The sequence below is a fragment of the Podarcis vaucheri genome (assembly GCF_965113315.1).
Source record: "Podarcis vaucheri genome assembly, chromosome: 7".
Taxonomy (NCBI): domain Eukaryota; kingdom Metazoa; phylum Chordata; class Lepidosauria; order Squamata; family Lacertidae; genus Podarcis; species Podarcis vaucheri.
The window spans coordinates 32,071,983-32,216,161 of record NC_138765.1 but is presented as its reverse complement, the minus strand read 5'-3'; the positions used below and the strand labels follow the sequence as shown (position 1 = coordinate 32,216,161).

Here is a 144,179-nt window from a genome sequence, read left to right as displayed (position 1 = left end):
TCAAAGTACACGTATATATAGATATATATATGCAATCACATTAAAGTGAGAGGCAGCGAGTCAACTAATATATATTTTTTCATTTTTAAAAAAGAGAGACCTCAACTTAGTGTCTGTACTTGAATGGATATTACACGTCACCCTGGCAAAACAGGGGAGGAGATCTGCTGTCACAAGAAGCTCAGAAGGTATACACATGGCACACAAGATGTAAAATTAGCTGAAACTTCTGGACAAGGAGAAAGCAGCAGCTTCATTAATCTCATCAGGTTGTATCGCTACTGCCAGCATCAACGTATATGGTTAACTTAGTTATGGTACAGAAACAGACTTGAGTTGAGCAACTCCAAGCAATGAAGACAGACACAAAAGGCAGCAGTTGGCTAAACCACACTGGGATCAATGGATCTGCAAATGCACTATACACACAGCCTTTCCCACAACATACGCTGTGGAGCTGCTCACTCAAACATACAAACACACTTGCTATGGTCACATTCAAGTGCTGACAGCCATTGAGGGGAAGCCACCGGCTACCCTCGTAGGGGTACCCAAAGAATAAAAACATTTTTGCACATTCTCTACTTCACTTCACTTGCCCACCCCAACAATCACCTTTTTGATTGCTCCTGTAAGTTTTAATACCGTAATAATTGTTTCTTTTTTGCAGAAAGAGTTGTGCTGCTGAGCAACTTGAGGTAAAGGCATAAAAAAGGGTTAACTACAAGAAAAAACACACACAAAGGAAAAGACAACAACGATGACGGCAGCACTTCCCATTGGAGGCTGCTTCAAAAGCAGTTGGCTGGTTTCATATTGCATAATAAGTGCCGTGTTCTCGGTGAAGTAAACAATCTTCCTTGTGTCAAAACAAGGATAAGGCCCGTGCCCCCTCCCATAGGATCAGTTTCAGCAGTGGCAGAGGCATCCCCCTCCCCAATGAACTGACCCTTCTTTAAACATACACTGTATGTGACTAAATTCTGCAGTTCTTCCTTTCGTGAATAGGCTCCGGTCTCACTGATATTTTTTTTATAGCTAAGCAAAGTACATGGTGCGTAAGGTGTCTTGGTGAATCTGTACAGCCTTCGCAAGGGCTTGGGGATCTCTCCCATTGCTCTGTCCTGAAACATGGCTTCCTTCAGCACTGCAATAGCAGGGAAAAGAGAGAAGAATTAGCAAACACCTTTGGGCCCAAGAAGCAAAAGTCACGCTCCCTTCTTATATTTTTAAGCAACTAAGCTATAAAAAACAATTCTAATTTCTGCACTGAGCAGCCATTAGTACAGCCTTGTGCTAATTCCTTTGCTTCTGAACATCAACCAGGAAAAGAGCTTTAAGAAAGCTGTATTCCGTGTTCTTTTCAGCTCTCAAAAACAATACGTTACACTAATGCAGCACATGGATGGACTTTAGTACTAGATGCATGGTCCCCACCACCAATTATTAGTATAGAACAAGTCAGTGGAACACATGTTCCAAACACTTCTATGGGCAAATTCACACACTCATTTAAAATGGCTATCCATAGACATCATGGGAAAGCTTGAAGAAACTGCCCTGCAACATGTACAATCAAATGTGTGATGTAGTGGTTAGCATGAACAATGTGCTATCTTTTCTCACAAACACATACTTAAAGCACAATGGATTATTGCAAATAATTTGTGCACCCAATTGCACCTAATAAAAGATTGAGGTTGTGGGTAACCATCTATGGGAATCCACAGTTCCCCACCACACCCACAGGGCAACCTTCTAGAATGAATGAATGAATGAATGAATGAATGAATGAATGAGCTGTATGGGAACACTGCAGGAACTCTGAGTCATATTTATAACAATGCTAGATTTATAAAGGACAGATTGGCAATCATGACGACTTTACCTCAATGGACTTCATCGCTAACTGGCTTGCCTGCTGCCATTTCTGTAGAACTCTGTACACATTTAATCATGCACATTTGATGGTTTGCTAGTTGAGGTGGGAGAGACAGGGCAATGCCCAAAGGGGTCTAATTATGCATGTGGTCTCCATGGAGCATGCACACACCCCTACTTACCTCTCAAAATCCAATCAGGGTTGCACAAAAAAGTGAAGTTAATGGATCATTCTTGTAAGCTAACTCTGACTATACTCAGTGGTTTCATATGCAGCAGCATGAAACAATGTGCTAGGACTGAGCTAAACAACCAGGCACCCTAGTGCACATGTGTTGACTATACTGTTTAAACATGTGAAAATAATGCTGTTGACCTTTACTTAAAAAAAAAAAAAAATCAAGTTTGGAACAAGTCTGCAATGAGATCAAATGCCATACTTTAAAATAAAAAATTCTGGCAACTAGCCCAGAGGTCGGAGAAGCCAAGTCATCTGGCAACGCTACTCTTACCTGTCATGTTCTTTGTCTACAAGGTGATATCTTGCTCTGAATGCCACCAGGTGAGCATAATACGCTGGTGCAGGTATAGACACGGATCGTGTGCAGCGCACATAGGTGTGGCAGAGCTGGTAAGTTAGCAGCTGAAGTTCGTCTGCAGTAAAACAGTTATCATCCCACAATACATGATAATGTGAGGGACGACTGGTACCCTAGGGAGAATGAAACATCAGTTCAAATTCCCAATTAACTTTCTGCATCACATTTCTATAAAAATTAAACTGAACAGCAAATGTTTTTGTATGCCAAGGATATTGACTGTGCTCCTGAGAATACAGTTCTTATTAATGTGAAAAGGGGATTCCATGTTGCTGTAGCCCCACCCTTGCACACTCTTGGCACTGCAGCACATTAGCATCCTGCAGAACACCACCACAGTCCTATCCTGTCACTTATTTCAAATGAACACTTCCAAGTGCTAAAATATAGGGCTGTATCATTCACCAGTGCAACGGCTCTTGTGCGACTGGACATGAGAGTTTTAATGCTGCACAACAGAGAAAACCCATGCAACAGTTGTGTTAACAACAAACTTACCAGCAACCTGCTTATGCATTCTCTGGTGCAACAATGATCCACTGGCACAAAGCTTTTCACCAGCAGATCAAGACAAGTGACTTGCTGCTACACTGGATACAGCCCATAATCAGAGGCTGAAGATAGTTTTAAGGAGCCTTGGGGTAACTAAACAAAATTACTTTGTAAGAGCTTGATGCCAAGCTGCTTCAGTTCCGAATTTATGAAGCACAGCAATTACATATTTTCTGCAGCTTCCGAAAGGTATATGGGTGAATACAAGCACGGAACAGCAAATGCTGGAGCCATAGCAGAGCTTCCAGGGGACAATTCCTAACACATTTTCTGTCTTCAGATGTCACAGAAAAGATTTAGTGTGTGAGCCAAATATTTTGAGAATACATTCCTGGATAATATGACATTTTTGTTCCATGGCAAATCTAAAGGGTACAAACTTGGGGAAAAAGCTCAAGTCATAAAAAGCTTGCTTTAAGTCAGCCTTGGTTGTTTTAAAAAACTGGTTTAAATAGAAAGCACCCTCCAGATTCACTTATATTACCACTCATGTCTGCTCACGAATGGTACCAAACCCAGACTGAATCAAGTAGGTTTGTGCTTTAGTTCCTACCTGTATTCCTGCATGGCTACAGAGGTAAAAATCAAATTCGTAAGGATGTGTGATATCCGTATCTACAGTTGTTCCAGCTGGGATGTTCCCACTTCTTCCAACCTAGAAAAGAATGCATTTCCACAGGAGAGGAACAAAAATGTTAGCTTTAGCTTGATAATTATGTAATGAACACATGATATAAAATACTGAAAAATCTGCTTTTATTTGTTTCAACTTTGAACATCAGCTTCTCCTAGTTTTTGTGCATGAAAGCAAGTCCAGAACTTGGCTGCTGACACCAGGCTTGTAACCTGATGGTGCAAAGAGGCTGGCAGCTGGAATAAAGTCTGTTGTTAACATAGAGGTGAGGTTCACAACAAAATGAAGTTGGAATGCCATTTTGTATCAGTCAATTTTGCTTGCCTTTGAAATCGAACAGTAAACTTGGAAAAATAGAAACATACAGCTTTCTATCAGACCAGACCCATAGGCCCATCTAGCCTGATATCTAGATACTCAGCAGATTGTCAAGGTCTCGTACAGGGGCTTTAGTAAGCCCTGCTGCTCAAGATGTTTTTCACTGGAGTGACGAACTGGGGACCTTATGCAAGCAAAGTTGTTGCTCTGCCATTGTGCTATGGCTCCTCATTGAAGCATTTACAAAGTGGGGGAATTCAGCTGTTGTACCATGCTATAAATCAGGACATCCTCCACTGAAATTTTGCCTCTACCATCATTTGTCAGCCTCTCAATCCCATCTACGACAGGGCTAAATCATAATGGGCTATCTTATAGGACTGTTGTAAGGATTACAACAAGATGATTCATCTGAAGTGCTGTGAAAGTTCTAAACCACTATATACATGCTAATAATGATAGATTACACTTTCTTCAGTCACCCACTTGGAAGCAACTACACTGAAATTAGACAAGTCTTACCCTTTCTGTCCGATCAGCACAAAACAGCCTTGTATGATGCCTCTTCTGAACAACAATATATGTTATGCCAGGCTGGTAATCCTTTTCGAGACTGATACAGGCCTCTCTAATTGCTAGCAGCTCATAATACAACACCTATAGTGCAGATACAGAATGGTTAGCTTACTCCCAAATAGAAAATAAAACAGGACACTTGAATCAAATTCTTATGTGAAAAGAAACCAAGATCACAAAGAAAACGGCAACAAATGAGTGGACAGAAAACCTCTCAGAATTTGCTCTAGTAGCAAAACTGATATATTTAAGAATAAAAGGGGAAAGGTAACAGCAAGACAACTTTATGGCACACTGCAAGCCTTTTACTGAACATTCTAGAAAAAACTCATTGCTTCACCGATCTTAATGTTTTGAGGTATAAAGGTATGGATATTATACTAATTTATGTTATTTTAATTTAAAAATATGAAATTAGAAAATTATTTCTTGAAACATTAGTAGTCAATGGGTACACTTCAAATTCCTGATCCTTGTTTATTTGTTGTATTGGTGTATGCTGCTAGTATTCTCCCCCCCCACCCCCTGAGTCTTCATGATAAATTAACAATTTTAAAAAATACACACACTACTTAATTCTATTGCAGAGACACACACATACATTTGAAGTGTGTCTAACTTTTAAGTCTACTAAAACGTAGAAGACACTATAGTATTTGCTGGTTTAGAACTTCCAAGGTCTATGTATAGCAGAACTGCAAAACAGACAATATAGATTTATACAGATTTGGGCTGGACTTGCAGTTCAGTCTGGAAGCTAGCATCCTGGTGCAGTTATTAGAACAAGTGTGTTTAAACAATCAGTATCAAGTCCCACCCATGCGACAGGTCATGTATTTGATATGGTGCTTTGTGCTGGGTAGAAGGAGGGCGATCTCATTGTGGGGAACTTAATGTAGTTCCATTGTTGTGGATGGATCACTACTTGGTCCTGACACATCAGGGACATAATAGAAACGTCCTGCTGCCAAGCTGACAGCTCCTCTGCTGGCATGGAGAATGAGGGTCTTGAGGAAGGAGAGCATCTTTCTGAGGAAGAGGAAAACATTCCTTTACAAAGGAAGTATTCCTTGGGTGACAAATAAACATTCTTGAGCAGAGACTATGCCTCTAGAGCTCCTTGTAATGGTCAATCTGATAATTAGGCATATAGAGAGATGGGTTTTGGTGGGTGCATTTAATGCATATCAAAGGTTGCAAGCATCACATATTGGCTAGATAGGCTGGGTGGAATCAGTATTGTAGTGCAGTGTTTTTCAACCTTTTTTGGGCAAAGGCACACTTGTTTCATGAAAAAAATCACGAGGCACACCACCACTGTGTGCGGAGAGGGAGATGTCAGAGCCCCGCTGCTCTCTATGGGGAATCGGATGAGAGCAGACCGCCTGTCCGCTCTCATTCGATCCCATCCGATCTGATCCCCACCCGGGATGGATGGGAAATAGGGTGGACACAGTCCGGCGCCCGCCTAGTGGGCGAAAATTTGACTTTTTTTAAAAAAAACACCTTAGGCTTATTTTTACTCATGACAATATTTGTTAAAAATATTACATCTGCCTTTGAGAAGAGAGAGTATCATATTTTTATAATGTGGAAAAATAAACTCTACAGACATCCCAAATTGGCACACAGGTGCTTTAAAATAACATCCTCTCACAGGAAAATTCCAAAGGGGTGCTTTGCTCCCACCCTGTTTACCCAATTATTCTTTAAACACACTGGACTGCATAAATGGGTATAAGACAAGAATACCTAAAAACAGTAAAATGTTTATTTTCTTAGAAAAAAAAGAGGGATTCAAACTGATTGTGGTCACAACGTCCATCTGTTTAACCTTGAAGTCCCCCCCCCGCACGCTCTCCTTCCTCGGCGCCTCTTGCTCCCCGGAGAGGCCGCCCAGCGCGGGGCTCTCGCCGTCTGCCTGCCTGGCTGCGTGCGAGCTCGGCGGGCAGTGCCTCCGTCCGCAGCGCCCGCCTCGCGGCTCTCGAGTGGCGCTCGCCCGGGAGGACACGCCGGAGCCCGGGGGCTTCTTCCTCCGCCCCCCGGAGCCGGAGCGCCACTTGGAGCGCCGAGGAAGGAGAGCGCGCCGGGGGGGGGGACTTCAAGGTTAAACAGATGAGAGCCGCGAGGCGGGCGCTGCGGATGGAGGCGCTGCCCGCCGAGCTCGCAGGCAGCCAGGCAGGCAGACGGCGAGAGCCCCGCGCTGGCCGGCCTCTCCTCGCCGCCGCCGCGGCACACCAGGCAACATCTCGCGGCACACTAGTGTGCCGCGGAACAGTGGTTGAAAAACACTGTTGTAGTGCATACTAGCAGCAATGACAATGGGAAATGCAGAAGTGAAATTTTGCAAGTAAGTTTACGCTGTTAGGTAAGGTGATGCAACCTACAACCCCTATTATAGAATTCTCCTAATTGCTACCTATTTCATGTGCAAGACCACTGGGCATGGGGTGTTAAGGAGTCTCAATATATGAGTGGAATGACGTCAAAAGGTGGGGTTTAGATTTGTTAGACACTGAGAAACATTTTGTGAAAAGCCAATTGGCAGGAGGGTCAGGCCAGACACAATCAAGTAATTCACATGGTGCATAATTAATTTACTGCCATAAGAGGTGATGATGGCCAGAATCAAGAACAATTTTAAAATGGGATTAGAAAGATTCACAGAGGACAGATCTACTAATTTGTGCTAATGATAGTATATGCGACCTCCAGGTTACCCTTTGAACTCCAATTACTAAGAGGACTGTTGCCTTCAGGCTCTACTTGCAGGCTTCCCAGAGTAACCATGTGTGTGTGTGTTTGTGTGTGTGTGTACACAAGTCCTGGGCTGATCTTTGGAAAGAATAAATGGCCTGGTGACTAGCACGATTGCTTTTAATGCCCTCTTCCAGTTAGTGGACTCCAGCCATCTCCATGATTTCCCAAGGAGCTAAGGGCAATAAAGGGAGATGGGAGATGGACCTGGAAGGGTCAGAAGACCTGTGACCAGTTCAACCAAACATGTTAGAACATATTATGGCTATATAAAATATCTAAAGTGGAGTTTATTATTTATTAAGTTTATATACAGCCCTTCATGTAAGGATCAAAGGGCAGTTTACAGTATACAACACAAAAATATTTAACAAACAAAACACAATCCCCACCCCTGGCAGTTTTAAAAGTAATATATTGTTTAATTAGCCAAAGGCCTGGGAGAAGAGGAGTGCTTTCATCTGGAGCCTAATGAAAGCTCCAGAAGAGCCTTCCTGGGGACGGCATTCCACAAATGAGGAGCCCCTGGAGAAAAGGCCCATTCTTACATTGCCACCCTCCGGATTTCTTGTAGAGGAGGCACAAAAGGGCCTCAGAGGATGATTGCAGGATTGGTTCATATGGGGAGAGGTAGTCTTTAAAAGGTAGAACCATTTAAGGCTTTATGGGTCAAAACCATCTCTTTTAATTGGGCCTGGATACTAAGTGGCAGCCAGTGCAGTAGGGCAAGGATTGGTGTTATATTCTCAAACCATCATGCAACTTGGCCACTGAATTCTGTGGGGGACTAGGACCTGACTGAAGGGTCCAGTTCTGAACTGCCCACCTTTCTAAGTATTCCCACTTTGACAGGAGCACCCACCTCTCAAGAACCTTAGGTGACCATCAGGTGACCCATTTTTCCTTTGAAGTTCAAGCTGTGCTGCCAAGGAAAATCCCAGGGAATCAAAGCAGAGTTTGACATCAACTCTTGGACTGGCTACACTTGAAAGTTTCCGATACTCTGAAGTGTAGCTGATCACAGTGAAACTTGAAGCCACTGTGATCAAGCTGAGTAGCGCTGTGTTCAAGCTCTGCTTCTGAAAGGGATCAGCTACACTCCAAGCCTTGCATTTGTTGCCAAATTAAAATGCCAAGGAACTATCAGCTTCTTTGCAGTCATGTTGTCCCTTCCACACACATGACATCACATGTTACATCAGGTGTCACTTGAGGGAAATGGACTTGCGGGCCAAATTATGATCCTTGTAAAAATAGTTTTATAAGCGCCGTAATCTGCTCTGAGGGCCCTTTTATGGTAAAAGTTGTGGGACATAAACACCTGTCGAAACTGCCCTTCTGACACTCCATCACGGTAGAAGATTATCCGTGTCGGCTTGAAGCGTGTTGACTTGTAGAACTGGATGAGAAGTTCTCGAACCATGGAGGCCAAGTCTTGGATGATCTCCTGGCGGGGTTTTTGAACTCTCACTGTGGCACAGTACCTGCTAGGATGGGCATCCATACTACCTACAACCTAAAACAAGAGAGGCACATGAAGAAAAATGATCGTTCCAGACAGACAACACTTTCTCTAATCTGCGTAAATAGTTTTTCCCAACAGGAAGCACAAGCCTTCAGAGAGTGACAGTTGCGAAAAGCTGTGAAAACCGCTTATTACTAAATTTTGCTGTATAAAAGCTTGGAAAGTCATCCACATTTAAGAATGCAGTAAGTTTTATCCACTGAGGTCTAAACAACTGTGCTTCATTTGCCATGTGAATAATGCATGGCTAATTTGTCATAGACATCTAGTGGAGCTCTCATGACATACACACAGCAAACACACCCACTTGGACAAAACTGAATCTGACAGCACTGGTGATCCTAATGCATGGGTTAAGAGATCTTGTGGAATCTGCTTGTTTTTACTGTAACCTCAAGATCCACCAACTAGAATTTGGTGTAAAAGACATGTTCTTCTTGTTGTTGTTTAGTCATTTAGCTGTGTCTGGCTCTTCGTGACCCCATGGACCAGAGCACGCCAGGCACTCCTGTCTTCCACTGCCTAATTCTGAGTCTACCAACAGTTTTGAGTATCAGCGCCAAACCAAGCCTCCCAGATCTTTCACACGCAAAATCTATTTCTGGTTACCCCAAGCTTCCTCATTTCAGCAGTATTATTTTGTTGGGTGGTGGGCTTCATTCTGTTGCTGCTGCTGGTTTTGTTAAAAAATGGGGAGTCAGAAATCCTTGCTGATCAACTGCAAATGAATCAGATATATACCAGTTGATCCAGATCTGCCTTCTTCTCACAGCTATCGCAATGTTATTATCTATACGCTGGCTTCATTCACTGAAAATACTAAATGATGATTTAGTGCAGTGGTTTTCAAACAGTGTGCCATAAAGGAAGGTGGTCCTTTTCCTCATTGTGCAAGAGGAGAGGGTAGTGTGAAAGCCCAAGGATTTGCTTTGGTTTCTTCCTGTTTGTGCAAAGAGCACTAAAACATGGTGCAGCATTACATATGTGCAAACTGAACCTTGCCTGATTCATAATAATGCTCCATCTGGCGCATGGTTAGCCCTGGAACCCCAAGCAACAGTCATTTTGTATTAGGGAATGCTTTGATTACATCAGAAAACTAAGCACAAAAGGAGGCAGGGAGAACTAATGAGACAGAGACAAGGGGCCTATTTAAGGCAGCCAATCCTTGTGAACATTCTCTCTCATAACTAAGGTATTCAATGATTCAATGAAGGTTGGGTGGGGGGCACACACAAATGTGAATGCAACTCACAGCAGCGATAGATGGCTTCTTTCCATCCCCAGCAGGTGGATGAGTAACATCTGCTCCCAAGAAAATCACTGGTTGTTGGAACACAGAAGGTCTTTAAAAAAAAAGGTGACACGTCAACCTCAAACCCAAACTTCATCTACCGCCTTCCTCAGAAGGGTCCTAGACTATGCACCTCACATTCTAGAAGGTAAGCAACTATTCCTGAAATGCATCCACGGAGTCTAGAAATCTTCATACAGAAAATTAAAATGCCAGAGTTTAGTTTTTTAGAACACATAGCAGATTTTGGATGTACCAGACTTCCTCTACTTAAAATAAATAAAAACAAACACTCCACATTGCTGTAGGAGGCAGGGAAGCTCTGAATACATGGGCTTACTAAAGATGTGCAAGTCAGAGGGCATCTTACAGTCAGTCTCACATTCCTGTGACTGGAGCTGATGACTCAAATCGTGTGGCCAGAGCGAGGTGGACAATATTGCTCACTGTGAATTATACTGCTCACTGCATAATTCCTCAGGGATAGGTTTTTGAAACTGATTCATGGTACAGTTTATTCTTTGAATAGTGGGGACAAAAACTGTTACTTACTGGATGATAGGAATAATCATATTATATATAAGGGATATGGTTGCTATAGCAATCCGGACGGATCAGACAAAAATTATCCTGCGAAATGGGGTCCAATCTCCTAAAATGTACCTTTCAAATTGATTGCATGTATTTATTTATTTTTGCAATCTAATCAGTCAGATTTTTATTGATTACAGCCAATTGCCATTACAATATGATTAACACAAAACCATCAAGAACATCTAAGGTTATCAAATTATCAAAATTTTAAATTATAAAGTTCCCCAAATCACTTAGATTTAGCTGTGTCAAACCCTGTTTCTTATTAAAGTTTTCAATAAGATAACAGCTACAAAAAATACAATTATTAATTATGTCTGTACAGTCATACCTTGGATCCCAAACGCCCTGGAACTCAGACGTTTTGGCTCCCGAACACTGCAAACCCAGAAGTGATTGTTCCAGATTGCAAACATTCTTTTGGAATCCAAATGTCCGACGGGGCTTCCGATTGGCTGCAGGAGCTTACTGTAGCCAATCAGAAGCTGTGATTTGGTTTTCGAACATTTTGGAAGTCAAACTGACTTCCAGAATGGATTCCGTTCGACTTCCAAGGTATGACTGTACTTTTGTGATGACTAATGTTGCTTTAGCAAATTAATTTGGCTATCAAATCAAGCACGTAACATTAGTAAGGCTATAACTTGGTTAAAAATCACATTCTTAAGATTCTTTAACTCAATAAATTAAATCTGAATATGGAAGAATAGCTCTGCAGGAAAAATGTAATTTGCCTTTAGCTGAGGATTGTCGGAACCTGTGGTCCTCTGGATATGATCAACCCCTGCCAGCATGGCCAGTTGTCAGGGATAATTAGAAGTTCAACAACACCTGGAGGGCCATAGTTCTCCACCATCCCTGTTTTAGATTATGCATGTACATGCTGCAGTAGGTGTTTAAGAAGAGGCATTCCCCAAGTATGAAAATTGAGAAACACATTTTCTCAGATGGCACTTGTTATCTGAAGTTATGACTATATATACTTAACAATTGCAATTAAAAACCATTTTGATTGTCTTAAAGTGCTCTCTGTTACACTTTATGCCAATCAGTGTGGTTTTTAATTGCTCAATCCAACTGGTCATTTCATGCCACATCTGGGGGGGGGAAAGCAATTCCCTTAAGTTCTACAGAGTACACAATTCTGACAATTGCCTTAACATTAAGGTAGGATTCTTACCGCTGATGAGGTACAAGGATGTTGTTGATTCCTCCCAGTTTTACGTTAATCTTTAGGCACAAGTTAGAGAGGGTTTGAGGAGATGTTTTTATGACATTCTTGACTTGAACACACTGCGTGGCCATCCCCAAAAGTGTGTCCCCCACACGCTTCACCTCGGCTGAGAAACAAGCATTGATGTGAAGGGACTTCAATATTTTACACCACAGCACAGTTCTAAAATCTGTCCCTGCAATGTCAGCTCACTAAGTCATGCCCAATGCACAGGATGTCAAGAGAAAGGTACAATATTAAAAAAGCAGCACAACTCTATATCTTCAGTACAGAATGAGGTCCCCTCCTGATAGGCAAAGAAAACTGGAGAGAATTGAACTCATGCTGACAAGAGGAGCTGATCTGCTTTTCTTCATATGGAGCTAATCTTCCCTAGCAGCTAATAGGGAGGAAAGCAATGAAGCTTAGCTAGAATGAGAGAGATCAACAGGAGAAAGAAAACCCAAGACAAAAGTTTCTCCTTCCTTGCAAATATGAATGCAAAGCTCTCCTTCCAGGCAAGAGTTTTATCTTATCCTGAACAACATTTCCCCCTCTTCCAGCTTGTCTATTTTTCAGCCTCACAAAATAGCAAGACACATACAACAAGTCTGACCTATGTTGCATGTCCAACTGGCCATTTCTTACAGCAACTTGCTATGCTAAGATTGCCATTTGAAAGTTTGAAAACAGATGCGATCAAACACAAGCTGAACCAAAATACAACTTTAATATTTATTTACCATACACTGGTGTTTTCCCTGGTAGGATAACTATGATGAGCTGGAGCCCAGAATATGTGTTTTTAAGGTGTCGGAACATAGGCTCCACACTGTCGGCACCTTGTGCATATTTACAGAAGCATGGTTGACCTTGGATTGGCATTCCTGCATCCTTGGAAATTTTGCGCAGCTGGTCTGTAAAACCCCTGGCAAAAAATGGAAAGCTTTCTGAAGGAGGAATAATGAACACCCACCGATAGAAACTAAGCATACCCCACCCCCCAAAAACCCTGAATACCTTTTTCTTCCAATCCCTAAAGTTCTGGGTGCACAGATCACATACTTTCTCCCTCCAGCTACTTCTTTCTGTGGTGAGAGCCTTCAACAAGATTTATGGTTATGATGGTACCACTCTCAAGCCCATTTAAAATGTTGTTTCAAGTTCCTGTTGATCACTGGTTTGCATTACACATGATTAAAAGCGTTGCCAGCACAGCTTTTAACCACACATAAGGCTGTCAGGGGCTGCTAAAGGAGAAACTACACACAAAGGAGAGGCTTTGTGGCCAATGTTTGTGGCCAGTGGTTACTGTTTTACTATATAATAAAATCTTAAAATATACTGTCATGCTGCAGTTAAGTTGGCATGGCCTCCAAGACATTGCAACTGCAGCACAGCGGAACAGCAGGTGGAACAGCTCGAGAAAGCTGAAGAAAAACAAATGAGAACAGCTCCCCAGAAACTGTCCTGCTCAGGTGCTACTGCCCATCTCACGTCTTTAACCCTTCACTCAGTCCCTCCTTGCCACAATGTCAAAACAACCCCTTGAATTTCAATCATAAACCAAAAAGTAAAGATGTGAAAAACAGGTTGTCAGCAACAAGGCAGCTTTTGGGTAAATAAATCCCATTTGTGAACAATGTCAGCAGCAAAGGTTGGACAGCTTCACAGATTTTAAGGCAGAAGCACAAAACCTATACCCTCTTCTAATCGGTGACCTACCATGCAAAAAAAAACTGTGTAACATGAGGGCAGGGGAAGGAAGGGAGAAACAGCTCACTGCCTCATTAACAGGTGGCTTACTTCAGTATTTCTTCACGACATTGTCTCTGTGTTGCAAAGCAAGCAATTGCCCACATCTTGATTTCCACACCAGTATGAAACTGTTTTCCCCGCATATCCCACACACCATGACTTGGTGTTGCAACTGTTCGATTCTATGGAAATAAACGGGAAGAAAAAAATTAAATTAATGTACTGGTAATTTACAATATGTGCATCAATAAATCATTCCACAGATGCTTAAACTCAGACGGTTCTACGAAGGGAAGAGCTACTAATCAAAGTTAGAATCCCATCTGAATATTACACCAGGAGGCAAACAAACAAGGGTTTCTTACCCGCCCTCCGTACTGCAACATGGGAGCTGGAAGCACACGCCCTGTCACATGAGCCATCTCATCACGGACTTTAAACTGAAATTCTTGAACAAATGGGTCGGCATCATAATTAGCACTTCTCACCTGGCATAAAAGTGAAACCAAAAACAGCCATATTGAATACATTTGTTATTGCAGAAGTGCTAATTTAAGGGTTCAATTCCTTTCTCCTCCTCTAAGTCAAAAGTAAACAACGTATTCCAAATGTGGAACAAGGTCCTTCTGTGATTCTTCAACACAGACTTGGCTGCCTTAAATTACAAGCCATTTGCAAAAATTTCCACTATTATTTACTATTCATACCTCATTTGAAGATGCTTAAAAACTTACTAAAGATGGCTGCTCACCAAAAACTATGCTATGCCCTTAAGGCTGAAGCTCAAAGGTTGGCAAAATTAAGGCATGCAAATTTCCTAGACCAGTGGCACGCAAGGAGAGCACATTTATCATGCTCCATTTGAGGGGAAGCTGCCCTTTCTTAAGAGAAATCTAAAGCACCTACAACTAAATATGAGCAGAGTTTCTTCCAAAAGTTCAATCTAAGCCTCAATAGACAATGACATACTATTATTGTTATTTATTGCATTTGTTAGGCTCTTTAGAAAAAACAAATCTCAAAGCAACTTAACAGCAAGATGAAATACAAACAAGTAAAATAAATTAAAAGCCAAATTAAAAAATTATATACAATGCAACATTCCTAAAATGTTCATCAAACAATAGAATAAGACATCCTACCCATACCTACCGAAGGATGAGCTAATTACTGGCTAATTAATCATCAGAATTAAATACAAACATCTTAGCCTAGAACCTAAAAAGTGACCATGAAGGTGCCAGGTGTGTTTCCTTGTGGAGAGCATTCCACAAACAGGGAACCACTAGTGAGAAACCCCATTCTCATCTAGTCACCCTCCACACCTTCCTCAGATGAGGTACACAGAGAAGGATCTTTGAGGGCCACAGGGTCTCAGCTGGTTCAAGTGGGAAGAGGTGGACTTTGGGGTCCTGAGGATGGTGGCTTTATAGGTCCAAACCAGCACTTTGAATTGAACCCAGAAACTAATCAGTAGCCACTGCAGTTGGGCCAGAATTGATTTAATAAACTCAGACCTGCTGGTCCCATTTGGGAATATGGTCACTGAATTCTACAGTTTCCTAACAGTATTCAATGGCAGTCCCATGTTTAATGCATTGCACTAATATAAATTAGTTTGACCAAACTGCGGAAGGCAGTGCAAGACAGGAGTGCCTGGCGTGCTCTGGTCCATGGGGTCACGAAGAGTCGGATATGACTAAACGACTAAACAACAACAACAACAAATATAAATTAGAGATTATTAGAGTATAGACAACTGAATTTAAGTTACCCCTGTGCAGGCAAGGTTGCAACTGGATCACCAGCCAAACCTGCTACAAGATGCTGTGCACCACTGAGCACAGCAGTTGAGCCAGAAGTACCCCTAAGCTCTATATCTACACCTTCAGGGTGAGTACAGCTCCTTCCAGAACAGGTCCCTTTTGCACAAGGGCATATAACATTTATAGCCTGGCTTGCATAGTTCCAGGTTTGTACTCACTCCCTACAGGCCATAGGCCTAATTAGGCCTGTTAGGCCTCTAAGGTTGGCCCACCAGACAGTTTTGAGCAAATCACACCCAACTTTCTCATGCAAATGAAAAAACATACAAAGCATCTTACTGAAGGTTAGAAGAAACAAATTAGCCATAGGTCTTGGTATTTAAAGGTCTTGAAGATGCAGAGATAATGAGATAAATGTTACACTAACTTTCATGTACAAAGCAGATTAACCCAAGTTTTGTCCTCACTAATTGATTTCAAAGGTGGGGATAACTGTTATGAAGTCAGCAGCAACACACTCTACAACACTAAGCAGAGAAAATGGCAAAAAGGAGGCTGTGGGATTTAAGAATAAACTAGGAAAGGCCGTGTTTTATCTTCATTAGACATTCAAGGGTACACAAGTCCTCTTTCCGATTCAAAAGCAAACTAACCAATCTGCTGATTTCTTCTTGTCTATCTGGCGCAGATCTTGCTGTTGCTTTTATCATGGTTGATGTTTGATTGTCTGTTAGTTTCTTGATACATCGCTGGCCTGCCACGATGTTACAAACCTGCAAAAATGGAACATGTCAGTCTAATGATGTACATTAAACAAATTTGTTGGAATCATTTATGAAGCTAGCATATTGCCTGCCAAAGCAATTTTAGAACTGTCTTCTAGTAATGTGAGTGTTCCTATGTGGTAAGAACCTCAGTGCAGTACATGTTTCCACAAAAGTTAGCTTTTCTAAAGCTTTCCTAAAGTTATCAAACTTCCTAAGATTCAGCATAGGAGAAACTGAATGGCTTTAAAAGAGGATTAGACAAATTCATGTTGAATACGTTTAGCAATGTTATGTTCTACCTTCACTGAAAGTGGAGGTATGCTTCTGAACACCAACAGCGGAGAATCCTAAGTGGGAAGAGTGCTATTGGGCCCAGATCCTGCCATCAGGCCTACCTTAGGCTTCTCTACCTTCGTGAGAAAAGGATGTTGGACTAAATGGGCTGCTGTCCTGATTCAGCAGGCTCTTCTTATGTTCTTATGACAAGTTGACGGAGCCCATACCTTCCATACAGAAGGTTCCACATTCATTCCCTAGCATTGCCAGCTGAAAGATTAACAAGAAGCAAGGCTGGGAAAGAGCCTCTTGCTTGCAATTCTGAAGAGGAGCCACCAGTCAAAGTAGACGATACTGGGCAAGATGAACCAACAACCTGACTGAATAAGGTAGCTTCATATGTTCATTGTAATCCACCAGTCAGAGCCAGTTCTTGAAGTGACTAGAGCTTGCAATCCTTCCACACAAAAACCTACTTACCCCAAACTTTCCTCATTTCAGCAATATTATTTAATGCAGTGTGCAGGGGGGCATTTTATTGCACCAAATCCTACCGAGCATCACCCTGGGTAGTGACCTGAAAACAGGTGCATTCCATAACTGTCACCTCCCTTTAGAATGCCTTCTCCCCCGCCATACATAAATCATCATTCATCAGTTGCTTCAGATGTCTTGTAAACAACATATCCTTTTGCCAAGACATTCCTTGATCCATAAAATTAGATCTTGATGTTACTCGATTTGCTTTTTCCATTTTTACACTTGCATCTCAGTTTTTATATTGCTTTATCTGTTTTTATATTGCTTTTATGCTGTATTTTTAATAATATTTATTACTTTTCCAACCATTTAAACACTACAAAAAAGAACAATAAAAAGAACAATACAATACAAAAACACTACATAACACTAACACATTAAACTAACAAAACAAAACAAAAACAAACAAAAACAGTTTAAAACACCTGAAATATTTTCAATATCTTATCTTTCATTCACTTATTTCAACGACCTCCTCACACCTCCCTTTTTGTATTCCACTTCCGTTAATTGTTTCAGCAATTCCTTTCCATCTTCCTCTGTTTTCTATCCTACAATTATCTTAACACATTCTAGCCTTATTTTTTCCTTTAATATTCTATTAATCTATTTATACTTAATTCCTTATAACATTTCTACTAAAGCCATATAACTTCATCCCAACATTCTTCTAACATTCATTAATTTTACCATATTTCTGTAAATAGTCTTTAAACTTTTTCCAGTCTCCTTCCACCGACTCTTCTCCCTGGTCTCGGATCTTGCCAGTCATTTCCGCCAATTCCATATAGTCCATCAACTTCATCTGCCATTATCCAACACTTCAGTGTTTTCAAGAAGCAGCCATTCTCTCAACCAGCAAAAAGCAGCTGGTTCACAACAAAGTTTAAGGTCTGGCAGGGCAAGTCCACCTCCTTCTTTGGCATCAGTCAATATCTTAAATTTTACTCGAGGCTTCTTGCCCTGCCAAACAAATCTGGAAACATCCCTCTGCCACCTCCTGAAACAATCCATCCCATCCAAAACTTGCAATGTTTGAAACAAAAGCAACATCCCCGGCAACACAGCAACACTCATCCCCACCACAGCAACTCGGCCCAACAATGACAACTTCAAATTTGTCCATATTTCCAAATCCCCCTTCTCTTCAATCCAATGTCCTTCACAATTATCCTTAAATAGATTCACATTTTTGGCAGTCACGCTAACCCCCAAATACCTCTCTTTCTCAACCAATGTTAGTCCTGTCTCCTCCTGAAACTCTGTCAAGCTATCCTTTTCCAATTCAGGTAGGGCTCTGGTCCTCAAATTTGTCTGTTTTTCTTTAAGTTCAATCATAACAGGTGTCAACTTATGTTCATCAGGTTGCCTCTGTAGGGCTGGGACTCTCTCTCTCTCTCCAGTTGTGTTGCTTTACATTCAGCAGCAACGACTTTCTCCCTGGCTTCATCCGCAGTTTGCCGTATCAAAGTAGATTCCTGTATCAATTTCTGGATGGTTTCTGTATTGGTATTCACCTTTTGTCCCGGATTATTTATACTTTCTACAATTAAGTCAATTTTAATATTTGCAGCGTCCACTTTCACATTTATCACATCTGTTTTCTTGTGAAGCTGTTCCAGCGAATCGTTTATCTTCACTAATGCAACCGCTAAGGCCTCTTCTGTCGACATTCCTCTTGGTTTCGAGTGTACTGGTACAGAAGCAGCAGCCGAAGTCTGTTGGTCTGTTTTTTCCTTTCCATTTGCCATAACACTTAAAAGATTCAAGGTCAATCCCAGAGTCTCACAGTTTTAACTTGCAGCTGGAAATTCCCCTAGCCCAGCTCTTGTAAAGCAACCAGTTTTAAAAGCTTCCACTAGGGGGAAACAGTTTCTATTTGTATTAGTCAGTAATGTCCTCTTTTAAACACAGTTCCAGTAATCCAAAGTTAGTTTCAGTTTTCAGTTACTTTTTTTAAAAACAGCCGGAGACAGTAGAAACAATGTATTCTCTTGTTTAGCCAACTGTCAGTGAACGTTCTAAACACTGTCAATGAACATTCCAAAAGACATCAATCCTGCTAGCAGCCCGTTTCCAGGGTCAGAGTGGCGGTATTTTAGCACTCTTCGCTCTCTCCTACAGGCATATTCAGTCCACCACTTCCCCCCCTCTTCTCCTGTCTCCAAGGGGGGGTTTAATGTTTTTGCCGATGGAAATTTAGTCTTTTACAGAAGGCTTTCCAAGACTTCAGCTTGCAGCCTCATTGCTTCAGTTTATTTACAAAAGGGGGAGGCAGACTTCCTGTATTGAACCTCCCCGTTTCGATGCCAAATTAAATGTTTAAAAATCCAATTCTCCCACTTCAGCTCTACTCACGGGTAATTACTTTAGAGTCAAATTGTCCACAGGAAAAAGTCAGTGCTCTCCAGCAACAGCTATGCGGCTTCGCTCCGTGGAAGAAGCAGACGATTCGAAGCACCGCGCCGCTCACCCCACGTCACTCTGGACCCCCGAAACCATGTTTCCCCGTGAGTAGGGGAGGCGCAAAAGGTGCCCGCCAAATCCCATGCTCACAGGCTTCTCCCGCCTGTGATTTTTACGGGTCTCCGCCTTCGCCGTGGCGGCCAGACCCAAATTCCCAAGGGGCAAATTCCTCCCGATCAGAGGAATTCCGCCATTAGGCACCAACCCGGAAGTCGCTTTTATGCTGTATTTTTATAAACCACTTAAATATTTTTAAATGCGAAGCTTTTAAATAAATAAATATTTGAAAGCTAGTTTTGTAACGTACACACATACACATGCCCTGAACACAATAAAGAGTCCTGTGTGCACCTTAAAAACTAGCTTGTTTATTATGGCATAAGCTTTCATGTACTAAAGCTCATTTCATCAGATAAATGGAGTTATTCTTAGATGGCAGGCATGGCTGTAGAGAATGGGTGTATTTTTTAAAATGTATACATGAAGCTTTAACTTTTTTTAAAAATAAGCTAGAAAATCTTTCCTTTATATAAAAAGTTTGGCAAACTGCTTGTACTGCACACAATTAAAACATCTGGTAAATCCTTTTTGGCTATGCAAAGTAAGAGTGTTCTGAATAAATTACTTCAAGAGGCAGATAGGTGTGTTTCTGCTCCTGTCCCACTTGTAGACAAGGAAGATGAGGATATTTCAGCTGCAGGTTGTATTTTTCTCTGAAGTACTGTGCTACTGTTCTCTCCACAGTCTGACCATTTTCTAACTGCAATGGGAAACTGAAAAGAGAAATTGAGTTTTAATCAGAGGAGAACTGAGGGAGTTAACTGCCTTCTGGAAAAAAAATTAAGTGATTTTTCTGGAAGTTACACAACATTATTTTATGTCAGTCTTATAATAATAAATAACTTTTTAAAATTTATATCCCGCCCATCTGGCTGGGTTTCCCCAGCCACTCTGGGTGGCTTACAATATATATAAAAACACAACAAAGCATCAAACATTAAAAAAAACCAAAATATCCTATATGAGCAACAAAGAAACCAATAAATCAATAGAAACCAATAATAACAATAATGAACAGATTACAGTTATACCCAAATTAAAATAACCACCAGCCCCAACTAAACATTTTAATAATAATAGTAATAATAGTAATAGCAGTAATAATAATAATAATAATAATAATAATAATAATAATAATAATTTATTTATTTATTTATTTATTTATACCCCGCCCATCTGGCTGAGTTTCCCCAGCCACTCTGGGCGGCTCCCAATCAAGTGATAAAAACAATACAGCATTAAATATTAAAAACTTCCCTAAACAGGGCTGCCTTCAAATGTCTTTTAAAGGTAGGATAGCTACTTATTTCCTTCATATCTGAAGGGAGGGTGTTCCACAGGGTGGGCGCCACTACCAAGAAGGCCCTCTGTCTGGTTCCCTGTAACCTCACTTCTCACAATGAGGGAACCGCCAGAAGGCCCTCTGCGCTGGATCTCAGTGTCCGGGCTGAACGATGGGGTGGAGACGCTCCTTCAGGTATACAGGACCGAGGTTGTTTAGGGCTTTAAAGGTCAGCACCAACACTTTGAATTGTGCTCAGAAATGGAACCAACATTAACCCAACAAAAACAAAACAGAGGAACCAAAATGAGAACCATTTAAATCATTTTAGCCAATTGCCCCAACCCAAGAGTTGTTCCGGTAATGTCCTCCGGTCTCTAAGGAGCCTCTCTTAGGAAGGACACAAAGTAGCTTCAAATCAGTGTGTGCATCCATGAATACAAGGGGATAATACAAAAATGAAAACAACAGCAACAATGTTTTTTTAAGAATTACTGTGCAATTTGGGTCTATGGACCACAATAAAGTTATGTGTGTGTGTGCGTGTGTGTGTAAATAAAAAACCAATACAGTGTCATGCATTCCAAATTCTAGAAAAATTGGATGGTGGATTTTTACTGTGGCCATGTATGCAACATTCCAGTCAATTGTTTAAAACATTTGCTTACGTTTGATGACTGGCAGGTCTCCGTGTAACGTTACAGACACGGTACTTTCGTCTCATTGTTCCACAGTGAGTCACTTCAACCTTCAGACCTATGTGAAAACAAAGGGGGGAGAGAAATACTGATGTCACAGAATGGCTGCACCCAAAATGGTACATGCACAAGCTGTTTTATATTAATGTACATATTAATGTACAGCATTATGTACAGCATTATGTACAGTTTTATATTAATGTACATATTAATGTACAGCAGAATAAGAATGCCATCAGGCTTCTTATTATGGAACAATTCTACAAAGAATGGTTACTTTGAATGTCTCATTTCATATGCAAAGCAAGGGAGTCTGGGGGGAAAGAGGGTCCAATAGAGCTTTGGACAGATAATGTCAACTTTCCATTGGGCCCCTTTTGCACGAGCATATACACATGACTTGATCTCATGTTGATAAAGTAACCGGGAGAAGATGGTACAAATGTACAGGAAACTGCATGGCTTAGCACCTATGACATCACCAAAATACATTCACTCTTATCTGTAATTGTGTGTCCCAATGAAATCTGGTGAGCTAAGTCTTTAGGGGTGGTATTGGCTTGTTTTGGTTTTATTATGTATTTTGTGTTCTCATTTTGTATTTTTATGTTGTGAACCGTCCTATGATCTTCGGATGAAGGACGTTATACAAATTTAATAATCATCATAATAATAGATAATAAATGCATTCTCGCTCTGCTTGCTCCGGGACCTTTACTGTCAAACTGCCATTTGACTAAAATAGCATGACATATAAACATGAGTGCAAGCTACTACAGGCAAAAATGGCTCTACTATACCACTTTCCTCTAGCAGCATTGTGTGCAGTGATTGAGGTGAAGCCACCCTCCTCATTGGAGGTTTTTAAACAGAGGACTGTTGGCCATCTGTCTTGGATGCTTTAGTTGAGATTCCTGCATTGCAGGGGTTGGACTAGATGACCCTTGGGGGTCTCTTCCAACTCTATGATTCTATGATTTTATGAATCTATCAGTCAAAGCTTTCAAATCACCTCTTCATGGCTGTGCCAGAGGAGGGATGCAGAAGCAGAAGCTTCTAACTTATACAGGTGCATTTACTAGTGCCAACAGTTCAGTTTGTATGCTGAGAATCTTATTTTGGCAAGCAGCAGCACTGTGGTGGCTGAAGGAATACTAAGTGAAAATGTGAAACAAAAATGGCTAACGGTTATGAGACAAAGATACAATGTTGAAGAAGTATGCTCCTAGACAGTATGGCCTTTTGACAAGCCATGTTCAAGTCTCCACAGTTAAGAGGACTAGAGACCTCTTTGTATGATTCTCAGGGGTTGGGATAAAGGCAACCTTTTCCAGAATACAAATCTCTTACCAGAACACACATTTCATGCAAATTAGTGTATGAGTAGCACAAAAGATGAAGAATCATATGCATTTTAAATGAACTTAGGAGTGTTCAGGAAGAGCAGAGGAAAGGCTTCTGAGAGCATTATAAGCTTCTCTACATGGATCATTGCTCTATTTTCTACTTACCCTTTATCTCTTTGGTGAATTTTACCCGGTGAGAATCAGTCAGAGGTCGTGGCTGTTCGTCAATGTTGTGAATATCGAGAACCTCACACATAAACTGAATTACAGGTTGTGCTTTGTAGAAGGCAGTGGCAGAAACTAAGAGCAGAAAATAGAGCAGTTAAAAAAGTAGAAGTTTTCCAAAGATTAAAAAGCAAATGAAATGGCTTCTTTCTGAAGACTAAAATAAACCATTGGTACACAATAATTAGTTCTATGTATACATTTGAAGAAGAAATCATTAAAATCATCACTATGCTTTGGGACAACAAAGTGCCATGTAGTACATTTTCTAATTAAAATTATTATCTCATGAATTTAGAGCAAGTTTCCCCAAACTTCTCAGTTTACTGATCCTTTCCACCCTGCAAATTCTTAGGAAAGTAAATGAAATAAAGTTTAAAAATATCAATATTTAATCAACATTTATTAATCATCAATCACCAGTAACAGGAATCATCAAATGTAAAAATATATATTAATACAGAGGTTTCTCAATGGCAAGGAAGGTACACTTTGTACATGCCCACATAAATAAAAACAAAAACTAGGGGTGCAATATTAACCACTTTGGGAAACACTGATTTAGAGGGTTCATATTGAAAAAGAGTAATAATTAATCTTATGTAGGGCAATAAACTCATGACTACCAAAGTGAGCAAAACAGTAGAAGTCTCATAGTAAGTTACACAATTAATTATGCACATTTACTCCTATATCACTCTGTCAAATTTCAACCAGCCTAAGTTCTCCTTCTACCCATGAAGAAATAGAACACCCAGCACCCATATTTTCATTCTTGCACAAAACGTTAAACTTGCAAGTTAGACTGAAGCCTGAAGTTTCTCCCAAACTAATAAGATCTCCAAAGCAAGTCCAAAAAAAATGCCATTAATCTAGTTTCGGGGGAGGGGAAATAGCAGGCACTCAAATTCACATATAAGGGCACAATTCTATACAACAACCATTTAAAAAATGCTGAAAGGCACTGGACTGTAACAGCAATATATTAGCAAAAAGAAGTTAACAATAGACGAAATATCATTATAATTACAAAGCTTACAAACAACCATATGGCGCAAAACAAATGACTATTGTATTGAAGAATGCTCAAAGCAGCTGAGAGGAGACAGGTTTGCAGATAAGGTCCTGTTTCAATGATCTTCGTAAGATCATGACACCTCAATAACGTTTCAAGGTCCTGAATGAGTTTTCACAACTGGGAGGACTTCAGGAATGTTTAGCGCTCCAAATAAATTACTCAATTGCAATATGATAATACAACTGCAAGCGTCCAAAATTATTTTTTTCTTCCATATTTTAAACATGATGTCACTGCAAAACATCACTCAAAAAGCATTTAGGGGTATTTGAGACTTTGCTGAATTATAAAGGCTTACTTAACTTAGGGATGAATTTGTTGCCACCTTTGCCATGCTGTGTGTGCGTGAATGCAAGGCAATACGTTTCAAATGCTTTCCATACAGCAGAATTACTAGACTGTGAAACAGTTAACGAGGCGTTTTTGAGGTTCCCAGGCCTCAAGTGTACCAAACAGAATGTCCCCATACAAATATAACAAAACATTCTTCAGACATGCGTCACCACCAGCAGCCCGCCAACTTCACATGACGCATGCTAGCCGACGCCTACAGATGCTGATTAACTGAATGAACACAAATAGCTTGTGTGCATCCCCCCAAAAACCTCAACCTGCTGCAGCTTGTCACCATGGTAACCAAACTTGCTACACCAATTAGAAAACATTTTATAAGTACTTAGTCCTGGATGGGCAACAATTAAGAAGTTTCAGCGGACCAGGTTTCCTCTTCAAACCACATTACAGAATGAAGTTATCCTGCGCTAACAGTTTTCTCAAATACAACATTCACACAGGCATTTTAACCTAAATATGAATTAGTATGTTGCTTACAACTTTTAAACCTTGTCTATTCTAGCCATAAGATTAAAAGCAAAGCACCTTCATGCCAGAAACTGGGAGGGGGGCATTCTTCAGAACTGCAAGTATTACAAATAATTTCAGTGTTAAGACGCCTTCCCCCATCAAATCATACCAAAGTCAGTGACCTGTTAGTAACTAACCAACTCAAGTTCTGTCAATGTGATTTCGCTTATGCACCTATCACTGCCTGATGAAAGGCATGGCTTTTATTAGTAATGCCTGCTTTCCCATCTACCTTGTTACTCTATTTAGCAGACAATATTTCTATCATATGCTCTTGGATTCTTGGGCTTAAGTGTTTCTATAATTCAAAACATTATGAAGGAAAATATTTGCAGCACACTTTACACCATCTACAAAGGAGAAAAGCTGGCAGGAACAATATATAGAACAAGACAATTTGCATGTTAACTATTTTGATTAGTTATCAAATTTTACAGCGATGAACTATATCTATATATGTATACTATTTCATACTCCGATACAACAGCCGTTTGTAGAGACAACATACTTCTCCATGCTCTCAGAGAACTGGCTTACCATCAATATTCAGCATCATTTTCCACATTGCAGGTCGAACAGACTGATGGAATCCAAACCATACTTCCCTGCCACCTCCCAAGGGATGATCATAGCCTTCTGGAGCAGAGAAAAAGGAGCGGCCTACAGGTGTATACCTATATAAAGAAGAGGTTATGTTACTACTGTAGCTAAATATTTAGATGGTGGGTGCATAGCCAATCTAGGAATGAATCTTTCAAACATTCCAAGAGTTGCAATTCCATAAGTGGCAGAAGTTATTATGAAAATAAACAGTCTTGCAAGGTTCTGCTTTTGAAACATATATTTACATATTTATCTTGGGTCTGAAATTGCAATAGGTATGGAAGTGGGATTAAAGGTCAGAGTGTGGAGACTAATTTTTTACAGCATCTATTCCACACTTTTCATGTGAAAGGGTTGGATAGACACTTCCCTGTCAACCTCATTTGGGGTTAAAAACGGGAGTCTCATGCTTCAAGCTTGATCCAGGATATTACTGGGCCCGCTGAAATCATAGGAATGATTTGCTGAAGCTTGAAGGCAACAAAATATGTTGGTAAATGAGGGACTCTCCAACTTCCCAAGCTGGATTCAAAATACAATGACAAGGAGGATAACCTAGGACATTTGGAGCAGCTTTAATGTGTTGCCTTCTCAATTACTTAGGAGCAGATATGCTTCTGTTACTCTTTCCTCAAAATTTTGTCCTTTTAATTACAGTACCAGAAAGTGGGACCAACAGAAGTTGTTCTTTTGTTTTGTAATTTTTACGCAGGAGCTCTTCAATAAATAATTAACCCTTTATTGACTAAACTACCAGGTAGTCAGCCCAATTTTGTGTTAAATATTTGTTGGGAGATCCCTCTAAAATCCACAACCAGCAAAGGGTAGCTTTATTTGGTTTTATGACTTGAAGTTTGCATATTTGTTATATTTGGGGTTCCTCGGTGAAAAATAGAATAAAAATTAAGAGTATACAAAAGTTATTTGACTTCATCTTTTTTCCCCTCTGAGAATTCCATCAGAAAATAATAGCAAAAACAAAAAGCATGTTTTAATTTTTTACGGCTAAGAAAGATTATAAATGGCCAAGGGCTGATTGTCATTTTATTTTATTTTAAACTTTCCATCCCTTTGATGAAAGTGCTGGTTGCAAAGTGAAACTAGCTTGTCTATGCTACTGTGAGAAAAGAATGGCCTCTGATAAGGAGACAGGCGAGTCAAGCTTTTAAGGCAGAGACTGTAAGATCTTAAGGTGGAGATTAAGTTGTTAATAAGACCAAGAACACTCAGTATGGTAAAACACTGTTGGACACCCCACTGACCACTGGCATTGTGCAACAATTATTGGATGAGCAACTAAAAGAGGTAAGAGCTGAGGTGGATAAGATGGTGAATGAAAATGGACATGGGGAAGATGAGGTTAAAAAAGACACAGAACCTTTGGAGAACAATATTGATAAAGTACTGTCACAACAGGAGAGTGGAATGGTAAAGGTGGAGACAGTAGATGATGAAATGGAGAGGACCTTCACACAGGTGCCTAGAGAAGTAAAACAGTCAAGCAGTGGACTTATGAATGTTGGAAAAGTGGAATGAAACCATGGACTGAGAGATTGTTCTGAGTTGGCAGATAGAGCTGAGAAAGGGTTCTGTGTACAATTTAGAATGAATTTAGAAGAAAAAGCTACCAAGCCTCTGGCAAATCTTCTGGGGGGGGGGGAGAGAAGCAGAACTGCAAAGATCCCACCCCTAAATTAGGATGGAAAATCACAGCCATAGAAATGGGATCAGAAGATATGGAACTGGGTGTGAATTAAAGAATATTCAATAAGTAAATAACTATGGATTACTGTTTCAATATATGACCACAGTGGAGAGAGTCCTGTGTGAATAAAAATGAAAAGTTCTTGTTCTTCAGCATTGGAAGTAAAGTTGTTGTGCTAAACTGGAGGAAGACTATTGTGGACATGTACTGATGATAATAATAATTGGAGAACCCCTTTTAGACTTTTTGTGTGGAAGGGAAAAATGAATGAACTTGAGAAGTCTGAAGACTGGGAAAATATTGCCTAGCAGAAAGAGGAACAACTTGATACTACCCTGGAGTGAATACTGTGAATATTTTGAATAATCCTTAAATGATATACCTGACAGATGGAGCCCTTTTTATTTCTATCTCTTTTATTATTTTTATCTTCCTGCTTCTTTTTCTTCTTTTTTTCCTTGCTTTGCTTTTGTTTCTGTTTTGCTTATTTTGGTGTCCTCTACTCTGGGTTACTAAGGGAACTGGACACACATGAAGGTGATGGATGGTTGATGAAGGGCCCTGTGTGAGAAGTGGGGAAGGAAAGATATCCCAAGGTGGGAAGCTGGGAGAAGAGAAGCTCCAAGGTAAGAGCTGGAAGGGTCCACCTCCTTCTGTGTGAGACAAGGATTAAAATTTTCCTTTGAGATAGGACTTTGTACTTCCTTTGCTCTTCCTTTCTTTTTCTTTTTCTATTTAGATTAGTTTTTTATTGTACTGTATGATGAAAAGATTCAACAAAATTTAAAGAAAAAGTAAATAATAGCAGACTTCTGAAAGCATACATACACAGAAAGTTGCTATAAAACATACAAATGTGTTTCCACAGTAGTCTTAGTAGATTAGACAAGCAAAAAACTGTCATAGTGTGATTGGTATTCTTTTACTGCTCTGTTGTGGCCATTATCTTACTGCGTGCCAACATGAGCAACTCATGTCCTTGATCACTTCTGAACGACCTCATTGTGAAAAGGCTTTCCAATTAACCATTGGTCTTCCAGATGAATTATGTACATGTCTAGAAGTAGAAATGTGCTCAGTAGACAAAACTGAGAAACCTTTACTCATATCACTAATGCAAAATGTGGATGAACCCTTTCTCTCCCCTACCCTGAAAAATGTGCATAGGAGTGTAAAGAGATCCATTCATAAAGATCAACTTTAAAAAGATAGATAATGTGTTCAGAGAATGACAGGGAACCTACTTCATGGAGGGTAAGTGTCGTAGCACCACATCAACAGCATGAACAGGGTTAGTGCTGATTGGCTTGTCTAATTCCAGAGGTTCAGGCAAGGTTCGTCCTGTCAGAACCTCATGCAGCAAGTGCCAGCTCACCCGGGAAACAAACTTTATTGACACCTTGAAGGGACGATCTTTACCACCTTCTCCAGGCAATGTTACATCCAAATCAACCTGTTAAGGGAAAAAGCCATAGGAGAGGATACAGAGAAGAATAATCCTAAAGTAAGTAATTTAACTGCAAGTGTTACTCTTTTTCTTCCTCTGGCCAAACTGTACTGAAGGATTTAAACCTATTTTAGCAAATAGAAGACTGAAGAAATGCTAGGCATCTATGCGAATGACAATGAAATGGCATTCCAGATTAATTCAACATACGGAAATGGGAAACCAGAAAATCAAGGCCTAATGTTAGTGCCTTTAATCCTTTTACCTCTCATCACCAGTGAAGTTAGAAAATCAAACACATCAGCATGACAGTGGTACCTCTGGTTATGAAAGCTTCAGGTTACGAGCTCCGCTAACCCGGAAGTAGCTGCTCCTGGTTGCGAACTTTGCCCCAGGATGCAGCAGGAGGCCCCATTAGTGCAAGTGCGGCTCAGGATAAGAACGGTTTCAGCTTAAGAACGGACCTCCGGAAGGAATTAAGTTCGTAACCAGAGGTACCACTGTAATGAGATCCTGCATCAGATGCTTGACACAGCAGCTGCCATGGGAATCTCTAAATGTATCCAACCCAGTCTACTGTGGCAAGGGCAGGGGACCCTGTGGCACCCAGATATTTTTGGACTCCCAACTCCATCAGTCTCAGCAAGCATGGGCAATGGATAGAGATGAGTGTAGTTGGAGCCCAACATCTGGTGGGTCATTGGATCTCCAACACTGTCTTATGGCCAAACTAGACAATACATTAAGTGTGCGATTACATTTCATGTTAAAAACAACAATCACAAAAACCCACAATGGTGGCAGAGAGATCAGGACCACCAAGGTTTAACCCTTTCCTCCCAAGCAACAGATCTAATAAAAGCTGGAACCATTTGCTTCAGAAAGAAAGCTGTAAGTGGCCACAACAGCAGCTGCTGCTAATGTCCTTGAGGGAGAATTCTTTATTCAGACCACAGCATGGGAGGACGTGTTTAACCCCACCTTGCCGCAGTCCCAAACCTGAACTTTTCCCTCCAGTATGGCTGCTCTTTTGTTGTGACATGTTATCACATATTTCAAATGCAATGTAGTTTGGCCCTCAGAGAATACAGTTCTGCCTGTTTCCCAGGATATGCCAGAGCTCACAGTGAAATTAAGAACTGCATCTACTGGCTATGATGCTGCAGACTGGAGGTGCATGCACACTCAATGTATCTCACCCACACCAGACTGACCATTTGTGTTGCAAGACTGTGTCCAGCGGAAATGTGTCCAACTAACTTGTAAACCTTGTCAATTTCATACACAAAAACTCTACTATTTAGTCCTCAATCCCAACTAAAATAAACTCAACAGCATTTGTGCATACTCAACCCATTAATCTCCACTCCTCCCCTTCCCCCTCATCCTGTCTGTCATTTCTCCCATCGCCCAGATTTAGATTGTAAGGTCCTCCAAGACCTGCCATTCTTTGTAAAAATACCACACAAAGTGGTTGCAACGTACAGTAACAATCAATAAAACCTTAACATTTTCAGAAAAGATTTCATTTATCTTACAAACAATTAGAACTTATGGAAGGACAAACTATCTTACCCCAGTTGTTGCAACGGGGAGCGGATTGGCTGTATAAAGGCTTCTTTTACCATCATAAACAGGTCTGCGGTCCCCAAATATTGTCACTTTAAAATGCTGCACCATTGAATCTACCACCTCCCTAGGGAAACAATATATATAATTTTAAAACAGTATGGCACTAAGGGAGAAAGTAAGAAAAACACTACATTTCAGCCCATTTTAATATTTTCAGCATTTAACCAAGTCATTACAGAGCAATTATCTAAAAGAAGCTTCATTGAATTACAATGTCAGAACAAAACAAAGTTTTAAGAGTGTGCATAAGATGGGAGAGAATGGTTATTGCTTCTTCCTCAGTGCCAAATAAAATTTTAATAAAAAGAACTCAAAATGACAGCTTGCTGCATGTGTTTAATTGCTACAAGAGAAATGCTACGCCCCTGTACTTTCCAACACTCTTAATTTCCTTATGCAAAGCTGAGAACAATTCAGTTCTTTACATATTCTAGTGAACATTTCTTGTTACTGCAACTCCTCTGACTGGTGATGGCAACAATTACAACACAGTGACCTTGTGGCTGCATCTTATCCTATTAAAAGTCACTGTTGTCTTAGGCCACTGAAAACATAAGTCTTCGTAGAGAAATAATAAGTTACATTGAACTTTCTTCCCAAGTTTAATGCAATAACAGAAGAAAAAACTGCCCATCTCATTGCAAAGAAATTCCCAATCACAGTGCAAAAAATCAAATGAAGTTTTTATGGATACTTGAACTGAGGGCAAAAAGTTATTGATCTCCCCCCTCCCCTCTGCTTATTTTCCTATATAGCTTTATTACTGATCTTAGGAAAAACTACTCAATGAGATTTTTTGGCTGAGCAGAGTAAAAATAAAATATTATGATGAGTTATTTTCCAGCCTTAGGATTTTTTCACACATTATGTAGTCTTAGGTGGATACTTCAAGATTGTAAGGGTACACAACGTGGTACAGTGGGAATGTGTTCAAGAATGCACATATATCAGATTCATGAGTTTGGCTGTGGCTTCATGTTGAGTATATATTTGATGGCTTAAACAACAGTTTGTTTCTGTGTAGCGAGTGACATGGCCCTACACATCATGGGGAATGCTTCTCAGTGGGAGTGAGGTTTTCAAAGGCGCATCTCTGCACTACCAGTACTGCCAATAAAGTTCTGTTTGTTTATTTATTTATGTTATTCCACTTATAGTAAACTTTCCTCAAAGTATCTCAAGGCAATTTTTGTGTAGAAACATCAACGAAAACAATTCAGAACAATTCCATATATACAAACAATTTCAAATCCAATACAGATACAGACTGGCTTAGCCACTTAAAAGACTAGTGCATTTAAGAGGAAGGTCTGCAATAGATGCTGAAAAGACAATAGAATAGTGCATGTCTGATAAGTAATGGAAGCTCCAAAGGTAGGTGCCACCATGCTAAAGGCCTGATTCCTGTATCATATGAAACAGACCTCTTGCTGAAATTATATCTGCATGAGACAGATGATCTGCAAAGCACAGAATCAATTGGGTATATGAGGATGAAACAGTCTCTGAGGTATCCTGGTCCCAGACTATATAGGGCTTTGTGCACATAACAAACACCATGAACTTAGCTTCACAGTTAATTGGCAGGCAATGCAACTGTTTGAGATCCAGCACAGAGGGCCTTCTGGCAGTTCCCTCATTGCGAGAAGTGAGGTTACAGGGAACCAGACAGAGGGCCTTCTCGGTAGTGGCGCCTTCCTTCAGATGTGAAGGAAATAAGCAGCTATCCTATCTTTAAAAGACATCTGAAGGCAGCCCTGTTTAGGGATGTTTTTAATATTTAATGCTGTATTGTTTTTAACACTTGATTGGAAGCTGCCCAGAGTGGCTGGGGAAACTCAGCCAGATGAATAATAATAAATTATTATTAATTATTATTATTATTATTATTATTATTATTATTATTATTATTATTATTATTATTTAGCAGTGGAATGACATGGTGGTGATTGTCTGCTTTGTGAGCAGTCAAGCTGCTGCATTTTGCACTAGTTGCAGCCAATCTCAAGGGCAGCTCCACCTAGAATGTATTGCCTCCCTTTTGCAACAAACCACTTACCAACACATCAGATAGGACCATCATGAAGCTGAGTGAAAAGGGAATTCAGAATACAAGGTGGGAAAACAATTTTATTGATATAGGACTTAAGCTGAAGTTTTGTTTCTTAAAGTTTTCCTTATTTATACTATACAGTGGACCCTCCGGATACGAACTTAATTCATCCCGGGGGTCCATACTTACCCCGAAAAGTCCGTATCCAGAGGCACCACTTCTGCACAAGCACGCAGTGCGATAGAGCGCTTTTGCGCACGCGCAAAGAGTGCTTCTGTGCATGTGCGTGGGGCGAAACTCAGAAATATACACTTCTGGGTTTGCCGTGTTCGTAACTCGAAATTATGTTACCTGAAGGTAATGTAACCTGAGGTACCACTGTATATGGAGTTACTGTCTGTTTAAGTTACATACCTGACTGTATTTTACTACTACAACGGGAGAATTTTGCCTGAAAGTGGTATAAAAATGTAATTAAATACAGATTGTGCATCTCGTGGTATGGAAGTCTAGTGAAAACAAATGGTGTTGGTGGTGGCCTTAATTTTCCTCCTCAAATCATCTGTCTCAATTGCACAATGACTGTGTTCAGACCTGTTCTTAGACAAGGAGTTGCACCTATGTGGCTTGTGGCACTTTCAGTAAAATAGTATTTGATGCTACCAAGAGCAAGATGCTACTGTAGCTCTGCCTCATTATCATTTCCTGAAGGCCAGGCAGACTCAGTTTGACATCCTTAGGAATACATATCAGGTGTGCACCAACAATATCCTCATTCCCTGTCTTAGCTAAATCCTAGAGGCCTGGTTGCTAGACTGGTAAAAAATATTTTTGTCTCTTCTTTTCACAGATAAACACAGTATATTAAGCAAGTAAAAGGGAAAACATGTCAAGGTGATCTCTATACTAATCCCAGCACCTCAGAGGCATCAAATTTTGGCCTCACTCCCCATCCCCCCCACACAACAAAGCAGTATGAAGCCCACAGGTTCCACGATGAAGTACTCTTGTGGCCCACTTGGTGTGAAAAGTTGGATGACCCTGCTCTAGAATAAGCATGTATCAGAGGACTAGGTGCACAGCAATGGAACACAATACTTCAATAAATAATAAATAATAATAATAATAATAATAATTTTATTTATATCCCGCCCTCCGCAGCCGAAGCCGGCTAACAACAGTAAAATGATACAACATTCTAAAATCATTTCATTATAAACTATGATTTCTCACTGCACATTAGCTAACCCGAAGGTCAAAGCAGATATCTTGAATATACTTGAATAGTAGCATCCAGCAACATTATGGGGTCATAGCAAACAAAAATTTAAATGCAAAATAAAGTTATTCTGAGAACTTGGGAGCCATCCACCACCACACTGTACAAACACTAGGTGATGAAACTTCTCAGCAGGTATGAAATCATTCAGTTCTAAAAGCATGAGTTCACACCAACTGCATATTGCAGAATCTACTAAAGCTAGAGTTGAAGTAATCTGCCTTTTCTGTAAATTACATGCTTACATTTTCTTCCGAAGTATGACTTATCAATAAAAGCTCAATCTCAAAGCTCTAGTACAGTATTAAAACTATTTGATCCTGGGGACTTTGGACAGTTACTTTCTTTAAAGTTAAATCAGTCTGTCAAGCGTTTTAGTGAGCATCTTTAACCTAATGGCCCAGGAAAGAGTTCTCACTTGTTTGGATGCAAAGACTTTCAGAATAGCATTAAACACACACACTCACACTCTACTGCAAGCGTCTGAATAGTTAAAAGCATATTGAAGCATTATTTGAAACCAATTAAAACTAAACTTTTCTTAATATGCATTTCATTTCTCTACAGCATCAGGCTGGATAAATGTCTTTTCTTGGCTGGAAGGCTTCACCATGCAGAGGACTAACCAGGTGGGATCTGGGAACAAAAGAAAGCTCCGCAAACTGTTCATTGCAAGAATAAAAGCTAAAGAAGAACTATTACTAAGAGAAGTCATAAAGCTCTGCCTGCATTACTCAATATTATTGCCATTTACAAACTACACTTTCAACATAAGCTACTCTTGGGGGAAGGTGTGACTGTCCATCACAAGAGGCAGAACAGAAGTCTTACAGCACAGCTTTTAATTTAATTTTATTAAATATAACTAGCATCTGCTTTAATTAATCATGAGGCCATTCTTCTACAAATGGCTAAGTGAGGTGCATTCAAGCTACAGATTATAATTTGCTTGTAAAGCCTTATTTCACATCATAAACAGAACCAATCCAAATCAAAACTGGGACTGGCAGAATTCTTATTCTGCCTGCTGGAACTGAAGCAAGCATTTCCATTGAGAAATTAAGCAGCCCACCAAGGAATGCAATTGACCCCATCACACAAATAAGCGAACAGTTCCAACAGCAAAATATCATAAAGACATGAGACCACTTGTAGAACTTCAGCTGTATAAAGGGTGTTATCAGAAAAGATGGAATCAAATTCTTTTCAAACAAATGCTAACTTTAAAAGTTGTTTTTAATTCCTGGTTGAATGTGATGTTTTCTCATTTACTCCCTGAATACTTAATGTCCTAGTGATTCCTAACAGAAATAAAATACTTGCCTCTAAACACACTAGCCCACTTACTAAAGAAAGACAGTTTTCAAAAACAATTCTTAATTCTGCTATTTTCCAGGTTTAGAGTGCCAATATAAAAGAAGGCATGTTCAGTCTACAGATGGTCCTCGTTTGCTCCGTATCTTGTACGAACATTCACATGCGCTCTGTATTGTGATACAGATTAAAACAGTGCTCTGGGCAGCAACCATGCAAAATACCTAGGGAAACTAGAGCAAACATATTTTGCTCAAACAAGGCTGTCTGATTAGTCCCAGCTGTTAAAGCAGCCATAGTCTTACAAAAACATCCAACATCCAATTTCATCAAGTACTGCCTAAACATCTGCTTGATGTAGTAATATTAAACACCTTGACTTACCTGTTCACCCTCCGAGGACACTTATCTGGCTTAATATCTACCTCATAGAGGTAGACGTCAATCTTTGGGATTTCAACTTGGAAGCAGTTGGCCAGCAGTTTAATGGGTTTGCCCATAGTGCCATAGCCAGGCCGTCTGGGCACCATCAGCAGGGGCTGAGCCCCAACGGGTCCTGTCAAATAAATATAACATATAGTTTAGAGTTTCAAATGTACAATATGTAGCAGATGCATAAAATAAATGTATTTAAACATGTTTACCCTAGGAGACCCCGGGGGGAAAGTAGTTACTGAAAAGGCTATAGAAAAAGCTTACTGAGACTCAGAAGCATGTAATATTGGAAACCTGCCCAAAATATCACCTAGTCTGACCCCTTTGCAGAACCAAGTACTCAGACCCTGCCACAGATCCACTCAATTCAAACCAAGCTATGCCATTAGCAGAGAGAATGTGCTTGCAGAGCAAAGAAATAATTATTCAAGGAATCAAGCCAACCAACACACAAAAATGCTATTACCCACACATAGTACCTAACCAACCTTACCTAAAGGAAAGTTTTCTTCTGTGATCAGGCAAACCTTAAGCACGCATACAAACTCAGTGAGAGATGTGAGCTTGCTTGTGCCTGGTAATCTCATTTATATTAGGTCTAATTTGAGACAAACAAATTCTCATCTCTTCATCAACACAAATAAGCCTTTCTCTTTTCTGATCTTTCATATTTGTCAGAGTTAAAAATTCCTGTTGACAACAGTATGTCATGGAGAACTGTAGAAGAATAGTCAATGTTATTCTCCAGCACTCTGAACAGTGATTCTGGATCACAGCTAGGATTTGTCCTCGGTATCACTTGATGCTCTTGCTCTCATTTTGAAAAGGTATCTATCCATATTCTGAAAATTAAAAAAATGTTTTGATACTACACTATACTACACTGAATTGTTTAAATGTTTTGTTGATTGTCTCTGAATCTTCCTTCCACACTTACCATCCTCTCCTGCCACACCCCACACCCTTTGAAAATTTATTATTATTATTATTATTATTATTATTATTATTTACTAATGCCCCTCCCATCTGGCTTGGCCTCCCCAGCCACTCTGGGCGGCTTACAACCGAGTATTAAAAACAAGATAAAACATCAAACATTAAAAACTTCCCTAAACAGGGCAGCCTTCAGATGTCTTCTAAAAGTCAAATACAGTAGTTGTTTATTTCCTTGACATCTGATGGGAGGGCATTCCATAGGGTGGGCGCCACTACTGAGAAGGCCCTCTTTCTTACCACTGATTTAGCTGTTTGAAACCTCATGTAAAATGTGGTGGCTATTAGTTCCACTGCCTTCAATCTTCTTTAATACAACTATCTCTATGCCCTTTAAATAATTCCAATACATTTCTGCAACTACTTACCGTATATACTGTACCTCTATTTCCTTCATTGAAGCCAAACAGGCCAAGTAACCCTAAGGATTTACCACTCCATAAGTCAAAAGAAATCTGAGCTGTTTGCAACTTCATAATAGTATCAGCAAAAATGCAATTAAAAATCTGTATTATAGAGCAGGAAAAAATTATTAAATAAGATAGCCTCTTAAAAATTATATACTAAAATGAAATGTGGGTACCTCGGCTTGAAAGCAGAGATGAGCGCCGCACCCCATAGTCGAATTTGACCAGACTTAACCATCTAGGGGTCTTTTACCTTTACCTTTATGGGTACCATAACAACTTCTAGCAGATCCAATATGCAGCAGAGACAACCAGATCTACCCATCAAATATACATGCAAATATACAAGGTAGCAGCAGCACTCTCATTTCAACTGTCTCCCTAACTTAAGCTCACACTGAAAGGTGGGGCAAAATGACACTCCTCATTTATGGAGCTGTCACCTGGGAGGACCCACAATCATTCCTCCCTCTCACAATGGATCTTGTGAGGAACATATAATAGAATTATTATATTATAGAACTAGTTCAGGCATAGGCAGACTTGGCCCTCCAGATGTTCTGGGACTACAACTCCCATCATCCCTAGCTAACAGGACCAGTGGCCAGGGATGAGGGAGTAGTAGTCCCAAAACATCTGGAGGGCCGAGTTTGCCTATGCCTGGACTAATTCCATCCATTTCTGTAATAATCTTGTTCTTTACATCAGTTTTCAGTATGAATTCACCCTTCTCAGATATAGATGGCCAGTTGTTAACAGAGTATTCTCCAGTATGGTCCAATCAGTGCCTGACAAAAGGTTGCTGAACTTTCTTACTACTATTATAAATGCTGCATTTAATGCATCTAATTAACACTTCCTGCAATCCCTCTGTGCTTGTTCCTTGCCAGCATGATCAATATGCCAAGGTGAGAAAGCTAATATTCCACCAGTTTCCCTTTCACCCTCTTCATATTTTCCACACACATCACTATCCTCAGACCTACCCAAACTTTCAGAAAGCTAAAGTTTCCAAAGTTCATTCCAAATTTCCTTAGCTTCTTAAAAGTGTTTTATTTTAAAAAATTATTTGAATAAAATATAAAGAAAAGTATGCCAACTTTAGCAGAAGAGTCCTCTATTTAAAGAGAACAGCCCAACATCACAACCCCCATGCCAGAGGGAAAGCCTCAGTTCAGCTTCCTGGAGCAAAGGATTTCCAGAAAGTGCCTTGGTAGGCCACCAGCCTTCAACCAGTGAGTTGGAACCCACTGCAAGGTCTCAGCTTGACCTAAGGTGGGTTTCAGCACTAACACTTTTCAAAGATATAGCAAAACATTAACAAGTAGGCTCTCAAATGCATGTTTGGGATAAAGGAAGTAGGGGTCCTGACCCTAAAAGGGTAAAGACCACTGGTTTAAGCTACCCTTTTCCTAAGCCATTAGCTTTCAGCACAAAGGCGCAGACACTGTTTTCCCCTTAGTACAGGGCTTTCACACTGTAATATGTGTAAATAAACAAATTTATCTTTTGGCAATATGGCATTGCAAAAAAGAGAGAAAAAGAGATTCCATTCACAGAGGAGCCTTGGTTCCAAAAGAGGCTCCTGCTTATGGAACTGAAGAGGTGATTTATCAATTCCCCCCGCCCCCCTGCCTTGCAGCTCCTCCAAATCAGCTCTGAAGTAGCAAGAAACCCTCTAGAACAGCATGCAAGCAAGAATTGGCAAAAATCACCTCTCCACCACCACCATTTTGTGAGCAGGAGCCTCTGCTGAATCCTGAGTTTCCATTACTGGAGAACTCATTCAGTTCATGGAATGGTACCATTGTATTCAACCCACCAAATGAGAGCTAACTGTCGATCCCTACGTAATGAACCACATACTAATTAGTTCCTATGTTTTTGAAGCACAAGTTTTTTAAAAAAAAGATCATACAATGATTTGCAAGATGGGGCTGAAACACAGTGAAACCAGAAGTGAACCGTATCTACTGAGACAATTAGAAGTTTCACTACTCACAGCAATCAGCTTCAGTAGCTTAAGTATTTAATAGAAAGCCAATACTACCAAAACAGAAGGAGGATGCATTTTCAAGAGGTGCATTCAGGCATATCTAGCTATGCAAGCAGCAACATTACTTCTTCCGTTTTTAGCATTTTCTGTAGAAATTCCCTGTACAGGAAGTAATATTATCACTTCTCATTTTACTAACACTGTCTCAAATAAAAAGAAACATATTCAAAAAGATAAATACTGGAAACTCATTTGGAGCTATTGGAATGAGTCAACCAACAAATGTCATTATATGTAGATATGACAAACTCAAAAATGACCCCGCCTTTTTTCACACCTACTCATTGACAGAAATTGTGTATATTCCCACCTTCTAACATCAGCTGTTAATTTATCTCTTGTGTGTGGAGAAAAGCAAATCATAGATAAGGCCTCCAAAAGGTATGAACATAACAAAAATCAAGCAAGTCAAACAACTATATAGGTAATTAGACACATTTATCTCTTTTTGGTATTAATATTTTATTGAAAAGTTTTCAAATATAAAGAATACAAGCCACATCTGCTACAATATAGATTGTGTTTATAATACATTACCTAAATTATTGTCTCTTCCCATATTGTAACTGCCAAGACCCTAAGGTCAGGTGATATTGAATGTTACACCAGCAGATGCAACTAGACATCCCCTTCCTCTCTTACCTCGTTACAGTTCAACATACCCTCCATTTACTCCAGAGCAGATTTTGAGACTGAGGGAGGGAGGGTAGGAGAGAAAAGGAAACTCCCATTGCACAAGTGGACTGGCACCAATATCTTAAGAGACTCTTCTCCAGGCATCACTGCAAAATGACATGAGGTGGGTGCCACTTTTTAGTGGTGACACCTTGGTTGAGGAATGTCCACCACAGAAAGGCTCACCAATACCTACACTGGGATCTTTTTGGCACCAGATGAAGACTTACCTTAAGTTCTGTGAAACAATTGTTTTGTGTTGATGGTTTTATTCTGATGTTGTTTTAGCTGCTCAACGTTTACGTCAAAGTTCCTTTTACACTTCTCCATTTTCTACTTCAGTTTTAACTTGTGTGAGAACTATCCACAGACCTTTTGTTAATGGGTAGCATAGAATTTTAAGTAAATAAATTACACTGCAAACACAGAAGTATTCCCATGATGATGATGATGATGATGAAATAGCAAATCTTGGTTTCTCACTACTACGCCTTTTCCTCGGGGCTGGAAGGTTGAGTGGGATGGAGTTGTTCTACAGGCTAAGTGAATACCCTGTTCAGAAAGGCAGAGTGAACAGATTTTGTGCAATGTTCCTTGCCTAGGATCAGAAAATATTGCTTTTTTAAAAAGCCCATATTCAGTGCTGCATGCAGGGAATTCCATCCTCTCTCCTCTACCTTACAGTCTGTGATCCCCTAAATCTGTTTTGTAGGGTCCTCAACTGTCTGAAGCAGATTTGGGGTACCTATCAGAGGTAAGAGAAGGGAAGCTCCATTATGCATGCAGATGTCTGGTCTCACTGTATATTACCTATCATTTATTAAAGGCTTTTCAAATATACAAAATGAAAGTAAAACAAATCATTGAAGAGTTAACTGCCTACATATTATTATAAGAAAGGAGGAACAGAATATTAATACTGAACTTCACTAGTTCATTTCTTTCAGACCAGAGTTTAAGTATGAACATAGCAATAAGACTATAAAGATTATTTGGTGTATGTATTTATCACTCAACAAAGTGGTGGTGAGTACTGACTGCAAATGCTACAAAGAAGAAATACATGTACTATGATCAGGTATTGTGTTCCTATGTTGAGAATCAATATGAGCCGAGAAAAGAAACCTAAGCAGGTAGCAAGGCATGTGCATTAGTTCGCTTGAGCTTTAGTTTATTGGTTAGCTCATATCTGTCAAGTCAGTTTATGAACCATGATGATCTTCCAAACTTTGTCCATCCAATCCCTAAAACTGAGTTTTCTTTCAGGTCAAGTCAACTAATAACCCAAGAAATTTCCCTTTCCTGTACCAAGTGGTAAACTTGCTTGAGCTTTCTAGTTTGCAACACTATTTCTTGATTCCAGGAACTTTTAAACCTACAATTTCTGGCCCACCTACATTTTCTACTACTAACACACAATATGGGTGGTGTTATGCTATATGTGTGTAAGGAGGCTAGAATCCTGATGTGTGCTAAAGACAGAGATTACAGAATGGAAAACCCTGCCTTACTACAATAGATAGAATTCAGTCATCTCTGAGTACTGGACTAACTTCTAGAACTCTAGTTAACAAAAGGCAGCATATCTAAGCAGTAACGCGAAGTGCTAGAAATCTGTCCAACCTCAGTTCCTGATCAACCTGCATAACAAAGTTACTCAAATCATATCCCACAAGCACACAGATGTATGTTTGAAACTAGCAAACTGTTAGTTGAATCATCCACGTACATTTTAAGACTACAGTATCAAACTGCACAGGATGTTAAATGGGTATCTTGCATGCATGACAGAGTTTGGTTTTTTTTGGTGGGGGGAAGGTTGACAAAGGCACGCTTTTCACTGGGACTGCAGCATGAGAGAAGAGTGGTTTAACCCTTACATCAAAATCCTGATGAATCATCTCTCCTACACTGCCATTAGCTTTAGAGAAGAAAATCTCTCACAGGCACCAATGGGAGTTTCTCCCCACTAATGTTGATAGTAGTGCAGGGGTGGGGGAATTACCTTTGTCAGTGTCACAGTTGGGGAGGAAGGATTAAACCTTCCCTTGCAATGCATGCAGACCCAATGAAAACTATTAGAATTTTAAAACTGGATGTGTTTCCAATGAGGCATGTGCAGTGTGCTGCCATGAAGAAATATATTACTGACCAAGTTACATTTCATCTATTGCCACCAGTCACTGGTCTCAAACAATCTTTTTGAAAATGTATAACAGTATCTGATTTTATGTGAAAACATGTCACAGTTCAGAACCACAATAAGCACATTAAAGGTTTGAAGATAATATTTACGTGGTACTTCTGTGCATCACTTAGATATATGTGTCAAGGGGATACAGTGCTGCAAAAACCCTATTCATCCACAGTTTAGACAAGCCTGTCAGTGTTAGAAACTCAGATATAAGCTAAGTCTTTGCATTTTTCTTTCCCTTTGTCCCCCCCTTTTTTGTCTAGATTAGTTTCTTTTTATTGTATTATGAAGCCTTAATATCATTTAAAAAAGAATCTCAGATACAGAAGCTAATCACCAAATGGCACCTTAAACTTCGGTCACCACAATGGAATGTCTAGGCGCCTTTTTGACAATGAAATGTTGTTGTTGTTTGTTAGTTAGTTATTTCATTTTGATACCACTTTATATTTTAAAGAAAAAAACCTCAGAGCAGTTAACAATACATTAAAGCATCAAATAAAACAATCCAGAATAAAACAAATTCAAGCTTCGCTTCAAGGAAAATCTTTCGGATCCTTCCTAAGTGACATTTTGCTTTGCCAGGTCTGATCCACCTTGCTAATCCAGGTGGATTACCTATAGTCATTGTGCTATAGTGGTTAGAGTGTCAATCTAGAACCTAGGGGTTCAAATCCCCACTCAATCATGAAGCTCACGGGGTGACCTTGGGTCAGTCACAGCCTTTTAACCTATTTCACAAGGTTTTTGTAGGAATAAACCGAGGAGGGGGGTGAACCATGTACTCCTTGGAGAAAAAGGTGGGATATACGGTAAATGCTTACAGTACTTGCTTAAGAAAGCTAGAGAGGTCAGCCAGATGGAGATGCCAGATCCCAGCCTGGCATCCACAGATGTCCATGTGGTTGCAACTGGACCCACACCAGTCTCAAAATGCACCTGGTGAATTTTGGGCACTGAAGACTGTCCTATGGCTGCTTTCTTAAATATGAATTTCAAAATGTTCATAACAAGGAAGGATATGTTATCAAAGGATTTACCTGAACACTGAATATCCCTTAAGCATGCCTGCCAATTGCTGTTTTCAAATAATTTTACAACTGTTTGTATATTTAGTGTGCTCAGCCTGCTGGTGGTATTAAAAAAGAAGTAACATTTATGAAAATTAGCTTAGTATGTTTACAAATTTTAACAAAGAAAGGCATTTGTACTGAAGGCACAGGAAGCAGAAACCTTGCTAAAGTTGAATAAATCTGTTCAGTCTTGGATGGGAGATGGCTTGAAAAACCTATGTATGCCACCTGGAATTTCATCATTGAAGATGCAGTGTGTAGCATCCCACAAGAAAATGACTGAAAATGAAACTGCCATTATCGTAATACCATTACACAAACTCTGGTACAACCATACATGGAGTACTATGTACAGTTTTGGTGCCCACACCTCAAAAAATGATGTTGCAGAGCCAGAAAAGGGCAACCAAAATGATCAAGGGGCAACTCCCTTATGAGGTAAGATAACAATGTTTGGGACATTGAAGGTCAGAAAAAAGTGATTAAGTGGGGGGCACAATAAAGGTGTACAAAAATTATGCATGATGTGGAGGAAGGGGAAAGAAAAGTCATTCAACAAAGCTGAAGTTTGGAGGATTCAGGACAGACAAAAGGCAAGATTCCTTTACACAACACATTGTTAAATTGTGGAATTTGCTACCACAAGATGAAGTAAAGACCACAAACTTGGAAGGGTTTAAAAAAATGAATTGACCAGTTTATGGATGATAAGGTAGTCAACGGCGACTAGTCACAATAACTATGGACTACCCCCAGAATCAGGGCAGTATGTTCAGTGGAAAAGTTCGCTTGTACTCATGCTTGTGGATTTCTGATGGCATCTGATTGGCCACAGGGAGAACAGAATGCTGGACTAAATGGGCCTTTGTTCTGCTTCAGTTATGCTCTTATGTTCTTAAGAAAGGCAGGATATAATAATGATAATAAAAATTAAAAAAACCAACAACCTCAAGATAATCAAACAAACAAACAACCTCAGATAATTAAACAAACAAAAAATACCACCAAATGACTAAAAGGTCAGCTGTATATATCTCCTCAAGTAAAGGGGGAAACCCAACCTCTGCTTGCTTGGCAGAAGATCTATGGTGTCTCCCCACCCACATGTGCAAAATTATTGTGCACACACTTATGGGGAAAAAACTTCAGAGTAAGATGTGTAACAGTACAGTCTAGCAGATAAGTAAAAGTCTTGTATCTATCATAACATATATGTCAATCTCGCCAGCTATTTGCCTTAAACACACCCAACAATTTTCCAGTCACAATGAGCCTTTAGAGTTTAGAGATCAACAGTTGACATGATCCTCTCAGTGTGAAAACTGCAGGAGAAAATTTGAGAGCAGCGATGCACCTCATACATCTCTTTCATAGACCTAACGAAGGACTTTGACCTTGTCAGCATTAAATTTGAATGTGCTACCCATGCCGCAAGTGACATGTTCCTTCTTATCTCTATACCTGATGCCAGAGTAAAATCTCAAATTTTATAGCATCCTTTAGGCAGCCAGCAATTCTGAACATAAACACTGCATACTCAGAAACGGGGAGCTGTCAGCTGAGTTCCTAAGGCTGAAGGAAGAGATCTCCAAACCTGTCCCTTATGCTCTAACTTAGTTTTCATGTAACTGCTGCATTTCCAGATGCACATAATGAATATTTTGTAGATCTTTTCCAAAGGTTGATAAAACATTTTTTTCTGAAACTATTCAGACCATTAGAATGAAGTTAATTAAGATGTAGGTTTAACATAGATGATCAATTATACCAGTGACTCACAGAACTCCCAAGAAAGCTAAATGCAGAACTCTGCTTTCCAAACTATACTCAGCTACACCCACAAACATGTTAAACACCAATTAAATATTTTTTACTAAGAGCCCCTAGCTGCCTGAGTAGCTTTATCTTTTTATCTTCCTCCTGTGACAGTCAAAACTTCCAGAGAGCCAGCTTTGTTTTTTTTTTTAATAATTTTTATTGCATTTTTTCCAAATTACAGAAAGAACAACAGGAAAAGCAGAATAGAAGAAAAAAAGAAAAAAGAACAGAAAATCACAACCATTTCAACAACTTATTTCAAATTTCCATTGGACTTCCCCACATCTCCCACATAATGCATTCTTGATAATAAAGTTATCAGCAAATTATACCCTTATTTCGTGTGTTTCTTTATATTTTCAGTTGCAATTTAAGTTTAAATCTCTTATTCTCCATTTACTCTAAAGATATAACATAATGTCATTTTTACCCATTTAAACTTTGATTCTTTCATAAATGTTATCAATTTCATAGATAATTAAATTTCATTGCTGGGGCTAACGTTCCAAATCATACGGCGTCTTATGTTTCATACAACTTATAATACTTTTGCAAATAGTCTTTAAATTTTTTCCAGTCCTCCTCCATTGCCTCTTCTCCCAAGTCTCGGATCCTTGCAGTCATCTCGGCCAGTTCCATGTAGTTCATCAATTGCGTCTGCCAATCCTCCAGTGTGGGCAAATCTTGGGTCTTCCAATGCTTAGCGATAAGGATTCTTGCTGCTGTTGTGGCATACATAAAAAAAGTTCTATCCTTTTTTAACACCTTCTGGCCGACAATGCCCAGAAGGAAGGCCTCTGGTTTCTTGGGGAAGGTGTACTTGAACACCTTTTTTAACTCATTATAGATCATTTCCCAAAAGGCCTTCAATCTTGGACAAGTCCACCAGAGGTGAAAGAATGTCCCTTCAGCCTCCTTGCATTTCCAACATTTATTGTCAGACAAATGGTATATCTTAGCGAGCTTGACTGGGGTCATGTACCACCTGTATACCATTTTCATAATGTTTTCTTTCAAGGCATTACATGCCGTAAATTTCATACCGGTGGTCCATAACCTTTCCCAGTCCTCAGACATAATATTGTAACCAATGTCTTGAGCCCATTTTATCATGGCTGATTTAACTGTCTCATCCTGAGTATTCCATTTAAGCAGCAAGTTGTACATTCTCGATAATACCTTGGTCTTTGGTTCTAACAACTCTGTCTCAAGTTTCGATTTTTCCACCTGGAATCCTATTTTTTTATCTAGCTTAAAAACCTCATTAATTTGGGCATAGTGTAGCCAATTTTGCACCTTGTCCTTTAATTTTTCAAAGCTCTGCAACCTCCAATTACCTCCAATGTTTTCTATTATTTCCCAATATTTCGGCCAATATGCCTCCATATTGGATGTTTTCCGAGCTTTGGCCTCTATTGGTGAGATCCACCTCGGAGTTTTACTTTCCAATAAGTCTTTGTATTTTTTCCAGACCATATATATTGCTTTTCTGACAATATGGTTTTTGAACATTCCATGTGTTTTCCCCTTGTCATACCACAAATACGCATGCCAACCTAACGAATTGTTGAAGCCTTCCAGATCTAGGACATCAGTGTTTTCCAATAAGATCCAATCTTTCATCCAGCAGAAGGCCGCAGCTTCATAATATAACCTTAAGTCCGGCAGGGCAAACCCCCCTCTCTCCTTTGCATCAGTTAGTATTTTAAACTTTATTCGGGGCTTTTTGCCCTGCCAGACAAACCTAGAAATATCCCTCTGCCACTTTCCAAAACATTCCACTCTGTCCACGACCTGCAAGGCTTGAAACAAAAACAACATTTTTGGCAAAACGTTCATTTTTATAGCTGCAATTCGGCCTAACAAGGATAATTTCAATCTTGACCAAATTTCTAGATCTTTTTTGACTTCTGACCAACATTTTTCATAGTTATCTTTAAATAGATTCAAATTCTTAGAAGACAGATTGACCCCCAGGTATTTCACTTTTTTAACAATGTTTAGTTCTGTTTCCTTCTGAAACCCCTCTGTTTCAGTAACCGTCAAGTTTTTCCCTAACACCTTAGTTTTTTGTTTGTTCAGCTTAAAACCCGCCACCCGACCAAATTTCTGAATCAATTCCAAAACTCTTTTTGTACTAGGTTCTGGCTCCTGTAATGTTAAAACCAAGTCATCTGCAAATGCTTTCAGTTTATATTGTTTCGCTCCGACCCGTATTCCCTTATCATATTCAGCAAAACCTCCAGGACTGAAATAAACAACAGAGGGGATAGGGGGCACCCCTGGCGTGTTCCTTTTTCAATATGAAGTTCTTCTGTCACCACATTGTTCACTATCAACTTAGCTTTTTGTTCTGAATAGATTGCCTCTATTCCATTCTCAAACCCCCTTCCCACTCCCATCCCTTCCAAGTTTTTCTTCATAAATTTCCAAGAGATGTTGTCAAAGGCCTTCTCCGCATCAATAAAAATTAACACTGCTTTGGTGTTAATATTTGTTTGTAAAAGTTCCAGAATGTCGATAATATTCCTGGTATTATCAAACAAATGTCTACCTGGGAGAAAGCCTGCTTGGTCCTTATGGATTACTTCATTTAGTACTTTTTTAAATCTGTTAGCCAAAACATCCGCAAATATTTTGTAATCCACGTTTAGGAGTGAGATGGGGCGGTAGTTCTTAAGTTGAGTCTTTTCAGTTTCCACTTTAGGTATCAGTGTGATGAATGCTTCTTTCCACGTATCTGGTGCCCTCCCTCCCCCCATAATCTGGTTGCAAACCTCCATTAATGGTTGTATCAAGTAGTCTTTTAAGATCCTGTAGTACTTGGAGGTGAGTCCATCAGGGCCTGGAGATTTGCCTAGTTGCATATTCTGAATGGCATCCTCGATTTCCTGTTGTGTTATTTTACAATTCAAGATTGATCTCTTCTCTTGAGATAATTTTGGTAGGCCGTTGTCTTTCAAGAATTGTTCTATCTCAGTTGCTTCCTCGGATTCTTGTGTGTACAGTTTTTTAAAATATTTCTGGAAACACTTTCTAATTTCTCCCGGTTTCTGAATGTTTTTCCCTTCAACTTCTAAGTTGGTGACATAATTTAATTTTTGTCTCTTTTTCAACTGCCAAGCTAGCAGTTTCCCACATTTGTTCGCAGATTCAAAAGATCTTTGTTTCATTTGTTTGATTTTCCATTCCACTTCTTGGTTAATCAATTTCGCATATTGTGACTGGTGAAATTTGATTTCTCTTAAAGTCTCTTTTGATTTTGGATTCACTCTTAATTTTTTCTCTCCATCTCTTATCTTCTCCAATATCTTATCTTTTTTACCATTCCAAAGTTTTTTCTTGATCGTATTCTGTTGTATCAGAAACCCTCTCATAACAGCTTTGCTTGCGTCCCAGATTATTCTTTTTTCCACCGAGGTATTCAAGTTAATTTCAAAATAATCCTTTAAAGCTTTTTGGGCCTTCTTTACAATCTCTTGATCTCTTAACAGGTTGTCATTCATTTTCCATCTGAAGGAGTCGGCAGTAGTAAATCTCATTTCCATTTTCAAAGCGTTATGGTCGGAGCAAGTCTTTGGGCAGATTTCTATTTTTGTAGTCTTAGGTGCCAGCCCTCTAGTTGCCCAGATTTGGTCGATTCTTGTCCATGACAGGTGGGCCTCAGAAAAGAAAGTTCCTTCTTTACCTAGGGGGTTTCTCGTCCTCCATAAATCAATTAGGTCCATATTGTCAGTTAGTTCAAAGAAAGTTTTTGGTAGTCTTCCATCTTTAGTCAAATTCTGATTCTGTGACTTATCCATAAAAGTAGAGACGACCCCATTCATATCTCCCATCATAATGATGTTGGAATAGTCCAGATAGTCCAGTAGTGTCTCATGCAGCTTCTTATAAAATTCTGATTTCCCCTCATTTGGTGCATAGATTCCTAATATCAAAACTTTCTCTCCTTGAGTCGAAATTTCAATAGCCAGGATTCTTCCTTGTTCATCTTTAAACAAAAATTTTGGTGATAAATTCTCCTTGGCGTAGATCACCACGCCTCTCTTCTTGACTCTATCTGATGAGATAAATTCTTGGCCTAATCTTTTATTTATTAACACCTTCCTGTGTGACCTGGTCACATGGGTTTCTTGCAAGCAAATTATGTCCAAATTCTCTTTCTTTAGAATATGGAAGATCCTTTTGCGTTTTTCTGGGGAATTCGCGCCATTAATGTTCCAACTATACAGCTGCAGAGACATCCTGTATCAATCTGTTGTTACTCTTGTTGGGCGTCTTCTTTTTTGTCCAAATCCGAGGGTGGTAACTCTTTTCCAGACTCTGGTGGTGGCCAAATAGCTGCCACTCCTTTCTGCAAGTCTTCTCCGTGGTCGTGTAGGAACTTCTGGCTGTCCTCTTTCGTTTTGATTTTTGTCTTCTTTCCTTTGTATTTGAATGAGAGGCCTTGTGGGAACTCCCACCTGTATGGTATTCCGTTACCTCTCAAAAGTCCAGCTAGGTCAGTGTAGTTAGATCTGAGATCCAGTAATTGTTTAGGAATATCCTTGTAGATTTGTGCTCTTCTGTCCTGGATCTCAAGTGCTTTGTTAAAATGTAGGTCGAGTAGCTTGTCTCTCTCCTGCTTAGTCCTTAAGATAATCAAACAGTCTCTAGGTCTGTCCTTCCCAGCAGCCCTTCCCAATCTGAATGCAGTTGTTATTTTAAAGTCTGTATCTTCGTTTATACCCCAGAATTTAGAAAATTCTGCTGTTAAGAAGCCAATCAAGTCCTCTTTCTCAATCTCTGGGATAGAGCGTAATCTCAAATTATTTTCCCTGTTTCGCAGTTCCACCAAAGACAGATAGGCCTGCTGGTCAGTAATATGTTTATGGAGCGGCCTTACCTCTCCTTTCAATTCCTCCACTTCTTTAGTTGCTGCTTCTGCTTTTTCATTCGCAGCCTCGGCCAATTTTCGATTTTCAGATACAACGTCCTTTAGATTTCCAATATCTTGTGAATGCTTAGGCACCTGTTCAGAGAGTTTGGTAATTGAAGATGTGGCTAAGTCAATTTTTGCAGTTTGATCATCCACTTTTTTGTTCAGAATTGCAAATTGTTGTAACATTTCCTCTAGGAGAATGTTAGATCCCCCAGCTGCCATATCTTCACTTGTTAATTGTTCAGGTTCTTCAGCTGGGGTTGTTGGTGATGGTACAGCCTGTAGAACCGCAGGGACTGAAGATCTGCGAGCCTGGGAAACCAAAGTTGTTTGTACCAGTTTGCCTTTCCCTGCTTTCGACGCAGCTCTTGTTTTTGGTTTACCACTCATTCCACACTCATTCCACACCTGTCTTTGGATTCAAGGTCAAGCTGTCAAAAGTTCCATGGGAAAGACAGGCCTCAGAGTGAGTAACCAGACCACAGAGAGACAAAACAAAGTCAGTTCTCAGGAAATTGTAAATCCCAAACTCCACTAGAGGGAGTATTGTTCAGTTCATGAAAGAAGAAACAAAGTTTCAGTCGCCATTAAAGTTCCTACAGTTAAATAAATTAACCAATGTCTTTAGAGAAGACCTTTTCCCTCTGGCAGAGCCCTCTCAATTTTGCCACAATAGTTTCTTAAAAGGTGCAAAATACAGTTGCTTAATTGTATCCACCGGTAATGCCTCTAAGTATCTGTTTCAGCTTTGTAAGTGTATCCGCAAAACAACCTTTTGCCCACTGCAAGTCCGGGACTAGGGGTTTTCAAGTCTTTAAAGTTTTTAAAAGTCTAGCGGAGGAGAAAAACCCCAAACAGAGTAAACACAATAGCAGGAAAATAAAGATAACTTGCCTTTCCCTTCAGTTTCCAACTTCTCCAGACGTATGCTGTCTCTCATTTAAAAACCCTTTTGTACTGCTTCCAGCTTGTCAGTTCCTTTGCCTTTGATCACTAAGCACCACCGGGAGACGGACTTCCTTTTTCTCGTCCCCCGCTTTCAGCCGAATTCACGAATTTGTAATCCAATCTCAAATAAATCTTACTCACGAGTAGTTAATTTGTAATCCAATGTAAAGGAAGAAAGGTCGGCGCTCATCCGTAACAGCCGCGCGGCTTCACTCCCGCAGAAAGAGCGATGAATCCACAGCACCGCTTCCCCTCCGCGCTTCCGGAGCCCCTTACGGGGTCCCTTCTTCATTTTGGGGGTCGCTCTGGGTGCCCGCCGGATCCCACGGCCACGAGCTCACTCTGCTCGTGGTTTAACTTAATGGGTCGTCGCTTTGCCGTAGCGAACGACCCTCTTCTGCGGAGCCCCTCTTCGCTGCGCAAAGAGGACCGCCATTACTCGTTTCGCGCCGCCTCCGGAAGTGAGCCAGCTTTGGATCCTCTGACTTTATTGCCAAGGTTGTTTTGGGGGTGGGGTGAATTAAGCACCACAAAGCTCACCTTCTCAGTGCATCCATTATTTGGATAAGAATATTATCAACCTTATGTCAAAAATATGCATAAATAAAACCAAACTTTATTCAGAAATCAGAAACATTAGTCCCGCTCACCTCAGTATTTACTGACCTCTTAAATTATTTATTCATAGCATTTTTGTCACACTCGTCAACCAAAAAATGCTCCCAGAGTGGCTTACAATTACAAATGACATTCATAAAAGAGTCCCTGTCTAGGATTACAATCTAAAAACAGACACAAGAAGAAAAGGAATTGGGTGGAGAGGAGCAGGTAGAGCAAACCCAGACACCATTTCTTGTGTTCTAGTGCTTTTATGACGACATATTGGAATTGAATATCCAATTATGACAAAATTAAAGAAAGGCTACCTGCAAGGTATAAGAGCATAAGACCACTCCTGCTAGATCAAGTCATCCTTCTAATCTAGCATCCTGTTTCCCATAATGAACAACCAGACGTCAGTGGGAAGCCCACAGACATCCTCTCCTACTATTGCTCTGTAGTCACAGGTTTGTTTTCAGAGGCATGCTGTCTTTGACCCTGGAGGTAGCATATAGCCATCACTGCTACTATGTCCATCAAACAGTAATGTACGCCTCTCTAGAAAACAAATGTCAATGGCATTTCCCCAACATACAGAGAGAATGAAAGCAGAGAGAACTTGAAAGGAATTGTAAGAAAATGGTTCAGAAATGAAACTTTGGAGGGAAATCCCACATGACTTTGACTCTGTATACAAGGTATGATATAGTATTAATGCTATTATTATTAACCATATGAAAGTTAGAGGAAAATAACAGTAGTTTTTGGGAGGGTGCAACTGGCAGATAACTAGTTGAGGCTTGCAGAATTTAAGATTTGCAGTCATTATATTAGCCATGTTTACTTGGAACCTAATCTCTGGTTTTAATGAAGATACTTCTAAACAAGCTTAAAATCACAGACTTAAAGAGCCAAATGTTTCCTGATTTTTTCAGTACCTTATTCGGGACACACAGTTCTGCAATTATACTAATATCTTCTTTCCAGGATTAATAATGTTCAATTCTCCACATTAAGAAACATAAGAGGAATTTTTTGTACAGTAAGAAGGGATATAAAGAATGTACATATCACTAAGTCTAACATATGGCATTAATGACCACTATGCATACAGACAACAATTAGATCACTATTCTTCATTAGGAAGCCAAACAAATTCTAAAAGTGTTACTCAACAGTATCCTGCAAAGTGGAAGAAACCAGCAAAAACTTATTAAGTTGTCTAGCTCTGTATTAGGCATATAACACACACTTATTTTTCCCTTTTAATGCTTGAACCCAAAGTTACAAAGCAACACACCTTTATATATCTTTGTATCAAATGGCATTACGATTTTCCACCTGAGTGCTAAGGCTTTCTTAGATATGTGCCATATCAAGCTAGTAAAACTTTTATTTCAAAATAATTTAGCTGCTAAAGTTGTGGATCAAAGCACCCTATCTGAAATAATGGTATTAAAGCTAATAGCATTTAACAGTTAGAAATCTAAAATGGAGGAATCCAAAAGTGTTAAGAAAACAAATGCTGTGGCTATCATTTAACATTGTAACATGAAAAGCCAAGCATTTGCATTCATTGGTCAACACTGTCAGTAATAACTTCAGGCTCCAGTTATAAATTGTTAAGCAGCTCTAGAGATACAAAGTTACATGTTAGTGCAGTTTTTTTTTTGGGGGGGGGTGTTGTTCTGCAACTGATTTTAGCTGTCACGTTGCTAAAATTGTGAAAAGAAAACTTTTGTTTTGGTGTGTGTATGCATTTAACTTGCAACACAAGTATTTTCAGACACAAGTAGCTATTTATTTAGTACATTAAAATCCTACTTTTATTCTGTCAGTACTAAAAATGACATATATGGCACCGACCAGGAATGCTTGTTTCATATGCCCTCAGGCCATATACGCCTATGATCCAATGCTAGTATTGCTTAAACATTTATTCAAACACGTGTCCATATTTTAAAAAATTAAAATACTCTTTGTTTTGGTAAAACAAAAACAAACAAAAACCCACACAGCTGCTTATGTTTATCAGGAAGCGTCCTTTCTTTCAGTTCAGCCACTGATTCACCCAAAATCATTTCAAGTGGACAAGTAGGATTTACAAATATTCTGCAAAATTTGAGCAACTTTCTGAATTTAATATTGATGTCTAGACAAGCTATACATGTCTACCACATCTACCTGTCACCCATACCAGGGTTCATCTGAGGTCAGGCACAAATATACAGGGGGGAAATTCTATTTAAGAAAAACTGCATTCTCAAGATCAGTTATGTCATGCATTTCTTGATTTTTCAGGTAACCATAGGTTACAAGAAGCTAACAATTTTTTAGCATAGATAAATCACCAAAGCAGACATGTGCTTTTATATAGTATCTACTGCAAATCAGAAACACATTTACCTCATAATTATTCCAAGTTTCTACCCCAACAGCAATGATAATCAAGCCACTTGCTCCACGGCTACATATAAAATATTCAGGGTCTCAGCTGCCCCACAAGCACCTTGGGAGGACTAACCTGCTGAAGCAAAAACACCTACACCAGTCCCCCCATATTCTGTTCAAGATTTCAGCCCCACACTTCCCTAAGCTTCTCCATAGGTCCACCTCCCTACAAGCTCTTACACACACACAACCTGACACGTTGGTCCTATCCAACTATTGATTTTATAGACATCTCAAGAGTATAGGATTGGTCCTCAAGCTACAACCCTAAATGCACTTAGGAATAAGCTCAACTCCAGTCAGTTATGTGGAACTTATCAGCAAAACAATATTTTGGGCCACAGAGGACATTTACTTCGTGCAGTTGTGTTTCAGCCGCATATTTTATTTCCTTTAATTTTTAGTTCTGAGGAAAACACACCAGGGCCCCGGGTTGTCTCCATACCCAAATGGCAGACACCACGAAGCCCAAGCTTGCCACCAGCCCCGTAACTTCAAGGTCAGTTATTCGGGAACTGCCGCCCAACCGCCTCCCCGAAACTTCCCTCCCCGAGTCCACCTATTGTGTCAAGATCCAGCCCACGCCAAGCGCTGCCAGCGGCTCCTAAGGAGTGGAGCGTCCCGTCAGGAGTCGCCTCCGCCTCACCTGCGCTGCCGATTTCCATTCATGGAGCTCGGCGCGGCCGCTCTCAGGCTACGGGTGCCGGTCCGGTTCCTGCCGGGTCCCCCACGTCGTTCGCCTGGCGCCGTCCCGGTCCGGCCGGGCCTGAGGAGACAGCAGCAGCAACAACGGCGGCGCCTCCTCTTCACAAACGCAGCCACTCGAGTCTTTCAGGTTATTACTCTCCCTCCCCAGCCGCCCACGGGCGGTCAGTCAGTTAGTCTCGGGCTGCGGTGACGGGTGAAGAGGCGGAAGTTGCGTGGCCGCCCGCAGCCCCGGCTCGCTCCCTTCTCCACTGACTGACTAACTGACTGAGAAACCCGACTTTCCACTCGGCACACACTAAGCCTCGTTCTGGAGGGACCAGTCCCCGGGTGCCCGCAGGCGCGCGCATGCGCCTCCCTCTCTACCGGAAGCCGTCCCTCCTCCCTTTTTCGGCTCTGAGGCGAAGACTGTACTCTGTAGTCTTTCTACGGTGACTGACTCTGTAGCAGGAGGGGGGAGGGTGCCTGACTAACTCACTCACTCGCTCACGCGCATGCGTGCATTCTCCTCCACCACCTCTGGCCGCCGGAAGTTCTTTTCCTACTTCAGCCTCTCTCGCTCTACCTCAACCCCGCGCAAGTTCGCGCTTAGTTCCGCTCACGTTGTTGTTAAACAACTAAGATAAACGCAGCACGCATGCGTACGAGAGTTGCCGCTCTCCTTCAAGGGCAGCCCTCGGCGAATGCAAATTTAGGAGGCGGAGCTAGGGCCGTGCGGAGGCGGGAACAAGCAAAAGGAAGGAGTGGTTATGGGGTTGGCCTTAAATGAACGAAAGGCCGCGGGTTCGAGTCTCGGCATGTGTTATTTGAGGTAAGCGCGAGACTTGGAGGACCCCTAAGTTCCGTGGCTGTTTAATATTTTTAATAGTTAGCAAACTAACACTCGGTTTTTTAACTGCCTTAAAGTTTTAGACGGCTGCAAAAGGTGCATTTCCCCGCCCACCAGGCAACAATTTATATAGCTATAAATACAAAGTTAGTTTGATTTTAATAATGAAAATAGAGAATTACATATAATGTAGTTTTAATCTAGTTTTAGTTTACTGATTTTATTTTATTTTTACTTTTAATTGCTTGTTTTTAACCTTTATTTATTCTTTTTGTAAACTGTATTGTGTTTTCATAAAATTGTAGACTTGGAAGAGACCACTAGGGTCATCTAGTCCAATCCCCTGCAATGCAGGATCTTTCACCCAATGTGGGGCTTGAATCCACAACTCTGAATGCAACATTCCCATCCCAAACAGTAAAAAATGTATGGCTTTCACACTTACACAGTGTCTCTGCATGAAAATAACAAAACTATTTCTCTTGAGAGACACATACACAGTCTAACGCATAAAAAACAGACAGCCTGGCTCAGTGTCCCTGTGTGTGTTTGTAAGATTGTAAGCTTCTGGGCAGGAACCATTTTGTTTTAAATCTTTGTACAGCACTTTGTAAAATAGTAACTAATATAAGCAGTGTGTTGTACTGCTTGGACCGACAGGCTATGAATTTTCAGTCCCACCAAGACACTAACTCTACAGACGCATAATTCTCCCCCAACCTGGCGCCCTTAGATATTTTGGACAAAGGCTGCTGTACAGGGAGAAGTGTTGTAGTCCATCCTCTAAACACAGTCCATTCAGGAGGGCTCATCATAGGGCCTACCTAGTGGCAGTGAAGGCAACAAAGGCAGCAGTTTGGTACCTCCATTGTATCCTCATTGTGCCATCTGGTGGAGCTTTTCCAAGTAGTGCAGTCTGGCCTGAAGCAGGTAGCGCACTGTGACTTGCTTGCAAGCTGTCTTGAGAATAAATTTGCTTGCATCCACCAGGTTCTTGACTCCACTCTTACAGATGAATTTCAAGGGATGTCCAGAGCACTGTCTAGTCCTGATATGTTGGATGACTTTGTTAGTGCCATGGACTAGTTGGAAACAGAAGAGTGGTGGGAGGAACCAGAGCCCAGGGAGTATTGACTGTGAAAAGGTGTCTGAAGAAACTTCAGCTGGCAGCCAGGTTGATCACAGGGGCAAGACAGTCTAGAGTGTATGACACTGATTCTAATTTCTGGGCCCAATTTAAAGTGCTGGTTTTTTACCAATAAAGCAATCAACAGCTCAGAACCGCAATACCTCAAGGACCACTTCTCCCCATGTGAACTGGCCTGGACCCTGCAATCATCATCTGAGGCTCTTCTTTGTGTGCCTCCTCCATGAAAGGTTTGGAGGGTGGTGGCTCCCCATTTGTGGAATTCTCTCCCCAAGGAGGCTCGCCTAGCATCATTACATACTTAAGACCCCAGGTGAAAACGTTTTTCTGTAATAAGGCCTTTGGCTGGTTAACATTCTATCACCTTCTAAACGTGATGGGAGGACGTTATTGGTTTTTGTTTAATGTATATTGTGTTCTCCAATTTGCATTTTTCTGTTGTGAACCGCTCTGTGGTCTTCGCAAGAAGGGCAGTTTACAAATTTAATTAAATAATAATAATACAACATGACAGTGGGGCATTTATTACAAGCTGGGCATGTGGTTTACTGGTATCCAGAAGTGCATGACCATCTATCCACACCAAAGGCATCAAACCTTTTTCAAGAAATAAAATACCAGTCTTGCCAGAATATTGACAATCCTAGTTAGTTTTTTCTTAAAAAGAAAGCACAACTGTATTCTATGTGGATTTTTGTTTATACTTTAAGTGAAATGTCTGCCTCTCACAGAAGAAACTCATATCCAGGTGTTGAAATTCTCTTTATAAAATTTGAGTTCCAGTTTGCTCCTCTCAATAAGGACTGTACAGCAGTTGTTCAAATCTGTTTAATAAATGGACCATACAATGTTCAGTTTCAAATTAAAAAAACACAAACAAAACAAAACTCAACCAATAGCGTGTTTTGTGAACATTCTCTATTTACACTTCAACACTTCCTTGTAACAGTTTTTCTTAAAAAAAAATTGAACACAAACCAGATTTGCCATCAGTTTAAAACTTTCACAATTTCTTGGAAGTGCAAAATTACATGTGCACACATGATACGGGTTTCACTTTTTTTATTGCTGTTCTGCCATGTTGCTCACATTTCTCTCCAGATAGGACCAACACAACAAGTTTGCACCTTGCTGCCAAATTGCTTTGAACATTATATTAAAAAGGGATTCTTTGTTGAATCCTTGCAATGCTGACGCTTTTAGGCTTTCCTACAACATCAGTTTTCTATAGACAGAAGCTGCTTTGTTGGTCCCAAAAGGATTATGATACAAAAACCAGGCATGGCAACTTTCCTTTTTTCAGACAAATGTTTGGTAGCCAGAGAATTTTTCCGTGTTTTACAGTTGTATAGAATTCTTCAGATGAGAACAGCTCATTTTCCAAACTAAAGAGAACCTCTGGTTCCACATAAGGATTTACACTAGAGACAATATCTAGATGTCACTGCATATTTACCCAGCTTTGCCCTCTGTACTGTGTATCCTCTGCCTGAAGAGTGGTGTGTAACTCAGGAAGTTTGCATCCACCAAATGAAAAGACTGTTACCATACCTCTATTTTACATCCTATCAATTTCATTTTGGTACGCCCTTACTTGTAGTTCAGCAATGTCTGGAGGGCTGCAACTCCCATTGGCCATGATGGCTGGGACTGATAGAAGCTGGAGTCCAGAGCCCCCTTAGGGGGCCACAGAGGTTAGCCACACCAGCCACAGACATGGGTGGGCCAAAGTTCCCAAGAACTGTGGAGCTCGTTCCACAAGCCCAAGAGAGATTTAAGAATAATTTCTCCACAGGTAACAGCCCCTTTATGCTGTATGGCAAGTTGCTTTGGAAACCGAGAAGAATATCACCAGTAGCTTTTGACATGACATTGGGGTCTACAGTTTATATTGGTGTGTGGGGGGGTTAAATATTCCACTGGGCTCATATAAGTCCCTTGGCATAAACCTAAGGGCCACCTTGAATCCCAGTCCAGTTTTTCTACTGCTCCTTGCAATCTTTCGCAGCACAGGTTCTTGCCTTCATCATCGTCTTCCACCCAGCCCAGTGTCTTTTGCTCAAATATAAGCATTAAATTGGAACTAGCAGCAGTGCAGGTAAAATAAAAAACAAGAGCCAACAACGGATAGCTACATAATTATGCTGCCTCCCCAACCGTCACGCAAATGCACACGCACACACACACACCTGTGAGAATTTGGCAACATTTTCAGCTGCAGAAGGGCAACATAGCGACAAGAGACAGACTTAAGGTGCAAGGTTAAATGCTCCAAAATGCGTATTCCAATATCTTATTGGTAGCCTTGCAATGCCCCCAAAGTGGACAGTCTGTGGTACAAAAAAAAAGAATGCCACCTCTTATGTGCTCTCGTGGACTATCAAGAGGACATAATATACAGCTTTGCCAAACCTAAGCAGGAATGGAAGAGGGAACCTCCAGTACACAGAACATGCAGGGAAATCTAACTCATTAAGCAGAACATCTAAAGGGGGGGGAGGGAAAATACCCCGAACCCAGAAACTTTGTTCCATAGAGGGTGCAGCAATGACATCATTTACGGCACTTAGTGAAAATTCTGCATGCACCAGGTGGGTGGGAGGGAGAAGTGAAGGATGGGCCAGAAAGCGCTTTGAAACAGGTATGTTTCCTCTAGCTCAACCTTCAGCAACCTTGTGCCTTCCAGGTGATTTGCACTATAACTCCCCAGGCAACTCAAAGCAGTGCAAAACAGCTGGAGAGCACCAGGTTGGCAAAGCCTGCCCTAGCTGCCTGTCTCATTAGGTCATGCCAACACCAATTCATTCAAAGCAGCTACTTAACGGCGGAGTGCAAAAATCTGAAAAAGAGAATCCATTGACAACAATTCAAGTCCTGGAGGTTTGTGTTTGTTTTAAAGCAATTTTTTTTAAACAAAGCTGAATATTTTTCAAATTCCCTCCATCTCCCCCACCCCCCAGTTCTGCAAATGCCCAAGTCATTTTTGCTCAAAACGCTTCTGAATCTTGGACCAAATATTTTAGTTGCAATGCTGGTGACTGAACCTACAAATCCCACTCCAAGCACAGAGACAGCGGCGCAGAGGACATGAAGGGGATGCAAAGAACTCAAAAAAGCTGCTTCTAGAAATAAAAGCATTCTCACTCACAAGCCCAAATAAGAGGGGGGGGGGGACTCCCCAACTTCTCTTTCTGAAAAACGCAGGGCTCATAATCTAGGTTCATGCTGGAAGATGATAATGTGTTTACCCATGCAGGCACTTAGTTAAGAAGATCAGCTTTTCCAGACTGATGCTTTTGCTGACCGGACTCTGCCCAAAGCAAAGCAATTCCCAGCCTTGCGGGATACAAAGCAGCTGAGTGAGAGGGAAAAGGAAACCAGCGGGGAAAGAGAGAAGAGTCAAAGATCCAAAGAAGTGCATAACTCACTGTGTGCAGCCAATAGTGCATTGGACTTGTGCTTCAAAAACCAGTAAGCAGGCACACACCTTCCCAAGTGAAGCAGGTGAACCATTCTGGAACCTGGGGAAGGGCTAAAAGCCAGTTGTGATATGAAGTGGAGATCTGATGCTCAAGGTCAGAAATCTCAGCAGCTGCACACAAGCAATGTTGGAGCGTTCCTAAACAGCAGTTCTTTGGGACCTGGCTAAAGAATATGAGCCATAATGCCCAAGTAATGTAAAACACAACAGTGCTCCATTCTGTGGCACGTGTTTTTTTTGCATAGCATTTTGATGGGTTAACATTCTGCCCTCAAAATGGCATTTGGAGAGAGAAGGGGATGGGATGGAGGAGTGAAAATAAAAAGAATGGGATACCTGACTTGACACTCGAAGCTTGAGTGGTAAAATCAGCATTGCCTCACAAGCTGCAAAGCATATGCTTTAACAGGGTGTGCCTACAAAGAGAGTGGCGTGGCTGCACAGGTTCAACCTTCCTTTTTTAACAAAGGTTTTGGCAGTTTTAAGGTAATAATCTGAAGAGACAATGTGGCGTGAGTATAGGTGACATTTCCTTCTCTCACCACATGCCTGCTTTTGTACTAAAATGGCAAGAATATGTCCGTAACAGAATATTCCAGAGAACCTCCAGCCTTGAAGTTAGCTTCTTGAAGGAAGTTTGAAATTCATCATCACGGCGGGACAGAATAGATTTGTCTTGTGAATACGAACTATGTCTACATAGATAGCAAAGTGCATGTTGTTGTTCTGATCCAAGGAAAAGCCAAGTGGGGTTTTGTTTATTTGCATGGGGATGGCAATAATTAAAAGCAGCAGAAACCATCAGGGCAGTTTTGAGAACATGCTGGACCTAAAACTATTATAAAACTATAAAGGAAAAATAGGATGAAACTTTAGGAAAGAAAAATAAAGACTTTGTGGATTGCAGCTCGATTAATGGAAAAGCAGCCAGCCTCTCGCTAATCTCTATCACTTGCATTTTAGTACACATGCTGCCAAAGCAAACAAAAATCTCATAACACAACCCACCACGCAAGCTATAGGAAAACTCCAAAGTATGAGGGGGCTGCTGGGGGAATATTGTGATGTAAACGCTGAGAATATATAAGTGATTTGAGTAAGTTTTGGCAATAAGACTCGGCACCGTATAAAAATAACACTTGGTAATAAAAAATTTCATCGGCATATAAAAAAAAGTCAGGACATCAATTGATAATGGAGTTTCTCGTTTGTGCTCATGGGGCAGGCAAAAACATTCTTCCTCTTGCAAAACCCCGTTTGTTAGAAATGTAGTTTTTAAATTAAAAATTTAAAAAAAAATCCACTCAAGAAATACATCAGGAACAATAAAATCAACATCAAATAAAAACAAAAGAACAAAAACATGTTTTATCAGCAGCTCTCCAAATTCATATGTCATGTTAAAAGTGCACAGAATTTTAACCCATCGTGAGGCTGTGAGGCTAACATGAAACTGAAAGCTTTGTGGACATTAAAAAAAGAACTCCTAATACCTTTAAGATGGAGATTTTTTGGACCACCACCGAGACAAGAGTATCCTTGGTTTGCTTTTCTTTTCCTTTGAAAGGTGAACGAACATCAACATTTTGCAGCATTGCAGTAAGGCACTCGCCCACAGTTGAGTTTGTGACTGTTGCATTAAAAGGGCAGCAGCTATCCCACTTTTAAACAGGCGGAAGACAAGTTTCCTTTTCGGCATTGTGGTAAGTGCTGGGGGTGCCTTACGTTATTATTATTATTATTATTTATTATTATTCTTATATATAAAGGGGAGAAAATTTCTTCATAGGGAAGGGTAAGAGTGTTAAAATTAATCTATAAACTACTGGCTTTTTCTTCTTCTTCACCAATTAAAGCATCTTGTATCCTAAAATATTAGTTTTTATAAATCTAGTCATCTGTTTTAAGGCTCTACAAATCCCATTTCCCCCACCCATCCCAAACAATAACAAACAAAAATCTTACCAGCGTTTGATTTGGCATTGGAGAACCAAAACAGTTATTTCACAGTCGAGAAAGTCTAATATTGCGTCCCCCCCCGCCCCGTCCCAATAATGAAAACCGTTTTGTTTTTTTCTTAACAGGAAGTCAGATCTCTTCCTTGGTTTAAATACTTAGTGTGTTTGGTCAGGTAACTAGAAAGCCTGAAAAACAAAGACTACAAAGGTGTGTTCATCCGGTTAAGTGGCTCTCCTGCATTCATTCCAGAGGATGCTGGTTTCCTGCCTCCAACGCCATCTGCGCCCTGCAGTGATTTCTCATTGGGTGCCCGCAAGGTGCTCCCAATGATTCCTCTTTTTAAATTATGGCTCCTACAAATCTGAAAGCTTTCTGGAGTGAGGTAAAAAAAGTTATACTTTCAAGCAAAGTACATGGTACGTAAAGTGTCCTGATGAACTTGTACGGCCTTGGCGAGGGCCTGAGGGTCTCGACCATTACTCTGGCCAGATATGTGACTGCCTTCTCCGCTGAAAGTGGAAGAAACAGGGTGTGGGGGGGAAAGAGAACAAAGCATTAGTTGTCCACATATAAAACCACTACTTATGAATTGCTTCCATTCCAGGTAAGAAGCCTGCAAGCAAATCAGTATTGCCCTAGCAGAAAACTGTCTTACGTAATGGTACCCCTGACCGTTAGGTCCAGTTGTGGACAACTCTGGGGTTGTGGCGCTCATCTCATTTTACTGGCTGAGGGAGCCAGTGTTTGTCCGCAGGCAGTTCCGGGTCAGAATGACTAAGCCGCTTCTAGTGAACCAGAGCAGCAAATGGAAATGCCGTTTACCTTCCCGCCGGAGCTGTACCTATTTATCTACTTGCACTCTGACGTGCTTTCAAACTGCTAGGTGGGCAGGAGCTGGGACCGAACAATGGGAGCTCACCCCGTCGCAGGGATTCAAACCGCCAACCTTCTAATCAGCAAGCCCTAGGCTCTGTGGTTTAGACCACAGCACCACTCGCGTTACAATATCACAAATATCCAGACATAGCCAAAAATAATTATAAAGTATGGCTGCACAGAAAGAACTTGCCAGGTGTGCTATAACCCTTCTCTGGGGCAAATAAATTATTTGCACCTAGAAAACTAAAGACCAAACTCTGACCTCCGGTCAGCTCAGTCTGATCTGCAGAATCTTCTCTAGTGGTCATCACTGATCATTGGTGCTGCTGCCGGACAAGGAAGAACTTTCAAGGATCTCAAGAGTGAACATCTGTGGGACTGAGCTCTCTCGAGTCCACCCCATTCTGCACCACCTCTTTAACAATTAAGCTTCCAGCATCTGGCTGACTGCAAAGCCGTTGAGTGCCTTTTTTGACAAGTTACGATGCAATAGATTTATTTTCCAATAATATTATGTTTTGAGACAGAAGTAGGGAACCACAGGACAGGTAGCCAAATGCGGCCTTCCAGGTCTCTTGACTGGTCCTCAGTTCTCTCAGGCCGTACGCCTCACTGGTTCGCACAGTAAAAACAGGGGGTGTATAATGCCATTTTTGTTATCTTGGGTTGGCTAATCAGTAGCCCTCCAAATTCTCTGGAGTACAAAGCCCATCCCTGATCATTGGCCAGGCTGGCTATCAACACACCGTGGCACAGAATCAGCTTGGGAGGGAGGGGGGAATCCATGCTGCCTACCACCTGCACCCAATAATGACAGCCACTCTAGCAGGCCCACAGATTCATCAACCCTGCCCTTTTCTCAACAAAGCCTAAGGACCCTATCCAGTGCTAGTTCTACTCAAGAGTGGATCCATGAAATTAATACACAGGACTAGCTCAGGCCCATTAATTTCTATGGATCTACTCTGCAAAGAACTAGCAATGCATATAACCCTAGGTATGTGTAACTGAAACAATCATATACCCTTCCCTTGTTTCCCACTTCTGCCTCCCACTTCCCCTCCCCTCCTTCAGTTGTTTTTCAGATGGCAACCCCTTCGAGCAGCGACCTGCCCTCTTGTGCTCCGTAAAGCACCATGCCTATTGGTGGTATAATGCAACAATCAACCCATCAGGGACTCTACAAATGGGATGTACCTGACATACAAATATGTTCCTTCAGAACTGAAGACACACATTCAAACCCAGGTGTCACTGGGCTTCCACCACACAGTGATGATGGTGAAGGAAAACAAGTTACTGTGGAGCCCCGTAACTGCCCTAGTCTATCCTGCTCCACGGATAGAAACAAACAAGTAGAAGTACTACATGTACAGACACCCAGCTGCTCACCTGTCATGCTCTTTGTCCACAAGGTGATATCGCGCCCGAAATGCCACCAAGCGGGCATAGTATGCTGGTGCTGGGATAGAGACTGAGCGAGTGCAGCGTACGTAAGTGTGGCAAAGCTGGTAGGTGAGAATCTGAAGCTCATCCGCTGTAAACCGGTTGTCATCCCAAAGAACGTAATAATGGGAAGGTCTGCTTGTACCCTGGATGGGAAGAAGAACTGGACTCAGTAGGATACACAGGGAGGAATGATGATAACTTCCTAAGTGCAGTGGAAAGATGGTCCATCTACAGGGGTAGTGGCTAACCTTTTCAGTCCAAAGGCTGCATGCAAAAGCAGCCAATGCACACGCAATCTGGTCCATGGGTTTGCCACCCCTGTGCTAGGTGGCCTTAGACAAGACCTCCCCCAGCTTCCAATCCCCACTGGCATTATGGATATAGTAATATCAACATTTTACCAGGCTGATGTATGGATTACTGAGCTAGTATGAAGTGCTTTGTGCATTCAAGCACCTCTAGGTAAATTCCAACCACCACTATGGTGACCCACAAAACCCAGAGGCCACCGTCTCAACTTGGCCCCTTTGTTTTATCTTCCCTTGTGGTCAACTCCATGTAACAGAGCCAACTGCTGCTCATTCCCCAGATCTACAGCCCCCATAGAACCTCTGCTTCAGGGAGCCATAATAAGCTGGTGCCCATTCACCAGCTCCTTCCTTGCTATTGCCTCCCTCCGCAAAAAGAGAACAGGGATTATACGGGTACGAAAACTGAAGTATACTTTGGATTCCGGCTATTATCTAAATCACCTCCTCTCCTTAAATAAAAAAGGTCATTAATACACAGTACCTGAATGCCTGCATGACTACACAGGTAGAAGTCAAACTCAAACGGATGAGTAATGTTTGTATCCACCGTTGTTCCTGCTGGAATGTTCCCACTTTTACCGATCTGCAGAGTTTATTACAAAGGAAACAAAAGCATAAATGCTGTTAGCAAGAGAAATTGTCTGGGATGTTTAAGCAAGATGCTAAGAAAGACGGATGTTAAGCAATGCTAAAAAAAAGCAATTGCCTGGGATGCCTCCACTGTCCTTTAGAGATCTCAAGCAAGTTAGTTAGGGAACTGCTGTGCCAAACAAAATAAAAGAGAATAATTAAATTAGCTTTGTATCTTAAACCTCTCAGGCTTTATTAATGCTATCAGCAATCCCACAATTGCCACTTGTTAACCTCGCTGATCTGTGTTTACACAACCAAAAGACCTAATTTGAAGCATGCCCCATCACTGATCCTCACCCTCTCATTTTTATCTGCACAGAAGAGTCGAGTGTGGTGTCGTTTCTGCACAACAATGTAAGTAATGCCTGGCTGGTAGTCCTTCTCCAATTTGATGCAGGCGTCACGGATGGCCAGGAGCTCATAATGAAGGATCTAAGAGAAAAGCAGCCATAATGCTTTAAAAGGTAGAAGGAAAAAAAAACACCATACTGCCCCCCCTCTTCTGTTGCTAGAAAGATCATCTATTCATCGAGCCATTTATTTTATTATTATTTTTTGCTTGATCATATGAAGAGTATTTTTTTAATTAAAAAAAGATTGAGGCCACCTTACTCTAAGGCACGATTACAGCTAATTGAAAACTTTTTCACCCAGTAAAATGGACTGGAAATAAATTTAGCACAACTCAACAAAAGATAAAGCACTTTGTAGGACAAATGTATGGTTAATTTACTGAACTGGCTGCCCCAAGTTGCAGGCACTTCTACAGGCTTAAGGTGGCCTTAAAAGGGGAGGAGGCAAAAATCACAAAGAGAGAGGCCTATCAACAGCTATTAATAACTAAATACAGCTTCCTGAAATGTTTACTCCTGAAAATCGGTAGCTGTTGCCCTTGTGCCCTGCCTCTGGGTCTCCCATAAGCCAGGGCTGGGAAATTTGGGGCCCTTTAGATGTTATTGGGCTCCAGTTTCCATCAACCCCAGCCACCAAGACCATTGGGATGGTGGAAGTTATGGCTGTCAACAAAATCATAATCACCATCAACTTCAGGGCCACAGGTCCCCCAGACCTAGACTAAATGGACCTTTATTTAAAATTTATACACCACTTGATTGTAAAAAATCTTAAAGCGGTTTACAAAAATCCAGTTAGTCAAATTCAACAGACCATATCTACTACTGAAGCCCACATTAAACTGGGCAATTCCTAACCTGTACCCACTGCAAACCTCTGTCCTTTCCACCTAATGTGAACCGAAGCTTCCTGTGCAGGATCCATTCCCGCTGATACTACTGAGGAAAAGAGGCCCCCTCACCTGTGGGAGCTGTCCCTCCGGCACTCCATCACGGTAGAAGATTATGCGGGTGGGTTTGAAGCGAGTGGACTTGTAAAACTGGATGAGGAGCTCTCTCACCATGTACGACAGGTCCTCTATGATCTCCTGCCGGGGTCGCTGAACCCGCACGGTGGCACAGTAACGGCTTGGGTGGGCATCCATACTGCCCACCACCTGCAGCCCATAAAGAGCAAAAGTGTGAAACTTGCATGCCACTGAAACTGAGAATTGTTATTATTATTTTTAAGAACTTCGCCCTGTGTTATTTCTGACAGGCTTGGGTGTGGGTGCGGGGAGCAATCCTGATGAAAGTGAAGGACTGTCAACTGGTGAAGGCAAATGGGAGAGAACAGGCTGAAGACAACACTGCCTCTCCCTACGCTAGGGGACTTAAGAGGCAACTCCCTAGACATCTGTGCTAGGCTACATGGACACTGTCACGGCTAAAAATTGGTCGCTGTTTCTTTAATGCTTAAAAAAGCTGGGTCAGCATGAGTCAGCGGCCTGCACCGGGTTGTATATAGTGAGACATGTTAGTTTAGTTGGGTTGGTTGGTTGGTTAGTGAAAATTGGTAGTGTTGAGGTGTGTACAGTTGGTCAATCGCTTTTACAGAAAGACTTTTAATAAAAGCAGAAAGTACTCTGCAAAGATACTCTTCTCGTGGACTCTTTTATGCCAACAAGGGTCCGAGAACAAGGCTGAGGCAACAAAGGGAGGTCAGAACCTTTTTTTGCTTTTTACAAACACTGACAGACACAAGGCAAATGTACCTGTGTGAGCCTCTCACTGAACTGCATCCTGAATGAGCAGGTTGGTGCACAACTGAGGTGGTGGCTGAGTGCTCCAGACAGGCACACAGAACAATGTCTTATACAGAACCAAAGCTATGGTCCATCTAGCTCAGTATTGTCTACGCAGATTGGCAATGGTTTTCCAGGGTTTCAGGCAGGAGACATTCCCAGACTTCCATGGAGACTGAAACTGGGACTTTCTGCACACAAAGCATGTGTTCTATCTCTGAACTATGGCTCTTCCCTTCCTGATGGTCTGGGGCCAAGCCAGCCACACCACAATATTTGAGAGTTAAAACTTACAGCTGTTATAGAAGGCTTCTTTCCATCACCTGCTGGGGGATGAGTCACATCAGCTCCAAGGAATATGACTGGCTGCTGAAAGACAGCAGACCTGGGAACAAGATTGAGCAGATTTAGTACCAAAATACTATATTTTTTAAAAAAACTAGCATTTTGTGGGGGAACACCCTTATACAAAAGCTAGCTATCCAACATTTTGTACCTAAATTAAAGCAAGTTATTTCCTTCTGTTAAAGCAAGTTACTGACAAGCAATATAATCAGAATTACATGCTTTTATCTCCCCCGTCTCCTCCCCGAAATTCCAAGCTCAGTCCCAAAAACTCCTCCTGAAAGTGTGTTCATCAGGATCCCTCGCTGGCGATTTCCAAGAGCGATTTCCACTGCCAAGAGAAATCTTGGTATTTTCAGTAAGCTCTTCCTCTGGGCTGACTTACTGCGTTCTAAACTGCCCACATTTCTTCTTAATATATTTCCTTATTCATTAAAAAAAAAGTAACAGCTGGAGACAAAAACGATGAGAAATCTGATAAAAAAGCTCTCATAAAGTATTCAGTGTAGTTGTATAACTGGCTGAATGTTTAAACCATGAAACATTTCAGGTGACCCTTTTATTACTGCTTAATTGTAAGCGCTATGGTTCTGTAGTAATTTTGCATTTTTTAAAAAAATCTGGACTGTAAAATTGGTTGCCAATAAAATATTGGAAATTATGAACAGGGCAAAAAATGAGTACAGTGGTGCCTCGCAGGATGAAAAGAATCCGTTCTGTGATTCTCTTCGTCTAGCGGTTTTTTCGTCTTGCAAAGCAAGCCCATTGACGGATTAGCGGATTAGCGGCTTTTAGGCTTATCGGATCAGCTGATAAGCGGCTTAACGGCTCAGAAAAAGGGGGGGAGGGGAAAAAACCCGCAGGAACTTGCAAGACATTTTCGTCTTGCGAAGCAAGCCCATAGGAGATTCGTTTTGCGAAGCACCTCCAAAACGGAAAACTCTTTCGTCTAGCGAGTTTTCCGTCTTGCGAGGCATTCGTCTTGCGGGGCACCACTGTAGATACATAATTCCACTTACTATGTGTAGTTCATTCTAGGACAAAGAATCAAATTTCTCAGTTCAACAGGAAGGTTCTTCAGATGCAGATTATATGTTCCTTTGTTTTACATCTTGCGGCTGCACTCCTGTGGTCCCTGGAAGAGCATCCCAGGGGCCATAGGATATCACAGATCTCCCTAGGTAGACGAGGTCTACCCATAAAGGCACCCATCTTGCAACCACAGTCACCTCCTTGGCCGTTAGTGCTTCAGCAGTGGAGAGCGGCAAAGAAGGTTGCATTTCAGGTGTAGGGGCAACTCAAAGGAGACTTTGGATCCTCTGTTTCCCAAGCTCTCCTGTTCTCCTAACATATCTTCAGATTTGGGAACCGGGGGTGGGGGGTGGAGGACACCAGCAGCCTTATGGCTGGCATACTTCCCCCCCCCTTCTTTTGGGTTCAATGGGAGAGAAATGTGTATTAAAAAGGCTGACAGAAGACTGGGGGAAAGGGAGGAAGGCACAAGTCCAACAGGGCTTTGGATATGGTACGTTGGTCTGCCTTGAATTCTCCCTCTCCCACTCTCTTTTGGACTCTCTGCGCCCAAGTGCTTGGTGTGACTACTGGGGCCAAAACTTCACTTTTTGTTTTTAAATGAGAGCCAAAGCTCTCGGGGTCACAAGTATGGATGTCAGAATTCTGACAGAAACGGGAACAGAAACTGCCGGTGCAAATCAATCCGGTAAATAGAATCAGTATTCATTGTTGCTGTTGTTTTCCATCCACAAACAATACACAACTGATTAGGTCCCCCACCCCACCCCGCTTTGCGCCTCGTTTATTTTGAACTGAAGTGAATGGGGTGGAACGACGCAACGACAGCGTAGCTTACATAAATTACGTATGTTACGTAATTTCACCACAGTGGATGTGGAGATGAACAGCATAGTTTGGGGTGGAATACGAATGGCAGAACAGAAACAGTTGCCTGCAACCAATACAGGACAAAATGGAAATCAATGCCTTCTTACATCCCTAATCATGTGTTCTTGTTCAGCTATGCCAGGTGTGTGCTTGTGTGAGCTACAACATCACTGGGCGGGGGCGGGGTGTTCTAGTGCAGGTACTTCCCTTCCATCCCACTTGGCAAACATACCTCTGGTGAGGTACCAGGATGTTGTTGATCCCGCCGAGCTTGACATTGATCTTGAGGCAGAGGTTGGAAAGAGTCTGTGGCGATGTCTTCACAACATTCTTGACCTGCACGCACTGGGTGGCCATCCCCAGGAGCGTGTCCCCCACACGCTTTACCTCCGCTGCAGACAGAAGAGTAAAAGCTTGTTAAAGCAACAGGCACCTTGCGGCTTCTCCTTGAAAAGGAAAGCAGGAACGTATCTGGGGAAGGTTTCCATTTGATATGTGGAGGGATAAGGCAATAGCTTTAAGAGAGGCTGAGAATTCCAGAGCTGATTATAAAGCATGCGGGTTCGTAGACCTACATGCACTGCATAGCTTCAAACTACAGACAGCGCAGGGGGGCAAATCCCACAAATCATAATTTTCTTTCTTTCATCTTGAAAATATGCTCCTAAAATCTGTAACTACAGAGGCCGGATTACCGTAATAAACTCCATGTGGGGCTGACCTTGAAGACAGTCCAGAAACTCAACTAGTGCAGAACTGCCAGATGGCTAACAGGGACAGAAGAGCAGCCCTGTGGCATCAAGCCAAAGGCCTATGAGGTCCAGCATCCTGTTCTCACATTGGCCAACCAGATGCCTGTGAGAAACCTGTAAGCTTTCTCATGACATGATACGCAGCCAACAGGAGCAAGAAAAAGAAAGCTCTTCAACACTTCCTGTACACTTTGCTTTAAGAACACAGGAAGCTTCCTTATATCAAGTGAAACCATCTGGCTCAGTATTGTCTATACTGACTGGCATCTCTCCAAACTGTGCCTGGAGATGTTGCAGTTGAACCTGGCACTTTTTCATTCTACCACTCAGCCACAGCTCTCCCCAAGAGGTGGGGTCTATTGCATCTGTTCTGAAACAACATAACTGGCTCCCTGTCCACTTCCAGGCTCAGTTCAAAGCGGTGATGCTTATCTGCACAGAATGAGACCCAGATACTGGTTGGATCTTCTCCCATACTCCCATGGATGTCCAATTTAAGTAAGGCAGTCAGCAGAAGCCACGGAGAGTACCTTTTCAATTGTGGCAACCTTGCCTGTGAAATTGCTACCCGAGGAAGGCTTGTCTGGCTCCTACTTTACTGTTGTCCCTTCTCAGGCTTTCAAAAAGCTTTTACAGTTATCCTAGGTTTCTACTTTTACTGGAGGCCGTTTGTTTGTTTGTGCTTGTTATTGTGGGATTTTGTTTGTTTGGCCCAGAAAAAGCCAACTAACTTTGAAGGTATGGGATAAATCTTTTTAACACTTAACATAGAAATCTAACTTCTGAAGAAAAGGGGTTTTAGCTAGTCCCTGCTGAACTAAATTTCTACGTTCCAAAGGCACACTTTGTCCTTTAAAAAGAAATATATAGTAGTAGTCGTCGTTGTAGTAGTAGTATTTACATTTGTTTACTGTCCTTCTTTCAAAAACCACAGGGCAACCAAATCAGATTCTGTGCCAAAATCAGGCCTAAACCCCAATTAAAACAGATCTAGTAGAAAATCAGCTTTCTCCAAGAGCACACAGATCTGGTCTGCAACCGCCCACTCAAAAACCTTGTCCAAGAAGGGGAAATTGGCAACTGGAAGTGTTGGATTATTAACGGTTCAATGGACAGAAATTCCCTTTTGTCCTCCCCCCTTCCAGCAACTCCCTCCTTTCCTGTTAACATACCATACACCGGTGTCTTCCCTGGCAGGATGACTATGATAAGCTGGAGCCCCGAATAGGTGTTCTTAAGGTGACGGAACATGGGCTCCACACTGTCTGCACCTTGTGCATATTTGCAGAAACACGGCTGGCCCTGGATTGGCATCCCTGCATCCTTGGAGATCTTGCGCAGCTGGTCTGTAAAGTTCCTACAGCACGGGGGGGGGGGGAAGAATGAGGTTTGAAAGGAGGATGCAGATAGTTTCTTATGACTGGTTATCCCTCTACCAAGCAGTGCTGTTGCATAGGATGGGGATGGGGAACCCATGGCCCTCCCAACTCCCTTTAGTCCCAGCCAGCAAAGCCAACACTTGAGAAGAAGAAGAGGAGGAGGAGGAGGAGGAGGAGGAGGAGGAGGAGGAGTTTGGATTTGATATCCTGCTTTATCACTACCCAAAGGAGTCTCAAAGCGGCTAACATTCTCCTTTCCCTTCCTCCCCCACAACAAACACTCTGTGAGGTGAGTGGGGCTGAGAGACTTCAAAGAAGTGTAACTGGCCCAAGGTCACCCAGCAGCTGCATGTGGAGGAGCGGAGACGCAAACCCAGTTCACCAGATTACGAGTCTATCGCTCTTAACCACTACAGAAAGATGGGAGCTGCAGTCTAGAGGGCCACAGGTTTCTCATCACTGTACTGAGGGGTGTGTTGGGTCCAGGACGGAGAACTAAAAATCCATCTCAAAAGTCTGCTAGTTATCCCTAAGCCCACAGGAAGCAGTGAAGGCAGTGATGGGAACCAGTGGCCTCCAGCTGTTGTATTTTTGACTACAACTCCCATCATCCCTGACCACTGGCTACTCTGGCTAGGGCTATTGGGAGGAGAACCTGTGGTCCACCCAGGCATGAAGGAACCGTCTCCCAGCAATCGCCCATAGCCCTGGATGGGAGGGACAACCCTGCAATACCCAGAAACAAGGCCCCAGTTCTACAGCAGATGAGGAACTGCTGCCAGCTTCTCAACACCAGTTTTCCAGGGGCATCCCCAAAAAACTGCCTCACACATTTTGAAGAAGGTGGGCTACCAGAATACATTATGCTGCTGCTTCAATATCTGATCCAGCTCCCTATTAGAAATCTAGGAAGCTGCCTTATACCAAGACGAGCTACTGACCCACTGAGCTCAGTATCACCTACACCTTTTGAACTCTAACTGGAGATGCCAGGGATTGAACCTGGCTCCTTTTGCTTGCAGAAGAGTGACTCTAAGCTGTGGCCCTTCTACAGCCACATCCAGTTCCCCACATCCACAAATACACCACTCACGTACTTCAGAACTTCTTCCCTGCATTGCTTCTGGGGGGCGAAACAGGCTATGGCCCAGACTTTGATCTCAATGCCATTGTAGAACTGCTTCCCCCTCATGTCCCATACCCCCTGGTTGGGTGTGGCGATGGCACGGTTCTGCAGGGAAAGAAAATGGTGGGTTGGTCTTTCAAAATAAACACCACCTACCAGGGGAGTTTGGGGATCATTTGCCCTACATCCCCCACACAGATAACCATTTTAGAGGATGGCTAGTCAATTGGGGGGGGGGCTGAGGTTTATCTGGCGTCAATATCCAAGCTTAACTGTTTATTAAAATCTAAGAAAAGCCTGCTGAATAAGGCCAATGGTCTATACAGTCCTGTTTTCACAGTGGCCAGTCAGATGCCTGTGGAAAGCCTACAAGCTGGACTTAAGCGCAACAGCACTTTGCCCAACTGCGACTCCCAGCAACTGGTAAATGAGAGGCATACTGCCGCTGACAGGGGAGGCAGAATATAGCCATTGTGACTAGTAGCTTGCACTCCATGCACTTGTCTGATCCTCTCTCAAAGCATTCAAATTGGTGGCCACCTCCACCAATCAATATAAATAATAAAAATAAACAAGTTTCCCTATTAAAAAGAGCACCAAATTCAAACTCTTAGAACTATTTAAAAGCACCAAAACAAAATTCGCAACACCAGCCCTCAGAAGACCCTGCCACAGTCATCAGTTAGCGGCCAAAGGCTTCTCTAAACAAAGTTATTTCCCTGCCAGCAAAAGGGAAGCAAAAGGGGACCAGCCTAGATTCCCCTAGAAGGGAGCTCCACAATCCATTGTGAGCAGCCCCCTGAGAAGGCCCTCTCTTGTGTCCTGTGGTGGGACTGATATAATTTTATTCCGTAAGCCATCTTGAAAGGATTTCACCCGTAAAAGATCATAGTCATAAAATCATAGAATTGTGGAGCTGGAAGGGACTACGAGGGTCACCTAGTCCAGTCCCCCCTGAAATGCAGGACTCTTTTGCCCAATGTGGGGCTTGAACCCACAATCCTGAGAATTAAACACAATTTATATGGTGACTGATGGAAGGCTTTGGGGAGGGGGGTGTCAAAATGTCCATTCCTTCGATATTACTACTGGTCAGTTACTCTAAGAGAATCTGCCACACACACACCCCCACGAGCACTTGAGAGACCCCTGGATGCTTACCCGTCCTCCATATTGTAAAATTGGGGCTGGCAGGACACGCCCAGTCACTTCAGTCATGTCATCCTTCACCTTTATGCCAAACTCCTGTATGTATGGGTCCAGGTTATAACTGGCGTTCTTCATCTGAAAAACAAGGATGGTTACATTTTACTGAGTGCCTCACTTTCTGCATCAACTTTCCCCTTGCTGTGCTTTATGCTGTTCTAAGTTGGCTTTTTGCTGATCTTTCTGCCTTGGTGCTTATGTTTTGTTTTAAGGGCTCCTTCTGAAAACAGAATTTCCTATTTTATTGCCTATGTCCATGGTGGAGAGCTGAAGCTGGCTACTGGCTTGGTTCCTCAGCTGCCCCACCCACCACAGGTCAACTCTGACATCAGGTGACTACTTCAAAGGGGATAAATCAGCTCCACTCAACTGATGGGTACCAACAGTGCACCCTCCAAAGGGCTTGTTCTCAGTGCTCATCAGATGATTGGTACCAAGAGAAAGCCCCATCAGCTACACTAGGGAATTCTCAACAGGAACTTCTAAGGCAGCCAGTCTTTATCTGCCCCACATTTGAATTCACATATTATGTCAGGTGTGGCGCAGGTGGGTGTGGTTTGGGGCAAATGGCCTCACATGCCTAATTAGAACCCGTGCCAGGCCAAATTAGGCTCACAGGCCAGAAATGGCCCACAGCTGATCTACGCATACATACTGTACAAATAACTTTTATCTCCCCCCCCCCACACATATATAACACACAAAAAGTACAATACATAGAATTCATGGGAGGTATATAATGCTACCCTTTGTGCCACTACTCTTATTTTCATAATACATAGGAAGAATGCGAATAGCAATGTATTATTTCATATCAAACGATCAAGTCTCTCTGGTAAGGTTATTGTGAAGCTGCTGCTGAGGTTCCAGTTTCACAACTTCCTAACCATAGAATGAACCCAAAGCACTGCCCTACAAAATCACCTTCCATGCTTGTCTGTCTCATTAGTTGTACTTGCTTTGTCAATCTTTCCATTAAGGCATTTTGCTACATTAAAATTTTCCATTCTTGAAATGTTCCTCTCTCTTGTTTTCTGATTTCTTGCTATTACATGTCTAGCTGCAGCCAATAACATCAATAAAACCTATTTATATGGTTCATCTGAATTTTGGTCATCAAATATAGTTAACAATGCCAGTATCAGGAAAGGATCTATGTAGTAGCTTAATATTTTACTACATTCCAATAAGATTTCCCCCCAAAAAAACTTGTATGACATCACATCCCCACCACATATGTACATATGTGCCCAATTCTGGGCACCCACATCGTCAACATACAGGACTCACTGCATATATTAAGCTTAGTGTTCTTAGAGTGAGGTATCAACAATGTGAGAGTTTAAAAGAACCTTTTCTCTTTTTCTTTTTTTTTGCTGAAACTAACTCAAGGGGTTTCCTTTCCACATCTCTTTCCCATTTTCCATTGTAATATGAAAATTTAGTTTTAAACTTGGTTGGAAGAATGCTATATAAATATAATAAAATATATTTATCCAAACAGAACAGGCTTTCCAACAGCTACACTGGCAAAAAAGAAACACTACTCGTAGGAGTGGAAAATATAGGCAATAGTTTAAACAAAGCATGGGCAGCCAACAGTCTTCAGGATAAATAACACTGGTCTGGCCTGTGAAAGGTCCTAGTGGAACACTTCAAATGATTATGGTGCTGGGATCTGTCAATGGATCGCAGAAAGCTCTACCCAGGTAATGGCAGGATCGCATCACTTCAGCACTGGTTCCATAAGATCTGGAGGGATTTAGGTCAAAGGTTTTGTAGCTTTTGTGGCTAAACACTCAGAAAGCCCCATACTTCCTGCCCTGCCGCATCCTAAAATTCTGATAGATATGAAGAGATACAAATATTGACAGCACCTAGAACTCCTGAAGTTTCAAAGTACATGAGTTTTGGTTTGAGAGACTCTGCCATCACTCTGCTGGCAGAGACTACCCGAGTTGTTATGGGGTTGGGTGGAGGCAGATCTCTGCCCCAGCCAACCCCATTTGAATTGCACCACTAAGTCATAAAGCTCTCACTGTCCTCAGCAGCAGTTCACAAACCCTCACTCGTAAGTTGCCAGCCCAAAAGAACAGAAAGCTCACAAGCGCTTGCCGTTTCCCTCCCACAAGAGCAAAAAGACAAGAGGCACATACCAGCCGGCTAATCTCCTCTTGCCTATCCGGGGCAGACCTCGCTGTTGCTTTGATCATGGTGGAGGTCTGATTGTCCGTTAGTTTCTTAATGCACCGCTGGCCAGCCACAATGTTACATACCTGCCAAAGACATTTATTTTTAATCGTTGTTTTTGTTAAATTACTATCTTGCCCTTTGGCCCCAATACTGGTCTTCCAGATGGACAACAATGAAAGCATAAAACAAACACACACTTAAAACTCAGATCAATGTCAGCAGCAGCATATAAGAACACTTATGGAAAACAGCAGCAGCTTCCTGTTAATCTGGATCAGCCTGCCCCAACCCCCTGGAGAAACAAGGAGTCCTCAGTACTCCAGGACTGTTGCTCCTTCTTCAGAAGGAAGTTCTACAAAGCTGGCACCACTACAGAGAAGGCCTTGATTCTTGTGTCAATCAGCTTAACCGCCAATGGTAGAGGAACACAAAACAGGGCCTCTCTGGGGACTGCAATGCAGAAGGAGAATCATACAGGATATACCGTATTTTCCCCGTATATAAGACACCCCCTATTTTCTGGAACTCTAAGAAAATGCACTTGCACTATCCATGTATAAGACGACCCCTTATTTTAAACTTCAAAAATTTAGGAAAAAATATAGTCTTATACACGAAAAAATACGGTACATTAGAGGAAAACATAAACTTTGCCTGACCACAGCTATGGAAAACTTGCAAATACAGCCAAATAGCTCCTGAGTTGGGAGCCAATTTCCCATAGATTTTGTGAGTGATAATGGAGCACTTCAATTTGTAAAACTGTTGTACTAACAGCCCTCTCAGAATCTTGGACAAACCATTAAGACAGCCACGCTCAGGGGCCAGTAAGAGACCATTGGGCAGTGGTTCACATGTGAACATTAAGCCATGGTCAGAAACAAAGCCATGGTTTACCATGAACAAACAGTGTGCTAGTGCATGCTGCCCAATAGCAGCCGCTGAGCTCCTCCCTTCCCAGAGTCAGGGGGGGAAACCATGGAGAAGCTGACTTAGCATTCTGTGCAAGCCAGCATTCATGGGTTTCTTTTAAAAAAAACAAAACCTTGGCTTCCAGTAGTAGTTTGCAGAGAAACAATGAGTGCTGTTTCACACATTAGGTGAAGTCAGCCATTCTGTGGTTTTGTTTCCCACTCTTGGAAAGGGAGGTGCAAAACAGGTGCAATTCACTGGCATGTACCAGCATGCTACTTGTTCATGGTAAACCGTAGTTCATGTTTTACCAGTACGTGTGAACCAGACCAGTGCGCCTGGCACCTTCCTGTGTTCCAATCCACCATGTATCCACTAGTCACAACTGAGTCCCGCCTACCCTTGACTTGAGCCAAGCAGGCAGAATTTGTGCTGAGCACTTGGCATGGAAAGGGAGAAGGGAATAGGGGGCATCGCATTGAAATTATTCACAAGGGGGGCTTTAAAAGGCAAGGTGAATGGGCAAGATTATGAGCCTCCAATCAGACCATTTGCTAAGGGGAAGGATTTAAAAAGATTGTCCCCTCCTTTTCCTTCTGCGCCTGCTTTCCCTTCCTGCGTCTTGTCTTTTTAGTCTATAAGCCTGAGGGTTGTGCTTGTGGTTCTTTTCTGTTTGGAAGACATTATTCGTCTGAAAAGCAGGATAATAAAACACAAAAAACTTAAATTTTAGAAGATGTGACAGGCTGCTCTGAGCATAGAGGGCAAGATTCATAGAATTGTAGAGTCAGAAGAGGCCCTGAGGATCATTGATCAACCCCTGAAATGCAGGAATATGCAGCTGTCTCATATGGAGGACCAAACCCTGCAAACCCGGTGTTATCAACACCACGTTCTAACCAGCTGAGAAATCCATGGGACTTTTAAGTTTAAAGCAAGCAGTCAAGATTGGTCAAAGTCCCATGGTTGGGAAAGAAAGAAATTTCAGCTTATTTCCTTTTCATTATATATTTATTATATATTATTTATTTATTATATATATTTTTATTCTCTGTGTATAAAATTGCAGTGTTTTGTTTTGTGTCTCCGTGTTTAGGCACTTCTTGTTTTGTTTTTTTTTAATTTGTTTTTCAGTAAAAATTAAAAGTCTTAAAAGAGCTGTAGGCCAAAGCACAAAAAGGTTCAAAAGGACAAGAAATTGTACAAAACAGAACATAACTCTTCATGCAAGGGCGCGCACACACACACACTCACTCTCTCGTCCCCCCTCTCCCACTATAACAGCAAAGCCTTGAGGTGTTTCAAAAAGCCATCTCCCAATCCCATTCCAAAAATGAGTTTTCACCTCCAGAGGTAGATATGTGTGCTTCTGCTCTTGGCCGACTTGAAGACACGGCAAGTGGGGGTACTTGAGCTGGAGGTTGTATTTTTGCTTGAAGTACTGCGCTACTGTGCACTCCACTGTCTGACCGCTCTCCAGCTGGAGAGGGAACCTGCACAGAAGAAATCCACAGCTGTTTAAGAGAGCCCGGTACAAAACCAGGAAAAAGACCTCGAGCCTCTCCAGACTGATTGGTTTTGCAGGTGCACTCTACGACTTGTATTGCGCATTACTGGTGAATTTATGCTGGACCATCCACACATCAGTCTGCTTTGTAAGTTGTTGCGTGATGCTTCCCCAACGTTACTGCGTTATTGCTATCTGGAAGAGCACTCTTGCCCTATAGGGCAACAAAAGGAGGACAAACAACAACTCCAAAACATTTGTATTATGAGATGTTGCTGGATTTCATCTGGCTCTTAATTCCGTCAGGACAGCTTTCCCCACACTGACAGCTGAAACAAGTCACCTAGCAGCAGTGCACACTTCTCCCAAGAAAGTGCCCATCAGTCAGTTCCCAAGGCTTCCTGCATCGCCAGACTAACAGTGTTTTTTCTCATTCCCCTTTCTAAATGCTACCCAACTGATGTTAAATGTCACAAGGTAACACAGCCCCCCCCCAAAAAAAAAACATACACACAAACAAACACCGCATGTCTCTTCCCCTTCCCCCAAGCTAACAGCCTTACGTTTGGTGGCTAGCCGGCCTCCGAGTAACATTACACACACGGTATTTCCTCTTCATCTGCCCACAGTGAGTCACCTCCACTTTCAAACCTATCAAAAGAGAAAGACATCTGATGTCAATCAATTTATCAGCTTATTGATCCAGTCAACATATAAAACACAGAACACAAAGGAGGGATAGGGTGTCCCAGACTTCCCACCATGGCCTCAAAAATATTGCCCCTCTTAATTTTGCCTTTTGCTTTGCATCTATTTCCTTTGCGGCCCTGAAAGAAAACCACTTGCCAACTAGGGCCTTTTAGAGTCTCTGCCCTCTTTTACCTTTGATCTCCTTGGTGAAACGGACTCTCTGAGAATCAGTCAGGGGCTTCGGCTGCTCATCAATGTTCCGGATGTCCAGCACCTCACACATGAACTCAATCACTGGCTGGGCCTTGTAGAAGGCTGTCGCTGATACTGTCATGGGGTGAGCAGACAGGAGTGCAGGTCAGTCCAGGCAACAGAAGCACAAGAATAATGGTCATTTCTTGACTCTCTTTCTCTAGGGGTGCTTCCAGACTGCCAACATCTTGCAGGAGGGGTTCAAGCGCATACCAGAACTTTAGGTTTATGCAATTAACATGGATTTAAGTACTGTCACCCTAGCTCAACAAATCCATTTTTAAATGAATTTCTTTGCAGTTTTCAAAGTGACAGAGAAAACTGCAGGATAAACAAATGACTAGTGGAAAAACATGTAAATACTCCATAACAAAACCAGGACGACAACGACAATGATTACTACTACTAGAATTAGTATACCACCCTTCATCCGTAGATCTCAGGGCCATTCACAGCATAAAAATGCAAGATATAAACACAAAATTTGTAATAAAAACAAGAACCAAAGAAGAACCCCCTCCCTCAAATGCTCTAGAAAAATCACATTTTAAAAAGCAATGCAACACTTGCAGAATACCAGATAAGTTTACTTATGTTTATATAATACATTTTTGCTCTGCCTTTTATGAAGCTGCTTAGGGAAACACCAGCCATGCCATGCTGTCAGAAAACCTGTGCCTGTGAACTGTCAAAATAATCACCACAATGCAAGCTGCATCTGACCAGGTTCTTGTTCTCCATTGAACCTATCACAACAGTTAATTCAGGCACCTCTGGTGAACAGGGCCCCATAGAACCTAAGAGGCATTGTCAACAATCCTTTTTCAGCCACAGACTTCTTGTTGGTTATTCTGAATGTTTTACAGTTACAGGGTTACATTACTGCATGCATTTAGTTACCATCAATATTCAGCATCATCTTCCACATAGCGGGCCTGACAGACTGGTGGAACCCAAACCAGACCTCCCGACCACCTCCCAGCGGGTGATAGTATCCTTCAGGGGGAGAGAAGAAGGAACGGCCCACTGGCGTGTACCTGGGGAGGCCAAAGAAAATGAAGAACATTAGCCCATGCTATACCCATGTAGGACAGCAAACTTTGATATTTGAAGTCTAGACTGAGGCACAAAAACCCTTCAGGAATGTCCTTGGGCCTCAAATCTTCTTACAGATTTGTCACTAGCATAATTTTGCCCAGTTCTTTCCTCATAGCTAGGCACTATTTACTTGGGGTGGGCAGTCTTCAAGGTTGCAAGTTAAAGGATTTCCTTGCTCCATGCATGCCAATCCAATCACTTCAATCTGTGGAACTTGCACATCTACAAGTGCCAAGCGATGTCCATTCTGCATTTGAAAGCAGTCGTTCTCCTTTAACGAAGCAGCACCTGTGCTTTGGAACATCCTGCCTATTGATATTATGTAGGCACCATCACTGTACTCTCTTAAGACACCAGCTGAAGACTGTGAAGAGGCGTGAGAGAGCTACTCCCTCACAGAAAATTCCACAAAAATACAACTCCCAGGGCCATGTTGGCTTCATGGATGTAATATATCTGTGTGAAAACAGGATAAAAGATGTGCCCAGAGTTGTGTGCATCTTCCCTTAAAAAAAAAATGAACTAAATCCCTGACCACGAAGGAAAGTTACCTCATGGAGGCCAGGTGTCTCATGGCAACATCAAGGGCTTGGACAGACTCCAGCGGAACAGGAATCTGCCCGCTCACCAGGGCCTCGTGAAGCATCCGCCAGCTCACAATGGCCATCCACTTGATTGAAACCTTGAATATCCTGTCTTTGCCTTCCCCTGGAATTGTCACCTCAAAGTCAACCTACAAACAGATGACAGAAAAATAAATCAATTTCTTAAAATTGTCTTTTATTGTGTTATGATTTGCATTCCACAGTAGTCTGGTTGTACAGTGGTACCCCGCAAGACGAACGCCTCGGAAGACGAAAAACTCACTAGACTAAGGAGTTTTTCGTTTTCTTAGCCGCTTCGCAAGACGCATTTCCCTATAGGCTTGCTTCGCAAAATGAAGCTTGCCCCGCAAGCTCCGGGGATAGCAGGGAAGCGCAGCGCGTCTTCCCCGCTGTCCCCGGACCTCTTTTGAAGCAAGGGGCGGCGGGGAGAAGATCGCTTCTCCCCGTTGCCAGCCCCGCAATCTCCCCGGACCCCTTTTGAACCAAGGGGCGGCAACGGGGAGAAGCGATCTTCTCCCCTCCGCCCCTTGCTTCAAAAGAGGGGACAGAGGGGAAGGCGAGCGGCGCTTCCCCTCTGTCCCCGGACGGTCTCCATAGGAACGCATTGATTGATTTTCAATGCATTCCTATGGGAAACCGTGCTTCGCAAAACGAAAAACTCGCAAGAAGAAAAAACTTGTGGAACGAATTAATTTCATCTTGCGAGGCACCACTGTAATACAATAAAATACAAGGAAAGAAATAAAGGAACCATTTAAAAAATAAATATGAATATTTAATTCAGACATGCTATGGGCCACTTGAATGAAGCTCATGGAGTATCTGTGAACCCCTACCCTATATGGCATGGCATGGAACTATGGCTTTGAAACCCCTGCTTTATATGGCATGGAACTAGAACCAGGAATGAAGGATTGAAGAAAAAGAAGTTGCATTAGTAAGTTTGTTAGGCCTGTTGTATAGTCATTTTTAGACAATGAAATAGTTGCTGTTAAGCTCCTGCTGTCTCTGGCATTCATTAAACACAATTCCAGCTGAAAGCACAGAGCGTTGTAAGTCCCTTTCAGCAGGGGCTTGAGTTCAAGTCAGGATACAAAGGGAGAAAGAATTGGAAACGCACTTAAGAGTGTGTTCCCAATTCTTTCCTCTGAAGCTGGGTCGCCAGACATCAAGGTGATGCCAAGTGACTGACATGTAATTTTCAGTCACTGCCATGTTGGATGGACAGCAGGGATAGAAGGGAACACCAATGCAACTTCTTAATTCTCCTGATTCTTCTGGCTTTAAAAAGGAGGGTGCCTGAGGAAGCCCAACCACCCAAGAGAACACTGCCCTCTTACCCTTTCATTGCCAATGGGCAGGGCAGTGACCGTATAGATGTTCTTTTTCCCATCGTACACAGGCTTCCGATCTCCAAAGATTTGAGGTTTGAAGTGTTGTACCATGTATTCCACAACCTCCCTGCAGAGAGAGAGACCAGGAGGGGAGGGAGAGGAAGAGAGAAGCTAGAAGGATTGGCTAGCGGGTTCACAATTCCAGTAAGAAACTAGGACCAGGAGTATGACTGGACTGGGAGCAGCCAAGCTAGAACATGAGGGAGAACTCAGGATCATTTGGGTCAGTGGCTGGTGCTGGAAAAGTTGGAGGCCTTGACATGCAGCAAGTGGAAGGTACTACTCTGCTGAGTAAATGAGTGCAATAGGCTAAGCACCTAGACTTTACCAAGACTATCTAACACAGCAACTTCGTATTGCTTGGCCAAGCACCTCGGCTGATCTTGTATTTTCCCTCATTCCCATAAGTGATGTAACTTGTCTGGGGGGGGAAATGAATTGGAAAATTTTCCTTATGTAAATCATAGTGATCTGCATCAGGAAAGAAAACCCTGATTGCATTAGAAAATTTACTAATGCCCTAGAGAGCAATCTAATAAAGCATGTTTATTTTACTGGAATTACTGGAAGTAAATAAAAAGCTTTAAAAACCATCAGAAATTTGCCAGGCTGTTTAAAATTGTGTTTGCAACAGGCATTCGTTCACTCCTATTAATGAACTTGTGGAACAGGACAGTTTCCAGTCCGCATCACAAGATTCCCATCTACAAACACTGCACAGCAGTCAATGAGGTAGTTGTGAACTCCACAATTCTGCAGAAACACAGCAAAAGGGACAGAATTTAATGCTTTCATCGCTAGACTGAGACAGATGGGTTAACCTGAAGTGGCAAAAATGATGTAGAATGCTTGGTAAATGATTTGTTTCTTTATCAGGTTTCTTTATCGCTCTTCACCAAAAATGGTCACAGGGTATTTTACCAAAAGAAAAAAGAAAAAAGGGGCAATATAGGATAAAATAAGCAGCAAAAACTTTAAAAAACCATTCTCGGAAATTACATAAATGTATGCAATTTATAATAGAAGGCCTACCAAAAAGAGAGCTTTCATCTGGCATCAAAACAAATTTTATTATTTTCATAATAAAATATGTTCCTCCCAAATATACATACAGCTAGGGTGAGATGCACTTCAATGGAGAGGTCATTCAACAGACTTGGAGCCACCACCATTAAGGCTCTACCATGCATCCCTCCATTATGCATCTCATTTAACATACGGATGACCCAGAAAGCCTCTTCTGATCTTAATGCAGGGTAGGTTGATACAGGAGACAGCATTCTCTCAGATATTTGGGCTGCAGATCATTCAGAGCTTTAAATGTTGTCTTAAGCACATAGTTTTGTGTGCGGAAGTTAACTGGCAACCAGTGTACCTGCTTGAGTTCTATTCCCCTCCACACTCTGGCTGCCACAGTCTGCACTTGTTGCAGTTGTTGAATTGCGTTCAGTGGTGGCCTCATAAAAAGTGTGTCACAGCTACCTGTACCCAGGCTATCCCTGTCCAGAAAAAGACTCAGCTGACACACCAACCAGTGAAAAAGTATGAAATTTGTATTAATGTTTTCCTCCAAAAAAATCTTATTTTTAATTGGCTTTGATGATGTGCTAAATAAGTTTTCTAAAAAAAATTATTTGAATAATTTTGATGTTTATCATAAAAGTTACTTAAGCCTATGGGTAATGGCCTGAGATGATCAAAAGCAACATTGACCAGGCAAATACTGTCAAGTCATGGTCAAGCATGTTTAAAGTAGACTTGGTCAACCGGGTGCCCTCCAGATGTTGTTAGCTGACAGCCCCCTTAGCAGTACAGGAACCGTAGTCCAACAACATCTGGAGGGTTGGACTTTAAAGCATTGCCATTAGGAAATAAGATCAACCATTTTCCCACTTACTACTTTTTTTGTGTATCTGTCCTGACTTCCAGGTTGTTGTTTTTTTTAAGGCAATAATTAATGTTACTGCATTTTTATTCCACACTTGCCAAAGGATAGGGCGATATATAAATTTCTCCCACCAAAAAAAATGTACCATCACAATAACCGCACAAAATAGGTGAGGTTGGCTGTGCGCAACCTGTCCATCTAATGAACTTCATGGATAAGTAAGGAGTTGGACCTGAGTCCCCTCCTTGGTACTCGTCTGACATGTTGGCCTTTGCCAGTGATGACTGCTTGCGTTCCTAGTTGCAATATGCTTGCAGTTATAAGCAGCTGGCCAGTGGGGGCACACTTGCCCCTGGCTGCTGCAAGGCTAGGGGACAAGCAGCCCATGTTCCTGTCCTTGCTAACAAATGGCACCATAATTTTTATTTTTAAATTACGCTGCCCTCTACCTAGTAGCAGACTTGAAATATTTGACCAGTACGCCTACTCTACAATGCCTTCAACTGACATCTCGGAAGCCTGAGTTTGGTATCCAGGAGCGGGGGAGAGTGAGCCTCTAGAGGTCTCTCACGGCTTCATGTATAGCCAAGCCAGAATTATGCAAGTTAAAAGAGAACAGGTACAAAATTAAATCAGCTGCTCTACGCACGTGCTCCTTGCAGAATTTTCACTTTTTAAATCAGATAGCTCTCAATACTGTCCTTCCCAAGCAAAGAACTAAACGAACAGCAGAGTTTTAAACAGCAGTACAATTGCCCAAAGCCTAAGGATGGCTATTTTAAAAGCCTGGGACCGCAGCCAAGATCACACAGCTGCTGTAAGCTGACCAGTGATAGAGCCCAAAGCCCAGTTATCTCTCAAGCCGCCACCGCCAGCGCATGGCCAGAGATGGGGCGAGGAGAGAGGCCGAATTCCCAGTGTGGGCGGAGAGGAAGGAAGAGAGATGCTGCAGGAAAGCCACTTCACTGCCGGTCCAAGCATCACCTTGCAGGGTCAGCTCCCACCTGTGCAAAAAGCGGCAACTTCACTCGTAGCAAAGCTAAATAGTGCCAAGTATTCCACTGGGCAGAAAGAGCTGCAACAGGTGTGCTTGGAAGTGGGGCTCTCAGAACTAGCCGGATGGGGGAGGAGAAGAGATGCAGGGCTCTGCATGCATTTTCTCCAAGGCCTTTGGCTTCTTCCCAGTTAAAGGGCTGGACAAGAGGAGAAATTGCTAAACGCTAATACTTGCCTTACCTGTTGACTCTGCGAGGGCACTTGTCTGGCTTGATGTCAACTTCATAGTGATAGACGTCAATCTTGGGAATGTCTACTTCAAAGTAGTTGGCTAAGAGTTTGATTGGCTTCCCGACAGTTCCTATCCCGGGCCGGCGAGGAGCTTGAAATACCTGCTGCAGGGGTGGCAGGTAAGTGCCTGCAGCGGTTGCTAGACAAAAGAAAGAGGGGAGGATATTTTAAAATGTCACAGCAGTAGTCTTCAATGCTTCCAAACTGAGGACCAAACTTTAGCCTACACACACATCCGGGGACCCATTACATAATATGTTGCCGTGTATTTGCTCAATGGGGTATTGCTATTGTGACCCATCCTAGGTCAGGCTTTGACCTGGTAATGCGCCCAGACCCACCATTTGAAGACCAATGCTTTAGATCAAGGGTGGTCAACCTGTGGCATTTCAGAGGTCCCCATCAGCCTTAGCCAGCATGGCCAAAGGAGTTGTAAAGGTAAAGGGTAAAGAGACCCCTGACCGTTAGGTCCAGTCATGGCCGACTCTGGGGTTGCGGCACTCATCTCGCTTTATTGGCTGAGGGAGCCAGCGTACAGCTTCCGGGTCATGTGGCCAGCATGACTAAGCCGCTTCTGGCTAACCAGAGCAGCGCACGGAAACGCTGTTTACCTTCCCACCGGAGCGGTACCTATTTATCTACTTGCACTTTGACGCGCTTTCGAACTGCCAGGTTGGCAGGAGCAGGGACCAAGCAATGGGAGCTCACCTCGTTGTGGATTCAAACCGCCAACCTTCTGATTGGCAAGTCCTAGGCTCTGTGGTTTAACCCACAGCGCCACCCGCATCCCAAGTAAATGATTGAGACTGCAGCCAATGCTATATAGGAACATTGATTAATTATGGGAAAGAGTGGCGCAAAGAGCTTTCAAAAGAGATGACGAATCTGCAGTCCAACTACCTGTGACAATATGACCCCAACACTTAAAAGGGAGTCAGCACTGGATTTTTAAGTCATACATCTCCACCTCATCCTGGCATAATGAACTCCCACTGTAACCTTTCCCTCAACCTCTCTGATAACCCAGTTCCATTGGACAGCCCTCACCTACCAACAGCAATTCCCCAGTTCCCAGTCTAATTCCTGGGGCCTCTGGCTACAAAGTTTAAACACAGGAATGACAAACGAAAAGCTCAGTTATAATATTTTTAGGCCTGTCAAATGCAATAGTGGTGGTAAGATAGACACAATACATGCACCTTGGTGGTTTGTAGGATACAGAGGTGTTTGGTCCAGAAGGTTGGAGAGTTGTTGTTCGGCAACATTGGAAGGGGGGGGGGGAGCTCAAACCAAAGATTCACAATAGATTGATTCAAAGAACAAAAATGAACTGAAACCAAAGGAACCCCAAAATTCATGGAGAACAAGAGTAAAGAGTCAGATTTCCCTGGTGCCAACAGTGTTGCATGAGATGCAAAGTGGTAAAGGAATCTGCCTGAAATAATGAAGATTTCAACTCCCAACCTCACTGAAGGGTTCCTAATAGAACTAGAGGCAAAGGGGTGTCGGACGGACCAAGTAGAATTCCCAGATGTTAGTGGCTGGACAGTTTGTGCTGGCTGGGGCTGGTGGACCCTGTACTTCCAGAACACCTGGACTGCCCCAGTCGGCATCTTGGGAACACAGGACAGTTCTGGTCTCTGCGCCTCAAAAAAGGGATATTGTAAAGCTGGGGGAAAGGTGAAGATGGGGAACCAAAATGATCAAGGGGCTTGAGCGACTCCCCGTGTGGAAAAGTTGCAGCATTTAAGGCATTTTAGTTTAGAAAACAGGCAAGTAAGCGAGGGGACATGATAAAGGTGTGTAGAATTATGCACGGCATGGAGAAAAATGAACCTGGCACCAGCCAGTAAAGCTGAATGATGGAAGATTTTAGACCACACATACATAGTTCAATTGTGGATTTCACTTCTACCTTCTCTGGTGGCTTTACAAGGGGTTTAGGCAAATTCATGGAGGACAGGCTACCAATAACCACTAAATATTATGGCTAGGTACTATTTACAGTATTATTATTATTATTAATAATAATAATAATAATTTTTATTTATACCCCGCCCTCCCCAGCCAAGGCCGGGCTCAGAGCGGCTTACAAGCAATAATAAAAACAAGATGAATGATTACAACTTAAAAACAAAATACAACATTAAAATATTAAAATGTAGCCTCATCACAGGAGAAGAAGGAAAAGAAAAAAGAAAGAGAGGGAGGGAATCAAATTGGCTCCAAGCCAAAGGCCAGGCGGAACAACTCTGTCTTACAGGCCCTGCGGAAAGAAATCAGATCCTGCAGGGCCCTGGTCTCATGAGGCAGAGTGTTCCACCAGGCCGGAGCCAGAGTTGAAAAGGCCCTGGCTCTGGTTGAAGCCAATCTAACTTCCTTAGGGCCTGGGACCACTAGGGTGTTGCTATTTATGGACCTTGAGGCTCTCCGTGGGGCATACCGGGAGAGGCGGTCCCGTAGGTATGAGGGTCCTGGGCTGTGAAGGGCTTTAAAGGTCAAAAGCAGCACCTTAAATCTGACCCTGTACTCCACCAGGAGCCAGTGCAGCTTGAAAAGCACTGGGTGAATATGCTCCCATGGCAGAGACCCCGTGAGGAGCCTCGCTGCAGCATTCTGTACCCGCTGGAGTTTCTGGGACAGCTTCAAGGGCAACCCTGGAGATGACCATCGCATGGATCACTGTGGCCAGGTCGGGGTGGGAAAGGTAAGGGACCAACTGCTTGATGCGGCGAAGGTGGAAAAATGTCGCCTTGGCTGTTGCTGTAACTTGCACCTCCATGGAAAGGGAGGCGTCAAGGATTACACCCAAACTCTTAACGGAAGGCAATGGCACTAATTGGGCCCCCACAAGAGAAGGGAGTTGGCCCCTCATCCCCATGCCATCCCGACCTAGCCATAGGACCTCTGTCTTCGAAGGATTTAGTTTCAATCGGCTCCCACGAAACCATCCAGCCACGGCTTCCAAGCATCTGGTCAGTGTGTTTGGGGCCGAGTCGGTGTTGCCATCCATCAGCAGATAGAGCTGAGTGTCATCAGCATATTGGTGACAGCCCAGCCCAAAGCTCCGGATAATCTGGGCAAGGGGGCGCATAAAGATGTTAAAAAGCATCGGGGAGAGAATTGCGCCCTGCGGCACTCCACACACCAAGGAGTGGAGCAACGACATTTCCCTCCCTAGTGCCACCCTCTGTCCCCAACCAGAGATAAAAGAGCACAACCAGTTACGGGCTATGCCCTGTATCCCGTCTGCGAGGCGGTGGTCCAGAAGGTCATGATCGACCACGTCAAAGGCTGCTGACAAATCTAAAAGGATCAGCAGTCCTGACCCGCCTCGATCCAGTTGTTTACGGAGATCATCTGTTAGGGCAACCAGAGCCGTCTCCGTCCCAAAACCAGAACGGAAACCGGACTAAAATGGATCAAATGCCGATGTTTCCCCCAGAAACCTACCAAGCTGTTCAGCAACCGCTCTCTCAATTACCTTACCCAGGTATGGAAGATTTGAAACTGGGCGGTAATTGGATAGGTCTAAGGGATCTAATGAAGTTTTCTTTAAGAGTAGACACACCACTGCTTCCTTCAGTTCCCCTGGGAATGTCCCCGTGTCAAGGGACAAATTGATAATTTCAACCAGGGGGGTCCGCGCAACATCTGGACAGTATTGAGGGCAGTATGCACTAGAGGGGGTGTTGCCATGCTCAGGTCTTGCTTGCAGGCTTCCCACAATCACTTGCCTGACCACTGTGAGAAGAGTGTGCTGGATCTCAGTTAAATTATGGAATTCGCTGGCACAAGGGGTAACAATGGCCTCTAAAGTGGACGGCTTCTAAAGAGGGTAACACAAATTCACTAAGGATGAGAATATCAATGACTACTAGCCCTGATGGCTGTGTTCTGTGTCAAGGACTACTAGACCTCCTCTGTCAAAGGAAGTATCCCTTTAAATAACATTTGCTGGAAATTGCAGGGTGGGAGAGTGCTGCTGTGCTTGGGGCCTTCCCATTGGCATCTGGTTGGCCACTGTGAGAAGGTGGTGCTGGACTAGATGGGTCACTGGCCTTATCCAGCAAGTGGCCTTATCCACTCTTATGATATTCTTAGGAGCTGCCTTTTATTGGACCAGACTATTTGTCTGTCTGGCACAGCATTATCTGCTCTGAGCAGCAACATCTTCCACAACCTGGTGCCCCCCAGAACTTCTGGACCACTGCTCTCATGATTCCTGACCCCTGGCTGTGTTGGGGGTTGAAGTCCGAAAGGGTACCAGTTTGGCAGAGGATGCTACAGGGTCCAAGACAGATATATATGCACACACAGCTCCTAGATATTGATTTTAATGGGATATGCCAGCAATTGAGCCAGGAACCTTTCTGCATGCAAAACAGGTGCTTTACCACTGAGTTATCCCACTCTAAGCACTGTTTCTTACTTGGCAGCAGAATTAAGTGGTACAAGTCATGAGGCTATAGAAAGTGAGCTGTACCACTTCAGCATGATCAACACTATTAAGGATTCTCTCACTTTTTAAAACTTCCTGCAATAATAAATCTAGTAAGTTGGTGATAAAGGTCTAACCCACCTCTCTCTCCTGCTTTTTATTTGTAGGGTGGATTTTTATTTTTATTTTAAACCACACACACAGCAGTAAGAAAAATAAATGTCATTCTACCTGTGGTCTGCACAGCCCTTCTTTATACCACTCCATTCTGTGGCCACGTGAAGATTCAGGTAAAGTGTGGTGATGATTCAGAGTACAGAAGGGAAATCTCGTAGAGGGAAATTAGCTCTCTTCCCAGAGAAAGAACATTTGGGAAGGATCAATTGCATGCTGTTCTTTTTAAGTCAAGTCACTTGCATGCAATTCCGGGAAGCAATAGGTTCCATCCTACAATCAATCTCAACCTGCCCTTTAACCTACCGGCTTCCCCAGTGAACAGACTTGGGAGTCTGCTCCCTTACAAGGTCACCCAGAGGCCAGCATCCATCTCTGAAGACCCCCCTCCAGACCACAAACTGCTATTATCAGCCCTGCATCCCACCCAACACAGCTCTCCAGAACTGCAACATGATTTACAAGCCTCAGCGAGGAGGGTGGTTTGGTGTGGACAATCAGTTGTTGTTGTATGTGTTTAATATTACATTTTAAAACTTCAAATGAAAACCTTGCATTTAGTGGGGAGGGCTTGGTAGTGGTTATGGTAGATTCTGGGTGCAAAGCAAACATTGGGTTGGCTCCAGACGAAGTTAGAATTTGGGTCCCAATGAAATAAGTGTGACAAATTAGTCATTACTTATTTATGTTGTAACTAACTTGTCCCAACTAACTTGTCCCATTGATTTCAGTGGAAACTTAGTGCAACTAAATTAGGCGACAACCAGCCAATTATCTGCCACGATTTTCCTGAAGATGATGAGGATTCATTGCCCTTTGGGATAATTTTAAAAATAAATGAATCAGTAGACACCATCAACCAGCCTGACCATCCACAGACAAACCATCCGCAGCCCACACCACTTAGGAAAAAGGACTAAAACAGTGTTCTGTAGAGCAGGGGTGGGCAGGTGGTAGATCCCGATCTACCAGTAGATCTCTGAGTGACTGACAGTAGGTCAGCCAGGGGTTCTGACCCCCAGTTCTTTAACAACAGCAATAGCAGAATGAGTTTTCCCAACTAAATTAGGCCACTGAAATGAATAAAGTGAAGTAGGAGTTGGCCCCTTGGGCAAAGGGACTGTGAACTCGCTTCAGTTCCTGAGCTGAAAACAAATCCTAAGGTCAGGACATGCTCACTTTTCTTCAACTCAAACACTACTCTCTTTTGCACCTGGCTCTGGTTGGTAGCTCTTATAATAAGCAACAAAAAGCAATTGGATCAGTCTAAAGTCTGCTCAGCCCTGCAGTAGAAACTGTTTAAACCCAATGCTGCCAGAGACCCCCAGCAGAAGTAGAAAGTTTCAGGAGGTAGAGTTAGCCATTTCTCTGCCTGGGACAGGATCCCAAATAACACACCCATTCACACATCTCAAGGACCAGCTCTGGAAAGAATCAGGAATGGTTTGTTGTCTTTTAAGGAAACGATTACAGAAATGGCCAGTTCCTTAATCACACATCTCTTATTTTCTCCTCCCTGGTGTGTGTGTGTGTGTGTGTGTGTGTGTGTGTGTGTGTGTGTGTGTCCCTACCTTATACTGACCATGCTCAATTGTGGGGTTTTTTTGCTCTTCTCTTGAATTCTTAGAATACATTGTTAGTCTTGTTTGTTATACATTTAATTTTGTTTATGTGCTTTACTTTGGTTCGGCTGTCAACCAAAGAAGACATGCACCACTGCCTGGCCTGCTGCAGTTTTGCACACACTTAATGGAGAGTAAGCCCCAATGAACACAATGGGACTTACATCTGAGTAAACATGCAAAGGATTTGAAGAGCACACCCCAGAGCAAGCTAGCAGGTCGCTTTTTCACCTACCACACTGAACAGTTACTTCCACACTGAAAACATGATTTAATGTAAAATCATTTAAAAAAAAAAAAAACACCCGCCAGGTGTTGAACAATCTTTCAAGGGCCGATTTGAAAGCAGGGCAGGTGCCCCAGGTATTACCCTTCATTCTACTTCCACGGCCAATGCTTCTGTTACTTAAACTCCTGTAACTAGTCTACAGGAGCCAGAGCGCCACTGCTGGGTGTTATCCACCACATTTCACCTTAAACAGCCCCTGACCCCCATTGCCCAAGAGCACTGCTTAGAGAAAGTAGAGGAATCCTCTTATCCCAAGCCACACTGCTGCGCTTTGCTTTCTGGCTTACCGGTGTACTCTGGATTACTCTGCTATGGGGCTGCTGCTGTTCCGCTTCCTTTCAACACAGTCTAATTCCTCACTGAGAACAGCGGTTCTAAACCTCAATGCAGACCACTTGAAAACTGCTGGGGGGGGGTCTAAGCAGACAACTTAATAAACTTTATTAGTTCTACAAATCAAGGCACATCCACAACTCACTTTTAATAACTCTTGTCTTTACTCTCTAGAGCCGTGGTTCCCAATGTGGGGCACATGCCCCGCAGGGGGGCAAATTGATTTTTATGGGGGGGGGGAATTCGAGAATGTGTTAGACCCAGTTAATGGCCTTTTAGGCTCCCTCCATGTGAATAGGAGTTCATTTTTTGAATAATAAGAATTATACGTCATGGGGGCGGGGGCGAGAGGCATCAGGATTTTAGAGATGCTTAGGTGGGGCATGGTCAAAAAAAGGTTGGAAGCCACTGCTCTAGAGTGATGGATGTGACTGTTTTATGAAGTAAGATGTTCTGCAAAACTGACCTCCATCTTTGGGAGTGGGGGCAGAATCCCATGCAAGGCCAAGTACAGATAGATATTTAGTACAGATACCGGTAGATATTTCTCAATGGCTCCACAACATTATCCACATATCATAGTTCTAGAACCACTGATATATAAGGAACAGGTTCACATGCTTCTCTGGAATTCGAAAGGACTCGTTCTAGGAAGCATCCTTGGGAGCATTCAAGCAGCCTTCTCCAACCTGGTGCCCTGCACTAAAACTCCCATCAGCCCCAGCCAGCACAGCAAACACGTTACTAAGGGAAGTCAGTCTGCCACAATTGTCAATGACTTTTAAGAAAGAGCTAAAAACCTCTTCCCATTCTCCTATGCCTCATTAAATGACGGCTGTTGAGTGCCACTGGGGGGTTCCTTGCTGATCTGGTTTTGATAGCATTGCCTTATACAGAGAGACCACTGACCCATCTAGCTCAGTAATGTCAACAACTTATTAAGCGTACTTTAAGAGAAGAGAGTCTACACGAACATATGGGACGCGGGTGGCACTGTAAGTGCAAGTAGATAAATAGGTACTGCTCCAGTGGGAGGGTAAATGGCGTTTCCGTGCGCTGCTCTGGTTCGCCAGAAGCGACTTAGTCATGCTGGCCACATGACCCAGAAGCTGTCTGCGGACAAATGCCGGCTCCCTCGGCCAGTAAAGCGAGATGAGCGCTGCAACCCCAGAGTCGTTCATGACTGGACTTAACAGTCAGGGGTCCCTTTACCTTTACCTTTAAGAAAAGAGAGTCTACACACATAGATAGGGGTAATCCAGTTAACATAGTACACATGGACTTTCACAAAACATTCAGCAAGGTACCTCACCACAGACTCCTGGATAAGCTTCTAGACACATAAAAGAAAGCACTTGTTCAATCAGTGCATTGTTAAACCATTTTTAAAAATGAAAAATCTCCACTGATATTTCCAGTAAGAGAGATGAAATTGACAATTTGGGACAGGAGATTAAACAAGTTATATATATGGAAGGTGTGGAGTTGCAAAGTTCTTCCTTGGCCCCAGAATTTAAGGCTCTCCCCAATGCACCTTTGCCATACCCTTCCCACATCCTGTGGATCTAGGTGCAAAATACTTTTGTGTCCAAGGACTGCCTTGGGGGAAAGGAGGAGTTGAACAAAAGAAAGTATGTGGCTGGATCACACTTGGCAAGATGGCATGGCTAAGCCCACAGACTATTAAAAAAGAAAACCAGAATCTTTAACACACCCAGTCTGAGAACAGTCTGTGGCAGGGCTCCTGCCGCGTCACTGCACACGTTTGCAGGACAAAAATGAATGGACAAGGCGCAGCTGTGGACTAGAGAGACACACACAATGGGGACCAAACTCTCCCAGATTCCCCCAGGGCTCATTCAATGCATCTTCCCTTCTCTCTCTCTCTCTCTCTCTCTCTCTCTCTCTCTCTCTCTCACCCTCCTCACCCCTCCACCTGCAATACAGATCAAGTTGAGGATTAGCTGTTGCTTTTCCGCAGTAACAGCCTCAGCGAGATGGTTTGGGACATTTCAAAGGTCTTAAACCGCACATAAGGAGTGAAATTGCTGTGGAGCTGCCAGGATGCCACAGAGTTTCACATAAAACACAAATGCAGATTTGCTCCAGCTTTCGGACCGTTGCCAAGCCCTGTCTCTTGAAAGCCTTGCAGATTAATTAATGAAGTCAAGGAATCAATACACAGATTAAAAGTGGTTGCCCGTGAGCGACACAACAAGGGGGATGGCTGGCGGGCGAATTATGGCTGGACGGCAGACAAGGGAAGAGTGGCCACGATGCATAAATTAAAGCTCAGCATCCCAGCTGGCAAGATGAGACTCCAGACATTAGCTCCACACCACCGCCTGAGATCCTTGGAACCCAGCTGCTTTCCCACCCCTCTTTTCACTGCACCCTAGGACTTACCCATGGCAGAATGCCTGCCCAAGAGGCAAGAGACACCAGCACCCCCAAAGAACACAGGAAGCCGCCTTAGCCCAAACCAGACCATTGGTCTATCTGGCCCAGTGCTGTCCGCAATGACAGACAAGAGACTGTCTGGAGTTTCAGATAGGGGTCTTTCTCCCAGCCCTACCTGGAGATGCTGGGGGTTGAGCCTGGGACCTCCCAAAGGCCAAGGAGATCCTCTACCCCACAGATTCAGGCCTCCTCCAAAGCACCATGAAGCTTTTTCAGTCAATACTTGCCCTACCCCAGAACATAGGAAGCTGCCTTGTTCAGAGTCAGGTCACTGATCCATCTGACTCAGTACTGCCCACACCAGCCTTTCTCAAACTTGGGTCCAGTGCTAGAAACTCAGATATATAAGCTACTCACTGGTCTAAAATGACTGGCAGCACCTCTCCATGGTTTCAGGCAGGGGAAATTCCCAGAGATGCCACTGAGGATTAAATTTGGAGCCTTCTGGAAGCAAAGGAGGTGCTCTATCACTGAGCTATGACCAAGACAGGGAGCAGTTCTCAGATTCATGTCCATTCTATATACTTGCAGTCAGGAGGGCTAGATGCTTGCCTTAAAAATACAGTGGAGATTCTCAAAAAGCTGAATTCAGTGACAATACAAGTCTTTGCACTTTGCCCAGTGCTCCTGCAATATCACAGCTCTGGTTATGCAGCATGCATGGTGGTGGGGGCAGGGAAGTGGGTGAGCAGGTCTTCAAGCCCAAGATCCGCTCCTAAACTCAGCATGATCACAGGTTCTGGGAAAGTAGCATTTGAACATGACTTTTATGTCTTTTCAAGTTCCTAAGAAACCAAGCTTCCCGAGTTCAGAGCTATGATGGCAAAAATACTCAAGGTCCCTGAAATGAGGCAGCCAAGATACACTGGTTTTCCTAATTTTCAAAAGCTCAAGATTGTTCAGTACCTAACTGCACAGTTTCCAGTCACATCCAGGGGCAATAGCTTCTGAATAGATACTGCAGAATAAGAAGTTCAAAGCGGCCACCTGTTCAGTATCTCCAATATGCAGAAATGTGGTATGCAAATTGTGCTCATTGCAAAGCAATTTAAATGAGTTAGAAGTTTCATTTTAACACTACCTTGCAGGAATGCCATAACTGTTGCTTGTTTGTGTGTTTGAGCTTTTGTAATTTCATGGCAGAGAATATTTTTTTTAAACACCATCATGTTTAGAGGTAGAACCCATGCTTTAAAAGACTGTTTAAGACTTTGTTGGGTTTTTAGTTTTACTAGAGGAAGGATCTTAACCTAGACGATGGTCACTGATGATGGAATTTGTAGTCCCAACAACATCTGGAGGGTCACCAGCTTTGTACCACTGCTTTAGGTGAAACTCAAGGAGACTAGCTGAGGCCAACTGAGTTCTGCTCGGAGAAGAACCATTGACATTAATGGACCAAAGTAACTCTTGTTATTTCATTTCAATGCATCTATTCTGAGTGTGACTAATGTTTGATATAACTGTCTAGAAATAAAAAGATGACAAGCAATTCCAGGGACCCCGCTGTGCTCCTTGAAGGAAGAGAAGGAAATTAAGAGACAACAAGGACTTCCATACTCCACTTTGGCTTTTACCTATAAAAGGTGAGCCAATCATCCACGGAACAGAAGGGTGGCAAGGGGGAAATCAGCAACCACAATGAACTTAACTTTACCAGATGCAAACACAACTTCCTTTTGCACCAATTAAAAACAAAGATAGGATTTTGGAACACTTGCTCCACAAAGCTGTTCACAACAGAACCAAATATACAAAGGTAACAATTCAATATATCCACTTTATTACAACACTAGCCCTAAAACACAGTACAAAATAGACTGAAATACACCAGCAGCAAAAAGAAATGTCAGCAGACCCCCAGCATAGAAACCCCCATTTATATTACACGAAGGCCTTCATGAAAAAGTAGGTCTTCAAGGCCCATGTAAAGACCACATGGATAGGTCCTGCCCAACTTAGAGCAAGACCTAATTCCACTTAACTGCGGGGCCACCACCACGGCGGCCCTATTACGAATACCATTCAAACAAATTGTCTTTGCAGATGCAGACGAGACATTTGGGCAACCCAGTCCTAAAGAGCTTGAGGTCATCGCCATGGCACAGTTGAAGAAACCACATCTATGAAACACAAGTACCAAAGCCAGCACAGGGGAACCCACAGAGACAGTCACCCCTTTATCAAGACCTGCCCCATTCTCCCTCGAAACAAGGGGGTGCCTCTCTGCATACCTCCACTCACCATGGCAAAGTTGCATTAAGCCTCCACTTTGTCATGCAAATGAACGAGCCTAGGCAGAGGGGCACAAGGAGGGGGAGAAGCCTATTTTCAGTTGCAGCATAACACATCCAGCAGTATGAAGCCAGACTTTGCTACTGAAAGATCCGGCAGCAAACTTCTTTTTTCCCCTGCTCACCAGAGGCGGCATATTCCAAAGAGAACGTCCACGTCTGGTTTCCCCCTGAAACCCATCCTTCCCCCCAAGCATCTTTATTTGGGTGTGCAGACAGAATTCAAGGCCTCCGAACCTCTGTTTTGAGATAATCCCCATCCTAAACAAAGGATTTGTCTTAACAGCTGTCAGCCAGCTCTAGATCAACAGCTGCTTGATGGGGGCTGCCCTGTTAGGAGGGCATGAAATTAACATGTCTATTTAGATCCTTGCACCCCCAACACAAGGGGGGGAGGGGATGCACCAATGATCCTAGACAACACAGGACACATGGAGTAGTTTTGTTTTCACGGAGGCTTTTGGGAGGATAAACTGCCACCTCCACCCAACCCTTTCTCTCCCACATACTCTCCTGCTGTTTCAATAAATTAACTGGGGGCAGGGAGAGAAGTGAGATCCCAAAGGGGAAAGAGGGGGAGGGGGAACCACACACACAGACCCATCGCTTTCCAAACAGCAGCAAAGTTGTGACTGCGGGCAACACATGTCATTAATCACTCCTCTAGGAACCAGCTCTCAATCTGCTGAACCAAACACACACAAAAGGATAGACAGCAAAGTTTCCCATTCACAGGGGGGTCCCCAGCACCAGGGGTAGGGGATGCCCACTCCCAGCCACTGCCAAGGGGGCTGGGGAAAGGTATTCTCAAGTCTTAATACGTTCCAGCATCTGATTTTTAGAACATGGAATCTAATTTCTAAAGAAAAGTCTGAGCAGCCTAGACAGGCTGGGTCTAGACACATCAAAGCAGCGTTAAAAACACGTTGTAAATTTAAACAGAGAAATCTGGTAGGGAAAAACTGGGACTCCACAGCGCCATCTGGTGGCCCAGTGTTATAGCACATATACAATGCATATACAGTGGTACCTCGGGTTACATACGCTTGAGGTTACAGACTCCATTAACCCAGAAATAGTACCTCAGGTTAAGAACTTTGCTTCAGGATGAGAACAGAAATCGTGCTCCAGCTACGTGGCAGCAGCGGGAGGCCCCATTAGCTAAAGTGGTGCTTCAGGTTAAGAACAGTTTCAGGTTAAGAACGGATCTCCGGAACGAATTAAGTACTTAACCCAAGGTACCACTGTAAATCACTATTTTTTTATCAGTCTAGCTGAGTCCACAGTCTTCAAAAAGGAGCAGAAATCAGCAATAAATGCACTGATCAACAAGCAAGTATCATCGGGTGTTTGTTTATGTTCCATTTGGACCCATTCGTCACTCACTGAGGGGTAGTGAGACTCGCCTTTCTCCAGAACCAGTAGTGTTAGCTTTTGTGGCTGCTCAGACTTTTCTTTAGAACATAAACTCAAAGTAGTTTGCAAATAAATAAAAAAATAAATAAACACACATATAATAACAGTCCAAATTACTAAACACCCAGAATATGCCACTCCAGTGGTAAAAGATGGCAGTCAACACTGGGGCCGCCATTTTTTGTGGCAGCTGCTATTTTTCTCCATGAAATGCCTCCACATGACCAATGATCAGAGCTAACAGGAGTTGGGAGTCAAACAGCAAATGGAGAACCAAAAGTTCCCCACCTTTAAATTACACATTCCTTGAAGCTGTAACAGGCTTTTTGTAAACCTGGGGAAATCAATACTATGTGACCACCATTTTTCTTTCTTCCTCATCTGTGGGCTTTTATTTTTAAGAAGAATTAACACCTCGATTTAATCTGTATTAAATTACAGTAATCTGCATTAAAAGCAAATTTCATTTGTTTAGACAGGCGCAAGATGAAGCTATTCCATATAACTGAGGATATTTTTAAGTAGGAAACAACACCGTTAGGCATGCAACAAATTCAAAACTCAACAGGTTATTTGCTGTAATTGAATATGTGCCCCAAGCAAAATTCCTAGAAGACAACTCAAGCTATCAGAGCCAGCATGAAGATGGCATTTAAACAAAGAACTTAGAAATCTATGCAGATGAATAAAAGGCAAAATCTTTTCTCACCTAAGTTCTGCAAAGCCACAAGTTTGCACTCACTGCCTGCTATTCTATGATGAAGTTAATGTAAGCTTGTTATGGATTTGATGCCAAAAATCACACAAATCACAGAGATTTTGCATCACGAAGAGGCCACAGGGCCATACTAAACAAAACAAAGTGTACATTGCTCAGAGTTGGAGCAAGAAGAGACCTCAACATTACATTCTAGTCTACAGTGAAGGAACACATAAAACAAAGCAACCAAAACCTCATTTTGGACCTAGGAAAACCACCATCTCCTTCAAATAAACTATATGGCATGGACGGAGGGTCTAAAATCAGCAAAGCAAGAAACAGTAACCAAAGGATGCAACACTTTTCAAACCACACCTGTAAAGGGGGGAAAATAGGAGCTTGATCCAAGGGCATTCCCAATTCTTTGGTCACATCCAGGTCATATATTTAAACCATATGGTCCCCCCCCCCGGCAAAGAATCCTGGGAACTGTAGTTCACAGAGCTACAATTCTCAGCATGCTTAACAGGATTTTATTTCAGGGGCAGATTGCTATCCAGAAATAATTCTGTGCTTTTTGTGTTTGGTGCCTTTTCTGTCACTGCAGGGCAGCAACAACAAAAAAGCTGCCAAATTCAAAAAGCAAGAAATTTTACCTGCGCACAGAACAGAAGAATTGGGAGAACATCTCCTGTTCAGTTTGGATCAGCTGAGCTTACCTGACCCACACCTGATATCATATGACACCAGGTGATGGGCAGAGAGGCAGGCATGGCTTAGGGAAAACAATGCTGCAGGCAAAATAAGAAGTTCTCATAGCTCAAGGTTTCCCAGCACTGCCCTAGAGAGTGATCTAATCTAGCATGTTTATTTTACTGGCATTTAGTAAACAAAGCTAAAAACTCGTAAGTTGCCAAGCTCTGTCTACAACCCGACTTGCAATAGGCATCCATTCATTCTTTTTAATGAATTTGTGAAACTAAACATTTCCCACCCCTACAAATATCACACAGCAGCCAATGGTGTGGCTGTGAACCCCAGCTGTTTCGTAAGTCGCAATTCTGTAGGAACTCAGCAAAAGCGGCAGAATTTAACTCTTAAGAATTTTACACTTTCGTTGCTGGACTGAGCCAGATTGGTTATTCTGAAGTGGTAAAAATGATGCAAAATGCTTGACAAATGATTTGCACTTGAAACTTTTGAGTCAAACATCCCCGATCCTAGAAGACCTACTGAAAGGAAGGACATGACTAACTTAGTTGGATGCAATCCTATTTATTTTATCTATCAAATTAAAATCCGCCTTGTGGAGTTATCAACACATCCTCCATTCACATCTGTAATCAATTCATCAAGAGGAGCCATTAGGGTTCACAGCCATCAAACTCTGCCATGAGGCGCCACAAGGAAGCAGCCTGCCATACCTCTGCATGCAAACAGGAGCATTCAAGCCACTCTGGACACAGAGACAAATGCAGAAATGTCTGCTGTTGCATCCCTTAATGAGTGTCTGTTCTCACTTGGCTTCTTCTAAACACAACAACTCACACAAGACAGGCTCCGTAGACGCTTATTTCTTGATAAGCTATACTTACATTGAAACAGATTGATCAAGCCAATACAAGTTGTATGGCTAATTGGGTAACACTCTAAATTGCTATGTTTATCGTGGAATTGTAGAGTTGGAAGGGACCCCAAGGGTTATCCAGTCCAACCCCTGCAATATAGAGATCTTTTGCCCAATGTGGTGCTCAAACCCACAACTCTGATATTAAGAGTCTCACACTGTACCAACAGAGATATTCCACTGAATACAGCTGAGTACAGCTTAATGCCAAAACTGGCTTTTGGAAAAGTCCAGCTTGTAGTTAGCCACTTGGCTTCTGGTAGCAAGTAAGAATTGTAACTGAGGCAACTTAGAGAAATTGTCTTTGCTTTTCAAGCTGGAAAAGGGCCATCTTAAGCACGTATGGGGAGTGTTAGAAATTCAGGTATATAAGCTGTAGTCTGACTGTGCAGATAAAATATCACAGATAGAATTCTACAGGACGTAATGTTAGTGTGTGAAAACAGGCAAGATTCAATGGTCCCACAGGCATGGCAAAGACTTCAGGCACCATCCAGGTGCCCAAACATATTCACTTGGTCGCACGTGGCCAATAGCAAGGTGCAAAATTTGCCTAGCACCTGGCAAATTTTGAATACTGGTGCCAGGAACAAATTTTCTTTAAGAATGGACCCTTCCACTTGGTCCAACGCACCATCTTCATTAATTTCCTTTCTCCAGGTTCAAGCCCAGCCTCCAAAGAGATGAATGGACTAGTTTCTGAAACAAAAATGGTGTAAGTCCTTCTAATGAATCAGCTGCCCTGTGCAAGCCTAACCATACCCACCCAGAACTCAGTGGGTCTTCCTCCCAGGTAAAGTGGGGTTAGGATCACAACCTTCATCACACAAAAACTTTATGGGTGCATTTCCACAAGTTAAAACCAAAACTGGAAGCAAGCCAGCCTTCACTCTTGGGCTCTGCCTTTATTTTAAAGAACACCAGGAACACAGGAAGCTGCCTTCTACAGAGTCAGACCCCTCCAGGATGTTAGGCAGGAGGGGTCTCTCCAAGCCCTACCTGGAGAGGGTGAGGATTGAACCTGCGACCTTTTGCATGCAAAGCAGATGTTCTGCCACTGAGCTACAGCCCTTCCTGGGACATGAGTACACACCTGCAGCCTGACAAGCTGACAACCAACTTGATATGCCAGCAAACCCCACTCCTCTCTCACCAACCTAACTGGGAAACAGTTGGAGGGCTTAAGACCTGGGAAAGCCATATGAAGTCTCATTCCTTTTAAATAGTGGTCATATTCACATGTCATAAGCCAGACCTTCTGGTTTACTGAGCCTGGCCAGGGTGCTGATACATTGCTGCCCAGCTGTCCCTACTTCAGCCCTGCCCTAGAACAAGGAGAATAAATGAAACAGAAACTTAAGACTTTGTGTTATGGCTAAACAAGGGGTTGTGATCTATTGCTCCCTAACAAGCCACAATTGCTGGCCAGTCCAAACCCATGATTTGCTGTTGGGTTGCTGTGGCTTGTTAGGGAAAACCAAAACCACAAACCCTGGGCTTGGTCAGTCTGCAAAGCCAAGGCTGGCTGATTTGTTTCTCCTGCTCCTGCTAGGGGGAAGAGCAAGCAGAAGCAATCAGGCCATGTGCATGGGCACACAGCTCATGCCCTGTAAACCACAACAAGCTAGATAACTCGGTGGCAGAGAACCTGCATTGCACAAAGGAAGGGCCAAGGTTAATCCCCGCATCTCCAGGTAGCACTGGGAATGCCTCCTCTCAGGGACCTTGGAGAGCTGCTGCCAGACAGTGTAAACTGTAGACAACGCTGAGCCAGTAAGACCAGGTTGTTATGTTTCTAAAACCTGGCTCAGAGTCACATGGAACCAGCCACCATGTAGCCATGGGCACACCAGTCTCATCAGCCTGACAGATCACCACCCACAACACTTTTTTAATAGCAGTGACCCAGCCTAACTGGGCTATCAAGGAGACAATGAAGCAAGAGATCACAAAGCACTTTGCAAGTGTAGTAAACAATCACCCACCTCCCTGGAACTTAGGTTTTGCCTCTACAAGGCACTATAGGGAAGCTTTTTTAAAAAAAAACAACAACAACCATATCCAAAAAGATGTCAGGAAACTCAAGCATCAATTCTCTTTCCCATCAACCTAGAAGGGCTTTGTGTGTCAATTTAAAGTAGGTCTGAAAGGAAGATGTTCTACTTTTGTAAAAGCCAACAAAAGAAAAAGCACACACACACTAAAATACTGATGGGTTTCAATAGCCTTCTAATCACGCCTTCCGGTACACAAAAACAGGACAACAGCCTCTCCGCCAGGCATGAGTTGCCCTCCAGTTGCTCTGGACTATTACTTGTGCTGAAGGGATTTGCTGTCCAAAACACCTGGAGGGCACCCACTTGACAAAGGCTGCAAGAGAGTCTTTCCTCCTCCAGCTACTCAAAGGCAGTGGGTATATATCTTCCCCTCAAACCTCTTAGCTATGCCTGGAGGGAAAGCCGGGGGGGGGGGGCACCAAGGACCCAGCTGCTGCCAGCTTCCCTTGTCCTAACAAGGGATCCTTATCTTTCTGCTTCTGTCCCCTCACCATCCAGCTTTCAGACATGCTCAGCCACGCAAATCTCAACCCCCAGCTTCCCTGATACAGTGAAGGGGGCAGCAGGAATGCCTCTGTGTCCCCTCCACTACTCAGCTCCAAAATCATTTCCCAAATCTCAATTAAGCAGCGAGTATTCTTACAAAAATGTTTGTGCAAAGATTCAGCATTTTATCTCCTCTTCCTGGACAGGGCATTTGTTTCTCTCTAACACACACACACACCTTCACACCCCTGTCTAGGTAACAAGCAAGGCTTTGCTCGCACACCTAAAGTCAGTTTTGCTCCTGAATCAGCCAGACTCCTTTAAACCCAGGAGACCTAGAGCAGAGAAAGCCCCTCTTAGTGCTCTCCTATTCAGGGTGATTTGTGCTGAAGTGAGCTTCCCTCTCTGAGGATATGCAGCACAATATTCTGCCCTCTTTCAAAAGCTATTGGACCTCTCAGTGCCCAGCAAACGCTTACTCTCCATACCTTCTCTCCTTCGCAACATTCTCCTTTCAAGAGCCATAAGGCATTTCAGACCTGCTAGGCCAACGGTCTACCGCCACTCAACTCAGGCGTGGATGTGCTAATGCTGCAGATTTCTCCTCTGCCTCCACTTAAGTACTCAACAGGCCTCTCTCACCTTGTTGCACATAATAATACTATTATTAGTAGTAGTAGTGCTTGTCACGAGTTACCTCAAAGTGGTTTACATTTTTTTTAAATCAATTTGATACAGCAGGTCACATCCACATCATACAATTAAAGCACACATACGCAAACAGTCCTGGAAACTGTAGTTTACCACTCGCAGAGCTACAATTCCCAGCACCTGTAACAAAATATATCTAATGGGACACTTTTTTTTGGGTGGCAGGAGCCATGAACTTTAAGTATATTATGTGGATGTAACCATGCACAAAGTTAATCCCTGCACATCAATTTGTTGGAGAGGGGGATGGGCAGTTTTAAAGTCATCCTTGCCTGTTCCTATCCAACACACTTAGGATACTGGGAGACCGCCTTTCGTCTCAGTGATGGTGTGTGTGTGTGTATTTCTTCTCAATCCTCTCCTTACTGCATTACTGTATTTTGTCCCTCTCAATTTGCTGCTGCTCCCCCTTTCCCTAGGCAAGAACACCTCCAACGCAAGTGCTCCTTTAGCCCCCAACCCCTCCAACTTGCCTGGGAATGCCCACTTCCTCCCATCCACCCCACAGCATCCCCTTCTCTTTGCCAACTACTCTTGCAGCCCCAACTGGAACCCATCAGACAACTCCCTCTCCACATGTGGCTCCAGGTGCCCTGGACGCCACGCCGGGACTCCTTTCTCAAACTCCCAAGGCTTCTCATTCTCTCCCCTCCCCCACCGATCCATGTCTCCTCCCGCCCCTCATCCGCACAGCCCCCTCCGTGTCCTCATCCTTCCTGCATCCCCCACGTACGCGCACTGCAAGCACACACACACACACGATTTGCCACTCCGCTCCTCGGCAGACCTCTTTGATCTCACACTTGCACCCGTATGGGCCACCCCCCCCCCACGGCACACACACAGCAGCTGCAGACCCTCCTTTTGTAATCCCCCCACTGACCACTCCTCTGCCTCGGCAGGCCTCTTGCTCCTCAGCTCCCCTTCCCTCAACAGCTCCCCTAAACCCCTCAAGCCCCCTGCAGTCCCCAACACAGCCCGCCCTTCCAAAAAACCCCCCTCCCCGCTGTTCCTCAGCAGGCCTCCCACCGTTCTCAGCCCCCTCCCCTCAATTGCACTTCTCCCCATAAGCCCCCAAACATACTGAGGCCCACCAAAAAGCTGAACCCAAACATGCAGCAGACTCGCGCTGCCCCCATGTCCCTTTGCACACCACCCTTGGCCCCCAGCCCCCCTCCTCTCAATTGCACTGGCTCCCCTAAGCCCCTGGACCTATTGCATCTTCCTCCTTCCAAGATTCCCTCTTGCATTCCTTCTAAGCCGTCCCCCCCCCCAGCGTCCTCCATACCTGCTCCCGAGGGTCCTGCTTCCATCCCATCCACGCGGGCGTCGCCCCGAGCCTAGCGGGGGGAAGAGAGAAAGTCGAGGCGGCGGACGCGGTGCGGGGGGGGGGGGTTGCTGAGTGATGCCCGCGAGCGCGCGCCGGGACCAGGGCGCCGCTCGCGCTGCTGCAGCCGCAGCCTCTGCTCTGTACGAGGCAGGCGCCTGGGATTCGCAGACCGCGCATGCGCAACCGCCCGGCCAACCAGCAGCGCCGGCGACGCGTCACAGGAGGTCTTCAGCTCTTCCCCCCCACTCCCCGCTCTTCGCCCGAGATAACTGTCCCTAGGCAGTCCTCACTTCAGGCTCTTTTGAGGAATCGTCCATGTGCGGGGCTATGAGTGGTGATTGCATTGGGGACTCATGGGAAACAGGTAAACGGAGGCGACAAAAGGGAGCCTACTGAGTTGCACTCCCGTGCAATCTTTCCGTCTCCTCCCCCCCCCCAAGGCTAAAAATTCAATAGGAAAGCTATTTGTCCTGCTTATCACTGCATCTCTCCTTGTTCAATTCCATGAATGCTATTGTGGGATCTGACAGCGCAGGAGAGGAAAAGGAATTTCATCCGTGTCGAGCTGTTTTTGCCCGCTTAGTGTGGAGGTGATTGATTAAAAAAAACATTTCTGAAAAGCCTAAGAAGAAGCGCTAACCCTGTGTTCCCCCCCCCCACTAGCTGCAATTGGAAACCGGAAATCTCTGTGCTGAGCCGTTAAGAGTGTAACAGTGCAGCCCTTCCCTCTTCCCCTTTGCCTCGACTCCTGTTGCCAACAAAGGAAAAGGGGGGAAGGAATCCTGTGGGTGCCCCCTGGCGGCGACCTAAGGGAGCCGCAGGAACAGAGTAAGGCTCGGGGCCGTATAGGGCATATGCAGCATGGGGGCCATTTTGAAACCAGAACGAGTCTGGGGGAATAACCATCCGAGGCCCAAGATGGAGGATAGTATTTTTTAATGCTTCCCATACATTTTTTTTAAAAAAAATGCACAGCAAGTAGAAAACTAGCCTAGCAGGGAGAGGGGTAGGCCAATACCCCTGTGCTGTGCTAATCTTCTACTTGCAGGGAGTTGTTGCTGGTTCATCTTTTGTTGTTTGCCTGCTTCTCAGACATGGGAGAGTATTCATCAATGGTACTCCTCACTTTCAGGCTCATCATAAAAAAAGCCTTGTAACAAAGTTAATATGGCATAAGGCATGGATGGGGAACATGTGACCCTTCAGTTGGACTACAACTCCTATCAGCCCCAGCCAGCATGGTAGTGGTTATGGCATTGTAGTCCAACAAGACATATGAAAGTGGTATATTTTCTCATCCTTAATGCAGAATATCGGATTAGGCCTGGAGAGACTCAGGTTTAAGTTCCCAGCTGGCAATGAAGCTCACTGAATGGCATACTCTCCAACATTTCTCTGATGATTATAGGGACATCCTACTCCAGAATAATAAGGATTTTATCATTTATACCCTGCCCATCTATGCGTTGCCACTTTTGCATTTTGTCTGAAAGTGCACCGAGATCACATTGACATAGAGCTGAATAATGCTCTGCGCTGCAAAAAAAGGGCAGAATCTTGAAGATGTGCCTGCTCAAACAAGATTTAAACGTAAGTCTAGCAACCCGGAGTCATACAGAATAATGGGGGGGGGGCACTTAGTAAAATGAGATGGGAAAGTCATTGGTGCACTGCAAAGCTTGCACGAATGGTGGGAGGTGGGGAGAAATAATCCCAACTGCTACAAAACAGAATGATGCACAAGGACAATATTTTAAATGGGAAATAAAATTTTATTACATAGAAGATAAAATATTTAATGTCCATTTATCACTGTAAAAAAACAAAAGACCCATTATGCCACTACTTCAAGTCTTTCTCAAAACTCACATTCTCTGCTGTGTCTTTGGCAAACACCACTTCTCCTACCTCCACAACCAAACAAGCCTTCTGTGTAACTGCAATAATTGCAGTGTTTTTCTCCATTTATCCCCGTCTTCATTTCCTTTCTTTAATTTTGCAGTTTCAGTTACATTCCAGATTGTAGTCGTCTTGGATTATGGAATTGTCATCCCATGTTTAGTAAACCATGGGGAAAGCATGTCATAAGTATATTTGTGCTGCTTCCCTCATTGACATTTTCTTGCAAGTATTCAGCAGCCTCGCTCCCCAACTATTAAAAAGATAAAATGAAGTCTACAGCACTGAGAAAACAACAAGCAAAGCAAGTGTGCAGATTAAGTATATTCTCAACTGTTCTGTTGAGAACAGTGGTTACCTGAATGGAGGATGCAAACCTGAAGACAGATTCAAGCAGATTAAAACTCACCCACCTGCTGGCGCAGGAGTCCTTGCACTAGTGACAGAGAACACTGAATACTGTACAGCCCTTTGTAATACATGTGCATGCCACAATACTCATTCCAGCCCCACTGAACTAACTGGGTATGTCTCTTGTTCCAGGTGGGCCATCCAACACCCCTAGCTGTTTTAACTTGACCTACATCAAAACTAGAGTACACAAGAGACCTAGGACTCAGCTACATTAGTCAAACAACGAATTTTTGAATGCGTTATAAACATTGCTGGACTCAAAGTCCCATGATCCTTGACCATTGGCCATGATAGCTGGGGCAGATGGGGGGGGGCTGGAGTCCAACAAAACCTGTGAGGACACAGGTCCCCTGCCCCTGGTGTAGCTATTCACATAACTTGTGATAAAACCACTAGAGGAAGGGTAGAGAGGAGAAACTTCATCCCTAGGTCCCCAATCAAACACTGCAGCCTGGCAGAGTACCACTTGCAAAGAACGTGGCCCAGCTGTGTCTGCCCACCACCTCCCTTAGCTGTAGAGTGGTGGAGCCTGCAGGTGCCCGAGCCACCGTCTCACTCCCAGGAGATGCGTGGCTTGGGCGCGGTAAGTGCTGCCCCCTGCAGTGTGGTGCCCAGTGCCCCCCCCACTCCCCTAGCTATGCCTCTGAGATCCAGTTACTCTACTGTCCTTGTCCCTTTGTCAAATAGCTATGCGCTAAATGGCTTCTGTTCTTTTCTCACACCTCCTGCAGAATGCATGCCTAATGCTGAATACCCCTACAAATAAAGATTCATCTAGTCTAGCATCCTGTTTGCCACCACAGGGAACAGCCAGATCCTTGTAGGAAACCAAGAGGCAATTTTAGTCACTGGCATCTTGCCTCCGGGTTAGGAGCCACTGAGAGGTCTATCCTTTTCCATGAATTTGCCTCATCCCTTTGACATCTGTTCTAGTGAGCAGGATATCTTGTGGCAGTGAATTCCTTTTTAAGTCAGCTATGGGGTATTGTCAGTTACTTCCTTTTGTCTGTTGTAAAAGCTATAACAAACTTATTCCTCACCAACCTTAAATTCTTGTATTGTGTAGGAGACAACTTCTTCCCACCTCCAATGAGAAACTTATAAATGCTCTTGCTCCTAGTGCACTTTTGTTTTGTTTTTTCTAAACTACGAAAACTCCACATGATCATTTTTGTTGGGAAGCTATGCCAAAGCTTAGCCATTTTGGTTGCTTTTCTGTACCTAGTTCAGCTCTATAGTTTTTGACACAAGTCACCCAAACTGTTACACAGCCATGGTTCAAACTTTCATGGTATGAAAGTTTCCTAATAAACTTGGACATGGAATTTACCTTGCCTGCTGCCATGCAGTTACCATTTTAACTGAGTTAACCACTGCATCTCAAATGATCTATTTCCTGGTTAGTAACTGCCAATTCAGACCTTTTGTGTATATACAATGAGTAGTTTTGGCTACAAAATGAATCACTTTACATTTAACTGAAGCTTATAGCAACTCTTCCAATTACTTATGCCTCTGCTCTTACTTACCATATGGCTCTATGCTTAGATATTACAAATTATGTTATGTTCTCAAATATCTGGTTTACAAATCAAGCATGCCACTGTTTAATATACAATATTTCCTCTGTTATGCAATATACTGTGTTTAAAATTTAGATAACTGAAAGACATTTCTCTTAGGAGCACAACAACTATCCTACAAGCTATTCATGAACATGATCATTATCAATTATTATTATACACCAAGAAAGAAAAGAACATTTGGCACCCAAATGCCTTTATTTATTTTTTTGGACACATGAACACAAAATCCCTGCAGGCTAAAAAAAAAGAGAGAAAAAAATACATTGCAGTTATACACAGCCAGCATATTATCGCAATAGGAAGGCTATTAGCCTACCTTCCCCACCAACAGGGGTTGTGTTTGTTTTTTAAAAAGAAAAAAGTACCTCGTATTGCTATAGACATACATCCAGTCCAATTTTAATAAAATACAATTTAAAACATTACAAGTCTAACAATATAGAAACAAAACAAAAAAAATACATCAGAAGTCAAAAATGAACAAATGCAAACAAGTTTTACATACATGTTTCAGGCTCTAGACAGAAATATCACCAAAATGTGTCAATAGCAAGGTATAAAGAAACTCTTAAGTGATATTCACATATGATCTTTCCTCAAATTGCACAAGGGAAAAAACCTTGCAGTTCAAACAGTATTGATACAATGCCCTCCAAGCTCTACTTTCCTAAAATGAAAGCAGAGCGACTGCCTTGCTATTGAGCAAGAAGGGGGTAAAAAGATCTACAACACATCCACAAGGGTAGTTTTTTGGGAGTGGGGGGTGGGAGGTTGGGGTTGGAGGTTTGCTAACCTGTCAGAATGGCCTTTTCCCCAACAGGTGGATAAAGGCTTTTGATATAAGGTTCATGTGGGGCAGAATGGGGTGAGGGGGCACTTCTAAATCATACTGATACATACTGCATGGAACATCTCTTTTGCATCCCTTGATTATGCCTCTTTGGGTGTCATCTTTAAACAGCCCTCAAGCAAAGAGCAAGCAACCCCAGCCTGCACCTCAAATCCGCTACAGAACAAAAGCTTTTCAGAGCCTCGTTTCGAATTTAAGTGCTTACAACAAGCAGAACAGGATAGGGGGAAAGCAAAAAGAGCATGGTGTTTTGGTTGGCTCTATAAACACCTTTTGCTCCTAAAAAAATTCCCCTTTCTCCCCGCCCCAGTCCAAATTTGCTACATTTGAGAATCTTTCACAACATATAGCTAAACAATAGCCAACAGGCTTTAAACAAAAGGATAAAGCATAAAAAAACCAAACACCATAAGAACCTACAGCTACAGAATGCACGTCTTCCCATTGATTGACACATGCATAACAATTCAGTTCATCCCGTTTTTCAGGGTGGGGGTGAGGTTAGTTCAGATGAGCAGAATCAAGAGATTCTGCCATACAACAGCGTTGCTGCATCTGGATCTTGCAGTCATTAGTTCTGAAGACCTTTTTTGCTGCTGTTGCCACCCGTACAGCCCCTTGGATGAATCCTCAGCTTTTAAGCACTCCCACCCCAAAAGACATCATCACACTCTTCAGCAACAGAGAGTTAACTGAACATTTTTTTGCACAGAAAAAAATTCCAACAGGGGCAAAAATTAAAGGAAAATTCATGAAAAATTCCAAGAAAGTGCAAAAGTTGGCAAAAAAAAGCTCAGACATTTTTGGATGATAATTTTTTGTGACATTAATGCATTAAAAAGAATCCCGCTTATATATATATAATTTTTAAATACAGAAGACTTCAAAAGATAGCTGCGGTCTGTAATACATAAGAAAGATATAATGATTAGAACACGGTTTTGTTTTCCTACGATAGAAGACAAAAAAGATCATTTCACCTAGTCCTGCCTATTTTATGATGAACAAGTGAGTCAGAAAAGCCCTTTCCAGGGCAAGTTCAGATTCCTGCCTATGCAGTTCTGGACAAACTGCAAGTTATGTTAAGCACCCATTTAGTAATAGAAAAGCATGCTTTCAACTGGTCACTTTCTTTCTTTAGCAAATGCAGCCAAAGAAGGGGGGGGTGTCAGAAGGGTGGGATCCAGATTTGCCTTTGGTGACAATGACATGAGGAAGTAGGGAACTTTTGGCCCACAGGCCCAATTATGCTTTCCAAGCTGGTTTGGGCAAACCATGCCTTCCTTTTCCTGACCTGGTGTCATATACAAAATGTACTACTGATTCTTCCTCAACAGCTAGAAATCAGTGCTTATTAAATATGGTGCCTTTTTCTATCTCTCTGCACAGTAACCCCACCACGCCAGTCCTAATCCAGAAGCTCAAACTATTGTTTATAAGGAAGAAGAGTGGCCAACAGGAAATGTGTTGTTTTTTGTTTTTGTTTTGTAAGTATACTTAACATGTTGCTTGACTCCGATGTTCAAGAGAGTCAGACTTACCTGCAGACAGGCAAATTAGAGAATCTCTCTGCTCCACATGCACTAGGTGTGCTTGGCGCTAGGAAAAGCTACCTGCCTGATGATGTTACAATATACGTTTTTCTTCTTGACATACTCTCTCCCTCTATCCGAATTCACGTCCTTACCTAGTGCAAAAAAACCAAAACCATGCTACACACTAACACAGGTGCTTACTCGCTTCAAGGTGCCTTAGTTCTCCATTTGTTGGCCAGCAGGAGTTCGATTCTTGCATTTTCTCCCTGAACAGGTATTTTTAAAAAAGAAAAGAAAAGCAGCAGACCAACTGAAGCAGCACTCTTCCTCCCCACATGTCCTGATATTTATTACACAAGTGAGGTATTCTTAAGGGGAAAAGAAAACAAAAGACTTAAATACGTTTAAATAAATCTAGTATCTAAGCCTGGCCACACCATGTGTCAGAGCAGAGTTTGCTTCGCTCCTGTTTGATTGGGGGGGGGAAAATAAAATTTTATAAGCTAGAACCCACAAGGGGGGGAGAGGGGGAAGGAGAAAGAGAGAGATTTCTAAGAGGAGCTTACAAAAACTGCTTTCAGAAGACTAATGTCAAGTGTATTTTGATACAGCTGACTGACAGTATTTAGAAATGTAAACTTTCCAAGTATCTACAAGCTCTATTTCAAAAGACTGAAGGAAAAATCTAAACCACATAGCATATTGCTGACCTTGAGGTCTGGATCCAAACGTTCACAAGGTCACATGACTCTGCAACACCACCTGCTCACATCAGAGACTAGAGTGCAATTATTGGCAAAATCCCAATCTTTCACAGTGGCATCATCTCAGTTAAAAACTAGGAATTTAAAGCATATTGCGCTAACACTCACAAGCTAGTCTCAAGGCAGCACTACTATGGTCTGCAGATGCCCCACCCCACCCCCGCTTTTTGCATTACACATTTTAGTGGAAGAGAACCAAGCAAATAAAAGTTCTAATTTATAGAAATGGGTCGAGATCAACATTGAAATGTACACTTCACACATGCTAGCGAATGTTGCTGTACATGCGGGCAACCTAAACTCTCAGAGAAACAAAAGTTTTAAAATGCTGGTAAAAGTCTTAGATTGCTACTGTCACACTATACACAACTGTACATATTGGCAAAGCCTTCCCTATATATGGAACACCCACTTTCCAAGCTTATAAAAAGGGGCTAGACAGACCAATGGTGAATATAAAACAGTTAAAAATAATCATTTGTAAAAAGCATGAAGGGAGCCTTTTCTGATCCATTTAAGAACAAATTTCCTCTTCAGCAAAGTCAAGTCAATCTACACAAGAATGTTGGCTGTAACTCATGTAAAGTATTCAGCTAGAAAAGTTACTGCCAGGGTATTAAAAAAAAATTATTGCCAAAGTTAAAACCTTCTATGAAAAAGAGTATTAAAAATGACCTCAATTCATCAAACACAGCAGCATAAAATGGGCACTTTCGTAATGTCTGAAAAATACCTAAAACTAATCTTTTAGAACTTAGTCACATACTTTTTAGAGGGGGAAGCAGTTCAGCATTCTGAACCAGACAGTGGCAGTTGTGTGTAACCATTATGATTTTACTAGACCTGCCAGAGGGCATTGCTATCCGCTTATGTTACACATTCACAGAACAAGAACCACCAAGTTGAATTCGCAGTTATAGTGCAATTGTTCTGCAGCCCGCGACTGCAGAGAGATTTACAAAAAGACTAGTAAAACTTAACAACAAAGCGAAAAAAACAAACAGCAATACCTCAGAAAAGTAATAGTTGTTGAAAGGTGTTTACAGTAAAAGTTCCATTTATAAAGTCTATATGGCCCCACACAGAAGAACAGTGGAATAAGATGTTTTGCCATATCTGCAGACTCACTAAGCAGTATGAAGAAGCCCAGGAGGAATTCAGCTTCTTGATAAGCTTAATGGGGGGACAAGGAGGTAACTTAAAATTGATTAGCAAAATATTTCAATAAAAACCTTTCGTGCCAAGTCCTTTAAAAATTTCTTTTTACGAGGATCAGCCTTTTGCGCTTTGAGGTAAAAATTCAGTCCAATGCAAAGACTGTCTATGAAATTCCTATTTACTGAAAATCACAAAATAAAAATGGCTCAATTGCGCCTGCATCGGATGTTGCTGCGTCAATTCAGTGCAACTGTCCCAAGCTGCTGGTGGTGGACAGCCTGAAATAAAAATGAGCCCTAACCACCAGTGGTTGGTGGCCCGCCCAACTGGGCTACTGCTTCTGCCTCAGACTCTCAGATTCGTATCAGGCAAAATACATTGTGTGCTGGGTGTCATGATGGATCTGCACTGCCTTGGCTAGTGCCTGAGGATCACGGCCGTTGCTCTGTCCTGAAACATGGCTGCCTTCAGCACTGTGGGGGGAGGGAAACAGAAAAGATATTTAGTAAGGCAACACTGTCTCAATTAGTCAACATTTTCTTTATTTTTAAAAAATATATATAAATCACAACATCCTCCAAACTGAAAAGCAGTATACAGGAGGATAAAAGACAAAAAGTGCCAGGAACACCGAAGAACAAACAAACATAAAATACAGTTCAAACTTCACAGTGACAAGTAGAAGACAATAAATGCATGCAAACGGCTGATCTATGAAGGCTCGGAGTACAAGGAAAGGCCACCAAAACCAGAATGCCGTTGGTGCACAATTTGTTGCAAGGAACAGGGTCTCCTACCTAGTAAATGCTGCTGCACTAGAGGCCCTACTCTCAGTGGCTGCAAGATGAATGCAAGAAGAGTCTTGTTGCTGAGATCAGAGACCAAAGGTCCATCTAGTCCAGCAACCTGTTCTCACAGTGGTTAACCAGATCCCCGTGGGAATCCCACAAGAAGGATGAATTTCAGGGGCATCTAGCACGATTAAGAGAGCCTCCTCAGATTACCTGAGCAACTGAGCCGGCTGTAAGGTTGAAGGCAGGTTCTCAAGTAACCCGGTCCCAGGTTGTTCAGGGCTTTATATACCAACAGCAAAACCTTACGGTGGAATTCAACACAGCGCTAAATGGGGTATGCAATCTTTGACACTCACACTGAATACAAGCTCACAGTCAAGCAAGGGAATATGGTCCTTGGGCTGAATAAAGTTCACCATCCCTTCCTGGCCTAGTGGCCCATGGAACAGAAGCATGCATGCCCCCCCCCGACTACTCACCTGTCATGATCTTTGTCCACAAGATGGTATCTTGCCCTAAATGCTACCAGCCTGGCATAGTATGCAGGAGCAGGGATCGAGACAGACCGTGTACACCTGACATAAGTGTGACACAGCTGGTATGTCAGTAACTGCAATTCATCAGCAGTGAAACAGTTGTCATCCCACAAGACTTGGTAGTGAGAAGGACGGCTAGTTCCCTGCAGGAAGAGAAGGCCAGGAAATCCACTATTTTTATTTTAGAAGACGTGTAACAAAAGATGAGTGACTGGGCCCCTGTCAGAAAGTCCTTTCTCTCTTTCTCCAAGGGTAAGTTACATCTCGGGAATAAGAACCCCGTATATCCCTCTTCTTTTCTAGATCCCTCTTCTTTTCCAGAATATCACTAACGACAGAGGTAGAAGGAACTGTTCCACTGACTAAGAGGCACAAATGCTGTGGGCCAATTGAATTGTATTCATGCATTCTCCCCTCTAGCACACATTTTAATGGCTTAAATGAAGCTGCTGTAGGGCAGTCCCAATGCATATAAAAGTAAATGAACCATCAAAATATTATCATAACCAAAGCTGCAGATTACCTGAATTCCTGCATGGCTACAGAGGTAGAAGTCGAATTCAGAGGGATGTGTGATTGTGCTGTCCACAGTTGTGCCTGCTGGAACATTGCCACTTTTCCCCACCTATTAGATACATCAATGAGTGCCTTAGTATCTGCATTTGTGGCACAATTCAATGCCATTCGACCAACCAGTTGTTACCTTCTTGGCCACTTAACAGTGTCACACACTTCAAAATTTACCTTCCACCTTGTTCTTCAGCTTTGTATAATGTATCAGTTATGTCTAACTGGACTTAAAGCAACATTAAGCATAGTTTTGCAGTAACAATAAAAATAAGTATACAACTGCACTATTGCAGCTACGTTTGGTGTGATAAAAATGGCAAGGTCAGGTATGCTGTCTTGAACACCTTGGGGAAAAGGAAAGCTATAGATGAAATATACTGTATCTACTACTCTATTTGGCTTTTGGATACCCTCAGTTTATAATTTATTCTTTACACCATTTTCAAAGTTTTAAGCTTTGAAGTTCAGGAAGAACTGCTGCCTGTCTTACAGCTATATCACATTGCCCTACAGCTTAGAGTTGCTATGCTTCTGACAGCAGACTTCCAGAATGGCCAAAAACAGCACTTTCAGTGTTATTCTGAACCTGAATCCTGGTGCTTACTTTGGTATCCTGCGCATCTGAGCATTTAGTTACAAATTATACCTTAAGAAATTAAGAACCCTTCTCAAGTCATCCTTTGTCTGGCTGCATGACATTTATTATTATTATTAATTTAATTTATACTCCTGCTCTATGGTTTTTTTCAACTTCACTTTGCAAACAGGCAATGAATAACATTATGAAATGTGCTAATACATTGCCTCTTTCCATCAAGAGTTATTTGGCAGCCCCGTACAAGATGTGGTCTAATGAGATGCCTCGTCATTCCAAAGGAAGCATTGCCTACCCTTTCAGATTTGTCAGCACAGAACAGCCTTGTGTGATGCCTTTTCTGAACAACTATGTAGGTGATTCCTGGTCTGTAGTCTTCCTCCAAACTGATGCAGGCCTTCCGGATTGCAATGAGTTCTGGCCAGGCCACCTAGAAAATTTAAGTGCTTGACATCAGCTACTTAACTGGATTGCACAAGGTCATTATTTTTATTGGATTTATCCAATACATACAACTCCTTACATAAAGGGCCAGTCAAAATAAAACAAATAAATAAATTGTCCAGTAGCACCTTAGAGACCAACTACGTTTGTTCTGGGTATAAGCTTTTGTTTGCATGCACACTTCTTCAGATATACAGTGTTACATGCACATGAAAGCTTATACCCAGAACAAAATTAGTTGGTCTCTAAGGTGCTACTGGACAATTTTATTTATTTATTTCGACTGCATCAGACCAACATGGCTACCTACCTGAATAAAGGACCAGATTCCATTGGCACTCTAAGATTTCAACTTAAATGCCAATTCAAGTTGAGGATGAAGAAATACTTTTAGTAAAATAAAAGAGACTCAGATTTGGAGGCTGCCAGCCAGCCAGCCTACTGTTTCAGCAAACAGTGAGTAAGGAGGAAGCTTAACTAACACATTAGGACAGGGTTCAGTCATTTCAGGTAGTACCAAGTTTCCACACCCAAAGGAAAAGGCAGTTTCTCTTTCTGAAGATTAAACACCCTCTTCCTCATCATTAACAAATGTATAAGGGACTCTTTAAATGGTTCTAGAATTTAAATGACAACTACACACATCACACAAAAAACAATTTGCTGGAGAGACAGGCTAGAAATTTAAACAAAAACATGTTAGAATATGGCTCAGTCACTGTGTGTAGATTTTACAATACAACCACTCTTTCGGAGGGACGGGACATGGCATAGTTACTTGCAATAGTTGCTACTCTATAAAAATGCAAAGCAGTCACCAAGAAGTCGTCATTTTTCATAGTAAATTGCCTTATACAGAGTCCATCTAGCTCAGTACTGTCTTCACAAACTGGCATAGGCTCTCTAGGGTATCTGATAGGGGATATTCTCATTCCCAGCTCTAACTGGAGACACCAGGGACTGAACATGAGACTTTCTGCATAAAAGGGTGTACTGAGTCACAGATTGGTTTTCTCTTATTACAGTGGTGCCTCGCAGGACGAAAAGAATCCGTTCTGTGATTCTCTTCGCCTAGCAGTTTTTTTCGTCTTGCGGGGCACCACTGTATTCCTTTATTTTTAATTCAACTTCTAAACTGGTCTTCAACCAAAAATTACAGGGCAGTTTACAGTATAAAAACACAAAAATATATACAGTGGTGCCCTGCAAGACGAATGCCTCGCAAGACAGAAAACTCGCTAGACGAAAGAGTTTTCCGTTTTGGAGGTGCTTCGCAAAACGAATTTCCTATGGGCTTGCTTTGCAAGACGACAATGTCTTGCGAGTTCCTGCTGGTTTTTTCCCCCTCCCCCCCTTTTCTAAGCTGCTAAGCCGCTTATCAGCTGATCCGATCAGCAGATAAGCCGCTAAAAGCCTCTAAAAGTGCTAATAGCGTTAATCCGCTAATCCTTCAATGGGCTTGCTTCACAAGACGGAAAAAACTGCTAGACGAAGAGAATCACAGAACGGATTCTTTTCGTGTTGCGAGGCACCACTGTACTGTAATACCAAATGAAAACAATAACCGCCTACAGTACTGTTGTTATTATTTATTCAACTTATATACCACCCTTTTTAACCACTGCCATGTTTACCTATACATATACAGAGTAGCATTTCTGCAAGGGGTGGGTATGCAACATGAACCAACAGGCTATTGGTCTGTGGATGTATCGAATCTCAAAAGTAACTGCAGTGGCACAGCCTGCATGTGATACTAATACTGGATCTCAAAATTGGATAATAAAGCTTATGAACTAAATGCTTTTTAGGACAGGCTTCCGCTTCATGCAACCTCATGGCACAAACTTCTCTGTCCAGAAAAGAAGTGGAGTCTCCTGGACCTTCCCAAGTTTGGAAAGCTAAACCTCCATGCAACATATAAGGATCTTGAGACAAATACCTGTTTCATCTGCCCTTCTGACACACCTCCCCTATAGTAGATGATCCGTGTGGGCTTGAAGCGGGTGGACTTATAGAACTGGATCAGCAGTTCTCGCACCATGTTGGTCAGGTCCTGAATCACTTCCTGGCTGTACAGCAGCTCTTGGGAAGTTTCCTGGCGGGAAGTCTGTACTCGCACAGTGGCACAGTAGCGGCTAGGGTGGCCGTCCATGCTGCCTACGACAGCAGCGATGGAAGGCTTCTTCCCATCCCCAGCAGGCGGATGTGTGACATCTGCTCCCAGAAAGATCACTGGCTGCTGGAATACAGAGGGCCTGTTCAATTGAAAAGAAGAGGAAAAAAGTTTAAACTGGAAATCAAGAAATGGGATGTATTTTCACATTCCCTTCCCGTCTTTTGACTTTATGCACCAATGTACACTGTCAGATGGGCAGGGTACCACAAGGACTGAACATTCTGCTGCCCCCATAGGCAATGCTGTAACTAACCATAAGTGCACCTGGTGCAAACCACATACTGTGCCACCATGCCCCCACTATCTATACCAGGGGTCAACAACCTTTTTCAGCCATGGGCCGGTCCACCGTCCCTCTGACCATGTTCCTATGTCCCACAAATAACCCCAAGATGCATTTCATATAAAAGCACACATTCTGCTCATGTAAAAATACCAGGCAGGCCCCACAAAAAACCCAGAGATGCATTTTAAATAAAAGGACACATCCTACTCATGTAAAAACACACTGATTCCCGGACCATCCACAGGGCGGATTGAGAAGGCGATTGGGCCACATCCAGCCCCAAGGCCTAAGATTGCCTACCCCTGATCTATACATATTTAAATTAGAACCAAAGATTTAGAATTAGAATCAAATTAAGAAAATTTACAGTCAGTGGAGCCTGGTAACATTTTGACTTGGTAGGGCTACAACTCTTAACTTTGCTGTTTTCATCACAGTAGGACTTGCACAGCACTTATTTAAGGAAAGCATGTCATTACAGTTGTGCTGAGAGCCAAAAATTATTCTGTACATCTATGGACAGGGGAAGAGGTTTCATGTAAGAGGGCCCGACTATGATTTTCAGACAAGAATGACTCTGTACCTTTTATTAAGAAATTAGATATGTTTTTTTATTTATGTATTGAGTACATCTATACATCTATTGCCATGAAGCCAACACTTCTAAAATGTGAGAAACACTTGCTTTCAGTTGCATGCAACCCCCCTTCCCCTGCCAAAATTTAGCTTTTCATTATTCAAAACACTTTCTCTAAATGAAAAGAATGAGGTATTTCAGCCAATAGACAAAAATTATTGATTCATTTGATCAGTATAGCTGAGTCCTGAAAATGTGAAGTAATAATGTCTCATGTGCAGAGCACATCGCATCAGAACAATCACTATCAGCCTATGTCTGAGATTAGGGAGAAATACCTTTCAGGTTTGGGGAAGGATGTGCAGTCAGTCAGTGTGACATCCGGACAGGCACAGAGCCCAAACTTTTCGTTTTAGAAATTAGCTGATAAACTCACAAGCAAGCGAGAAACAGTTCATAGCACCCACATTTTCTTCCATTCTGCAATCAAGATATTCTGGGGGCACTTATTGGAAGCTGATCTACACACCTTTTCTGGAAAGGCTCTGGAACTGCACGTGGCTCAGACAAGCTGCCCTGCCCCACCCAGCAGCTGCTGCAGCTTTTAATGAGTGAATGCAGGGAAATGGTTAATACAGAGTTTGCAGCTACACAAGCCATCCACCATTTCTCCTCCCAAACCATTTCACAAAAATAAATGCAAAACAATCAGGCAAAAATAGATAGGTATTTATTATACATGCGGTCTCCACTGTTGCTTGCCCTCTTTTTCTCTCAGCAATACCACAAAACAAAACAAACAAACAGCTCCTCAAAACACTCCCTCTTGCTTCTGTAATTACAGAAGATGCTAAAAGTTATGAGGAGGGTCTGGGCTTCAAGGAAAGAGCTCTGAACATGCTCATGGTGCAAGGCTGTTCTTCAAGGTTTTCAGGCAGTTCTTCCTAATCCAGTGGCTGCTGAACAGCCCTCAAAACAACAAAAGGAGAGAGACCCCTTACAGGGGCTGAAAAGCCTGCAGTTCTCCTAATATTCAATAATCCAAATGTTCAAATATCTTAATGTCAGTGGCTTTTCTTCCCAGAGACACATGTGAGGGGCCATTATTGATATAGCTAGACATATGAAGGCATGGGATAGGCCCCGTAAAAAGGGGGGAAATCCTCATCTTCCCAAATTTTTCCTGTTGTTTTGTTTTCCAGTTATTGGACAATGTGAGCAGTTGTTCTATTTCAGTTTTTCTTCAGGCCTTCACATCTCTAACTATAACGATCCTTTTAGGTTAGGACTGGCTGAGTGGTACAGAGAATGATTGGTCAGAGAACATGAAACTGACAAATGCCTCTGCAAGCCACTGTAACTTTATCAAAATATAAAATATGTGTGGGAGAGGAAAGTGTGTATGTCCTTTTGAGATTTTTCATGGGGCGGCAGCAGGGAGGGTTAAAGAATTGCTTGGCATTCTCATTGGGAATGCCAGCCGCCCTATTGGAAGAGCCTCCAGTCATTAAAATACTGCTTTATGACAGCATGCTAGTTTGTTCTAATTTAAATTGAGGCACCAATAAACATCCTAATTTCACAAAAATCACATTAATGCAATTTATTAATCAATGGCAAAAATGAGCAAACATTCATTGCATTGGACGCAACTGAGCATTTTCCTACTCTGTGCCACACTTGCACCAACCAAATCTATTCTGGGAATTTTCCGAACTCTCCAGAGCTATTTTGTGGATAGTGGAGCGAGAGTAATACACTCAGAGCAGCACACAGTCAAATAAAATTAAAAGAAAACACAATTACAAAATTAGGACAGAAAGATAAAAAATTTCCCAGTACCAAGCATGTCAAATGGTTGGGTCTCAACATCTATGATGACTTTAACAGGAATTCTAGTAAAGTTGTTTTAATGCTGCCCCCTATGTCGCAACAGCATCTAAATAAAGTGGGTTGTAATACAGAAAACTGTATAGTATGAAGTGTACACAGTGCTATCTTCTTCAAACAATGACAGAAGTGCACATGTAAAAAACACAGCAAATATTTTACTGGCATCTGGATGCCTCCCTATTAGGACCAAAAGTGAGATTTTAGGCTTGTCAAGAATTTGCATACAGTGGTACCTCGCAAGACGAATGCCTCGCAAGACAAAAAACTTGCTAGACGAAAGGTTTTTCTGTTTGCGATTTGCCTCGCAAGACGAATTTCCCTATGGGCTTGCTTCGCAAGACAAAAACGTCTTGCGACTTTGTTAAACCGTTAAAACCGTGCTTCGCAAGACGAAAAATTCGCTAGACGGCAAAACTCGCGGAACGAATTAATTTCGTCTTGCGAGGCACCACTGTATTACTATATAGAGTGATTTTTACTGGAAAGATGTTGGCGCCGTGCATTACAAATGGAAGGCATTCTAAACAATCATGCCTCACTTTGCTTCTCAACCAATATCAACCAGAGTGCCTGCTGCATTAAATTCCTAAAGATATTAAGTTTAATCTGACCTTTGATGTGGTACAAGCACGTTGTTTATCCCACCAAGTTTCGCATTGATCTTCAGACATAAGTTGGACAGAGTCTGCGGAGAGGTTTTCACCACGTTTTTCACCTGAACACACTGGGTGGCCATTCCTAACAGAGTATCCCCGACACGTTTGACTTCAGCTGTAAAGGAAAGCAAAAATTTACTTCAGATAATCTTTGTTAAAAAACAAAAAAACTTTTTATTTTCATGGTACAGAAGATAAATTTTGAGAAAACAATTGTTACAACAATAAACAACAGATAACTTGTCCTGATAAAATTACAGACTTTTATCGTGCCATATGTTAAAAATTTCATTTGATTACTTTAAGAGTTCATGCCATGGAATCTCATGAGTGCTGGGTGGATTCCTCCCACAGTCTGAACAATTTATGTATTCAATAAACATTTGCCATATTACTTCAGACAATCTTAGCTAATATGCTCGATCTCGCCCACCATCAGTGGCTAAGTGAAATGGAGAACCTGCTCAGTGAGTGTGTGGATTTATTTTGAGGAGTGGGGGGGGGAACCTCACTGTGTTACATAGGAGGGAGGAAAAGGTGATGCCAAATATATCATGTTTGCACGTTGGTCACAAATATTTTTGTTGGAACTGCAAAGTTATATTAAGTTTCATCTTCCTTACCATAGACTGGTGTCTTTCCAGGGAGAATCACTACAATTAGCTGAAGCCCAACATAAGTCAACTTCAAGTGTTTGAACATGGGCTCCACACTGTCGGCACCCTGTGCATATTTACAGAAACACGGTTGGCCCTGGATTGGCATCCCTGCATCCTTGGAGATTTTGCGCAGTTGATCAGTAAAACTCCTATAAACAAATTATGCCTTTGAGGTTATCAGCAGCAACCTAAAATCCTGCAAGTTTTATCTCTATTATTCTGAGCACACCATGAGATTCACTGCTATGAGACATAATGGTGACTAGCTGAGCCTGTTTTAAGAGAGAAGAATTAGACCATTCCTAGAATATAGGTTTTGCAACAGTCATTAGCTGTACTTGCTAACTGAAAATTCCACGTACAGTCACAGTACAACTCAGAATACCATGAGATAAAGATAAATGGGACAGCTATTCCCTTCAGGTCTTGCTTAATCTTCTAGAAGTGTTTGGCCTGTCACTGTTGGAAAAGCAACACCGGAATAAATGGATTTTAGTATAGTTAAATTATTATGGTTTTAATATGAAATTCCCAATGAAAATAAGCAAATTATATTGCAATTTTTAACTAGGATTGGGTAGATAGTTTCCAGTACACTTTCAGAAATCTAAAAAAAAAAAATACTGTGCACAGGCCCAGCCAAGAAAGTGGTTCTCACTGGCCCAATCTGCTACTCACTCATTTATCGTCAGGTCAGAGTTGTGCAGACACCTCTTAGGAGACAAACTCAGCTTCGATCTGTAGTGGCCACCTAACTGCCTGCCTCTGCCAGTTGCTTCCTGTGGGCTCTGAAAAAGAGCCAAAAAGGCTTACTCTTCAGAGCCAGGCATTCTGGGTGAGATAGCCAGGGAAATGCCCACCCCGCTGCTACAAGGGCTAGAAAGGCCTTCTAAACCATTTTTAAAAGTTTCAAAGGTCTTCCTAAGCACTGCAGCAAATCATGGCAGCAGTGCAAGCATTATCTTAGCCACCTCGCCCAGAAATACCTGGCTCCAAAGGACCCCTCTTTGGCCCACTCTCAGAGCCCAGAGGTGGCAGAGAAGCCACCTGTGCTGCCTTTGCTACTGCAACAGATAACATTTTTTTAAGTGGGGTGGTGGAGGCAGGAAAGGGGGACAGCGACTCTGCTGCTGCCGGAAACAGAAGGATGGATTAATCAGGTGTCCAGAGGCTGAGTCCCATCAGCCAGACCATGCCAAGGGCCCCATGTAGTCTTGTAGCCCCATGCAAGCCCTGCTCAGGTGTATGCCCTTAAGCGCTCGTTCTGTTTTGTTAGCTCATTTATTTCTGTGTAAAGCATAGCATACTAAAAACAATATGCTCAACAAACAATGCTTCCAGACGGAGGTTGCTAGCAAGTCACTGGCAACAAGATTTCCCCTCTCATCAGTTATTGGATTTTCTATGGAAACTGTAAAACCAGATCAAATATGGGAAACATATGGATTGGCATTTTGATGTCAAAAATGTCATGTGGATGCAAGGAAAAGACTTGCATGCATTAGGGGCACTGAGCCCACAACCGACAGCTAAATCACCAGCAGTTATCAGTGGAAAAAAGAATAAACCACACTGTATATTCAAAGCTAGAAATGACTTACTTTAACAAGTCTTCTCGGCATTGTTTCTGAGGGGCAAAGCAGGCAACAGCCCAAACTTTGATTTCGATGCCAGCATAGAATTGCTTTCCCCTCATATCCCAGACACCCTGATTTGGTGTAGCAACCGTCTTATTCTAAGGAAGATTTAAAAAACAAAACAGTTCTTCCACAACAGCTTTAAGCTAATGTACAAATGAAACATTTTGGTAACTGAAGGTATTATGTTGAATATTTTTAGCATTATCTCATTTAAAAATATTATTTAAGATATAAGACTCGCCTTTCCACCCCAAAGAGAGCCTAGGACACCTAATAATAATAATATATAACCCTGAAGACAGTAGTTACTGGGAAGGAGTTACTGGGGGGGGGGGGAATTAATGTTATCTTCCCAAAGCCTGAACAAATAAATAACATATGGCATTTCTCCTTCATGCTGTTAAACCTAAGTCTAAAGGGACTGAGTAGACTAGAAATTCAGCTAGTGATTAAATGATACATGATTTGTCTAATGTATGATTTTGTGGAAACTTACCCTGCCTCCATATTGCAGCATTGGTGCTGGCAACACCCTGCCTGTCAACTCTGTCATTTCATTATGGACAACAATTCCAAACTCCTTCAGATATGGATCTGGACCGCCTACCATGCTGTTACTCTTCACCTGGAGATACAAGAGAGCATCTCTTGAACACACATAATTACATGGATCTTTTACTTGTGCAGGTGTGGCTCAACCACAGCTAATTATCTATACTGTTTTCTGGGCTGTTGTCATTCTTTGCTCCATTCATGTACACCTAAGTTGTCAAAAATTAACTGGCTATGGTTATTTGTTGTCATCATAATCTGTGCCACAGCCAACAAACAAGCATGCCTTAACCTCACAATCCTACTAAGCCCAGTACCCAAAGATGGTCTCTAACCCTGTATCCAAGTAAACAGTTTGAAACACTAACGAGAAAAGATGCTGTTGTGATATGCACACTGTGGCCATCATGTTTGCCACAGACTTATTTGAAGCTTTTCATCCCCATAAAGTCAAGTTAAGAGTTACTCACTAGTCTACTAATTTCTTCCTGCCTGTCAGGTGCAGACCGTGCCGTTGCCTTGATCATCGTTGACGTCTGATTGTCAGTTAGCTTCTTGATACATCGTTGGCCTGCTACTATATTACATACCTAAGATCAGAAAGACGGCATGTAGGCGACCATATTGGAATACAATGGGACTGAAGTAAACTGCCATGTTTATTTACCTCAAGGGGTAAATATGTATGTTTCTGCTCCTGCCCTACTTGAAGGCATGGAAGATGAGGGTATTTCAGCTGTAGACTGTACTTCTGCTTAAAATACTGGGCTACTGTACACTCCATGGCCTGCCCATTTTCCAACTGCAGAGGGAACCTGTGAGGGGAAATATTGCTTTGATTAGTATTCACAGTTATTAATGTTCACAAGAAAAATGTTTATATATTAGAACATGAATGGTCTGCTGTTCCTTGTTCTGTAATGCACATGTTTTTAATAGTTTAAACTTTAAAAATATTTATCTTAAAAGCAAGGGGTTGCATCCAACTCAAGAGACCCACCAAAATTAACATGACTTACTAGGATCCATTGTTTTAAACTGAGTCTACTCTGAGCAGAATTTAGTTGCTACAACTGAAAGAATGAGCATACATACGTTTGATGGCTGGCTGGCCTTCTAGTAACATTGCAAACTCTGTATTTTCTCTTCATCTGACCACAGTGAGTAACCTCTACTTTTAAACCTGCAAATCCAAAACGCACACCAAATACACCAATAAGGTTAATGAGAAGAAATGAGAAGGCATTTGGGGTTTTATGTGGAACTCCAGATTCAAATCCCTGCTTTCTACATGGGTTAAGTGACTACATTAGAAAGCTGCTGTGAAGTCTACTTTATTTAGCCTGCCCATCTCTAGGTTGCATTACAGTTTCAAAGTCCCAGATAGGAATCAAAATATTATATGCTGAAATATCACACCTATGAAAAGCTTAAACCTGGTTATCAAAGATTAGGCCACATTAAAAGATCAAAATGTTTTTAACAGCTACTCAAGCTAAAACCTATTGGGAAGAAAGAGCAACAGTACAAATGAGAAGAACTACAGTCTGCATACTGAAAAGTGCTATAGATGTCCTGGGCCTTCATATTATTTTCCAATGATGGGAACATACCAGAAGACGCTTTGGGATTCAGTTACTTTGTTTTTTACAATTCAACATGCATGAAAATATTTTATTTATTCCAAAGATTCACCTCTGATTTCTTTGGTAAACTTAACACGCTGGGAGTCTGTAAGGGGTTTTGTTTGTTCATTGATGTTCTGAATATCCAAGACTTCGCACATGAATTCAATAATAGGCTGGGCACGATAGAAAGCAGTTGCCGATACTAAAAGAGAACAACAACAAAATGTACTGAGAAATAGGTTTATGGAAGAGATTTAAGGCAACTAAAGCAAATGAGATTTTTTTCATACCATCAATGTTAAGCATCATGTTCCACATTGCAGGCCTGACAGACTGGTGGAAGCCAAACCAAACCTCACGACCACCTCCCAGTGGGTGATAATATCCTTCAGGGGGCGAGAAGAAGGAACGGCCCACTGGCGTGTACCTAAGAAGACAGGTGTATCAGCTTTGTTTTCTTTGAAGGAAACTTGCAGATAAAAAATTCTGTACAACATATTACATGCATCAAGCATTAACCAAGTGGGACTTGCAACAAAATGCTGCAATAAGGAATGTTCCTGTTCAGGATTCCAGCCAGCCATGCCCTCAGCTAGGATATTCCATTCCATCTCCCATCAAGTCAGTCAGAATTCTGTGCTCGATCCTCAATAGGGCTGCATTGGTGGTGGGGGGTTTGGGGGGTTTAAAGGTACATCCACAAAAGGTAGTTTAACTAGCCTTGGCTGTGAGAAGAGTGAGAATATATCATAGGAGCTCACCTCATAGAGGGAAGGTGCCGTGTGATGACATCAAGTGCCTGTACAGAGTCTTCTGGGACTTCATTCAGATGCCCTGCCAGAGCTTCCAGGAGCATCTGAAGGCTGACCACAGACACCCACTGAACTGACACTTTAAAGGTTTGGTCCTTCCCTTCACCTGGGAGTGTGACCTCCATATCCACCTGAAAAGTCAATTGTGAAAGTTAGCTATATAGCTGATACTAATGCAGATGTTTTCAACTTTGATAAAGGCTGAAGCCCTTCACTGCTTGTACTCCACTGAAACTGGATAAAGATCAGTTTAAATTTAGGGCGGTTTTAGTTATAGCATGTATTTCTGCAGCAGAAGAATCTGAAATCTGCTCTTTGTAAAAACCCTTAAAAAGGAGTAGGGTTGGTCCTCCAGATATTGCTGAACCACAGCTCTCATCATTCATTTACCATTGGCCATGCTAGCCTGGACAGATCATTGGCCATACTAGCCTGGACTGCAGAGTCCCAACATCTGAAGGGCTGCAGCCTAGCCACACTAACCTTGATCCCAGAATATCATCAGTTTCATCATTAAGACTTCCCTACTCTTTCTGAAGCTGCAGATAACCACTCCATGGAAGTACAGTAAGTCCTAGAAGTATTTCAGAGCATATTGAGATGTTTTATTTAGCACAGTGAGGCATGAAAAGTGGCCCTCTCCAGAAAGGAACACACATACTGTAAGATTCTCACTTTATACAATGGTTACATTCAGATGCAATGCTAAGCCATAGTGTATGGTTTATTTAATCATACTGTGCATAAACTACATGCTTATGATGCAGGTCAAGCTCTCCCACTTTTGCTCCTTACTTAGTTGAGCAGGCAAGCTTTTGAACCAGCACTCATGATTTGTCTCTCTCCAAACAGGTCCCTATCAAGAAGCTCAAGTTTCTTCTTATCTTCCCAATCATAGCTTAATCAGAAATAAACAAATTATAAGCACTGGTCTGAACATGAAATGCTAAGCTGCTCCATGATTTGTTTCCCTGCTCAAGTAAGCAAGGAGCAAAGGCGGAGAACTCAAGCTCATTCACAATGTTAAACTATACCTCATGGCTTAGCATCACATTTGAATTTATCCAATGTTGACAAATACCACTTTAAGCTTCTGCACAGCATTCTGTTTACACTGTGTTATTGCAAAACTTAGAACTAAATCAGTTTATCGACAGCTCATATTCCTGCAATGCTGAAGGTCAGGTTAAGCATGGCATCCCCAAACTCGGCACTACAGCTGTTTTGGGACTACAACTCCCACCATCCCTAGCTAACAGGACCAGTGGTCAGGGATGGTAGGAACTGTAGTCCCAAAACAGCTGGAGAGCCAAGTTTGGGGGTGCCTGATCTAGGCATCAGGTTGAGAACAGTATCTTCTGAAGGCCATTCATGAAACCACTTACCCTATCCCTGCCAATAGGCAGAGGATGTGCAGTGTACATGTTCCTCTTGCCATCATAGCCAGGCTGCCGATCCCCAAATATCTGCATCTTGAAGTGTCTCACCATAGTATCAACTACCTCCCTGAAAAGAGTTGGAAGCAAAATAGAAGTGAGCAGAGACAACAGGAAAAATTAGTGGCATGCAAGCATTTAGCAGTCTTGATCCAGTTTGTCAAAACATAATCCAAGCTGCCTGAAGAGCCCAAATAAGTAAAAAATATTTTAGTCCAAGTACAAGTGGTTTATACAGTATCAGATTGGCACCAAATCTGTTGCTGAGGATGCAGGGCTGTCCCATAGTACATCCAGTTTTAGTACTCAAATGCTCATAGCATATTTTAGTTCTTTACCCAAAGAACCTATTTAAAACTGCATCTGACTGCAGTTGGAGAACTGTTAAAAATAGGCTTGGAATTCTCTAGTTGGTCTCACCTGTTCACCCTCCGGGGACGCTTTTCTGGTTTGATATCCACATCATAATGATAAACATCGATTTTAGGGATCTGCACTTGGAAATGATTGGCTAAGAGACGAATCGGTTTCCCTACTGTTCCCAGGCCTGGACGACGGGGCGGCTGAAACAGGTTGGCTGGTGGCCCTGTAAAAAATTGAGAGATTTAGAAGGGTTGCCTAGCAAGCATTGCCAGCTTGATCATTTTAGCAATTCCAATTCCAATCCCAACAGGTACTAGAAAATTAAGGCCAATTAGGTTTTATGCTTTTCATATTGATGCTTTGTTTTATTCTAAGAATCAGGCTGAAGGACAGAATAAAAATACATGGACTGAACTACAGATCTCATACTAACAGAAAGGAGTACATTGTTCTGTCCTTTGATTTCTCACACTCAAATAAGTTTACACTCCCCTTGAAAAGATTCAGATGAGATTGACAAACAAAAGTTATGCAGGCCTTCCTGGGAGCACTGCTAACATAGTAACAAAAGTCAGAACTGGACATTGTGGGAGACGTATGCCCAAAGCTTGCATCCTTGACTTCTCTCTCCTTCATAGCATCTCAGTTATGCTGAGTATGATGTTATGAATCTGGGGGACAGGCTAAATTCCAGATCAGCTAGTACCAGAATTTAATTAAGGTTTAAAGTGTTTAAGCTTGTGTTAAAAGCTTTGTGTCAAACCAACAAGAGGTTAGAATCTAAGGAAGCGCAGTGTGTATTCCAGGCACCAGTAATGTAGCACATGTAAAAGCTAGTGAAATAATGTAGCACATGTAAAAGCTAGTGAAGTAGGCACACTTCCTGGGTTGTGTATTGGGACAATGATCCTAGCCAATGAACAGTTGGCAATCAGTCTGTCTTGCAATGGAAGAGTGCGCCTTCAGACATGAAGTCAAACTGTTGGAGAGTTATAGCATGTGCTATGGCTGTAGAGTCAGAGACAGAAGAGAGATAATTTATTGCAGGTGGGGCAGATGAAAGTGTCTGGGTTTTGTTGCACAGTAACCAGTCAGGCATCTCTGGGAAGATCGGGCAACAACCTTCCCTCCATCTGTCTCTAGTATTCAGAGGAATACTGTATCCAAATCTGGATATTCAATAGCCATTGCAAGGCCTGTCTTCCACAATTTTGTCTATTTTTTTAAAGCCACTAGCCATCACCACATAAAGTAATGCATTTCAAGATGTACTTTATTTTGTCACTGTCAGGCAAACTCCTCCAGGGACAATTGCAGAATGTGCCACCACTAGAATACCCTATTTCTGGTCACCTCCAGGCCACAGCTCTGATGGTGGTGGGAAACCAAGAAGGGCCTCTTGGTGCATTTTCTTTAACAGGCATCCTTATGTGACAGGAGGCAGTCTCCGAGTTACCTGGGTCACAAGCTGTTTTGGGACTTCAAAACACTCTACTTTTTATTGTTAAACTCCTTAACATATTGTCTACCCTTAACATACACTTCAAGGCTTCAAAGCACATGCGTTTCTGTAACCCTTGAGTGTCAGACAGGTGCAAAAAATGGCACCCAGACTTTAGGAGGTGCTCACAAATGGAGAATCTTTAGGTGCAAAATGCACCTGGCGCCCTGCTAATTTTGAACCCTGCTCTGAATTATGTAGCTTCTTGATGGCATAGAAATTTAATAAATATCAAACAAACAGATAAAATACTGTTAAAGAAAGCAACTGTTTTCACAATTCTTCCTGAGGTGAATTTGATTAAGAAGGTGAGTCATCATATCCATGAAGCCTTCACAACGGCAATTCTTTAAATAGTACCAAGCCAAGAATTTCTTTATTATGAGCTGTAGTAATGAAGAGGTTAAACTAATCTATGACTAAAACTTTATCAAGTAGACTCAGAATTCAACTGGAATTCAGCTCCTGAGTACATCACTGTAAGTAGTGGGAATCCCACATTCCTTGCTCTAGGCAATAAATAAGTCACTAATGGCAAGAAGAGAGAGAAAAGGAAAGATCATACCTAGGTTGCCACTGAAGCAGGGTGCCACCATCCTTCACACAAGTAAGCATAATTGCTTCACAATGCACAAGCCATTTCATATACCGGTAACTAAGAGGAGTTCTGCTGTATCAAACTAAAGGCCAATCTAGTCCAGCATCATGTTCTCAATCGCAAGCCAGATGCCTACAGGAAACCTGCAAGCAGGGATTTCCAGCAACTCAGAGGGACACTAACACAGGAGACAGTACACAAGCATCATGACTAGCATTCACTGATAGCCTAATCTGCTATGGATATGTCTAACCCTCTTTTAAAAACATCCAATTTGGTGGCCATCCCTTCATCACATGGAAGCAAATTCCATAGTTTAACTGTGTGCTGTATGTTACCAGCTTCTTTCTCCCTCAACCCTGAATGGCAAGGGGTCATCTAAATTTTCATAATGAGAATAAATCAAAAATGAATCCACTTGGGTGCATAATGCAATACGAGTACAATGCAATATTTGTTAGAAAGAGTTACCATTTAAGAGACTTTTTGTGAATCAGCCTTTCTACATATTTAGCCATTGTGGCATGCTAGAGGATTTGCATGTGGGAACCTCAGGTTTGAACCTTGCTCACATCAATGGGTAGCCTTGGTCAAGTCATCACTCTCTCTAAGCCGGGGTAGGCAACCTAAGGCCTGTGGGCCGGATGCAGCCCAATCGCCTTCTCAATCCGGCCTATGGACAATCTGGGAATCAGCATGTTTTTACATGAGTAGAATGTGTCCTTTTATTTAAAATGCATCTCTGGGTTATTTCTGGAGCATAGGAATTCGTTCACTTCCCCCCCAAGAAATATAGTCTGGCCCACCACATGATCTGAGGGACGGTGCACCAGCCCATGGCTGAAAAAGGTTGCTGACCCCTGCTCTAAGCCATACTCATTCCACAAGGAATCCCCCAAATGTGAACTCTGTCTGCCTCACAGACTCCTCACAAGGACACCAACGCTCTAAGTTCTTTGGAGAGGAGCCTCCCTGTGAAGTTCAGTAACCTACTTGTGTTCCTCTTTCCTGAAAGTGACAAAGGAAGTGAAATAACAAGTGAACAGAGAAGTGGTGCAGTCTCTGCATGTGAATTTCCAAGCTCCATTAAGCTTGCTTAAACCAACGCTTGGTCACATTTTGCAATAAAAAACTGGCAACTTCCGGGGCTATCAGCTAACAACCTAAACCTCAACCAACACTTATCCCTTATCAAGGAATTATTAAGGACACTTTTAAGGAAAAAAATAATCCCATTGTTTCACTTACTCGCTTGTCAAAAGGCAAAAAGTTGCCAAATGTACAGTCTTAGCAAAATTCTCCACTGCAAATAAAAAAATAGAGTTCTGTTTTTAAAGGTAAATGTATTGCAACGTAGCTGCAAAAGCGAAGGGGTTTACATGGACATCACACATTTTAAAAATCTAGTCAATTAAAAAAAAAAACCTTTTGAAATGAGTTTAGAGCAACATGGAACCACAGTAACATCAGAATTCAACCTTACACAAAGCACAGGTGAAAAACATGTCATTTGGATACACAAAAGGCCCAACTCCAATGCGCATGGAGGGCCACAATCCAGGCACCACTGCTGAAAATACTTTATTATTGCAGCACTGAAAGCACTCTCTTGTTTATGGTGACTCACAGTTTATGTAGGGAGGAGTCTATATGGGAGAAAGTGATCTTTAATGTATCACATAGTAGACTCAGGCTGTGTAAGTCAAAATCAGTATCTGGAGTTCAGCTCAGTAACCAAGAGGCAACTTGTAGGGCTCACAAAGGATGACCATCACACATTTTCAGAACTCTGACAAAAGATACACTATTGGACTTCCAAACTTCAGCTGGTCCAGGCTGTCCATAAGGAAAGGTACATGCAAAGCCCATTATAACAGTTAATTTAAAAGGTTGCAGAGCATGCATGACTATGGCCAAGTCCCTGAGTCTTCAGAAAAGGGCACAGTGGACATATCAGTGAAAGCTTACAGAACACAAGCTGCTACACAAACATCCAAAAGCAGTGCCAGGCCTCAGGTAACTCCCAAACAGCAATCTACTTAATGGGGAGTATGAACCCAACAAGAGGAGGAATGTCCTTTAGATCCTTTCTAATAAAATCACCCACCATCTGCATCTGTCTTGTCAGGACTGAACATATTAATTCATATCCAGTTCATTACTTGATTTTAGCCATTCATACACCGCATCTGATACAAATGAAAAAGAGAAATAAAAACATAATGACACTGTGCCCCAAATCTCCAAATGACCTCGCCCAGCAGCGTCATATAGGTATTAGAGTAGAACCCTGCAGAGTGCAGAACCATGCAAGCTTAACTTCCACAAGGCAGAGCAGCAGTTACAGCACCAACTTCTGGAACCACCCCACAAGGCTGGAGCAGAACCACTGCAGCACAATACTCTTCCCTGCAATCTACACAGATTGTCCAAAAGGATGCCACATTTTGGGTTACTGGGTTGTTGCTGTTTTTATTTTGATTATGTATTTTGTGGTTTTATATTTTGATTTTATTCTGTAAACCTCCTTGAGACCTTCGGGTACAAGGTGGTATATAAATTAAAATATAAATAAAATAAAATAAACTGGTGGTACTGAAAACTGTCAAGAAAGGAAGATCAATAAAGCCATGCTTCACAGCAATATAGAACATCCATCGGGGTAACCAAAGAATTTCCCATCCTAAACTCCATCCAGAACCCCAAATTTAAAAGAATTTATATGTAATGACATGTATCCAATAAGCAATTGTCCACCCAACCACCTTGCCAAAATAGGAAAAAATTCTCAATACAAGATAAATCTGATTTCTCAAGACAAGGGGATCCAAGGAAGGTTCCCTCAGTAGACGGTCTTGCAAGCACCTCTGAGAGATGACAACATCACTCACTCCCTCTCTCGAACCACAAATAAATTTCACAGAACTAATTTAGTCATCCCATAATATGACTTTTACTAGCCAAGACAAAAAAGGCTTGAAAAGGCAAACTGCCAGATAAACTACTCCATTTGAATATTTGGGTGTTAGTAATACTTTTGATGTTCAGCAGTAATCCACCTCTGATAGCTACCCTAGGCTAACCATACACACCACCCCAAAAGCTCACCCAATCAAATCTAATGATGATGCTAATCAACAGCAATTCATACCACTTCCAGGTGGGAATTCACTGAGTACCCAACACAAGACTCTCAAGGAAGCTGCAGGCTGCAAATGGAGAATATGGGGAAGACTGAAGATGGCAACAGTCTCACAGGATAGATCTAAAGCACGACATCCAATTATATTTCTGTACACTATTGGATAGTTAGCTGCTCCTAATGAGTCAAAAGGTAGGATAAAAATATAAAATGCACTACAAAAGTGACTCATCTAAGTAACAGCTTTTAGCCCTCAACATTTGAGATACATAAAAGAGAACACTGGTACAGTTTTGCATCTACCAGAATAGAGTGGGGGTGCAGATGAGAGACTTCAGATGAAGGACGCAACAACAATTACCCACAACAGAACTCCAGGTTACAGAAGCTGAAGCAAGGATGATTAATGATAACTAAAACAATCAAATGACACATGCTGTACAAAATACACATAAAGGACAGGTCCCAATCAATGGGTTTATGGTTCAGACAACTAGATAATGTAAGTTTAAAACAGGAGACCAAACAGACAAAGATTGGCTGAAAAAAAATAAGCCTTAAGAATCTACTTTAAAAGAAATAACATCACTTGAACTATTTCATGAGACAAAAGACCTAACAGGAGGCAGAAATCCCTAGTCACCCCAAAAACCACAACCAATTGCTAACCTGTTGTTTCCTTCATGAACACAATGCTTCCAAGTTCCATATGGACAAATGAACCAGACCTTAAGGTTATCACATCTCATATCAATTCATTTTACTGCTATGCTGAAGCTGGACCCTCTTCAATCAAAGAATATTAGCTATCTTTCTAGCACTTATTTCTGTTGCCCTATCCGGGCATATCTCTTATATATTAGGAGCTCCATCAGCTCAAGAGTGAAGTTCCTCACCAGTACTCCTGATACATACCTCAACTCTTATCACAGTCCTGGGGTTAAGATCCCAAGAACATAACTGGGCCATTCAGGCCCTACATCTAATCATCAACCAGTATCTTCTGCAACTGGTACTAAGACTTTCAAGTTTGGGTTGACATCCAAAAGTAACTGCTCCATTCGACTTTATTACCCACCCAAAGCCCTTGGCAAGGGAGAATGAACACTAAAATGCACACCTAAAACCAGATAAATTAGGGCCCATAACTTTAATAGCTAGCCTGCAGAGGGTACCACTATGCTACAGGCTTACCCATTTTTAAAGCCAGCCTGGTCAGAGCCAATTTCCCTGCAGGGCTTAGTTCACAATGAGGTGCAAGGCTGATTACTGCACACAGTAGTTTTCAGATATACACCCAAGCTGCCACCACCTCTTTTTTTAAGCATCTACCTAAAAACATTACATGCTATGTGGGTATAAATAGCCCTCAAGGAACAAAAGCAACAGGGTCACCACTATCAGCCTTTTAGGCCACATATAAAGCACACACATCCCAAAGAGAATCCTGGGGGCTTACACTTAAGGGTGCTAGGAGTTATAGTTCTATGGTAGCCAAACTACAGTTCCTGTGATGTGGAAGGGGTGTGTGTGCTAAATAAACAAATGGTTAAGCAAGCCTTTCCTTCCTCCCAAGGCTTCTGCTGGAAAATACATCCATTTAAGCCCCATGGTCCAGCCCCACCCTTCAAGAAAAACCAACAACAACACTCCTAGCCCCACCTCTGCAGCCTCCCCCAGGTGGAGCAACCCCCCCTCCCAATGTCACTCCCAAGCAAGGCATGCAAGGGCAAGGGCTCCTTCCTTCTGCCCTCCATCACATCCCAACTGTGACCCACGTCGTCACCCACGGCCTCAAGACCACCGCTGGGCCCCTCCCACCACACTCGTACGCATACACACCTCGCACTCCCTTTGCATGCATATACATGAAGGCCTCACCCCCCTCTCACCTGGTCCCAGCGCCTCCATGGCGGCGACGGCGGCGGCCTCGCTGCGGTCCCCTCCGGTCCCGGCCGCCCCGGGCCCCGCAGCTCCAGCCGCCGCCGCCGCCGCAGCGTATCTCTTAATTTCGGGAATATTGGCTCCGGTGTGAGGGTCAGTACCGGGAACGGGGGGAGAGCAGGAGGCGGGGGGAGGGGGCGTCCCCGCCTCGCCAACAGCCCGTGGCCGCCTCGGCGGAACCAGCCCGGCCGCCCAGCGCTCTCCCTCGGCACCGGGAGCGCCTCTTCCTCCTCCTCTTCCTCCTCCCCCACCCGCCTCCGCCTCCTCTTCCTCCCCCTTGTCCACGCTCGGTCGCGCGTGTCTGTGTGTTGGGGGATGTGCGCGCACGCGCGCGCCTCTTCTCGGCCCCGAGACCGAGTGGACGGTGCCAGAGAGAGAGAGAGGAGACTGTAAACGTGCGTATCCGCGCTGCGGCCACTGCCGCTCGCTGTCTTTCACTCAGGCCCAGGCCGTGCGTGTGTTTGTGCGTGCGCGCCCCCTGCGCCTCCCTCCGGCGCGCGCGCGCGCGCCTGCCCAGGCTCCCCTTTCACAGCGCAGCCGCCTCAGCTGTCACCTCAGGCGCGAGTGCGCGACTAGCTCCGCCCGCTGCAATCAACATGGGGGGCGGGGGCGGAGGAAGAGGGGAAGGGCTGAGGCGAAGTGCCGCGTAAGGTGCACGCGCGGCGCGGTATATTGTTCCGTCGTCTTCGCCTCGAAGGTGTACGCGCGTGTAGATCAGCTTCCTTTCCCCGCCCGCTTTTCCCCGGTCCGGCAGAAGACCTTGATGAGCGAGCGCTGCATTCGCTGCCATCGGGGGGGGGGGGAGCGCGCTTCCCGCGCGCGCTTGTTATCGTCTCCCTCAAACGCAAACCCATGCACAGAGAGGCTGCCGCCGACCTCGCCCTGCCAACTAGAGGCATCTAAGCACAGCGGGGGCGCCGGCCATTCTTCCTCTCCATCCCCCACAAATGTCCCCACTCAGCAAGAGAAGAGACCGCGCGCCAACTTAAGCCCTTTCGGAAGTTTTCAGGGAGCTTCGGTCTGTGGGGCTCCACGAGTGCCTTTGAACATGTGCGGAGTGTGTTCTCTTTTGACACCAGCCACAAGTACTACCCCACCAGCCATGAGCCTACCTGTGATGGGGGGGGGAGAGAGAAAGGGAGTTCTAAGAAGGTCTGTTTTACAAGAGGTGCCACGCAATCATATCCTTGTCTACTCAGAAGCAAGCCCCATTTAATTCAACGAGTCTTGCTCCTAGGTAAGCAAAAATAGGGTTGTGGCATTAAGCAGATGTCATTTACCCTATTAGAGGTCTTGCACACACAGCAAGCACTACTCATCAATGTCCCACCACCAGTCCCCTGACTCTGAGCCTTCTTCCCCCAAGGGTCCAACTTGGGGGTTCCCCAACTGGTGCCTCCCACCACTCCTCTGCATCCAGCCAGCCCATGATAGTATTATTTCCCATTTTTGCATCCTCTTTGTTGGTAAAATGTTTGCTTCAACAGCAGAAAGATGGGAATATTCCATCCTAAATCTCCATTCCTGTTTCATATTAATGCAGTTCCCAGAGTTTCCTTGCAGAGGATCTATGGCTATTTAAACACCCAGCAGTCATAATTATGAGGCAATTAAGCCCAACGCCAAAGTCTGGGCATGCCAGCATTTCCCATTTCACACTGCCCCGCCTCAGGCCCAGGCCCCTTAAGGTTGCCCTTCAACTCCCTCTATATGGCCCTTGCAACTCTCACCAGGCCACAGCCCTCATTGCCCCTCTTCACACCTTCCTTGAGTATTTTTGCATGGCTGGCCTAGAACGTGTCCTTGGACACTGATCATGTCTATTGCTAGTCTGGATAGAAAAGTAAAATTCACATTTGTTGATCTGTCCCATTTTTGCCTCTGGTCATATCTGCCATAGGTATGTGGCCCTTGTATTGCCCAGAATGGAATACATCCCCTGGGCTGAAAAGTTTCCTCACTACTGTCCTACTTGTATGTCCCACTGGAAAGGAAATCTCCAAACATAGCACATATGCCAGGATTCTGACAACCCAATCCATCTTCTTAGATGTGTCTCCCATAGCTCAACATTTCGGAATCACTCATTTTCCAATAGCTGTAAGCATAATTTTTTAATGTGCAAAACTATAGGCTGAAAAAAGATATATGGGTGCATTCCTCCCAGCACCAAGTGTGTTGCTGTAGCTAGACTTAGGAGACAAACACACTCTAGGAGGGTTTCTTAGAAAATAAGAAAAAATAAACTACATAGTTTGGGATACAAATTCTATAAAGCAGGTTGTTTCTCAAAGGCTCTTCAGCTAAACTGTTACAAATTCAGTTCATCTTCAAAAGGAGCTGCAATCAAATATTCCAACCCAACAGGTAGTTGTGGAAAGTTACCAAATACACACTCACACCAAAAATAACAATATAAGAAATAATAATGTTAGAAAGCATGCTCAGTGGGAGAAAAAGTAAAGGTTCAATGCCTGTCTCCCCTATCTTTGAACTGCTTCCTGTTCTTAACAAGCTACATTTAAAGCACGCTGCTTCCACAAATAATCCTGGGAACTGTAGTTTATCCCACACATAATTACAATTCCAACCCACTTCACAAACTACAGTTCCTAGGATTCATTTGGGTGAGAGCCATGGATAGCAATTCCACCTTTCTCTTGCAGCCCTCAATGTCACCTCCCCTGCTCCAAATGCTGTCCCAAAGGTTTCCCCAACCCTTGGATCAGATTTGGGGATGGGGGAAAGGGCTGCAGAGCCTCCTAAATGATGAACAAGTCCCAATAAAATTTTGATCAGGGCTGGCCTGAGGCATTTCGTTGCCTGAGGCAAGTGAGTATAAAAGCCAACCAGATTGGTCTGTTGGGGCAGTATCCTCCACCGCATAGAGGGCAGCTAAAATTAGTTTAAGACAGGCACCGTTTCGGGGGCTTAATCCAGACTGCTGGTCAATGTAATCCGGCCCCTGTGGCAGTTTATTTCCTAGGGTAAAATCCTAAAAAAAACCTCAACTTCAATCCTAAAAAAAATCAAAAACTTTGGTTGGCCCTCACGGCCCTTCACTTCATCAAATCTGGCCCTCTTTGAAAAAGACACCACTGGTTTAAGTAGTATGAGGCAGATTGCATAGTACACACACAGTACTGTTTGTGCCTCATATCTTACCAAGTGCTGCCTGGGGAGTAAGGGCTTGTTGAAGTGAAGGTAAAAGTGGAAATGGCAAGTGTGTTAGCAGGAAGAGGTAACTCTCAACACAGATTGCTCTACTCTCCTACTTTCAATAAAATTATTATCTCCAAGGCATATTCACTTAGCAGCATATTTCACAGAAATCAGTGGGCCTTACTTTTGAGTAAGGCCACAGAATTTCAACTGTGTGGGGGTAAATTGAAAGGTTGTCAAGGAACTGGGGGGGGGGAGAGAAAGTGCTACCTGGGAATGATGCTCATTTTGGGCTGTCCCTTTTGTCATCATTAGCTTTTCCAGTGATCTGGCGTGAAAATTTATGCACATCCATTTTCTAAGCATTTTTGCATACTCAGTAAGCATGCAGCTGCTACCTGCAAACCTCTCACACCACTTTTCTTGTGAATTTGTGCTACAGCAAAATTAAACTTAACCTGGGGAAGGGAGGGGGGGAATAGCAAATTCAGGCTTTTTCATACTCTGATCATCATAATGATTCTTCTAATCACCCTGAATTTTAAAGCATTTAAAAAGCTCCAGTATGGTTGAGCCATCAGCCTTTATGACTGAACTCAATAAAATAGTAAACATATCAGCAAGCTTTCCTTTTGAAAGCCAGCCTATATTTGCATCTCTAGTGGATAAATTAGCACATGCACATTTGCACCACAGGTGTTCACCATGTCTTTTAAGGCCTTAGCAGTGCCTCTAATTGCAGCTCTCAAAGATTACTGTACAATGATTGCAGACTTCCCCATTCCTGCTACTCAAAGACCTTGCTAACAGACAATATTGGGGTCAAAGTAAGAACTTCTGCACAGCTTCTCCAGTTTTAAAGCCTGGCATCTCCAAAACAGAGATCACAGGATCTAAACACACCTTTCCTGTATCCCATCAAAAAATTAACAGGCATATAGTTCTCATAGAATTCTAGAGTTGGAAGGAACCTTGTGGATTATCTTGTAGTCCAACACCCTGCAATTAAGGAATATGCAGCTGTCCCATATGGGGAGCAAATCTGCAACCTTGGCGTCATCAGCAGCACCATGCTCTAACCAACTAAGGTATCCAGGTTAGGGTTAAAATAGTTTAGAAAATATTTATTCAGGTAAATTCAAACTAATAAAGCAGAGAAAACTAACCAATGTAGTTACCAAGAAACTAAATGATGAACAGAAAGTTCCCTCTTCAAATCTCACCTTAGCTATAAGTCACAGAGTTATCCTAGACGGGTCTCAATTTCTCAGCCTCACCTCTTTGCAGAAGAAAACATGGGGGTCGCAAACCTGTCCTACCTTACAGGACTGTTGTAAGAACTGCTGCGATAACATAAAGCACATCCATATGGGGTTGTTACTTTGCTGAGAATCCACATTTTGTGTTTGCAAATTTAAGTGAGGACATCCACACATGCGCACTTCAGGTTTTCCGTCCAGATTCATGACCTGATCTTTCCCATCCACAGTAGTAGATGGTCTTTGGTGGGGGTTTCTTGAGCTGTCCCTGTTATGAATTCCCTACCCTCCATTCCTCTTGCAAGTGGGAAGATTTTGGGGGAGGGTTACTCTTCTAGAACTGCACAAACCCCCAAGTACAATTCTGGATATGTATACAGGTATTAGTTACCCGTGCACATATACCTTAAAAACAACAGTCAAACCTATAAATCATTGTGAGCACGCTTAGTTATCAATTTACCTGTGTGCACGCACTTAAAACACATGCACATTTATACCCCAGAGCTGTGCAAAACCACCCCGGCAAAAGAAGGTACAATTTCTTCACTCCACATCTGCTATAGGGACATTCTCCTTGTTGCTCCTGGTCTAGCTTCATTATTACACTTACATGTTAAATTTTAACAAGCAAAAACTTGCCTGAATTTTTTGTCCTTTAGCATCATCCTTTCTTCAGCTAAGAACATACAGTAGTCTTACCTGGAGCTGCCAGGGACCTTTTGCATGGAAAGTACATGCTCTACCACTGAGCCACACCTATCCCATAATCCATCTTCTAGCCAAACAAGCATCTTATATATAAGCTTCTATTGGTATATGCAAATTGTAATAATTAAGGCAGCTCAGGTGTTTTCAGTTTCATGTCAAAGCATTCTAAGGGTGTGATCCTACATATACTTACCTGCAGATAAGGCTTACTGAATACATTCTAAGGGTGTGATCCTACATATACTTACCTGCAGATAAGGCTTACTGAATACATGTGGGACTTACTTCAGAGTAAACATGAACATGCCTGGTCTGTGTAGTCAAACTCCTAAGCACACTTGGTATGAAGTAGGCATCCTTTAAATTGCAAGGACTTACTTCCAAGTAGGTAGATTTAAAGGTCTGGCTGTAGTAACCCTTTTGCAAATAAATTAGATCTATTATCTGAAACCCACCTACATGCTGAAGTTTTCAAAACGACACACAAACCCTTAGGATCACAGCCTGTGAGTGTGTGTGTGTGTGTGTGTGTGTGTGTATTTGGTGTCCGCTGATAAATGTGATAGCTCTTCTCACTGGCATTAATGATTGATTAGTACCCAGCAGCTAATAGTTAACACAGAGAGCACAGATCAATAGCAATCATGGGATGTCACTCAGAATTTGGCAGGAATGAAAGACACTGGTAGGGAGGAAATTAGCTGGTATCATTAGCCCTTGAGCAGTTAAAAATAAAACAGGTCCCAATCCAAAAAGGCAGTAAAACACATGCACTATTCATACACAATTTATCTTTAAGGCTGCAGTCATAAACACACTTACTAAGAAGTAAGCTCCACTGAATGCAATGGACTTAACTTTCACCATATAAATTAGTCAGTCTCCCAACACTCTACACATTAAATCAGATGCTAACAACCTATTTTCATTTTTTGCAGGCCTTCCTAAAGGGATGAGTTTACTAGTGGGCAGTACCTGATTAAAAAATAATACAACTGTTTCATCTGTTTTACTTGTTTTATTTTATGTTCTTTTCTTATAACACTATGGTGTTTTGTGATTAACAGTTTATAAATATTCCTTATTAACTAACTAACTAATTAATTAATTGGCATACATGGGTTTGTGTTTTAAAAGTCTGAAGTTACAATCCTGTCCTTTCTTCAGAGTGATTTCATTAATGTTAACAAGGCTGCTCCAAAGTACCTTCCAGATTGCAACTGTATGTATTCAAGACTGTTATACAAAGTGAGGTCTTGTGGCATCTTATGCTGTTTATGGTGGCATAAGCTTCTGGGCCACACTGAAATGAGCAGAACCACTCCTGGCATAGCTGTCAACTTACAGATTTGAAAATAAGGGACCAGCAGCCTTGAAAAGAAGGGACCAGCAGCCAAAATAAGGGATTTTAGTCAACTAGTTCCAGAAGTTGCTGCTCAAGACACCAGCCGATGAAACACTGCAATTAAATAACTACAAGCAGCAACCACTTTTCGCGCAAAACGAAGTCCAAGCTATGAAGATGCTGCTGCAGTTCTGTATCTTTTCTCTCGTGCTCCATCTGCAGCTCTCAGTTCCATCAGGCAGGGCGCAGTGGCGTAGCGTGGGTTGTCAGCACCCGGGGCAGAGCAAGTAATTTGCCCCCCCAACCCATGGATTTGCGCCCCCTAACCCTAACCCCCAGATGTTGCGCCCGGTGCGGCCGGCCCCCCCTGCACCCCCCACGCTACGCCACTGGCAGGGCGGGAGGAAGGGGGGGGAAATAGCGCCCGAAGTAAACCTACAGATCAGACCATCTATGCTAGTTTACCACTACAAATCTATGAGAGAAGCACTTGTGGTCCTTCCCTTGTAGCCCTGCCCTTGCCTCCGCCTCCTCCTCTTCCTCCTCTCTCTGAACTGCTTTCTCTATGGTTGCCCTCGCTCTCCTCTCAAGGATCCTCATCAATTACTAGACCATGCCAGGCTGCCCATCTCATTCGGGTCCTTTGGCGGCACAGCCGCAGTACGGCCTAGCGGGAGCGGGAACAGCGGTGACGGGCAGAGGGGAGGCCCCAGGCAGAGACGCTCAGTTCGGCAGCCGCGAGGAGAATGGTGGCGGAAGGGCCCGAGGCTCCCACCAGTCCCGGCGGGGAGGGGTTCCCGGGGGCCAAGGCTGGTGAGAGGAGGCCGTAGGGGGGTGGGCTGGGCAGCCAAGCAACACACTTGGAGCCTCCCCCCTCCCTGGCCGGCAGGGAGGGAGGGAGAGGAGCTGCTTCCTTTGAAACCCGGGAAATTTAAGGGACATCCATCAATAAGGGACAGCAGCGGGACATGGCGCTGGGATAAGGGACTGTCCCTCCAAATAAGGGACGCTT

General features: G+C 42.7%; 3 protein-coding genes and 1 long non-coding RNA gene across 8 annotated transcripts in view; 1 reads left to right on the top strand and 3 right to left on the bottom strand.

Annotated features, from left to right (window-relative positions):
• The window catches only part of LOC309536629 (protein argonaute-3), a 68,380-nt gene extending 13,055 nt beyond the window's left edge, over positions 1–55,325 (bottom strand). The window contains exons 1-19 of one of the 4 annotated variants that reach the window (XM_082230766.1): positions 54,861–55,325; positions 35,487–35,658; positions 30,400–30,520; positions 28,622–28,830; positions 25,607–25,743; positions 23,068–23,202; positions 21,527–21,614; positions 20,142–20,289; positions 16,121–16,240; positions 14,067–14,189; positions 13,750–13,883; positions 12,687–12,871; positions 11,911–12,070; positions 10,098–10,188; positions 8,639–8,833; positions 4,507–4,641; positions 3,586–3,687; positions 2,394–2,593; positions 1–1,147 (exon numbers count right to left, since the gene is read on the bottom strand). The exon at positions 1–1,147 is cut by the window's left edge and continues 13,055 nt beyond it. In XM_082230766.1, the coding sequence (XP_082086892.1) occupies positions 1,039–1,147; positions 2,394–2,593; positions 3,586–3,687; positions 4,507–4,641; positions 8,639–8,833; positions 10,098–10,188; positions 11,911–12,070; positions 12,687–12,871; positions 13,750–13,883; positions 14,067–14,189; positions 16,121–16,240; positions 20,142–20,289; positions 21,527–21,614; positions 23,068–23,202; positions 25,607–25,743; positions 28,622–28,830; positions 30,400–30,520; positions 35,487–35,632 (2,538 nt within the window). In that variant the 5' untranslated portion in view covers positions 35,633–35,658; positions 54,861–55,325 and the 3' untranslated portion in view covers positions 1–1,038. The other 3 variants (XM_082230765.1, XM_082230767.1, XR_014221683.1) reach the window with 3 other exon arrangements.
• A 1,841-nt stretch (positions 55,326–57,166) lies between these two features.
• LOC309536630 (protein argonaute-1) lies at positions 57,167–105,805 on the bottom strand. Of its 2 annotated transcripts, XM_082230768.1 has the most exons (19): positions 105,638–105,805; positions 85,689–85,878; positions 82,511–82,631; positions 81,117–81,298; positions 80,368–80,504; positions 79,408–79,542; positions 79,089–79,176; positions 78,364–78,511; positions 76,070–76,189; positions 73,869–73,991; positions 72,679–72,812; positions 71,375–71,559; positions 69,683–69,842; positions 67,498–67,588; positions 66,382–66,576; positions 65,364–65,498; positions 64,915–65,016; positions 64,066–64,265; positions 57,167–62,303 (listed from the first exon to the last, which is right to left on the bottom strand). In XM_082230768.1, the coding sequence occupies exons 1-19, from the start codon at positions 105,660–105,662 to the stop codon at positions 62,195–62,197; spliced, it is 2,580 nt and encodes an 859-aa protein (XP_082086894.1). In that variant the 5' UTR covers positions 105,663–105,805; the 3' UTR covers positions 57,167–62,194. The 2 variants fall into 2 exon arrangements, with proteins under 2 accessions (XP_082086894.1, XP_082086895.1); XM_082230769.1 differs by lacking the exon at positions 105,638–105,805 and having other exon boundaries at positions 82,511–82,627; positions 85,680–85,820.
• Positions 105,806–106,346: 541 nt separating this feature from the next.
• LOC309536638 lies at positions 106,347–112,446 on the top strand. The gene is made up of 2 exons (XR_014221684.1): positions 106,347–106,507; positions 107,699–112,446. It is a non-coding gene; the product is annotated as an uncharacterized lncRNA (long non-coding RNA).
• On the bottom strand, positions 109,755–137,156 carry AGO4 (argonaute RISC component 4). Its single transcript, XM_082230764.1, has 18 exons — positions 136,639–137,156; positions 129,563–129,728; positions 129,092–129,212; positions 127,656–127,837; positions 127,185–127,321; positions 126,962–127,096; positions 126,362–126,449; positions 125,934–126,081; positions 125,737–125,856; positions 125,211–125,339; positions 124,676–124,809; positions 123,039–123,223; positions 122,371–122,530; positions 118,767–119,082; positions 116,676–116,810; positions 115,739–115,840; positions 115,159–115,358; positions 109,755–114,358 (listed from the first exon to the last, which is right to left on the bottom strand). The coding sequence occupies exons 1-18, from the start codon at positions 136,655–136,657 to the stop codon at positions 114,250–114,252; spliced, it is 2,586 nt and encodes an 861-aa protein (XP_082086890.1). The 5' UTR covers positions 136,658–137,156; the 3' UTR covers positions 109,755–114,249.
• Between the last annotated feature and the right edge of the window lie 7,023 nt (positions 137,157–144,179).

What these genes read in the sequence shown, in the direction of transcription:
- LOC309536630 (XM_082230768.1), bottom strand. Translation starts at nt 105,662, where the DNA reads ATGGAAGCAGGACCCTCGGGAGCAG. An exon ending in TGCCCTCGCAGAGTCAACAG is followed by an intron (nt 82,632 to 85,688) that starts GTAAGGCAAGTA and finishes CTCTCTCTGCAG; the next exon opens with GGAGGTTGTGGAATACATGG. An exon ending in GTAGTCATGCAGGCATTCAG is followed by an intron (nt 64,266 to 64,914) that starts GTACTGTGTATT and finishes CTTCCCATCCAG; the next exon opens with GGTACAAGCAGACCTTCCCA.
- AGO4 (XM_082230764.1), bottom strand. An exon ending in TGCCGAGAAGACTTGTTAAA is followed by an intron (nt 123,224 to 124,675) that starts GTAAGTCATTTC and finishes ATTTGTTTATAG; the next exon opens with GAGTTTTACTGATCAACTGC. An exon ending in CAGAAGGGCAGATGAAACAG is followed by an intron (nt 116,811 to 118,766) that starts GTATTTGTCTCA and finishes TAAATTTTCTAG; the next exon opens with GTGGCCTGGCCAGAACTCAT.